Here is a 142060-nt window from a genome sequence, read left to right on the forward strand (position 1 = left end):
GGCTGCAGACTCTTGGTGCGGGCTCAGGAGGCTGGACAAAGGTGCTGTGGGGCTGCGGGACCTTGAGGACAAGGCTGTGGACCCAGGCAGGGGCAGTGAGCAGGGCCAAGGGGTGGCCTCCCCTGGGTAATGGAACAGGGGAGTGGGACCGTATGGGTGCCTTCAGAGTCTGGACCTGATCATCTGTGTTGAGGGCATTCTCTTCTTCTAATCAATGACTTCAAGATGGGCATCTCTGTTGGCTGGCACTGGGCCCTTTGGGGCCGCTGGTCACCTCTGGGGCTCATTGTGGGCCAATGTGATTGTTTTCAGGTGGGCACTGCCTAACCTGTCCCTCGCCTGCTCTCTGGAGGCAGAGGACCTCGAGAAGAGCTACAGGGAGCCAATTATCCCCAAGGCAAGCCAGCTGCAGATAATTGGGAAGAAAGGCTTTTTAACGAGGCGGGCTCGTGGAACCGAGCACTGGGGTGCATCCTCCCAAACTGGGACTCAGGAATTTAGTGGCTCACCATGCCCCCGTGGCTAATTGGGAGCCCCGGTGTACCACTGTTGGCCTAGGGAGGTGGTGTTTTCCTGGCAACTGAGGTGTGGGGAGCAGATGCCTTGGGACCCTAAAAGTGAAATTTGTACCACCACCCCTCCACCTCCCAGAAGCCTCCTCACTTTTCTTTCTTAGAAAACTACAATGGTCCTTAAACCAGAGTTCACTGTGGCCTAGAACAGCCCCTTGTCTGTGGAGGGGATATTTGGATTTCATCCTGCAGACCGTGGGGTCAGTAACAACACTCCCTCCTAGGCCTCCTCACTCCTAATTGGGAAATAGAAAAATAAAACCAAAACATGAGTTCCCTATTAAAACAGGTGGAATCCTTGTACCCTGTCCCTGACATGATTCCCCTGAATTTTCACAACACCCCCCAATGACCCTGAGAAGAGAGATCAGCATGGTGAACCCCAGCATGGGTGGGGGAATGAGGACTTCCTGGTTCCAGGGGCTCCAGGTTGGGGATGCAGTGCCCCTAGCTTGCTCTACCTCCTGGGGAGCATGGCTCTCCTAGGGTGGCTCCATTCACCTCTGACTTGAGAGGGGTGTGAGAGATAAATAATGAGTGTCCAGCACTCAACAAAGAGCCTGGCTAGAGTGGGGGGAGAGAGGACATGGAGCCAGTCTTTGGGCACATTCCAGACTGGGGCAATAAGGGCAATGGTATTGCAGTTGGAGCTCACTCGGCATGCTGCAGAAGAAGCTTTGGTGTGAGGTAGGGGCGAGTGGGGATGGACAGTGATGATACACCCACAGTGAGCCTTTGGCTCCAAGAAATGGAAAACTCACTGCAAACTGAGTGGGATGGTGAAAGGAACTTGTGGGCTTGTGTAACTGGATGGGCTTCAGGTGATGCTTGATCAGGGCTCAGCTCTGTTCATTGAGGTTTCCTCAGCTGTATTGCCCTGTGGACCCAACTCCCCATCCGGGTTGCCCACAGTCTATACCTGTAACTTAGCCATCCAGTAGCCACCCTGGGCTCCATTCTCATTGCACCAACCTGGATCATCACCATTCCCAGGGTAGGACACAGTGACTTGGCTAGCCTGGGTTCTGCCTGATCCAGACCAACTGCTGTGGCAGGGACAAGTCTGTGCTTGTCATAGGGCTCGAGCTGAGCCCAGCCAGGCTCTAGTCCTCACAACAGGAAAGGGCCAGGCCCAGCAATGTCACAGCTGCTGCAGGTGGGGTAGGAATGGTGCTGGTGTGACTGGGAGGGGGGCAGCTGAGGCTCATTGTAAGTGGGTGGCCCTGGGAGATTTCTCAGGAATAAGTGGGGGCTGGAGGGCAGTTAGGAGCTTCTGTCCAGAACAGAGGTCAGCCAAGTGGTGTGGGTGAGGAGGAAGAGAAGGGAAGAAGTGCGGGTGAGTGAAGGAGAATGGGGGGGGCAATGTCTCTAGGGCCAGTAGTGCTGTTTAGTGGCTGGGGAGGACAGGGCTGGAGCTAGTTTTAGATAGGTCAGGTGTGGAGCCAACTGGGCCCAGGGGTGGGTCTTGGGAGTGGCCAGGCTGGAGATAGGACCGTGGACCTCACTAGTGATGGTGGTGGATCCTAGTAAAGGCCAAGACCCTAGATGTGCTCACCAGAGAAAGAAAATGGACAGTGCAGGGAGGGGCCCAGGACTGGGATAGGGCCAACAGTAGAAGCAGGGAGGAGGGGGGCTTGAGACTATTGACAGCAAATTCTGGAAAACCATCCCTGAGGCTGAGGGATCTGATATATCTGAGCCTGGGCTGATGGGAAGGACCTGTGGAAAGTCCTGGTACCAGCAGCCTCAAAAGGGTGAGCTCCCCATCACTGGAGGATGAAAAGGGACTGACCGTCACTCGAGGCAATGAAGCTCTGCAGCCCTCAAGATGCTGGGTGGGAGGGAGCCTCACATGGGTCCATCCTGGGGTCACCTCTGTTGGGATCCCCACTGGAAGCTGTCAGACCCTGAACATCCTTGGCCCAGCCATGGGGACTGTTGTGCCTTCCCTGTCTACGGAGGAGGACCTTGTCCAGAGGCGGAGCGCCTTGTGTGTCCACAAACACAAATCAGTGCCATCAGCTCACCTGCCAAGCAGGGGTCTCTGTGCTGCTGGGAGGTACATTCTTAGGGATGTGTGGTGCAGCAGCAACATAAACGTGCTTTATGGCCCCTGGGATGCGTTCATCATGAACACCACCTGAAACATTCTGGACCCTCACCCCATCCTCTGGGGCTCAGGTGTGCAGGAGGGATACCCTGTGCAGGGCTCCAGGCTAGGCCAGGACAGTGTCCAGGAGGGCAACCCGTGCATGCGTGTGTGTGTGTGTGTGTGTGTGTGTGTGTGTGTGTGTGTGTGTGTGATGGGGGAGAGAGGCAGTGAGGAAGGATGCCAAGAGCCCTGTGCTAGGGGTAGGCAGCAGGAGAATGATCTGAAGGGGAGGTGGCCCCCAGGCTAGCAGCTTGCCTGGGGTGGAGAGAGGGAGAGGTGAAACTTGCCATCCGCCTGCAGCTGCAGGTCAGGGCCTAGGTGTACCTGAAGAAGGACAAAGTCCCAGGAGGCAGGGGACTCTGACAAGGTGGCTCTATAACCCTCTGCTGCCCTCTGCTGGCCAGCTCTGTCATTGTGGGCCTGGCCCCTCTCTCTACTGTGGGCCTGGATCCACAGAGCCCAGGTGGTGCTGGGGGCCAGCAAGGGATTGAATGGCTGAGGTCTGAGGGGGCTGGAAGCTTGTGTCAAGCCCTATACCCAGCCTCACTTCCCCCAGGAGGTCCAGATGGATTCTATCTGGCAGAGAGCAGGGGCCAGCCTGGCATATGCCCTCTGAGGAGAGGCAGCTTCGGGAGGGCCTCCTTGTGGCCACATCCTGAAACATCACCCTGTGTGCTCTGCACTATGGCTCCCGACTCTCAGCCCTTGAGGGGGCTCTAAGGGAAGCTAAGGTCAGGGTCCCCTGCCTTCTGTCTCCAACTGTACCCTGGACTTGGGTCTAGCTCCTCCAGCCCCAGCCCACCACAGGCTCACCACCCAAACCCACTGTGTAAAGAGCAGCATGTTGAAGGGAGAATGCCCCTTTATGGTGGCCCTCTCTCTGTGTGCCCAGAGCTCTATGCAAGAAAAAGTGAATTCCATCAATCTTAATGGTGTTCCATACATCCAGCGACTTCGATACTCATCCTGGTACCCGGTTCTGGTAATCAATCAGTGAGTCGTGGCTGCTGTCACAAGGTAGTAACTGCTGTTCCCCATCTCTCCATGTCTGTGGAGCTTGGTGGCTCTCAGCAGCCACAGGCTAAGCTGAGGCTCGGTCTTCACCTGTGGGCATGGTGGTAGGGTCATGAAGGGCTCAGGGCGAAAGCATTGTGACCCAGACAGAAGCCATTTACTGAAAAGCTCTTGATGCCCCAGGATATCCCTCACAGCCTCCCTCAGCACCTCCAAGGCTCCTGCTCCTCTAGGACATCACCCAGAACCTGTCCTGCTCTTTCAGCAGCAACTTGTCACATGTTCCCTGTAGCTACTGCTCCTGATCTTATCCACCCTTGCTGGGTGCAGGCCAGTCCTGTGGTGGACCACATTCCCAGAAGGCTGCTGGCAGGGATGGTGCTGAAGGGGTCTGTTGGCTTCCCTGGGGCCTCTGTACCCACCGAGCTGCTATGAACTGGCACACGGCTGTCTGGTGTTTTGAGAACTCATCTTGAAGGAGCCCCCTGGTTATGGCTTGTCCTGGGAAGCAAGCAAAAGGCCTCAAAAGGCCCTTTTGAGGACAAGGATGCTGTGAAGGCACCAGGAGCACAGGAGCCAGGAGGCAGGAGGGGTGGAAAGTTCCAGAAAGGAGGGCGGGTGTGTACATACACAACCACATGAATGGCGTGAGGTGAGAGTGCTGAGCGTGCACATGCAGGTGTGTGTGGATCTGTGCATGTACACACATGATGTGTGTGCACATGCGTGTCATGCCTACAAAGATAATTGGAGAGAGATATACAGAAATTTCAGCTCTGGCTTCCCACCCTGGGTGCTGGGACCTCAGATGATGCTGTTGTGTCCATTACCTTTTCAGATTTTTATCAAGATGTCTACTAAAAGCTACATACTAGCTCTATAATCAGAAAGGAAATGAGCTTTTTCAAAACATCAGGTGGTGTTCAAAGCAAGCCAAGGCCTCTGAGAGGCTGAGGGTGAGGCCAGAGCTAGGTTCCTGGAAACTGGGATGAAGATTAAGGAAGAAATGGTACAGCACTGAGGGTGGGGGGGACCCTGCAAGGCTTTGTTTCAGAACCATGTGTTTATGTATTACATTTCTCTACCAGCTACCCCACAACCTCTGGGTTCCCAGTCTCCACCTGGGTTCCTCCTGGCTCACCTCCTTATGGCCTGGAGGTGGGACCTTCCCACTGTGCCCCATAGCCCTGCTCTGCCCTAGGGCACCCATCCCAGTCCCTCCAGACTCACCCCTGGCCCCTGGGTCTTGCCTGGGATAGACACCCTCATTCCCCAGGGCCAGCTCCCATGTCCATGGGCCCCCCAGTGTCCATGGTTTCCTACTGCTCCTTCAGCCTCACCAGCTGGCAGCCTCTGGGCTTGCAGAAGACACAACTCTCCTCCCCCCAGACTCCCCCTGGCCTTTGCTTCCCCCCTGCCCCCATGTGTGTTTAAACATTAATCAGAGGAGAGGGAGGTCCATCTGGGCTGCTGTCTGTGATAACAGAGTCTAACACAAATGTCTGGGGGGCCGGGTTGTTTATGCCTTGGTGCTGGTTGCAGCCTCTTCAGGAGAGTGGCAGGATGCACAGGTGGACGTCAGCCGTGTATTTTGCCGGGGGCAAAGAGGCCAAGGTCAGCATCTCTCAGCACCTGGAGGTACAGCATGTACCAACGTCAAAGCATGGCCAGAGTGAGGAATGAAAATCAATGTCGGGCTGAGAGACTGGCCGCAGCTGCAGATGCACTCAGGCAGGAACAAGGACAGGGCCAGGGACACAGATGGGGTGGGGGTGCCAGAGCAACTGGGGGTTCCACATGCCCTAAGAACATTTCCATTTACCTTGGGAACCTACAGGAGGGGCAGCTGGTGAATAGTGCCAGGGGAGCCCATCCACCTGGGCTCTGGACATCCCTGGTGGGGGTGGCCAGGCTTCTGGCCCACATGGAGCAAAAGTGCTGACTGGGCACTGGAGCATTTCCCAGAGAGGAGCCAGAGGCCTTGAACAGCATCCAGAGACACCCTGGACAGTGCCAGTCAATCAATCTCTGATAAGTTCCTGAGAGCCTGGGTTGAAGGGCACTGGCTAGGGGTTTGCCTAGGGGCCCACGTCTCCAACTCATCCAAATTATCACACATTAAAAACCAAGCCATAGGGTTATTTTATGGTGTTATGGCTTTTGTAAAACGTGATAGAGATTCTTTATAAAAAAGCAATCGATACAAACACATTACCATAAAAAACAAGTGTCGGGGTGCCTGGGTGGCTCAGTCGGTTGAGCGTCAGACTTCAGCTCAGGTCATAGTCTTGTAGTTCATGAGTTCGAGCCCCGCATCGGGCTCTGTGCTGACAAACAGCTCAGAGCCTGGAGCCTGCTTCAGATTCTGTGTCTCTCTCTCTCTTTCCCTCTCCCCTGCTCATGCTCTGCCTCTCAAAAATAAATAAATGTTAAAAAAATTAATTTAAAAAAATAAAATAAAAAAACAAGTGTCATCCTGAGTCTTGCCTTCCTCAGTTCATGTGTTCTTCTTAATTTTTATGTTTTTAATGTTTTTTAATGCTTATTTATTTTTTGAGAGAAAGAGACAGGGAGAGAGAGGATCCCAAGCAGGCTCCACACTGTCGCCACAGAGCCCAATGCTGGGCTTGATGTCACCCGAAATCAAGAGTTGGATGCCCGAGCAACTGAACCACCCAGGTGCCCCATCAGTTTGTGTGTTCTTGCCCCCTTCCCACTGCCTTTGTGGGCATACAGCTTCACCTGTAAAGGTGTTCCCTCCTTGTGTATCAGGGACACATACCATGTGGCTAGCACCCAAATAGCTGCTCACGTTATCATTGGTGTGGATGCCCCATGGTGCTCCTGGCCCTTCAACCCCAGTGGTGACATTTAAGGATATCCTGAACCATTTTTATCAGGGGGCTCGGGGAGAGGCCCCAGTCCAAGACCTCACCCAGGACCTGTGGGCCAGGCCTGCTCTGCCCCTGCCTTCAAGCGAGGTCCAGCAAGACCTGGGCTGAAATGCCTCCCACGAAGCCCAAGGAGCCAGCCCTACAGGAGGCCTGAAGCCTCTGAGAGGCTCTCGGGCAGCAGGTGGAACCAGAGCCCTCAGCCATGCTATGTGCAGCTCCCTTCCATCCCAGCTCTACCAGGGGACCCAGCTCAGTGGCCCTGGTGGAAGTTCTGGTGCATCTACTGGGGTGGGGGTAGAGCAGGGTGTCCCCAACCTCCTACTGTGCCCAGACTCTCATGAGAGGCCATAGTTTGGCACCCTCAGTTTGGGAGCTGGGCTCGTCCCTGCATGGCTAGAGGGAGATGAGGGGCATGAGGTGCCCACGGCAAAGGGTCAGAAATCAGAAGCAGAGACTGTGAGCCACCCCCAGGCACTTTGCTGGCTAGAAGGGCAGCTCAGGGTGAGTTTGGCCGGCAAAGGAGGGGTACCAGCCTATCCATCTCCAAGATTCATTGTGACCCCTTGAGGCCCCAGCTCTTCCTCACCAAGCCAGAGTCCTCCTTGTCTCAACTCATCTGTCACCTCCTCTGGGAAGCCCTCCATCCCCTGCATGCGTACCCAGGAAATACAGCCAGCATTGAGGCCCTTGCTGGCAGCCAGCTTGACACACACATCCAGATTGGGCCCTGGGGACACTGGACAAGCTCATCCTTGAACACCAGGGGCCACCCACCTTGAGAGGACACACTGCCAAGGACAGAGAGCAGGAGGTTCTACCAATGCAAGGCAGCTGGCTCAGTGAAGGCCATTTCCACCAGTGTCCAAAGCTATGAAAAGCTGGTCACGTAATCCAGACAGGCCAGCCCCTCGTGAGTGTCCAGGACTTCAGCCAGAAGCCACTGCTGTGCCTTTTCTTTCTATGGCTATTATTTATGCACTTAAAAATATATTTTTTTAAGTTTTTAATGTTTTTATTTATTTTTGAGACAGAGAGAGACAGAGCATGAGCAGGGGAGGGGCAGAGAGAGGGAGACACAGAATCTGAAGCAGGCTGCAGGCTCCAGGCTCTGAGCTGTCAGCACAGAGCCCGACGTGGGGCTCAAACTCACGGACTGTGAGATCATGACCTGAGCTGAAGTCAGACGCTTAACTGACTGAGTCACCCAGGTGCCCCCCAAAATATTTTTTTTATCACAGAAGTCACACATGTTTTTTGGGAGAAAAAGCTTGAAATAGAGTAACAAGTAGCCATTTCTGTCCTACCTCACACCTCCTAGGAAACCCTATTGGGTCTAGGGCACATGCTGAAGCCACCAGAGCAGCTTGTCACGGGTGTCATTCTGCATCCTGCCCCATGGCCTTGGGGAGATGCCAGGAGAGTCCCCTGGGGGCCCTGTGTGGGGCAGCCAGGCTCTTCTCTTTGGGGAAGTCTCCACCCAAGCTGGGGTCACCATCACAGGGCTGGAGCAGAGAGGGTGTGGCTGGCCCAGTGTCACCAAGCATTCTGGCTCCTGGTCAACCCCATAGGACCCATGTGGCATGTCTGTGACATCCTGTCCAGATATAAGGGTGTGTGTGTGTGTGTGTGTGTGTGTGTGTGTGTGTGTGTGTAGGCCCTCAGAAAGGGCTGCAGGGAGGCCAAAGTCAAGCTTTTCAGGATGGCCTTGCCTCTGAGACTTGGCCCAAAACCTGTCATCCCTCCAAAGGTCCAGATCCTTGGTGACCTGCCACCATCCCCAGGCTACCAGCCACCATGCAGGAAAGCTGTGGGGGGACACTGTCACATCCGTGTCCTTGGGATTAATGCTAGCAGGGTATCCTTTTCCACATGGGGTCCCCCTACCTGTAACCTCCTCATCTTCAAGCCCTGCCTTGACCCCTCCAAGGAAGCAGCCAGATTTCCCCTGGGGCTCCTCCCCACTTGCAGGGGACCTGGTCTTCTGAGGCTTCCCTGAACCTCTCAGGTGTCCCACACAGATGGCAAAGGCACAGCTCTGGTTTGTCGGGTGCTTAGTAGGTGCCAGGCCTGTGCTAAACACCTTTGGGGCCTGTTGAATCTTGGCAATGACCCTGAGGAGTGGGTACTGTGATTATTCTTACTTCCCCATACAAAAAGTCCCAAGCTCTCTCTGGTCCAAGACTGCCATCTGTGGACCGGCTCTGCCATCCATGTGCTCCTGGTGCAAGACTGTGCTGGGACATAATGGGAGCTGGGGTCACCACTACTGTAATTGTTGTGTTATTCCAGTCTCCACTTAGCACACATTTACTTCGTCCTGTTAAAGGCATCCATCGTCTTTCCTTCCCTTCTGTTGCCAGGGGCTGAGGGCCCCTCCAGCTTGGCCCCCTTTCAAGGCCTGTGCCTACGCTGGGCTCCTATGTTCCCACCTCCCCAGCCACCACCAGCCAAGGATCCCATGGGAGGTGGCGGTCCCTGTGGACCTTGACAATTGACAATTGGAAAAGGTGGAAGAAGGCTCTAGGGACAGCCACTTTGGCCTCACATCCTGCTGTGAACCCTTGGGCAGGTAGCTCCTCCTCTGTTGAGCCTCAGTTTCCCCTGCACAAAATGGGGCAGTAATTGTAGCTCCTGTAGGGGAAGGTTGTGATTGCCACACTTGTGCGCATATGGAGTACCCCCTGATTTTACAAGGAATCTGGTGGGGAAGGGCTGTAAGCGCCTTTTCTCACACAAACATTGGAAGTGACCGTACAAAGTGGCTGGTGTGGCAAAGTGTGACTGCATTCATGTAAACGTAGTACAAAGGATCTAGCAGACAATCTTAACTTCAGGAAACACAATCATGTTTTACTAGCTCTGAAAACAATGAATAACATCTCTTAGCTAAATAGAGCTTGAGCAGAATCCATGAACGCTGGCATGGAGTGGATAAGGGATAATGTGCCGATGAGGGAATTTACAAGATGGGGGCACAAATACTGGCTTGTGTTTGGTGCAGGCTGATAACAGGAAAACAAGCCCCAAATTAAACAAATGTGAATGAATTCCTCTGCAAGCAGACGGAGCAAATATATCAGTAAAAATGGGTACAGAGCAAGCAGCAAAACGTAATAAATCAGAATGAATTCTGACTATTCGGGTAGATAGATATTTCAGGAAATATGGGTAAGAGGCACATGGCAAAATAATAGCTTTGACAGAGTTCCAATGTCAAATTCACGGCTGAAGTGAAAACAAATATTTCACCAAGTATCTGTAGGAGACAGGACACGGGAGGAATTCGGAGGGAGGGCTGTCTGGGAAGAGCCATGGCACATGACTGCAGCAAAAGGGGGTCTGTAAGTGTCTTGAGATGCCTGGCCAGGTGGCCTGCTAAGGTCTGTCCCCTGGGTACTTCCTCCCCAGGAGTCCCTGGCCCTGCTGACTGGCTTAACCCCGGGAGGTGACCACCAGGTGACTGCCACATGACCAAATCCACTGAGGTCTGGCCCTCTTGGATATGCCTCAGTCTTCTGAGATAGAGGACAGAAAGCCCAGCCCTTTGCCTCCTGGGCTCACTTCCTGGAGACCCCCACACAAACTCCCACCAGAATTGATGGCCCTGGGGCTGTCCTTCTTTTAAAATGTGCCAGCAGCTATTCCCAGCAGAATTGCCTTCTTAGCATTGACCGAGCACCTGTGAAACTCAGTTGTTTTATTTATGTTTGTACTAGGCTGGCATCTTGCAGGCCAGTCTTATCTCTGCAAGCACACTCACAGGTAGATTATCTTCCCTGGGGATCTTGTGCACTGCGATGCTCATCCGTGTCCTGCCTCAGTCTGGAGGTGAGCAGACGGTCTTGGCGAACACCGTGTGCCCTGCCTCCGTATCCTCTCCCCAGGTCATGGGCTCCCTTAAAGCAAATGCCCTAACTGTAAGCCTTTTGCTTTTTATAACATGGCAGCTTATCGGGATACAATTCACACACTATACAACTGACTTATTTCAAGGGTACAACTGAAGGGCTTTTAATATATTCACAATGTTGAGCAAACATCGCCACTATCTAGTTCTGGAACATCTAATACCCAAAGTCCATACCTATTAGTAGCAACCACTAATCTACTTTCTGTCTCTATAGATTTGCCTATTCTGGACACTTCATATAAATAGAATTACCAACAAGTGGCTTTTGTGTCCAGCTTCTTTCAATCAGCATACTATTTTCTAAGTTCATCCATATGGTAGCATGCATTAGTACCTCATTCCCTTTTTATGGTTGAATAATATTCCACCATGTGAGTGTGCCACAATTTTGTTTCTCCATTTGTTCATCAGTGGACACTTGGGTTGCTTCTACCTTTTAGTTATTATGGTTATTATGACTAGTGCTGCTATGAGCCAGGATCACTTGTCACTCTCCCCCAAGGCTGCTTGCCCCTGGCTCAGGGATTGGGGGATGGTAGATGCCGTGAGAAAGGTGGAAATTGACTAAAATTCACTGAAATTTACCAACTTCTTCATCTAGCTGTTCCCTGCAGGCTGCAAGCGGTCTACTAGGCTCCAGAGCCAGAAAATAGTTGCCTAAGACAGTTTCATTTAGTTCAATTGTTAGTTCAATTGTTGTTCATTCAGTGGAGAGATAAATGCCTGGGGCTTTCCACTCCACTGTTTTCACTGCCCGTCCTCAAATCCTTTGCTTTTGAGCCAGAGGCTACAGAGTGAACATTTTTCTGTAAGAGGTGATGAACTGAATGCATCCTCCTCCTAGCATGAGGTTGGACTGAGTAACCCCAGGGACTGTCCTGGGTGTCTGGGGTGCTGGTGCTAGGCTGGACCCCGTCATTGACCACCACAAGACAATGGCCATCTCATATGTGAGCTTTGCCTGGACCTAGCCTTGACCTTGTCAGTTGTGTTTTGGTTTAGACTCCTCTCCGGTATTTCCTGAGTCAGAGCAGGGATGGAGATGCCTGGCATTTGCCATGAATGTTGGGGGAGAGAGCATGGGACCGTTAGACTGTGGGCTAACCTGGAATTTCATGTGCTCAGTTGTGTTGCCAAAAGTCCATATGAGTCTTCTCCATTATCAGGGCAGTGACAGGTGGCACAGCCGGTGGTGCCAAGGTACTCCCCTCTCCCTACCCCTAATATGAGTGTATCAGAGAGAGGTCACTAGGCAGGAGCAGATAAAATCAATAAGATTATACCCAAGATGGGCTGAGCACAGTACTGGCTCTTGGTGGGGGAGGGTTAGGGTCAGTTCTTCCCACCTTCTCCAGCCCCGTGTTTGCTGGCAGCAACACTGACTGGCGCATTGGGTTCATTGATTGGCACATGTACCTGACCACAAGGCAGGACTGTGCCTCCTGCTCAGTTGCACTGTTTCTCCTGACACATAAAGCTGGGGTGGAGGCTGAGTGCTGGGAACCTGGGTGCACTTATGGTACCTGGGTACAGATGCTGTTGGGGGAACACTGCAGCCTGGGAAGTTTGGTGTGCACAACACACAAGAGAATGTGGCCCCAAAGGGGTGTCTGCATGGGAAAGTAGGAGCCCGGATGCTGGCTCAGGGCAGGGCCCAGAGGACAGGTCTCAAACCCACAGCCACCTGCCTAGAGACTGAGTTCCCACACCACACATGCTCCTTCTTTCCTTCATTCAATAAAGACACATTAAAGAGGCAGTGTGGGGGAACATGGCAAGTGGCTGGGACTCAGCAGTCAGGGTCACCAGTGTGAAAATTAATAAAAAGAAAAGTCGTTTATAAATGGAGAATGGAAGCCAGCAGTGGGAGCTCTCATGCCCAAAAGGAGGAGCTGCTCCCTGCCTGTCCATACTACTTTAGCTGCTTTACTACACTAGCAGGAGAAAGGTTTTTCTCTTCCTCCAGCAACAGGACCGCCAATGAGACTGTCACAACTCAGCCAATGAAGAGCCAGTATACTTCAGACTCCCAGTTTTCTCCAATGGACTTCTTGTTTATAACAGCTCCTCCCCAATTCCCCCCTTCCTCTATAAAAGAGCAGTACTTTCCTTTGTTCTCCAGACTTGCCTATGGTTTTGCAATTCTCTGAGATTCCCGAATAAACCCATTTTTGTTTTAACGGACAGTTTTATTTTTAAGGTTTATTTATTTTTTATTTTAGATAGAGCATGAGCAGGGGAGAGGAGCAGAGGGAGAGGGAGAATGTTAAGCAGGCTCCAAGCTCAGCACAGAGCCTGACATAAGGGCTTGATGCCAAGACCCTGGGATCATGACCTGGGCCTAATTCGAGAGTCTGACACTCAACCGACTAGCCACCTAGGTGTCCCTATTTTTAAGGTTTAAAATGTGTGTAAGAAGAGGGTGTTGTGGCCAAGTCGGTGCCCAGCCAGGGACATGCCTGCCAAGCTGATCCTGAGGAGTAGTAGGGAGGCTGGGGTGCAGGGGGAGGGACAGGTGCCGGAGAGCGGAATTCAAGTGGCCTGGAGCTCAGGGGCGGGGGGGGGGCTGGCGAAATGACCAGCATGGGTAAGAGAGGTATGGTGGGTGTGGGCAGGGCTGCTGATGGTGGATGAGCCAGACAGCCATGCAGCTTTGCTATGATGGCAGTGGTGAGCCCCTGAAGGATTTTCAGGAGGAGGGAAGATCATCTGTGAAAGGAAAAGTAGTCTGGTGACCATGGCCAGCTGCCAACGCTGACCTACTCTTGTGAGTTGTTTTTAAGCTGCTGTAGGAATCCCTGAGTTCCTGCCTCCAGGCCTTGACTCACCTGCCCCTTTTGTCTCTCCCTTTTTTCTCTTCAGCCCCAATGAGAGCAAGAGCTGGTAGAAAAACCATGACTGCCTCAGGAAGTCTCCCTTAGTGTACAGCAGTGGTGATGGTGTCCCTCAGGGAACATTAGTAAGGTCTGGGGGAAGGATGCTACAGGCATTGGGTGGGTAGAGGTCAAGGAGGCTGATAAACATCTTGCAATGCACAGATTCTCCCCACAACAAAGGATTATTCAGCCCTAAATGTCAACAGTGTCAAATAGTTCTGGGAATCCAATGCCCCAAGATGCATGAAGCACCAGGTGAGTGAGGCTGAGAGAGGCTGCCACCCACAGTCAGACCCAGCTGAGGGGGTGCCAGAATGTCCTGATGAGAGGTAGGAGGGGCCAAGGGGTGAACGAAGGGGAAGAAGGTGCTAAGGCTGGCAGTCAGGGCAGGTCCCTCCCAAGAGAGGATATCTGGGGCTCCATTAGCAGGCCACCTACAATGTTGGAAGGAAGGGATTGGAAGCAAAGGGGCAGAGGGTGGGAAGGCTTTTATGAGTGAAGGGAGGCCCTAAAGAGGTAGCAAAGCAGATGGTTTTGCTATCAGCCCCAAGGGCAGCACTGAGGGCCTGAAGGGGTGGCTGGGGGTAGAAACTGTGGGGGCTGCAGCGGTTCCAAGAGGAAGCTGGAGGTGCATGCCTGTACGTTGGGTGGGCGGTGGGACTGGACGGACGGGAGAGGAACAGAATTGGGCATGCCCTTAATGGGGCTCCTTCCCCCGCTCACGCCATAGGTCTGGGAAGGAGGCCAGATGGCCTCCTAAACGTCCCTGTACGCGCGAGGAACGGCACCACATTACAGCCTTAATGGCTTCTACGTCCTCCCGGCCTCAGCTGTGAGTCCGTGAGGCTCAGCGACCACGCAAGAGCCCAGGTATGCAGGTGTGTGATGGCGCCGACGCGCGGGCTCCGGACCCACAGGGCCAGCATGTGGACCGGGGAAACTCAGGGAGAAATCGCACACTTGGTTGCGGATCCAGTCCCTGGAGGCGCGGAGTCTCTTACGGGAAAGATGAAGCTGGGAATAGGCATCCAAGAAGGCAGGGTCTTCTTTGAGGGTGTGGCCACAGGCTGAGAAGGAGGGTTTCAAGCGCGTTTGGCGCCATTGGGTGGCCGAGGCGGCCGCAGAACGTACCGGATGTGGGAACTCTCAATGGTCTGGCCTCCTAGGGGAGAGGACGCGGCGCGGAGCCCAGGGCGGGCTTTCCCTAGCAAGGTGGCTCAGATCCTAGGCTGGGGCGGGGCCTCCCAAGGGGAGGGCGCCACTCAGGGCCTCACGACGTGGGGGTGTGGCTCAAGGGCGGGAGGCGGGGACCCCCAGGAGAGGGCGCGGCTCAGGGTGCGGAGCGGGGTTTCTAGGGCGGAAGGCGCGGGTCCTGGAGCGGGGCGGGACGGAACGGGACTTCACCAGGAGCCCACGCGGCGCGAGGCGCGGTGCGGGGCCTCCTGGCAAGGGGGCGTGGCTCAGGGCGCTGGGTGGCTGGGGGTCTATCGGAGAGGGCCTTGGCTCAGCATCAGGCGCGCATCCTAAGGCGGGGCGGGCGGGGCCTCCCGAAGAGAAAGCGCGGGTCCTGGGGCGGGGCCTCTAGAAGAGAGCGCGGCTGAGCTCGGGGCGAGGCGGGGCCGGCCGCGCGTACTTAAGCAGTCTTGGCGCTTGCGGACGCCCCGCCATGGCTCTGAGGTGCATCGTTTCTGTGCTGCGCTTCGGCACTCCCCGCGTCGCCCCACTGTCCACGGCGCCCGTGGCTCGCGAGCAGCCCGTGGCTCGCGAGCAGTCCGCCGCAGGCCGGGAGGCCACTTCAGGATGCCGGGCGGCCGAAGGTGCGCGACCGCCGTTGCCCGTCGTGGACTTCGGCAACACTCAGGAGGCGTACCGCAGCCGGCGCAGCTGGGAGCTGGCGCGCAGCCTGCTGGTGTTGCGCTTGTGCGCCTCACCTGCGCTGCTGGCGCACCACGAGCAGGTGCGCGGGTGGGCATGTGGGTGGGTAGGTGCGCAGCGGAGCGCGCTGGATCCTCTGCGTGTTCCGGGATCCGTTATGAAGTTTCACTGTAACGCGGGGGAGCGCCTTGAGCATTGCTTGTAGCCGGGAAGTCAGGAAGGGGAGGTGTTTCCTGCATTCTCTTTTGAGCTTCGTGAATTTTCCTAATACCAGTTACTACCAACTAAAAACAAAGACCAGTTTCTGAATTTTTAAGCTATATGCTCCTTGTGGTGATGCAAAGTTGTCACCTGAAAATTGAGTGTTTTAAATGTTGCCTAAAAGGGAGTCTTGGTGGTATTGAAGGGTCTTGGTTTCTCAGAAACTGTGACTCAGGAGCTCGCCAGACACAGCCACTCCGAACAGTGTTGAGGGAAAATGGGAAGCCCCTTTAACTACAGCTTTTATTACTTCAATATAGTAACTTTTGAAAAGTGTGTGGGCTTTGGGGAAGTAAAAAGCAGAACGCCGTCTTAGCCACTGTCAGTCTGGGTGTATGGAGATGACAGTTATTTCAGGGTGATCCTGGAAACAGTTTGCAAAGGTGCATGTTGGTGCTAAGTGTCTGGAAGGCTCTTTATGCAGGTGGTGTTGATTTCTCAAGCGAGGCTGTGCTGAGGGTATCATACTGCCTCCCTTGGTCCCTGAAGGAGGTGGAAGGGGCAGAAATGGAGTTATGGAGGCTTCTGGAAGTCATCTGTGTTGGCAGTAGATGTGGATGTACTGAGGCAAATTTGTGGCTGTGGAGAGCCCAGGCCAACTGGAGAGGAGGGCAGAAAGGAACACTTGGGGTTCAAGGAGCCTGGTGAGGGGTGGAGGTGTTGAGAACCCTTTGAGGAGCACCAGCGTCTGAAGGGCAGAAAGGAGCAGCAAGTTCTGGAGGTGCAGGGGTCAGGAGGGAGGAGGCAGCTGGGGCGGGGGTGGTGGGTGGGAACGACTAGGGGAGAAAGTGGCTGGCCATGAAGTCTCCGTGGAGGACAAAGACAGGGACCTGGCTCCTGCTGTTGGGGCATCATGGGACTGCTGGGTGGGACTGGGATGCATGGGGCAGAAGTGGTGCAGGAGCTGTGCCTGCTGCCATGTGACTGGAAGGGAGAGAGTGAAGGCTGGAGCCATCTAGGCCAGATTTCTCTGAGCTTTCTTCCTTTGGATCAAAGCCAGAGAGTAGCCAGCACAGCTGGAGACCGTGGGGGTGCTGTGGGTGACCACTGTCCAAGTGCCAGAAAGTGCTGGAGTGCAAGGACCACTATAGGTACCTGGAGGTGTGGGGAGGCTTATCCCAGGCTCCCCTCCTGTCCCACCTGTGTCCTGGGGGTGCCTTCAGGGAGCCCTGTCTGCCCCCTGTGGGACCTGTTCCACCACAACATTGCTAGGGGTCACACTGGTGCCAGTGGCCTCGGTGCCTGGTGCTGGAAGGAAATGGGGCAGAGACCAGGCTGCAGGGTTGTAGGCTGCTCTTCAGAACCAGCATTTACCTTGTCCTCTGGCCTGCAGTGAAAATTCTTCCTGCTGAGCAGTGTGGGTCTGTGTGGTACCTTCGGTGGGGCGGGGTGGGGGATCATCAAATCCGTTCCCAGGGAGTGTCAGCCTGCAGGAGCTCAGTTGGAGCTGCTGCATTGGTTTGGCACCCAGTTTGTCCCTTCCTTGCCAGAAGACAAGAGTTTAGAAAACCCAAGTCTTCCATGACAAAGCTTCTGTACTTGGGTATAAGCCAGTGCAGAAGAGGGTAACAGAAAGGGAAGGAGACAGGATGGATGGTGATGGTGGCCTTTGTGGGACAGAGAACTGGCTTTACCCCTTCTTGATCTGCACACATCTGTTTGAGTCTTTTACAGTGAAAGCTAGTATATGTGTTCCTGGTGTGAGTTTCGAAACCCATGAAGGATGCCCCTACCTGGAGAAGAGGGGACGCCACCCTCATCTCAGGCTGTGCCATCCAGGGATGCACCTGATGCCAGGATGGTTTTAAAGGGGCGGCTTTGCTCTGGAGATAGCTTTAAAACTGCCAGCCCTGTCCCATGTGGTTCCATAACCTTCTGTGGTAGGCTGGCCTCCCCTTTGGCAGAGTGAGAGGGTAAGTGACCGGCTCAGTGACCTGGCTGGCCTTCCCTGTCATTCCCTCTGAGCCCCGCCTACACCTGAGGAGCTGGTCAGTGCGAAGTGCCGGGTGTGCGGGAGGTTATCAGCCCAGGGCCCCCCCCCCCCCCCCCAGCCAAATTCCAGTGTCTGCCTTGCTCCTGCTTCTTCTATTAGCATTGGCTGTGGCTGCTTTTGTGCTTCGTCAGCAGAGCTGAATAGTTATGACTGAGACTGTGTGGCCCACACAGCCTATGTTATTTACTATGTGGCCCTGTATAGGAAAGTTTGCTGGGTCAAGAGTAGATGACTGGCCCATTTCTGCACATGGTGGTTTCTGACAGTTCTCAGAGCTGATATGTACAATGTCGGGGTTTCCCAGAGCCATATAATGATTTTGGGGTGTCAGATTCTGCCCCACCTGCCACTAGGGTGATTTTTGATATAATCAAGACCTGGCTTTTCCACTGGCGAGGCTGCTCTGGTCGATGGACTCCCTGACCACTGGCCCAGGCTGTATGGTGCCAAGACACCCTGTCCTGTTCTCCCGAGTTGGCGCTATAATTTTTTGTTTCTCATCCTCTTTATAAAAACAATGAGATGCAGGACACCTGGGTGGCTCAGTCGGTTGAGAGTGTCTGCCTCTTGATTTTGGCTCAGGTCATGATCCCAGGGTCGTGGGATGGAGCCCCACATTGCCCAGCACGGATCCTGCTTAAGATCCATTTTTTCTCTCTCTCTCTGCCCTGCACCCCTTTTTTCTCTCTCTCTGTATCTCTTTCTAAAAAAAAAAACAGACAAAATCCTAATGAGATGCAATAAAATCAGACACGACTGCAGAGAGGACGCAGCAAGGCAGAGGTGATGGCCTGGAAACCCTTGTCCTTGGGACGCCCTGTGGTGACCTCAGGTGTGGTCCTGAGGTATCTCCACCAAATGCCCGCCTGTGATTCAGGGTGTGTTTGACTTGGGCCAATGTGAGGCTGCTCAGGACTGGTTTGGGGATGAAGGTGTTTGATTTACTCATACTTCTGCTTACACTAGAGATTGTTCCTTGAAGCCCTGAATCAAGAGATGTTCCTCACAAAAGGGGTTCTGTTATCCATTGGGTTTGACAGACCTCAGGCTTTTTCTGTCTTGGAGATAAGTGGAGGGGGATAGTGGACACATAGGAATTCCCAGACAGGTGGCAGACGTGCCCTCCAAGCAGCCATCCCTTCCAGGCTCAGGGGCCTCCATTGTCCTCACTCCTTCCTGCCCTGGCTATTTTTACTGCAGGAACTCCGTTCCACCTCCAAGCCTTGGCAAGCCCCCCTCTCTGGGTCTAAGTTAGCAAACATTTCCCACCCGTGGTCTGGCAGTCACTCCCTCACCCCCTGTTCTGAATCACACCGTGAAGGTGCCTCGCTCCATCGAGGTCTCTTCCCGACTTGATGTGAGTTCCTTCTCTCTTTTGTTTAGCCTGGAATTGTACTGGGCACAAAGCAGTGACTCAGGACTTTGTTTAAAGGATGGCAGAAATTGAGGATATGGTGAAATGTGATTAGAGGAGCTGAGTGCTTTATGGGCAACTGTCTTCTTCAGGGGCATGTCCACTCTAGCTGTCGGTCTGCTGTGGCCCTGGATGACTGTGTACTTCGTAGAAGGCCACCTGGCTTATTATTCGCCTAATGTTTGCTCCAGTTGAAGTCAGACTCCTTCTGAATTTAGCATGTGTTCATCTGCTCAGTAACTACTAGAGGGCCGGCCCCTTGCCAGACACTGTTTTAGGGACTGGGAATAAGCAGTGAACAAAATATTAAAAAATCTGGGTGCTTGCCTGCTAGAAAGTTGCACCGAATCCTCCTACCTGGCATAACCCACTGAGGTATGAAGACAGAGGATGTTATGAACACACCCACTGCTATTCCCAGAGAGACCTGCTATTCATTTCTTTATCCACCAAATGATAGTCTGGCACTGCTATGTGCCGCTTGGGTCACCCGTGAGTGTGCAGGGCAGAGAAGTGTGAGTGGCCGTGGGGGCGGCGCTGGGACCTCTGCCCTGCATGATGAGTAGATTGACAGTAGCTACAAGTGGAGAGGCAAGCTGCTTCCGGTGGTGTCCACAGTTACATCAAGGCCCTGAGTTGTGTTTGACTTTGGGAGATGTGTGTCAAGGCTTTATGGTTGGAGCAAAGTGGGTGGGGAAGCAGGGGTGTCCTGCTGGGATGGGGGAGGCCAGGCAGCCAGGACAGCCCTTTCCCTCTACCTTTCAGCTGCTCCATCTCACCAGGAGACTTCTGGGGCAAAGGCTGTTTGACAAGCTGATGAAGATGACCTTCTATGGGCAGTTTGTGGCTGGTGAGGACCAGGAGTCCATCCGGCCCCTGATCCAGCACAACAGGGCCTTTGGCGTGGGCTCCATCCTGGACTACGGGGTGGAGGAGGATCTGAGCCCCCAGGAGGCGGAGCACAAGGAGATGGAGTAAGGCCTGCCTGGGCATTGGGTTGTAACCCCAAAGCATCCTGGGGCCACCTGGGGCTGGGCTGGGAGGAGGTCCCCAAGGATAGGAGGGCTTGGTCAGTCTGCTTACCAGTGGCCCTCCTGTGTTCTGCCTGGGGTTCTTGTATTTTTTGCTCTGTGAGGATGACAGCTCTGGGCTTTCACAAAAGGTCTTGCCTTCACAAGCCTAGAGGAGGGGCAGGGATAGGGGTTGGCAAACCATGATCCACAGCCCAATGTGGCTGGCCTGCCTGGTTTTGTGTGATTTGCAAAGTGAGATTGGTTGTTGCTTTTTTAAACGGTTGGAAGAAAACAAGAATACTATTTTGTGACACTTAAAAAAAATTTTTTTTTTAATGTTTATTTGTTTTTGAGACCGACAGAGACAGAATGCGAGTGGGTTAGGGGCAGAGAGAGAGGGAGACACAGAATCCGAAGCAGGCTCCAGGCTTCAAGCTGTCAGCACAGAGCCTGACGTGGGGCTTGAACTCATGAGCTGTGAGATCATGACCTGAGCAGAAGTCGGATGGTCAACTGACTGAGCCACCCAGGCGCCCCTATTTTGTGACACTTTAAAGGTATGTGAAATTCGGGGCGCCTGGGTGGCTCAGTCGATTAAGCGTCCAGCTTCGGCTCAGGTCATGATCTCACAGTTCATGAGTTCAAGATCCGTGGCAGGCTCTGTGCTGACAGCTCAGAGCCTGGAGCTGCTTTGGATTCTGTGTCTTCCTCTCTCTCTGTTCCTTCCCTACTCATGCTCTGTCTCTCTCTCTTTCTCTCTCTGTCTCTCTCAAAAATAAACATTTGAAAACAAAGTATATGAAATTCAAATCACTTTTGACCTAGAGGAACAGAGTTGAGTAGCTGTGACAGATGCCATATGGCCCACAAGGCTGAAGATAGAAGCTACCTGACCGTTTACAAAAACCGTTTTCTGACCCTGATGTAGGAGGTGCTCTGCCTTTCTGTTCTACTAAAGCATTTCTTCTGAGGCATTGCTAACCTGTTGGACAGGTACCACTGCCCAACCCTTGCCTAGCTCTTGGGAGGATTTTCTAATTAGCAGGTGGGCCCTGCCTGGTAAGTATGGAGCTTGTCAAGCCTGGTGCCTACCCAGGGGTCCAAGAAGGGAATGTGCAGCCAGGAGCAGTGTGACGGGCTGGCCTGGGGTCTCCTCCTGAGATCACCAACTTGCTGTAGGACCTGTTCTCTGGGCAGTGGGTATAGGGGCAGATGCGTACCTCCCTGACCTACATTTCTGGGCCACAGAAAAAAATTTAGAGGACAAGGTCACCCTCTGCTTCCGGGAGAGGTGGCCTCACAGTAGATCCTGGCAAGACCAGCCCTTTCTGTGCAAAATGACTGGTTCCTGTGCTGATACATGCACCCCTTCATGCCAGGCCCTTGCTTGCATTTGGGACCCTTAGTTCTGATAGCAGCTGTGCCTGACCACGTGAGGCTCGAGACAGGCCTGCTGAGTAACCTGCCCTGTCGCACGCTGGGGTGTTTGCTCTGGCATGGGGACAGGAGGGGAGGGGAGGGAAAGGCATCACATGAAGCTCCTGCCCTGGGAACGGAATGTCCAAGCCAAGCAGCAACAGCAGCAGAGGATTGGCCTGGGGAGCCCAGCCCCTGTCTAGCCATTTGCTGTCTTAAAGGCAGGGTTCTCCAGTTTGGCACCCCTCTTTGTGTTCCTCACTGTGGCCTGGGGCTGCAGCCTTCAGTGAGGCTGCCTGTTGAATAACTAAGGGACTCTGTGTTCCCGCTGTGTCTAAGTTGAGGGCAGAGTGATTTCACAATAGAATTTTCTCCCTCTGGTGTGAAAAGACTTCTTTCCTAGGGTGATCTGGCTGGCTTCCTTCCTGTCCTGCAGGGGGAGCATTGGGATGTGGGCTGGCCTTGCCCTGTCCTGGAGCCAAGGAACCTGTGCCCCTGGGCCATGCTGCTGTTGATACCCATCATGATGTAGCAGCCCTGCTTGGTGGGCTTTGGGATGTGAGTGGTGGTCCCTCCCATCCTAACATGGTGCCCACCGTCTGATGCCAGTGGCAGGTGTCCACTCATGCCCAGGTCTGCTGCCAGGCATGTGCCTTTGGAGAGGCCTGGACCAGGGTGACAGAACCAGGCTTGTGGGTGCTGGTTGAACATCTATACTGTCAAGTTGCCTGCCTGGCTTCCTGGGTGTTTAGTCAAGAGTGACTCCTACCGTGCAGCCTTCATCCACGCAGCCCCCCATGCAGAGACCTACTTCTGTGTCCTGGTGGGGCCCAGAGGTCTGTTTTGCTAATCCTGTCACGAGGCACATAGACCCTGCTCTGGGGAGTGATATAGAGGCCACTACCCCAAATTAAGCTCACAGGGGTTGGAGTAGGAAGGGTACAGGTGGTGCTGGGCCTGCTGTGGGCATAACCATGTGAGGCACAGAAAGGATAGAAGTGTCTGAATGCACAGGAGGCCCAGCAGGCCTCCTGAAGTTCTGAGGAGGAGACCCTGGAAGGGATCCCTGGGCAAGAAGCAGGAGGTAGGAGGCTACAGGTGGCAGAGGGAGAGAGTAGCCACATAGGGCAGGGGCGGGACGGTGTTTCTCAGAACACCTGGTAGAAGGCAGGAGCCCCAGAGGGTCTCCCCAGTAGGCTGAGAGCTGTGGGGATAGGGAAAGTGTACCTCCTGATGATTGACTATGACGAGGACATCTGGGGATAGTGTGGATGGCAGGTGTGCCTGTCTTGCCCGTGCAGACACAGGACTGGCTGGCAGTGGAGCCCCAAGGTAGGGGCAGCTCTATAGGACTGGTGTGCGCAGAACACTCAGGTGCTGCCTGGAGCCAGGGTCTGAGGGGCTAGGGATGTGGATGTGCAGGCAGGAATGAGCTCCACTGGGCTTGTCTGTGCTTCACTCCTTCCTGCTACCTTATTCCCCTCACTTTCTGCTTTTTTCTAAAAGGCGTCCAGTCAACACATCACCCAGTGTAGTGAGCTGAGCTTGGAGGTAGCCAAGAGATGGTCAGGGCCTCCCTACTGCCTCTTCAACCCCCTGGGCCACTTGTATTCATCTTCTTCTGCCCTCTGCCCCTCGGCGCATTCTCTTCCCTCTTTCACATCCTGGGCCGTGCATATGTGTGCGCGTGCTTGCACTGGGTGGTCTCTTCGGTCCTTGCCAGTCACGTGACCCTCCTCCCTTCCACTGCACCTGGCAGCTGCCATCTTTGTCTTCTTGTGACCCACCCACCAGGTCTGGTTGACAGTGTGACCCTGATCCTTCTCAGTGCCATCTGCTCAGAGACAGGCCGCTGTCCCCCTGACCACATGGTTGTGCAGCTGACCCAGTTCCTCTGCTCAGTCCATTTCTAAAGTGCTTCCCCTCTGGTTTGTGCCCAGAAGGTTCATGGATGGAAATAGCACAGACTGACTGCTTTCCTGCCACTGAACCTACTGGCAGTGAGGATGGGAGTGGCCCACACCCTTTGGAGGCTGGCTGGGGCTTGGAGGGTGGGTAGGCCAGCTGTGGAAATGTTGAGTGGGCACCTTACACAGCGCTGGGTCCCTGGGGGCCCGTGTGAAAGAATGCAGCCTACCTAGAATGCAGGGACCTTGAAGGTGAATATTGTGTTTCCCTGAGCCATGGGCTGTGTGGTTACAGAGAAGGCCCGAGTCCCCAGCAGCCATCGTCCTTGCTGGTTAGACCCAAGCCTTAGTGCAGATGGTGGGTCCTGAGTCATGCTATTTGCCTGGTTGTACCTGGACCACAGCTTGGGGCTGGTCTTACAGGTGCTCCTTATTCCCAGTGGGGATGTTGTGTGTGGGGCTGACCCCCTCCCTTATGTTACTGAGTCAGATATTGTCACACAGGCACACCTCACCCTCTTCTGTATGTCAAGCACATATGTCTAGTTGGCATGAAGTGGCTCTTGTCCCCTGTTCCCAGGTGGGGGTCTTATGGGCTGTGCAGCCATGTGCGCGGCCCCTGTAAACTGTCCCAGCTACTGGGACTCCCGGGTCCTGACCTGGGCATCCTGGCTCACAGTTGCCAGATATGGGCCCTGAGGTTACACAGGAACCAGGGTCTAAAAGGGAGGGCTCCCTGGAAGGCGGCTGGCAGCCCTTGGGTGCAGGAGCAGGGAGGTCAAAAGCTGCCTTAGACCTTTGATTCAGCTTGAGGCTACCACAGGTGCAATTAGCTTTCTGTGGCTTCGCTGGCTTTACCTCTGTCTCAAGTGCCCCAGCGCAGGGGGTGGGGGTGGGGGATGGGGAAAACACTGTCCTTTTCCTGTGAAGTATGGGCAGAACTTCAGGGGCCCCCAGGGGTCTGAGCATTTAGGAGTTCACCAGATAAGCCACAGGGCTTCAGCTGCACTCTTTCTGTGGGAACTGATTTAAGAGGCTTTACATACAAAGTCAGATGATGGACAAAGCTGCTCGAATGCCACTCCAGGACAGTAATGGTGAGCGGCTCCTTCATCTGAGTAGGCTTAGCCATGACATTTGCTGTCCCAGACGTCATAGCCACTGAGAGGGGGATGGTGTCTGTTGTGATTCTGGCAGGCATTCTGGGTGAGGGGGCACCTGGGTGGGGGCAGACCAGGCAGGGGTGGTGAGGGCATGGCCAAGGGACTGCAGGGAGGCCTGAGGGTGGGCAGAGGCAACCATGTTCTCAGACTGGCCTCACTGATCTGTCCTCATGAGAACTGGGGGGGTGTTATTCCCTTGTGATGGGAGGCCAGGGGAGGGCTTGCATTTTAAAAGAAAAATTCTGATTACTGGTTAGAAGATACACCTAAGGGGCAAGACTGAAGCAGGGCGCTGGCAGGCAGTGGCTGGAGGTGGGGCTAGCTGTGCACCTGGGCAGGAGCCCAGAGCCTGGCCTGGGGTTCCTGGTGGTTGGAGGTGCCTGGATGCAGGGGGCTTAGGGCAGAGCAAGCTGCCTCATTCCTCAGCTTTGGGAATTTTGTACTTTGGTAGTTGTCGGGCTCTGTTCCTTATCAGTCCTGGCTGGCCCTGAGGCTCTGTCTGCCCCCATAGCTAGCTTTCATCAAGCACCTCCTCTTTGCCTTGGGCTATCAGCTAGTTTTATTCACTCCTCACCTACCCAGGAGGAATCTGAGCCTTCTCCAGGGTGTAGAGCTTGTAGGCCAAGTTGGTCTGTGAGGCTGCTGCCCTGCCCTGCTCAGGGGAGGTGACCCTGCAGGCCTGGGGTGGGTAAGGAGGTGGGTGGGGCACCTGAGTCACTCTTACCTGCCCAGGCTAACCCAGCTATTCCTGTACAGTCCGCCATGTCAGGTCAGGTTCAGGACTCCACCCCTGGCTTCCTCTCACCTCTGCTTGCTCAAAGGGAATACGTGCTTGTCACTTGCAGCCTGAGGTGGTGTGACCCACCCTCACCCTCTTGTTCCTTCCCACAGGTCCTGTACATCGGCTGTAGAGAGGGAGGGCAGTGGTGAGTATGAGGAGGCCATTCAGGAACAAATACTTTCACCACCTGCCCCCCTCACCCTCACCACCCCTACTTGGGAGACCTGGGTTCAAGGGCACAGGCAAGACTTGGGGCCAAGGCTCCTCCCTGTGCCTATGTGGCTTCTCCCTGTGTGCACCCAGGCCATTGCTCCAGATCTGCTGACATCCTCAGGGCCTTCCCAGGGGTCCTCATCCCCTTGTCCTAAGTGGGTCTGGGTTCTGCCTTTTGGCCCGAGTTTGCCATGTGACTAGGATTTGGCCCGGGGGAAGGAACACTGAGTATAGGTGCAGGGAGTGGTGGGCAGCACAGTGGAGGGGGGCTGTGGCTGCTAAGGAGCCTGTCCTGAGGGAAGAGGGCTGTGGGCCATGGGCAGGTCCTGCTGGATGCAGGGGAAGCCCCATGTTTGCCTAGAGTGGGGTGGGAGCCAGAGCACAGCACAGAGCCTGTGTGTGCTCAGGCCATGTGCCCATCCCTCCAGGTACAAGTAAGAGGGAGAAGCAGTACCAGGCCCACCGGGCCTTTGGAGACCGCAGGGATGGTGTCATCAGTGCCCGCACCTACTTCTATGCCAATGAAGCCAAGTGTGACAGCCACATGGAGACGTTCTTGCGCTGCATTGAGGCTTCAGGTGGGGCCGGCTGTACATCTGCCAGGGAGGCTCAACCTCTTTGTGTAGAGATGCTGGTGGGTGAAAGCAAGGCCAGGCTAGAGCACTTGCCTGGGGCTTAGACAGTCGTGAGGGATGACCATGGGTGACACTGGGGAAGATAGGCTGGGCTTAGGTCACACTGGGGTCACGCCTGAGTACAGCTCCTACCCAAGGAGCCTAGCACCTCCTGCCCCTTCCTAGATACTAGTGCCCAGATGTGAACTTCAGTAAGGCTGTCAGTGGGCTGAGCAGCACCCCCATATAGGTCAGGGGCTTGAGCCTCACCACATGTGGCACTGGGGTTTGCCAATGGCTGTGCTGTTGCCACAGAGGACTCCTCCTGCCTGGCCTTATGTGGAGAGCCTGCCAAGGGAGGTGAGTTAAGTGGGCCTCTGAGTCCTTTACTCTTTAGGACATCCCCCCCAGCCACAGTGCGGCCCACCATGTGGCCCCAGCCACAGAGCCCCCTTCCATCAGTGGGCTCTGTACCTTCTGAACGCTAGAAGGAGCAGGAGTGAGTTGTACTCAGAAGCAGCCTTCTGAGATCAGCGCTGGGGAGATGCCAGGCAGAGAGGGTCCAGAGCATGGTGCGCCTCCTTACCTCTGTGCCTGCTCTGCCTGAAGCAAAGGTCACAGAAGCCAAGATGGGTCATGGGTTTCTGGAAGGGAGGAGAGAGGCAAGTGTGGTTGAGTGCCTTTGGTGCTCCACCCTGTGCTTCACTGGGCATTTCTGTGTTTTGTGAATCCCCCCACGGGCAGCCTGGGGTGCCAGTGGCATGGGAGAGGACATGGAGGCAGGGACAGAATGGGCCAGTCTCACTGGCTCCTTTGCCCAGTGCATTCCTGGGCCCATGTGGCCAACAAACCTTGCCAAGTTGCCTGTTCCCACCTCCAAGGTGGGGTATCTGAGCAGCTGTGTACATGGGCATTTATGTGCTTGGTAGAAACATGGTCCTTCCGCCTATAAATGGTTAGCCAGCAGCCCAGGATATCTGACTCTTTGCTGGGCTCTCTCCTCCTGTTGGGGGCAGGGGCAGCAGGGATCCTTGGTGCCACCCACCTTAGCCTGAGATTGCTGAGCTGTCACTAGAACTACTTCTAGGGAGGGTAAGGCATGCATGCTGGGGAGCAGGCAGCCCACCCAGACATTGCTGCAGCCCCTGCTAGGCTTGGGTGGGGGAGGGGGGAGAGATCTGCTGGTCCCACTGCACTGTCATCAGTTTTGGCGACTGGATCATTCAAGGCTCCCTGGTGGTCTTGGGGGCCCATCTGTCAGGGAGACCCAGTACCATGTATGTTGTAGGTAACTGATAAGAAGAGGGGCCACGCCAGCCATTTGCAGTCTGTCACATGTCTGTCACTCTTGAGTGGTATACGCTCTGGGCACAGGCTTCTGGTCCTCCTCATCCCCCTGTGGAGCCCTAATGGTTATTCCTGTGGCTTCTGACAGGCAGAGCCAGTGATGATGGCTTCTCAGCCATCAAGCTCACCGCACTGGGGAGACCCCAGTTTCTGGTAAGTGCCAGAACCTTCCACCTGCAGAGAGAGTCTGTGAGAACTTGGGGCTGCTATGAGCAGTAAGTGAAAGCTCATGTATTGGTACCTTGGTGCTGGGAGCCAGGCACACAGGAAAGACTGGGAGGGGGCCTGGAGCTATGCTCCCTGGGGGCAGGGAGCTGGGCATGTGCCAGAGCCGGTGCCTCAGGCCTGCACTTGCAGCTGCAGTTCTCAGACGTGCTGACCAAGTGGAGACGATTCTTTCACCAAATGGCTGCAGAGCAAGGGAAGGCTGGGCTGGCTGCCATGGACATGAAGCTGGAGGTGGCAGTGCTACAGGTGGGACAGCCCTGCCCTCGTGGGTATGAGTGGGTGGACACAGTGGGGGCTTGGGAAGGAGCCCTGCCTGGGGGGGATCTCGCCAGGCAGTGTTTGAGGTGGGTTCCCAGAGGTTGAGGACATGCTGGGCAGCAGCATTTAGGGAGGGGGGTACTTGCCCTGCACATGGCTGAGTGCTGGCTTTGGGTTTGGGAAGGGGCATCAGGGACAGGTAGGAATAGACCTGTCTATGGAACAGAAACACAGGCCAAAACTATCTTGTTCTCGCTAATTGTGTAATAAAGTCAAAAGAGCAACACAAATGTTCAGGGAAACAGGAAATGTTAGTGAATGGGGCTGGGGCACGTCCATGGGAATGCCACCTTCTCACTTCTCAAGGAAAGTGTGGCAAAGATGGGCATCGCATCCAGGACGGAGATTGAGAGCTGGTTCACTGCGGAGACCTTGGGCGTGTCTGGGTAAGAGTAGCCCCCTAGCTGGGAATTTGGGAGTGTATGCTCTGGTTCAGCCATGGTTCCAGCTGAGCCGCAATGGCTTCTCCCAGTCCTGATTGCCCTCCTGAAGAGCATGGGCCTGGGGTGACAATGCTGAAGGACCTGTTCCCTGACACATACAGCAGGAGTTGACAGGGAGTCTGGAGTCCTGGGGGCTGGGGCTGCAGCTAGCCCAGGGCTAGCTTAGACAACAACCGGCAGGGTTGCTCACAGAATTATTCAGGTCCTAGCATGAGGGTGCCACACTCAGCCCTTCCTGGGACCCACACGGCAGGTAGGTGGAGGGTCAGGGCAGCTGAGATCCTGGAGGGGCCCATGCCTCATCCTGAGAGACCTGGGGGCTGGACCTGAGGTCACCAGGTTCCCCGGACTGGCAGAGGGTGTCCCCTTACGTGCAGGGTCTGCCTCCTTCCTGGCCTCCCGTGTTTGGCTCTTTCCCAAGCCTGACATGGCTCGTGGTGTTCTTGGTGTTCTCCCTGGGTTTTTATAGCTGCCACCACCCTGACGCAAGAATGTTCTGGTTTTGGTTTCCATTTTGTAAACAGAGGATGATGTTAACATTTTGTCTGTCCTTTGAAACTGAAAGCTGAGGTAAGTTTTGTGGGGGTTGGGCTTGGGATGCTCTTTTAAGGAATGGGCTGGTTGGGGCCTCGGCCCCCCCACAGATCCTAGCACCCATGTGCTGATGCAGCTTCTTCCACAGCACTCTGGACCTACTGGACTGGAGCAGCCTCATCGACAGCAGGACTGAGCTCTCTAAGCACCTGGTGGTCCCTAACATGCAGGTGATGACCCCTCGCCCCCTCACCCTGTCTCACAGGGGCACAAGGCTGAGAAGGGAAATGTTCCCTGTTGCTTTCCCTGAGGCAGCAGCTGGGGTCGCAGCTGGATGAAACCAGAGTCCTTCCTGGCTGCGTAACGCCCCTGTGGTCTGGAGGAAGAGGACAGATCCATGAGTGCCCCACAGAAGGGGAGAGAGACCTGTGTCCTCTCTCCTTGCATGTCAGGTCACCCCAAACCTAATATGATTACTGGCCTGAAATGGCAGTAATCATATTATCCCACGTCACAGTTCTGGAAGGACAGGGCTCAGCTTGGGTGGTTCTAGCTCAAGGTCTCCCTTGCGGTTCTCAGAGGGTGGTGGGAGCTGGGGTCATTGTGGGTCCCCACTCACACAGTCACACAGACTCTGGCTGTGGGCCAGGGCTTCCTTACCATGTGGTGGCTGGGTTCCTAGGTTGAGTGTCCCCTGAGAGCCAGGCGGAAGCATTATTACCTACCTCCAGATGTCCCACAGCATCACTTATGCCCAGTTCTGTTTGTTAAAAGCGAGTTACTAGGCCAGCCTATGTTCAGGGGGAGAGGAATGAGACCCCCACCCCCACCCCGCCCAGCCGCCCCATCCTGCCTGTGGGAGGTGCCTGGAATTTGTGCCCTGTTTGAAACCACCCCTGAGCTGGGATGGAAAGCAGCAGAAGTCCCTTGGGAAAACATCCCACAGATACTGCCTTCCACGAATATCCAGCCCCAGCCGATGGAGGGCTCAGTCCCCAAGCTAGGACACCGAGGGCCAATGGAAGGGCATGCTTGAGGCCCCACTGAGAGCGCCCCAGGCAGTGTTAGTGGGCATTTGGGGCTAGCAGAGGGCCCAGGGCTGCACAGGCCTCCAGGGTAGGTGCTCCCCACCCACAAACCCACCCCCACCCCCACCCCCACCCCAGCTGCTGAGCACCAGCTTTCTGCTGACCTGCCAGCTCCCTGAAGGCCACCACTGTCTGGAGAGGGTGCCTCTGTCCCCGCTCTGTGTTGTCTGTCTACTGCAACTTTTCCCTCCTGCTTGTAGCCACCACTCTTTCTCCGATCCCTCTCTCTGCTAGGGGCTGAGTCCTTCTGGGTGATCGGATGGACCCTCACCCTTGTGTGGGAGCAGACACCTTGGGTGTAGGTGTGACCTGGGGCAGCTAGCTCTGTGAGTCAGAGGGTGCTGGCTGGCAGCAAGTTTCTGGGGTACCATGTGACCAAGGCAGGGGATGGGATAGCCTTTGCTGGTCCTGGGGTATTGGTAGGACCTGCACATGGAGGCAGGTGGGTGCCCTCAGGCAGAGGGAGCTGTGGCTTTGAGAGGTGGGAGCTTGGAGCCCTGCTGTGGCCTGACCATATGCTGCCCCAGACAGGACAGCTGGAGCCTCTCCTGTCACAGTTCACTGAGGAGGAAGAGCGGCAGATGACGAGGATGCTGCAAAGAATGGACATCCTGGCCAAGGTCGAGGACCCTGGGATGTGCCCAGAGAGGGTGGGGGGCACCTGTCTCACTTGATCCCAGTCAAACCTTCTGTCCCACCCTGTACTTCTCAGAAAGCCACCGAGGTGGGCGTGCGGCTGATGGTGGATGCCGAGCAGACCTACTTCCAGCCAGCCATCAGCCGCCTGACACTGGAAATGCAGCGCAAGTTCAACATAGAGAAGCCGCTCATCTTCAACACATACCAGTGCTACCTCAAGGTATGGCCCCTGCCTACTGCCCCCCACCTCCGCCACCGGTCTGCAGGTGATGCCCCTCACTTGAGTCCTGTGCTGGGAGAGGCCGCTGCCTGAGTGTGCCAGCCTCTGAGTGGGAGGAAAGGCCCCAGGACTCTGTTACCGGCTGTGTGCTGGCCCTTCTCTGGGCCTCAGATCCCAGACAGGGTTTTGAAGGGGTAGAAGGAAGATGAAGAAGGAGGCTTTTTGCAGTCTGCTTCATGTGCCTTAATCCCTAAAATTTGAAGGCCTCATGAGTAAGTTTTTTCCTGCTATTTTTATTTCCTGCCATTTTTTAGTTTGGGTCCCTCTGAGGATCAGATGAAATCTCTGGTCCCCTTCCCACAAAGAGACTTGCATGTACCTCAGGGAGCCCAGGGTGCTTGAGGGTGGGGTCGCTGAGCACAGACCTGGGCTGGGCTGCTCTGGGACCAGCCAGGTATTTGGAGGAGATGGTGTGGGATGGGTGTCAAGGCTCTAGGGCTGGGGGAAGTGGGTGGGTGGATGGGGCAGCATCCCTTGCCCCTGAGTCAGCTTGAGAAGACTCCGGAGAATACCGTGGCTGCTGGCACCTAGTCTGTCCCCCAACAAAGTTGTCCTCAGGCCACACTGAGGAGTCACCATTTCTTAGAGATGGAGGTTGGAGGGCCTTCCTCACTCACACTTGTCTCCCTGCTTCCCTGGGCACCTGGGCCTCAGGGGACACAGGCTGGAGAGGGCCCCATCCTGGTCAGCAGCAACTTTTGGCCCTGGTCCCACAGGACGCCTATGACAACATCACCCTGGATGTGGAGCTGGCTCGCCGTGAGGGCTGGTGCTTTGGGGCCAAGCTGGTGCGGGGTGCATATATGGCCCAGGAACGCGCCCGTGCCGCGGAGATTGGCTATGAGGACCCCATTAACCCTACGTACGAAGCCACTCATGCCATGTATCACAGGTGCGCCAGCCCTTCTTGGCCCCTGGGGGCCTCGTGGCTTCCTGGGGAGGGGAATGACAAAATAGGGCAGGGGTGGTAGAAGTGACCTGATGTGACCCCTGTCTGACTGTGGAGCAGCCCAGTGTGTCAGAAGCCTCTGTAGGAGCAAGACTTCTGTCCTGAGACCAGAGCTGATTATCTTCTCTGCTTTTTATTTATTTTTTGAATCCTCAGCTTTTGTTTTACCCTTTCTAAAAACTTTTAAGGTGGATTTTTAGTACAGAAAAGTCTACTGAATAAAACTAAACTGGCCCAGGTCCCCCAGCCAGCTCTTGTTGACACTTAGGACAAGAGATCCCTGAGCAGCCCTCCTGCCTTGCATGCAGATCCCATGCTTTTTCTTTGTGAGGTTTGTGTGTGTGTGTGTGTGTGTGTGTGTGTGTGTGTGTGTGTGTGTGTGTGTCACAAATAGACCCTGAGTGCCTTGGCTCCCGCTCCCTCCCTGGCAGTGCCCTGGTTTCTGGGAGTATCCAAGTGTGCCATGGGTATACCCACATCTGCTTTGGCATTATGCATTCAGTCCTGTGCCCTTGCTTTTCCATGTAACATGTATTTGGATCCTCCTGTGTCAGCGTGCCAGCCCACAGTGTTAACCCAACAGCCAGCAGAGTGCCCATCTTTGTGAGCTTTTGGTGGTTTGCTGTCAGGCCATTACAGTAGTGACTCATAGCACACTTTGCCCCTGTCTCCTGTACTCACGGGCAAAGACATAGTTGTCACATGTTCCTGGAAATGGTCATAAGGACACACACCATCACTGCCAGATGGCAGAACCCTCACACTCTCTATGCTCAGGGAGGCTTCAGTTTCCTTATGGACCCCTTCTGGAAGCAAAGCTCCATCTGTCCTGAGTGCACTGTGTCCCAGGTAGTCTCCTTTTGAATGTCTAGCCCCAGGTACTGCTCACGTTTTCTTTCTTACCTACGAGGTGTTGAGGAATGACAAGTACAGCCTTGGTCCCATTACCATGGCCACACTTGGAGTGGGCTCGCTGGACAGCCATGGGCCTGCTTGTGGCCTCTACAGGCTGGGGCTTACGTGGCACTCCCTTTAGGTGCCTCAATTATGTCCTGGAGGAGCTGAAGCACAATGCCAAGGCCAAAGTGATGGTGGCCTCTCACAATGAGGACACAGTTCGCTTCACGCTGCACAGGTAGGCACCCCCTTCAGCTGTCTGGTGTTCTTAGCGAGGGAGGGCTTGGGATGAGTGGTGTGGAAGCTATGCAGAGCGGTGGCATTTAGGGGTGATGTCTGTGGGATGAGCTAGAGTGGCACCTTTAGTGTCCTGCCAGCTTCCTGTCTCCCCAGGTCCAGCTGGCCATTGGCACTGCAGTAGCAAAAAGGCTATTTGCAGTGACTTGGGTTTTTAAAAATTAATACCTGACTTATTGAAATTTCAAATCAGAAATTAAATTTCATTAGGTGATTTAAATAGCTTGCTGAAATGCACAAATACAGTGTGCAATGTCAGATCCCCTCAGGAGGCCTCCAGCATATCATCTTATTTATAAATAGTTACTCTTAACATTTTAAACTGCATTTGGAACTTAATATAGTCTGTTTTCTCTTTAAGTGTGTGTCTTGTGGGGCAAAACTTTGGTAGAATCCATGCAAGTCTGATATAGGAATAAGGTGAAGTAAATTAAAAAAAATTTTTTTTAATGTTTTTAAATTTTTGAGAGAGACAGAGAGAGCATGAGAGGGGGGAGGGGCATAGAAAGAGGGAGACACACAGACTGTGAATCAGGCTCCAGGTTCTGAGGTGTCAGCACAGAGCCGAACACGGGGCTCGAACTTGTGAACCACAGAAATCATGACCTGAGCCAAAGTCGGACACTCAACCAAGTCACCCAGGTGCCCCATGAAGTAAATTCTTAAATATTCCAGTGTTATCACCATGTTTTTGTGTTTTCTATCTTAACCCAAGGAGCACCACATGAGGGGTCCTAGCCACTCCTGCTCCCCAGTCTCCACCTTCCTGGGCTTGAGGCCCGACAGCACGGTGGCCTCTACAGGCTGGGGCTTGGTGGCAGCGGTCTTGGTGGCTCTCGCCTTTTCCAAGAGCAAAGCAGGGCAGCCAAATTGTGGCCAAGCAGGGCTTCCAGAAGAAGCAGTGAATGAACAGCCAAGGCACGGCACAGCCAGCTGCCTGACAAGCTGACTCTGGTCACTCTACACCCATTTGGTGAAGCAGTGCTTATTCTCTGCTTGTGATGGCACTGCTTTTTCACAGCCTAAAATTGCAGCTGAAAACTATTATTTTTTTAAAATTTTATTTAAATCCAAGTGATTTAACATATAATACTCGTTTCAGGAGAATTTAGTGATTCATCACTTACATAGGACACCCAGGGCTCATCACAAGTGTCCTCCTTAATGCCCATCATCCATTTAGCCCATTCCCCCAACCCACTCCCCTCCAGCAACCCTCAGTTTGTTCTCTGTATTTAAGAGTCTCTTACGGACTGTCTCCCTCTGTTTTTCTTATTTTTTCTTACCTTCCACTATGTTCATCTGTTACTTAAATTCCACTTATGAGTGAAATCATGATATGTCTTTCTCTGACTTATTTTGCTTAGCATAATATATTCTAGTTCTATCCACATTGTTGCAAATGGCAAGATTTCATTCTTTTTGGTCGCCAATATTCCATTGTGTGTGTATGTATGTGTATATATATATAATATACATACATATATACATACATACATACATACATACACACCATATCTTCTTTATCCATTCGTCAGTTGGACATTTGGGCTTTTTCAATAATTTGGCTATTGTTGATAGTGCTGTCATAAACATTGGGGTGCATGTTCCCCTTCAAATCTGAATTTTTGTATCCTTTGGATAAATACATAGTAGTGTAATTGCTGGATTGTAGGTAGCTAGCTCTATTTTTTAAATGTTTGTTTGAGATTGAGGGGGGAGAGAGGGAGAGAGAATCTCAAGCAGGCTCGATCCCATGAACTCTGAGATCATGACCTCAGCTGAAATGAAGAGTCAGATGCTCAACCTACTGAGTCACCCAGGCATCCCTAGGGTAGTTCTATTTTTAATTTTTTGAGACACCTGCATACTGTCTTCCAGAGTGGCTGCACCACTTTGCATTCCCACTGGCAGTGCAAGAGGGTTCCCCTTTCTCCACATCCTCACCAACATCTGTTGTTTTCTGAGTTGTTAATTTTAGCCATTCTGACAGGTGTGAGGTGGTGCCTCATTGTGGTTTTGATTTATATTTCCCTGATGATGAGTGATGCTGAGCATGTTTTCCCGTTAGTGAAAACCATGATTTCTAATGCACAGCAGTTGCAGCTATCAGGGTGGGGATGTGAGTGCTGAGGCCACCAGTGCCACCCAGGCCGAGTATAGACTGTGGTAAGTCTCCCTCCTGAGAGTCCCTGCCAGGATCAGGGTCTGGCTGTATCTGTGGGATTGGTGAGGGGCTGAGTGGAGTCCTAGCTAGACAGGACTGCTCCACCTTCTTCCCTCCATCCCTGGGGACTTCCCAGCTGCTCATTTACTGCCTTGGATGCCCTAGCCTTGTGACTGGATGTCAGAGAGCCAGGGGTACCTTTTGTGCTTGGTGAAAAAAAAAGAAAAAAAATTCTGGTTTGACTTTTAAAACAGATGGTTTAAGTGGCAAATCTTAAAACCTGGTTTTCTCTTAGACTTAAAAAATATTCTGTTACTCCGTGATGGAAACTTGATCATCCACTAGATGATGTATACAAAGAGCCTCCCTGTGCCCCTGGCCTGGCACTTGGGAACCTGCACCCCTACACAAGTGGCAGGCCCACAGGGTCAGTGATGTACAAGTGGCATCTTCTTAGGTTTCAGTTATGAGCCCAGCAGGCTTTGCCTGACCACTCCCATTTTAGGTAGGGGTCACAGGTAGGTCACTCACCAGCTAGACAGAAAAGAGTGAAAGTTCTAAAGGTATAACCTGCCCTCAGAAGGGCTTCCTCTCTTCTGCTTTCTGAATCTTCCCGCCGAGAATAAGCCTGTTCTCAGCATCTTAGCCAGGGAGGCTCCTGCCCTGGACGTGGCTTCCTTTGTCTGAAGTGCCAGCTGAGTGCGCTCTCCTTTCTCATAGCCCCCAGGGCCCGTGCCACGCTCCACAAATACTATCATGGAGAAGGCTTGGCTCCTGCAGGACATGATTCTGTGTTCCTGCACTGGGAGCTGGGGAGCCCATGGCAGCTTGGGCTTACTTTCCCTGACGAAGTAGTGTGGGTCTCTGATGCCACATCAGGGAGCTCAGACAGCCTGTGTAAGCTTTGGCTGAGTGGCAAGCCAACCCAGAACTCAAGAGGCCTGGACAACAGCATGTTCTGTGGGCCAGCAGTGTTGGCTGGGTTCAGCTGGGGACTGCTTCTGCTGGCCCTGCCCCGAGATCTGACTTGTATCTGTGGTCAGCTAAGGCCTGACTGGACCTAAATGGCTTCATTCATGGCTGGGGCAGCAAAGGGACTGCATCACATCTAGTTTCCTATAGGCCAGTGCAGGCTTTGCCACATGGTGGTCTCAGGCTTCCAGAAGCCCTGAGAGGGCAAGCCTTTGCCCACATCACATTTGTTCTTCTCTTTTTGGCCAGAGGAAGTCAGGAGGCCTAGCTCAGAAGCCAGGTGGAGAACCTTGCCTGCTGGGAGAAGCTGCAGTCACATGGCCTAGCGGGTGGAGAGGGGTCAGCAGCCACTTCTGCAGGAACCACATGAATGTCCCCACCACTGCCAGTCAGGTGGGCAGCAACGTGGTGGCAGCCCTGCTCTCACAGGGTTCATGCTCCAGTGAGGGACAGAGATACTTAAGCTGGAGACCGGGGCCACATGGTAGAGACCATGGCCTGCTTTAGAGTAGGTGGCCCCCACATTGGAACCACTCTGACAGAAAGAGGGAGAGGACCTCTGGAGGATGATCCTCATGTGGAGGGCCGGGGTGAGATGTCCTCAATGCTCTAGGAGTGAGGGGCCTGAGACAGTGAGAAGAGGGGGACCCTGGAGACAGGGAAGCACACTGCTGGCCTGCAGCCTGGGTGTGTGTGAGGAGGACCCAGGCTAAACATGCCCTTGGAGGGAGGTGGAAGGATGAGGGCAGATTCCAGAGCGCTGGTAATTGAGTCTGGACATGTGGATACAGCAAGCTGGAGGTAAAAATATAAGAATCCTCAGTAAGTAGACATTGCAAACCTTGGAAAATTTTCTAAGACCATACAAGGGAGGTGTGAAGTCAGGAGAGGGTGCTGGACACAGTTGGGGGCCAGATGTTGGGCAGCACTAATAGAAATGTGAGCCACATCTACTCTAAATGTTCTACTAGCCACATAAGAGATGACGTTAATTTCCATAATACCTTTCAATTAGCCCAACATATCCAAAATATTACCTATATTCAGTATTTCAGAAAAACAATATTCTTTTTTCCAGTTTTCAAAATCCCATGTGTGTTAGATACTTCTAGCACGTCTCAGTTTAGACCAGTTGACTTTCAGAGACTCAGTGGGCACCAGTGGCTGGTGCTGCTGTATGGGACAGAGCAGCCAGTAAGGGGAGGACAAGAGACTGGGTGGGTGGAGGGATGTGTGGGACGGAGGGGATGTGGCACTGAAGGAGAGGGGCTCAAAAAGGGGTTGGACGAGGGTCTCTTGAGAGCTTTCCCAGGCCAGGCTTTGGGGCAGGCCTGCCTCACTAGGTTAGGACAGACGAGAGGGGAGAGGGAAGGGGCCATGGGGAGCAAGCATAGTGGGAGGGGGAGGCTGGCTGGGAGAGGAGGGAACTTGGTGGCCATGACCTGAGGTGGGACTTGCAGGGCAGATGCTTGGTCTGGGCAGCACAGAGCCTAAACCTATGCCCCACCCTGCAGGGGATGGAAACTGAAGTGTATGAAGATCTGGGAGTGGAAGTGGAGGGTTCAGAGCTAGCTCAGGTTGCCCTGGGGGCTCACCTGCCATCTTGTCTGTCTACAGGATGGAGGAGCTGGGCCTGCACCCTGCTGACCGTCAGGTGTACTTTGGACAGCTACTGGGCATGTGTGATCAGATCAGCTTCCCACTAGGTGAGCTGAGTCTCCCAGGGGAGCAGGGGTGGGGAAGTCTAGGACTGGGACTCACTGCTTCTGCCTGTGTGTACAGGTCAGGCGGGCTTTCCCGTGTACAAGTATGTACCCTATGGCCCTGTGATGGAAGTGCTGCCCTACCTGTCCCGCCGTGCCCTGGAGAACAGTGGTGTCATGAAGGGTGCCTGGCGGGAGAGGCAGCTGCTGTGGCAGGAGCTCAAGCGGAGGCTCCGCACAGGCAACCTCTTTCACCGTCCAGCCTAGTGCTCGTGGGGCACCACCACCCACCTTCAGACTTGGCCTTCAGATGCTCCCTTGCCTGGGCTATGGCCTCCTAGGCCAATGCCACATTTATAGCCCAACCAAAACTTCACGTGGATTCACCTTTTTATGCCCCAAGACTATGAGATCCACTGGAAATCAGGCCTCGGTGCCCCTCTGGCCTCTGCCCAGGACATGGGCACCCAGACCATGTCTGCTGCTTGCCAGAGCCACTGGGAACTGTCAGGGACTGCCCTTCAATAAGTGGGCACAACCCCATGACTTTGGACCCAAAGGACCACCTTCTGACAGAGTTCATCCAGCCCATACCCGGAGCCCCTCAGGTGGGTAGTCACCAGTGGGGAAGCTGGCCTGGTCAATAAACCACTATTCCTGCAGCCCTCAACTTCTTTCTTGCAACGCTTTTCCCCCTCAAGTCCTCCTGTGGGGTCAGTATCAAAGACAGAGTGTTCTGATGGCTCTGCCTCTCTGTCACCATGTGTCCCTGGGAGTGAGGCCCACCATGGGTGGAGTGGACCCACCAATCCTTCCTTCAGGCTGTATCACAGATTTGGCTATGTAGGGTGCTAGACACTCCCACCCCAAGATGACAGATAGCTGCGCCCCTGGGCACAGACCAATGCAGACAGGATGCTCCTGGGGTGGGCTTGCTGCTTCCCCACCCTGGACTCTCTCTCCCCCGCCCCCCCGACACTTGCTGCTCGGTGCCCTTCACCCCAGTTGTCCTAATGACCCATCAGGCTCCTAGTGTTGTGACCAGAGCTGACTCATAGCTGCCTCCTCCCTCTAGTCCTCAGCCCCAGAGCAGACTAGATGTAGTCTTAGTGCCCTGGGGGAAAGGTGGTATGGCTGGGCCTGCAGCTCCATGAGGGAGCTCCAGAGGGGGTGCCCCTGGGAGGAACCTCTGTGACATGGGGAGTGGGGGCATCTGCTGGCTCCTCCATAGGCCATGGAGCTACCAGGTGAGGGCCCCAGTCATGGCAGATACCACAGAGCTGTCATATAAGCCACGTGCAGGCCACACTGTGGCACCTTTATTTCTCTGGGCCTCAGAGGGCTTGGGCCTTGGAGCCTCTCCCACTGACTTGGGCTGCATCTGCCAAGGGAAGGGCTGAGACCAGAACAAGCATGAAGCCTGAAGCATGGCAGAGATTGGGTGCGCCCAGTGGAGTGAGAAGGTGCTAGGACCTCCAGCCCTACTGTGCTCAGCTCTGAGGCATCCGATTAGCAGGATGGGCCCACTCTTCCCTTTACCATACCATCCTAGCTTTGGACAAAAGCAAAGGTGGATGGCAGGTGCAGCCAGAGTCCCATCTGGCCTCTCCTCAGAGGGCTGACTCCTCCTGCAGGCAGCTGGGAAGGTGGTGGCCAGGTTCCATTCAGCTTTCTGCTGCCTGTAGCAACTGAGGAACAGGGCTGTCTTCTCAGCTATGATGGGCAGCAGGTAACTGGCAGGGACCCCATCTGGTCATAGAGCTGTCTTCCCCGCCTGGCAGCCCCTCTGCTGCAGCTTCCGGATGAGTTCCAATAGGTTCATCTGCAGTGTCAGCTCCTGAGATGCAGAAGGGCTGCTGTGAGGCCAGCATGACACCTAGACTCTCCTGCACTGGCAAGAGCCCCAGGCAGAAGCCTCCTTTTCCCAAGGCCCACAGGCAGCTACCAGGGCCTAAGAGTGCCAAGCAATGAACCCATGGGACTGACTTCCAGTGAATCCTGCCCATGGCTTGCCAGAAAGGGGAAAAAGTGGGGATGCCACCCCCAACAAGGCTGCAGTTGTCCAGGCTTGGTGCACACGGAGATGTATGTAGGGAGGAGATGAAGGTCCTGTGAGTAGCAGGCCTGGGGAAGGGGAGGCAGAGGCAGTGGGACTTGCCTTACTAATTTCTCCCTTCTCCCCTCTGTCTACACACCCTGGGCCTGGCTCCCCAGTGACCAATGATAAAACCCCAGAGGGAATTGGACCTTTGGGAACCAGCATCCCCTGGGCTGCACCAGGGCAAACCTGAGGCACTGACCTGTGGGTTGGTGGTCACATAGAAGCCAGCAACCCCTGCCTTCTCCAGTGTGCTCTGCTGGTCTGCCACCTTCCGGTCTAGCTCTAGGACAATCTTCTGGTCCATTGCCCGCTGCTCCTCACGAATCCGGTGTTCCACTGCCTGCACGGTGAGGGCGGCTCAGGGGGTTAGCCCCCTGCCCATCAATGCCTCAAACATACATTGGTGGCTTGCCACTTCCTTTAGCCCTCCCCCACCCCCCCACCTTCCCAATCATTCCAAGGCCACTGATGGTGCCCTTATTGCACCAGGTTGCTCCCTCCTCGGCCACACTGAACCCTGGAGAAAAGTTCAGCTGCCTCACCCCAAATGTTCTCCCTTCCAGGACCTCCGGCCAGGTGTCCCTCCTTTGCTGTGCCAGACTTTGCCCAGCAATGACCGCTCAGGACCACCATGAGCTGGCCAGATGCCAGATCCACCTCTGCTTACTATCAAGTTGCCAACCACCTCTGTGCCTTTGCATATGTTCCCTCCCCATTGGGACTGCCAATCAACCCCAGCTCAGCACCTCTTCCCTGTATGCCCTGGCTTGGGGCCGTCTGGGACCCTGTACAAATCCCTCCATGCACTCCTACCACCCATGGCTTCTCAGTTACATATGGGTCTCTTGGTTGTCCTGAGCAATCTGGGAACAGGACAGGCCTCTGGGGCTGGCCTCATAATCCCACCATTGCCCTTGCACCTCTAAAGCCTTGGGGCACAACGGCCTCCCACTCAGCACCTGCCCTGCACAGGCCCGGCCCATGAGCAGCTGCAGCCCCAGGGAGCAGGGAATCATATGCTTTTACCCAGTTCTGCCACATCCCAACCTCCACGGTGAAGAGCCATACTGGGGGCTCATCAGGTCTCTAGTGGACCACCCAAGCTGAGGCCCAGAGCAGACAGCAGCTCCCATTCCACCCTGGGCCCCCTCCACCATGGCCCAGTCACCCTGCCCACACCCCTACCTCCAGCTCACGCTGCTGAGTTGCCTGGAGCACGGGCAAGTTGTGGGGTCGGCAGGCCTGCTGGGCTTCCTGGTGCTTTTGCCGCAGCGCCTGCCTGAGCACTAGGAGGAGATGAGACCAGAGAAGTCAGGTAGGTGGTGGGAGGTGAGATGGGAGGGGGTCAGGGAACACCTCTTGCCTCAGCACCTGCCCTGGCTGTCCCACCATGGGGCAGCCAGGACAAGGCGCAGACATGAAGCCCTGCCTGATGACCCAGCCTGCCCGAAGCCCTGCACTAGCAGCTGGGTGGAGTTCTGGGGGATGCCCAATCCCCTAGCTCACTCAGTCTTTCCCTCAGCCAGGGCAGGGCCATTCTCTAGCAGCGAGGATCGAGGGGACTCGGTGCAAGAATGCAACAGAGGAGGGTGAGCGAGGGCAGGCTGGTGTAGGGGTGGGGCCAGGGCTATAGCCCGGGGTCAGAAGACCAACAGGAGTGGGAGACTGCGGTCTGGAGGCTTCTAGGTTCAGATGGCCACAGGCCAGCATTCCTGGGTGTGAGCTGCCCATCACCCATGTGATATATACAGAGATGTCCAGGAGACCACCCAGGCAAAGGTCTGGGAAAAGGAGGATGAGGAGTCATTGTGCCAAAGCATGGCATGGTCTCTGCTTCCAGAGGCATGGTTGTGTCACTCCCTCAGAGCTGCCCTTCAGGGTGGGCAGACCTGCCCCACCCCATCCACCACTCCCAGAGGGAGTAGGATGGGCCCAAGGATGAGATGAGCCATTAGAGGTCCTCTGCTGGGGGTGGGGGGGGGGTGTCTATGTTACTTGGAGAGGAGTTCACCAAGGCCACTGAGGAAAGCTCCTACAGTTGCCACTAAATCATACCATAAACATAAGCAAAGTTGTCTAGTCTGATAGGACTGGACTGAGGAGAAAGGTATCATGGGATGGAAAGAAACCAATCACAAAACAGAATATACAAAACTCTACAGCATAGATCCTAGATCCATGTCAAATGGCTAGATCTCTCCTGTAAGGAGGGGTCCTCGGCCATAAGGAAACAAACCCAACACTAGGTCTTAGGCAGATACCTCTTAGCCAGTGGTTTGGCACCTGCTGTGCCCTGAACCTTACCAATCTCCTGTTTCTTGGCATTCTGTGTACACCTCAACAATGGCATTTATCACATTAAATGAGTGTGAAACCAAGAACCACCCTTGAGACACCTGCATACACACAGGGACAAGGAAGATGCTCCCTGGTAAATGTTTACACCACGTGGAGGCAGGATGGGAGGAAATAAATAGATAAATGCAGGAACACGTTATCTCCTTCACTTTGTTTATCAAACATTGCTGCAAATCTCAGGACAACATCCAGCTTCCACTGGGTGAGACGAGAGCTGTGGCCACTGCCTGGCTTTAGCAGTGACCAAGGAAAGCAATGGCAGCCAATCACCACCACCTGCTGAGTCGGAAGGAAAAGCAGAAAGTCACAGGGTACTCACCCATTGCTGGTGGCATCAAAACCTGTCCAAAACTTCTGAAGCACAAGTAGCAAGGTGTCTAGAGGATTATCAAAACATCTTCACTAAAAGGAACCAGGACTCTGGAGTAACTGCTGCCCTCCCTGCCCGCCCCCCTTTATTATTCAGAGTGCTTTATTCACTCCCTGAACTAGTAATCTCTGTGGATAAACAAAGGCCACCCACATGAGAACGAGAACTACTTACTGACAGCAAGAGTAAGTGACCATCACTGCCTGCATTTGGTAGAGACTCAGCCACAGGCAGGAGGAGTGGGAAAGCTTTTTGGTGGCCAAAGGGAAAGGTCCATCCTGATAGGAGGCTGCTGAAGCTGGAAACAGACTGAGGCAGGGAAAGACAAGAAAAGATGAGCCTGAACACCTTCCTGTACCAGAAAGCAAGGAAGTGCTCCAAGAATGATGGGGACACATCAAAAGAACACAGGAGCCAGCCCAAGAGCTCTCCCACTGACCGTATGTGGCCCAATTTGAGCATTATAAAGAATAATGAGCTATGTACTTTGGATTTTTGACTGTATGCATTTTACGCCTCAATGGAAAGGTTTACAAAGACAACCACTCCAACAGCAGGGAAAATGTAACACCAATTCTATAAAAACTTAAAAACCTGAAGAGAACGCTTCCCAACTCATCCTATGAAGCCAGCCTTACCCTAATAACCCATGCAAAGGCATTATAAAAAACTACAGATCAATGTTCATTATGAACACAGAAGCAAAAATTCTTAACAAGATTTTAGCAAATCAAATCCAACATAGACAAAAAGGATAATACATCCTGACCAACTAGGATTTATCCCAGGAATTAAAAACATCAGTGTAATTCACCATAGTAACCAAAAAGCCGCATGATCATGTCAATACATCTAGAAAAAGGGATTCAACAAAATCCAATGTCGGTTTCTGAGAGAAATGCTAATTTCTGCCATAAACGTTTAAGTTGCATATCATTGGGTCTGCAACTGCTGTCCAGTTTACAGGAAACAGGGTGGAGAAATGGTTAAATGACAGCACGAGGAAGCAATGTGACAGACCCAGCATGGGGACATTCTCTTCAAAAAGTCAATGCCATAGTAAATGTTTGAGACTATTCCAGGAGCAGAGACCAAAGTAACCAAATGCAATGCATAAACCTACACTGTCCTTACAGAGACAGTTTGTGACAAGTTGGGTAATGTGACTGTGAACTGAAGGTCAGAAGACACCCTGGAATGATTAAATTCTCAGGATGCTGTCCCTGGTCACATTGGAGTGTTCTTGTTCTAGGGCACTGGTTCTCAATCCTGGGCCAAGGTTGACTCCCAATGATGTCTGGAGACATTTTTGGCTGTCACTGGAGGAATATGCCACTGTCATCTAATGGGTAAAAGCCACGGATGCTAAACATCCTGCAATGCACAAGACACTGTCTCACCATTAAGACTTGTTCAGCCACAAATAACAGTGCTGTGTTAGAAAACCCCAGTCTAGAGGAATGCTGAAGACCCAGGGTGAAACCCTATGGTGTTGCATATATATTTAGAGGTATTAAGAACTTCGGCAAAATGTTAATTATTGAATCTACCTGGAGGGGATACAGGTATACATTATTCTTCCAACTTTACTAAATATTTTAACCTTTTTTTTTTTTTTTTAAATAAGTTTGGTAAAAATACAATAACAAAGGTAGGAAATCTCATGGGGGCAGGGAGAACTACCCAGCATACCTTGCAGGAAGGGGCTCCGGAGACCCCCGAGTGGGTACGCCTGGGAGGAGCCAAGGGCTGAGGGTGTGGCTCGAGTGAAGAAGTTTTTGGTTCCAAAGGGTGACACAGGGCATAGTGCGGGTGAGGGGGCAGGGGTGGTGTGGGGCTCTGCGCCGCTGGAAGGGGAATTGACCCTAAAGCACGGAAGAACTGTCAACACTTTGGAGCATCACCGAAGGTAGTCAGCCGCTACCGCTGACCGCCAGCACCAGGATCCGCCCACGGAATGACCACACAGGAAGGCCTTGGGCCATCTTGCGTGGACGAGGGTGGAGACAAGGCTAAGTCTGGGCAGGGAGTGTCGATGTTATGTTGATGCGGGGTCGTGCAACTGACAAAATTAAACTGCCTTGACCTTTTTGTCACCAAAAAAGCGCTAGCAGTCTCCGCGCGCTTGACCTGGTCAATTTTAGGGTCTTCATCCGAGCGACACCCAGGGAAGGACTCGGCCTACACAGACACCGAGAGCTAAACTCCCGGAGGAGAAGCGTGCGTCGTCCCGCCTCCCCCGCGCACCTCGGTGCTCATTCTGTAGCCGCAGGCGCTGATTGTACAGGCTCTTCTCGGTGAGGTGCTGGATCTCCAGCAGCCCCTGCACGATCTCGAACACGGTGCCGTCAAGAAGCGCCAGAGCCAGGTCGCTGAGCGTGGTGTAGGACAGGCGCTGCTGGAAAGAGCTGCGGGCAGAGGGACGCGGTGAGCGCGGGCGGGACCCAGGGCCGCCTCAGCTGCCCGCTCCGCCTCACCCCGCGGCCGCGCACCTGGGAAGCTCTTTAACTAGGCTCTGTAGTGCAGATAGCAGCTGGTAGTGCCGCTCCTGCTGTCGGGCCCCATCTACCGCCTCTTCGAAGGCGCCACCGTAGCGCTCCATGGTGGTCGCGCCCAGTCAGCCGCCGGCCGGAGCAACCCACGCCTCCTCTGCGTCAGGTCCGAGTGAGACGCATCCCGCCCATTTTACGACCATCTCGAACGCGGCGCGTCCCGCCCCCTTTTACGACAGTTGAGGCGGTGCGGCCCACCTCCTGCGCCCTCCCGTACGAGGCTCGCTCCGCTCTTACGCAGAAGTTCCTAGGAGGGTCCCTCATTGTCCCCGCCCCTTATCCTGCCATTTGGCCCACGCGACCTAAGGCATAACACCACAGCCTCGAAATCGCGAGATTTCGAAGAAGCCCACCCTGCCCGCCCCGAGTCGGCGCGGACCGAGGCCCCGCCCCACTGGGCTAACTCAGCGAGGGTGTGGGTGTGGTCCAGCGCATGCGCCTGTTGGGATGCCGTGTGGTTGCTGCTGTCGCAAAGTGTTTGCTCCTCTTTGCTCCCGGCAAAAGCGCTTGAGTCACTGAGTCCCGAGCTCCACCAATACTAGCGGCGTGACCTTGGGCCATTTTTGTCACCTTCAGGCCTCAGTCTCCTTGTCTTCCACTCATGGGGCGTTTGTCCGGGTTACCTGTCAAGCGAGACCCCTCTCTCCCTCTCTGACACGGGGTCTGGGAGCTCCAGCAGCGGTGGTGCAGGAAGGGTCTGCGCGCTGGAGGAAGGATGGCGGTGAGTCCCTCGCCCTCCCAGCCCCAACACCTTCGTGGGAGAGCTCTGTTCCCACCCCCTATCTGCCTCCACCAGCGTCGTCAACGTGTCGAAGAAAACCTGGCCCAATGCTTCAATCCAACATTGAGAATAAAAGTCCTGGAATCCATAATTACACTGTTCATAAGCCACAAAAATATACAAAACAAAGTTTGGATTGCTGAATATCCTGCTGGACTCATGGGGGCAGGGGATTCCCGCCATGGAGAACTAGCATCATGTTTTCTTCATCTCAGTGGGAGAGTATTCAGTGCTGCCAAAAACTGGGAAGAGGCTGCTGTATAGCAAAATGCAAAAGTAGGTAGATTCATGAAGAAGACAACCAGAAAGAAGGCTTGTGTGGCCAACTTGAGCAGACAAATCCAACTGACTATGGATAGAATGCCCAGACTTTGGAGGAGAAACGCATGCTGACGCCCTGGGGGCTATGTAGGATCAGCCCCAAGGAGAGGAGGCAGCTTAACTAGGGCGTTATCTGGGGTGATTGATTCCTTGAAGAAGACTCCTTAACCAAACTTTGGTCAGGCTCCCTTTAGCTCTCTTTTTAACTAGGCCTCATGCTTGGGCCCTGTCTTAAGCCTGCCTAGTCTAGTTGCAGCAAGAATCCTGGTAAGTCAGTTTAGAGAGAATTCCCTACCTTTGACATCTGATTTTCCTTGAAACCGATCAGATTCCTTGTCCCCTACTCTCCTATTCTCAAGAGGACCCATGTGGCTGGGCTGCAGCAACCAAAGGGAGAGTGCAGCGGGATACATGTTACAGAGGCTCCTGAGGGATTGTCCTAAGAGCAGTAGGGAGATCTGAAGGTTTGGGGGCACAGACATGATCAGATTTGCCTTTCACAAGCCACTCAGTAGCCACCATGCTGGTGAGATGACAGGGCTTCACCTGGGTCAGGGTCAGGGGAAGGCAACACAGGGAGGTGAGGTTCTAGAGCCATCTGGGGTTGTACTGAAGTCCCCACTTACTCCTCACAGTTTTCTCCACGATGTTTCCTCAGTCCTGGCAGGAGTGGCTCTCCCTTCCCCACATATGCTCTGAGTCTGGGGCCAGGAATGAATACAATGAATGAATGACAAGCACTCAGGCCAGTGCTGTAGAGTATGGAGGACAGGCAAAACCCATAGCTGGAGGTGCACACTGGCACCTTGCACCACACTCCTAGCTGGTGGCAGGAGCAGGAGCTGCGACTTGGGCACTGAGCGGCTGTGAGTGGCTGGAGGAATGGGCTGGTTTAGGCCAGGATGCTGTCACCTCCCTGGAGGTCATGGTTAGAGGGTGATAGCAGCATCTGGGTGAGGGTGCCCACCAAGTTCTGAAGGAGACCTGGGTGACGGGAAGTGATGGGGATTCAGTCTGGGCCCACCTCTCAGTTCCCCATCTGTGAAGGGTACCTGCATGAAGCCTGGAGTCTAAGATAGGGATTTGTGCTGTGTCATCTGGGTGACCATAAGGCCCCTCTGCCCATACAAGCTCAGTGTATCTGGTTGTTCCAAGTCCTGGGAAGGCCAGGTCGGCAAAGTCTGGCAGACCTGGTTTGGAGGCTGCTCCACAGTCTTGTTCTGCTGCTGGAGCAGGAAGGCCCTCTCTGGCAACCCTACTCTGACTTGCATTAGGGGCCCTTCTCCCCAGTGTGGACATAGACAGTGGGTCACTCAGGCACAGGGACTCCTGGGCTACCTCAGGGTCATCACAAGGGCCCAGTCTGGAGGGAGGTGTTCTGACCGCCAGATCGCCAGGGCTGATGGTTTTGGCACCACTGGGAGCTTTGTCTGCAGGAACAGGGGACTGGCATGTAGCTGGGACATGCAGTGGGGGTACACATCCCCTGTGTATCTGGACTCAGTGGAGCCACATAACACTCACACTGGATAGTGTCTACCATGGACTTTCACTCTGTAGTCACTATCTGTCCACTCCACTTGACCTCCCAAGCCTAAGAACCTGGCTGGTAGCACTTCAGTGACTGGAGCACACTGGGCTGACTCTTCAATATCAGGCGGGTACAGTTGATTGTATTGTGTGCTGGGGAGCTACAGTCCCTGTCTCTGACTGTGTGCCTGAACAGGCACAGCTGAGTCTGTGGCGTGAGGGGGTGTGTATCTATGTGTGTGGGGCTAAAAGCTTCACTGTGAGGTTTTTATAGGGGTTGGTGCTTGAGTGTTGTGTGTGCTTTGAGTTTTTGTGTGTGAGTGTCTTATTGTGTACATAGAGACATGGTTCTGCTCTGGTGTCCTGGCACCCTGCACACATCCACATAGGCCATGCAAACAAAGGCATGAACCACAGCTGATGGAAGTCTTGGCAGAACATCTGTGAACCTTCTAGAATGCTGGGGAGGCCTGTGGAGCCTCTTTTGAGGTCACTTTTTACTCACAACCTGACTCCTGAGGAGCTCTGCTGAGGTGTGGGCTCCTTAATGGGCTTCTCAGTGATGGGGCATACCACAGCCCCTGCTGCAGTTCTGGCCCTTTTGTTTCTTTGTCATCCTTTTTGGTGTGTGAGGCAAGGACAAACACATGATGGGTTTGTCAGTGTGCGCTGCAGATATCTATGAAGTTAGTACGTGAAGTCAGGTCATGTTATTATGGAGGCTGAAAAGTCCCATGATTGGCCATCTGCAAGCTGGAGACCCAGAAAAGCTGATGGTGTAATTTGGTGTGAGTCTGAAGGCCTGAGAACAGGGGAGCCAATGATAAAAATCCCAGTCTGAGAGCAGGAGATGTGATGAGATGTTCCAGCTCAGACAGCAAGGCAAAGAAAAAGGGTTGAATTCTTCCTTCCTCTGCTTTCTGTTGTTTCTATTCAGGCCCTCAGTGGGTTGGATGATGCCCACACACAGGGTGGGGACAATATGCTTTGGAAGCCACTGATTCAGTGGAAATGCTGCTCTGACCTGGAAATTTCTTTACAGACATACCCAGAAATAATGTTTAATATAGACTCCTGATGATTAGTCAGGCTGACACATAAAATTAACCTCCTAAGCCCACCCCTTGTCAATTTGGCACCCATATACATCTTTAAGCCATAAATAAATGCCAAATAAGGACAGTAACAAGGTCATGATTCTGTCTAGCATGATACAACCTTTGTAAGACCAAAAAGGCACTAACTCCTTCCCTAGAAGAGGAGGGAAGTCCTTGAGTGATGTTTACTTTTCTCCTTGAAACCATGTAACTTAAACACTATGATGTAGAATTGGCCATACTTAAATCCTTTAACAAAAATTGGTACATCTTATGTTACATGATAATAATGTAAGGGAGGAAAGAAAACAAAGACAGACACAAATGTATTCATAGTAAAATAAGGAGGAAATATTCATGACTATTATAGTCCTCATATAACTGATCATGTGGTCGTAGCTAGTATTTATAGTTACCTTCTTCCACTACTCCTCTGTATCCCTGTGCCTTTACCAAGCGCTTCAGCTAATTTTTGTTCTTTACCTGGTGGGTAAACCTAACCCTTTATTCCCGAAGGGTCTGGGCCATTAATAATCCTGCCTATTAATTGGGTCATTATAGTTTTACATTAACCTTGATCACAAGGCATGGTAACACTAGGAGAGGCCCTAAGGGATCTCCTGTATATTCTTCCTTACTTCCATTGTGGAGTAGTAGTCCAATTTGCCCTTGGTAGTCAGGGTAAATCACCCCAACCAGCCTTCTTTGCTTATTGATTCAGAGGCATGAAGAGACCAAAGTGGCTGAGTGGCAGTCTTAACCTCCAGTTCAATAGAATCATTGTGTCTCCTAGTGGAAGCCTTTCTCCCTCTGTGTTTCAAGACCTTCAGGCCAGCAAAGCATGAGGTTGTGGGAGTAGGAATCAGAAATTTTGCTAGTGGGTGACTAAGGTAATGGGAGTGGTGCTATTTCAGTTTACATCCCTCAGTTCCTGGACCTATGGCTTCTGGCTATTGGAAAAATAGCACCATGCATTGGATGCTGATTCAGAGAGTATACAATCTTCTGGAGAATCTTGCCTCAGCCCTGCAAGATACTGCCACTTAGGTGACACTGTAATTGAGTCTTCAAAAGTCTATTCTATCATTCTATCCAGGCGCCTGGGTGGTTCAGTCAGTTAAGCATCTGATTAAGTGTCCGACTCTTGATTTCGGCTCAGGTCATGATCTCACAGTTGTGAGACTGAGCCCTGCATCAGGCCCTGTACTGGGCATTGAACCTGCTTAAGATTCTCTCTCTCTCCCTCTCTCTCCCTCTCTCTCTATCAAGAAAAAAAAATTCTGTGAAGCTAGTTGTTTCAGGATGATGGGATACATGGTAAGATCAGTGAATTCCATGAGCATGGACTCATTGCTATAGTTCTTTTGCTGTAAAGTGAGTTTCTTTTTTTTTTATTAAAAAAATTTTTTTTAACGTTTATTTATTTTTGAGACAGGGAGAGACAGCATGAACAGGGGAGGGTCAGAGAGAGAGAGGGAGACGCAGAATCTGAAACAGGCTCCAGGCTCTGAGCTGTCAGCACAGAGCCCAGCATGGGGCTCGAACTCACAGACCGCGAGATCATGACCTGAGCCGAAGTCGGATGCTTAACCGACTGAGCCACCCAGGCGCCCCTATAAAGTGAGTTTCTTAATCAGAAGCAATGCTGTGTAGAATACATGACAGTGGATAAGACATTCTGTAATTCCACGGATGGTAATTTTGGCAGAAGCATTGTGTGCAGGGAAGGCAATCTGTATCCAGAGTAAGTGTCTATTCCAGTAAGGACTAGACAGTACCCCTTCTACGGTAGAAGGAGTCCAGTGGAATCAATCTGCCTCCAGGTAGCTGGACATTACTCCTGTATAGTGGTGCAATATTGGCATTCCATGTTGGCCTCAGCTGCTGGCAGATTGGGCACTCAGTGATGACCATCTCCAAGTCAGTTTGGTGAGAAGTCCATTTTGCTGAATCTATATGTAACCTTCACCCCTGCCACCATTGCCACTTTGTTCATGAGTCCATTGGTCAGTGACAGGGGTGGCTGGGCAAAGAGGCTGACTGGTATCCAGAGAATGGATCATCCTATCCACTTGATGATTGAAATCCTCCTCTGCTGAGGTCACCCTTTTGTGACCGTTCACATTGGACACACGTTTCTTCTCCTTCCCCTTCTTCTCCTTCTCCTTTTGCTTATTCAGGAAGGTCTGTCCACACACCTCTTTCCCCAAGTTTGTTACCATTTTTTCAGTCATGTTCCTTCCAAGTCCCTGACCATCCAGCCAAGCCTATGAATTGGTAATGGCACATCTGGCCATTTCTCTTTCTGAGCAAAGTGCACAACCAGGTGCTCTGCTAGGAGTTCTATACACTCGAAGGGTTTCCTTTCACCATTGTCTTTCAGGGATGCCCCAGACAGGACCTTTCGTGCTCTTGCTGTCCATTTTCAGGTGGTCATGCAGACCCATCTGTAAACTAGGCCCACATCTTCTCTTTCTCTGTCATAGGAAACTCCCCATGTTAGGCCATAGGTGCAGGCTGGGAGAGAAGGCAGTGTAGCAGGAGTGGGAACCATGGGCATTTGGGCCACTTCTTCATGTAACTTACTTGTCTTCAGGGCCTGATCAGGCCCAATGACATCATCCATTTGATGATGAAGTGCTGCTGTGCATGCCCGGTGTTGTGGCTTGGTGGGTCAGATGGCACCCAGTTCATGATGGGCAGCTCAGGTGATGGGCAGATCATGGTAATTTGGTGGCCATAGTTCAGTGTTCAGTCTCTCCTAAAACTCAGTAGTGGGCTAAGAGCTGTTTCTCAAAAGGAGTGTAATTATCTGTAGACGATGGCAGGCCTTACTCCCAAATCCTGAAGGCTTGCACTGTAGTTCACCAATAGGGGCCTGCCAAAGGCTGCAAACAGCACCTCTGCCATTGACCCTTCAAGCACACTTGGATCTGCATGGGCACTGGAATCAGAGGTGAACACACCTTAAGTGATAGTCACTGTACCTCCTGAAGCTCTTTGGGTGACTGCCAGCCTCAAAGCATAGTCTCCTTGTTCTGGCCAGCCCATGCATGGCCATGGTCCTGTGGGGAAGCTGCCAACCTCCCCAGAACCTCTCTTTGTCTCTCCCCTTTAATAGCATTCCTTTTGGATACTCTTTGGGATGCCCACCCATGAAATTCTAGTCCAGGTAGATGGGTGCAGTAGAGCATTCTGAGTCAGGGCAACTGGGCTGGAATGGTGTCCACTGGGCATGCCAGTGGCTCCAGGTATGTGGGGCAGGTTGGGTCTGGGGAGGAGGGTGACACTTAATGCCACTGTAGTTAAGGTTAAAATGATTAAAAATCTAAATGTAATGTGATGGGCATTTTACTACCTTTTTTTTTTTAAGGGACTTGTTAACATGCAGAAAAAAAAAATGTCCCAATGGCTTCAAGTGTAAATATATTAGGTCAAAGAAACGAATTACTGATATATGATAAAGCATAGATGAATCTCAAAAACATGATACTGAGTGTAAGAAGCCAGACATAAAGGCCACATAATGTATGGTTTCATTTTCATGAAATATCCAGAATACAGAGATGCAGATAAATCCATAGATCCAGATAAAAAAGCAGATTGGTGGTTGCCAGGGTCTGGGGAGAGGGTGGAATGGAAAGAAACTATTTAATGGGAAGGAATGTCTTTTTTAGGGCAATGAAATATTCTGGAATTAGGCAGTGGTGACATTTACATAACTTTGTGAATAGAGTATAAATCACTGAATTGTTCATTCTTATAAGGGTGAATTTCATGGTACATGAATTATATCTCAATTAAAAAATTATATGATAAATACATATATTTTTTTTTAAGAGTTAACATGGGGAACAGTATGATTCTCTGAGCGCTTTGTTTGGTTCCCCCACTACTGAGATAAAGGAAGACCTTCCAAATGAGAACAAGCACCATGTAGTCAGAGCTTGCTCTACATGGCGAGGGAATCAGCCACCAGCAGTTGCAGAGACTCCAAGGCAGGTGGAGGAGTGGGAGAAGTTTCTGGTGGAAACAAAAGGAAGACACGTCCTGATGGGAGGGTCAGGCTGACTCAAGGTCAGACAAGATTGGTGAGGGGGAGAAAATTTGGCTTTCTTCCATTTTCTATTTTGGAAGCTTTTTGAGGAAAAGGGACATTGACGGGAAAATGTCAGATATTGATCAGGTCCTGATTGCTTGGGTCCAGTTGTGGAGGCTGTGGTTTGTCCTTCCAGGCTGGGTCTTGCAGCTCTCAGGGCAGGGCCTCACTGGTTGGAGCAAGCAAGCTCCCGGGCTTCTGAGGGGATTTAGAAAATTCTGTGGGACAAATGGAATATTACTCAGCCACAAAAAGAATGAAAATTTGCCTTTGCAACAACATGGATGGACCTTGAGGGCATTATGCTAAGTGAAATAAGTCAGACAGAAACAGAAACATATGATCTTACTATATGTGGAATCTAGGGAAAAAAACACAAACAAGCTCAGAGATATGGAGAACAGAATGGTGGTTACTTGAGGAGGGAATGGAGGGCCTGAGGGGGGCCAAATGGGTGAAGGGAGTCAAAAGGTACAAGTTAACAGTTATAAAATGAATGCCATGGGGATGCACAGCATGGTGACTATAGTTAATCATATCATATTACACATTTGAAAGTAGCTAGGAGTGTGGATCTTGAAAGTTCTCATCACAAGAAAACATTTTTCTAACTATGTATGGTGACAGATATTAACTGGACCGTGGTGATCATTTTGCAAGATATACAAATATCAAAAATCATTACGTTGTACACCTATAACTAATATACATTGTTATGCCAATTGTATTTCAATATTTAAAAATTTTGTGGACCGAAACCCATGCTTCATCATTTTAAGTCAACCAGACACTCTTCTTGGGTAGAGTAGAAACTTCAGTGTTTTTACAACAACTACAATTAGCCAGAAAAAAAAAAAACAGTAATAATTACGATAATGATGAATAATAGTAACATCAATAGTAGCAATCATTATTCCTAAAAATCTCAGGATTTTCATTTTCTATTCCAGTAAACCCCTTCAATAACTTATCTTCATAGATACTATTTTCCCTCCTGACCCCTCCGTGTGCACAGCCTCCTCCCAGTTAGTATTTCCCAGCAAGGGGTGTCCTCCTCAGCTACCCCGCCTGCAGGGGCTGGTCCGTGTCCCAGAGTGAGACTTGGAAACATTCCCCAGAAGGTGCCTCCGAAGACTGGACCCCAAGAGGGACGGCAACCTAGCTAGGGACCCCCTTCCAAGGGCTCAAGGCGGCCCGTGCTGGTCCCTGACTGTAAATGGGGACTTGGAAAATTTTCTGAGCTACACCTCCAATGAGTGAAGCCCATGCAGGACGCGATCCAGTCTGTGAACCACCCACACCTCCTTTTGCTGGTCGACCCTTAAGCGCCACGTTAGCCAGCCGCTTGGGAGGATGGCGGGAAGGACGCTGCTCCCCGGCCCCCCAACCCTCCCGGGATTTCGGTCCGATCTCTGGGATCGCTCCCCATGGGCTCGGGAGGCCACTGGAAGGATCCTGCCCTTGTTTGTGGCCACTCTCTGGGCTTTGCCTCCTCACTTATTCCTAGCGCTTTTCAAGTTGAGCTCTGGGAGAAAACGATATAAAAGGGGCCGCCAGGTGGCGTAGTACCACCCTCGCTGACCGCACGAGGACGGATTTGGGTCACGAAGCAGGAGGGCGCATCCCCCTGCCTCGTGGGCCTGGCCTGGCCTTGTCGCGGTCCGTCAGGGTGAGATGACGGAGGACTGGGAGGCCCAGGAGAGCCTTTCGCAGGCCTCCTCGCATCCGCCGTCCTGTCCAGGCCACAGCTCCGGAGAAGGGACTTGGAATATGTGGGGGCGTTCCGAAGGCCGCGTTCCACACAGACAGGCACCTGGAATGAAGGGCCCCTACCTAGACTTAACCCATGGGGCTCAAGCTGGTCTCCACTTCCAGAGCGGGACTCGGAAAAGCTGATGGGAAAGTCCAGCAACCGATACCCACGCAGGGCCGATTCCAGGCCCGGACACACACCTTCCCGGGCCATCTGTGCGGGAATAGCAGGTCCGTGTCTCTGGAGTGGAACTCGGGAAATCTTGGAGGCACCTCCGATCACTGGACCCCACGAAGGAATTGAGCCCAGCCAGAGCCCCGTTCTGTCCCTCACAGACGGCTCGTGCCGGCCTACCATTTTGAATGGGGGCTTGGAAAACAATTTCAGGAGGCGCTGCTGACAGCTGGGACACACGCGGGCTGGCGTCTGACCCTGCGATGTGCAAGCCTGTCCTCCCATTATGACCCAGTCCCACCTCGGGCGGGAGTGGGAAAAAACGGATAGCACAAAGACCCGATGGCGGAGCCACGTGTGTGAAAGTGCCTGGGCGCCGAACACTTTTTTCCCGTTACACCATAGCGACTTTGGTTGGTTCCCGCGTGTGAAGGGGCACCCTCAGGTTGTGGTCCACACCTGGCAGGACAGCGACGGTCACTCCTCAAAACGCTTCCTGTTTATTTTCCAGCAAATGGATAGGCGTCAATGCTCCGACTCCCAATGGGACCCGGAAGATTGCCGCAGGTGCCACAGGCCTCCTGGAGTTCTGCCTGGCGCACAGAGGCCAAACACCACACTTGCAGATTTCGCCTGAATGCCGGTGGAAAAGTATATAAAAGTGGCCACCAGATGGCGCCATAGAACAGTTATTAGCCTTCGAGGGGACGACACAGTCTAGGTGCTGGAGAGGGTGCACCTTGGCAGTCTAATAGGGTAATTTCCTCCCAGCCCACCTCGCAAGGCATCTGTCCTCCTGGGGGTGGGAAGTAGGCGTCCAGGGCGTCCCGGGGCCTCCTCCTGAGAGCTGCTGGCCGGCAAGGCACGACACTGCTGCGCACTGGGTTCTTGGAACATTTCCCTGAGAGGCTGGCGGCCAGGGTGCGCTGCGTGGGCTTCCCCAGAGCAGCCCAGGCGGTTCTGGTCTCCAGGGAGACTTGGTCAGTTCTGAGGGGGCTCAGCGGGACAAGGACTGGGAAACTGAAACCGTGAAAGTACCCCAAGAGAACATGGATGAATCATTGTTATTTACAATTTTGGAGTGGGGAAGTTCTTTCTAAAGCATAACACAAAGCCCAGAAGCCATTAGGCAAATGATCAATAAACTTGACCTCACAACGTTTATACAAAATGGATCTTTGCACAAAGCCCAAACAAAGTCAAATGGCAACAAACAGGTTTGGGGAACATTTGTGCAAACACATGTAGAATATGATATTGATTTCAACATTACTTAATATAGCAGGAAATTGAGGGGAAATAATTGCTGTTAAGAAGGACCAGCTTAAATAAATTCTAGTACATCAATGCCATGATGTACTAGATGTATTTTACTTTATTTTGATTTTTGCTTTTTAATTGAGATAGATCCGGGGGCCCCTTGTTGGCTCAGTTGGTTAAGCATTTGACTCTTGATCTTAGCTCAGGTCATGAGCTCAGGTTGGTGGGGAGCCCTGTGCACTATCAGTGCAGAGCCTGCTTGGGATACTCTCTCTCTCCCTCTCTCTCTGCCCTGCCCTGATTCTCACTCTCTCAAAATAAATAAATAAACTTAAAATAAATGAGGTAGATCTACAGGTACTGACATGGAAAGAGGTTGATGATGAGCTGATAATGAAAATAGAAAGTTTCAGAGCTTCTCTTGGAAAAAAAATGCACATTAAATAAATACCCCCATGTAAGGGCAATGGAGTTAGAATAGCTAAAGCAATTTAGGATAAAATCTCCCCTATTTTAACAGTTATTACATAGCTAGTAAATTATGTGTGGTACTGGCGGAGGGATAGGCATGTTGATCAATGGCAATGAATAGAAACCCAAACAAATATGCTGAACTGAGTTTTGGCAAACATGCCCAAGTAATTAATGGGATGAAAGATGGTGTCTCCATCAAATGGAAGTAGGGCAAGTGGACATCAGGGCAAAATTAAACTATACTAAAAGCCTAAAACTCACACCCCATACAATCGTTAACTCTAAATGGATCACACACTTATTTGTAGAATGTAAAACATTAGGAAAAAAAGTCTATGAGAAAAGTCGGGGGTCTAGGGTTGGCAAAGAGATTTTAGACTTGACACCAAAAGTGCGATCCATAAAAAGAAATGGATGAACTGAAATTTATTAAAATTAACAACCTAGGCTCTGTGAAAGACCATTTTAAGAAGATGAAACAACAAAATACATCCTGAAAGGAAGTATTTACAAACCACACACTCAACCAAGGCCAGGTGTCTGAAGCTACAAAACTCTCTAAATGCAGTGGTGAAAAACAAATGGTCTGATTACAAAATCTGCAAAAGACATGAAGAGGCATGTCATTGAATTTTAAATCCACCAATTCCATGTACACAGGAGCTTGACCTCTCAGATAACCTATCACTAAAGGCCTGTAGTCAAATTAAATAATCATCTTGCGATTAAAAATTTCTTGAACAACAATTGTTGGTGAGGACGTGGAGAAAAAGTAACCCTCTTGCAATGTTGGTGGGAATGCAAACTGGTGCAGCCACCGTGGAGAACAGTATGGAGGATCATCAGAAAGGTGAGAATAGAAATACCCTACAATCCAGTAATCGTACCACTGGATATTTACCCAAAGAACACAAAAACACTAATTCAAAGGCATACACGGACCCTTGTGTTTATAGCAGCATTATTTACAGTAGCCAAATTATGGCCCAAGTGTCCATCGATACAAGAATGGATAAAGATGTAGTATATGTATACAATGGAATATTATTCAGTCATAGAAAACTGTGGGCTTAGAAGCTTAAAAATTCCCTGGCTTGCACCAGTGGGTTAACAAGGCATAAAGAATTATAAAACCATAGGATTTGAGTGGAAGTTCTTTGTCACTGCATTTCTTGTGTGATTGTTAGGGAAAACTTCTATTCCTGCTCCTGAGATAATAATGGCCATATTAAGAGGAAAACAAATGAACAAACAAAGGAAGGTAGATCCTATTTCCCCTGGAGCTGAAGCTTTACAGCACTCTACGATCAGTAGATTTGGTGGGAGCATGGGTTTTGTGCTAGTCTATGGCTGCGGCTTGCTGTGCTGATTCTCAGGTGGACTTGTCCTAGTGATGATGCATTTGCAGGGCACAGGGGTGTGAGACTTGGTGTAAATGGCTCCAGCCTCCACTCCATGGTGCTGTTTTGCTCACTGAAGTCTGCCAGTGCTGATGGGAGGGAGGGGAAAGGAGACATTAGCCATTCATATAGAAATCCTCTCTGGCAAAGTCACTTCCCATTGAGATAAAATTCACACACAAGTCACACTAGATGGTGTGCAATTCTGCTTTTTAGTGTATTCACAAAATAGTGCCAAGTTACCACAATAAATTCTAGATGCTTTACATCATGTCCCCAATGAAATTCCATACTCATTAGCAGACAATCTTCATTTCCCCTAATCCCTAAGTCCCCAGCTAATTTATCTTCTATTTCTACTGATATGTTTATTATGAACATTTAATATAAATGGAATAATTCCATGTATGACCTTTGTTGTCTGGCTTCTTCACTTGGTATGATGTTTTCAAAGTCAACCCATGCTGTAGCATAGATCAGCACTTCATTTCTTCTATTATTGCTGAACAATCTTTCATTGTATAGATACAAGACAGTTTATTCATTCCTCAGTTGATGGATGTTTGTTGTTACTACTTGGGGGTTATTATGAATAATGCTGCTGTGAACATTTATATATAAGTTTTTGTGTGGATATGTCTTTCATTTGTTTTGGCTGTAAAGTTAGGAGTGGAATTGCTGGGTAATAAGGTAAGTCCCTGTGTCACTATTTGAATAGCTGCAAGACTGTTTTCCAGAGTGACTACCACTTTCCATTCTTGCCAGCCATGTGTGAGGCTTCAAATTTCTCTGTCATTTCACTGGCAATCACCTATCTGTCTTTATGGCTATAGCTATCTTGTGTCTATGAAAGGATATACTGTGGTTTTGATTTGTAGTTTTTTAAAATTTTTTTAAAAATGTTTTATTTATTTTTGAGACAGAGAGAGACAGACAGAGCATGAGCAGGGGAGGGGCAGAGAGAGAGGGAGACACAGAATCCAAAGCAAGCTCCAGGCTCTGAGCTGTCAGCACAGAGCCCAATGCGAGGCTTGAACTCACAAACCACGAGATCATGACCTGAGCTGAAGTCAGACGCTTAACCGACTGAGCCACAAAGGCGCCCCTTGATTTGTAGCTTTTTGATGGCTAGTGATGTTGGACACCTTTTCATGTGCTTAATGGTCATCTGAAAAGCCTCTTTAGAGAATATTCTTTTGAAATCATTTGTCCATTTTAAAATTGAGTTCTTTGTCTTTTTATAACTGAGTTGTAATATATGCTAACTATGTTTCTCATTATATATATGAATTGCAAAATTTTCTCTATAATGTGGGTTGTCTTTTTACTTTTTTTATTTTACTTTTGAGAGAGAGACAGAGTGTGAGCTGGGGAGAGGCAGAGAGAGTGGGAGACACAGAATCCGAAGTAGGCTCCAGGTTCTGGGCTGTCAGCCCAGAGCCCGATGCAGGGCTTGAACTCGGGAACCATGAGATCATGGCCTGAGCCGAAGTCGGACACTTAACCAACTGAGCCACCCAGGCACCCTGTCTTTTTATTTTCTTAATGGTGTCCTTTGAGTCACTAAAATTTTACATTTTAGTGAGGTCTAATTTATACATATTGGAGTCTTACTAGTTGGAAGTTATTTAAACATTATAACACATAAACCACAATTTCTTTATCCATTCATCAGTTGATGGACATTTAGGCTCTTTCCATAATTTAGCTATTGTTGAGAGTGCTGCTATAAACATTGGGGTACAAGTGCCCCTATGCATCAGCACTCCTGTCTCCCTTGGGTAAATTCCTAGCAGTGTTATTCCTGAGTCATAGGGTAGATCTATCTTTAATTTTTTGAGGAACCTCCACACTGTTTTCCAGAGTGGCTGCACCTGTTTGCATTCCCACCAACAGTGCAAGAGGATTCCCATTTCCCCACACCCTCTCCAGCACCTATAGTCTCCGGATGTGTTCACTTTAGCCATTCTGACTGTCGTGAGGTGGTATCTCAGTGTGGTTTTGATTTGTGTTTCCCTGATGAGGAGTGAAGTTGAGCATCTTTTCATGTGTCTGTTGGCCATCTGGATGTCTTCTTTGGAAAAGTGTCTATTCATGTCTTCTGCCCATTTCTTCACTGGATTATTTGTTTTTCAGGTGTGGAGTTTGGTGAGTTCTTTATAGATTTTGGAAACTAGCCCTTTGTCTGATATGTCATTTGCAAATATCTTTTCCATTACGTCGGTTGCCTTTTAGTTTTGTTGATTGTTTCCTTTGCAGTGTAGAAGATTTCATCTTGATGAGGTCCCAATAGTTCATTTTTGCTTTTGATTCCCTTGCCTTTGGAGATGTGTCAAGTAAGAAATTGCTGTGGCTGAGTTCAGAGTGGTTTTTTCCTGCTTTCTCTTCTAGGGTTTTGATGGTTTCCTTTCTCACATTCAGGTCCTTTATCCGTTTTGAGTTTATTTTTGTGAATGGTGTAAGACAGTTCTCTAGTTTCATTCTTCTGCATGTTGCTGTCCAGTTCTCCCAGCACCATTTGTTAAAGAGACTGTCTTTTTTCCATTGGATATTCTTTCCTGCTTTGTCAAAGATGAGTTGGCCATACATTTGTGGGTCCAATTCTGGAGTCTATTCTATTCCATTCATCTATGTGTCTGTTTTCGTGCCAATACCATGCTGTCTTGATGATTACAGCTTTGTAGTAGAGGCTAAAGTCTGGGATTGTGATGCCTCCCACTTTGGTTTTCTTCTTCAATATTACTTTGGTTATTCAGGGTCTTTTGTGGTTCCATACAAATTTTAGGATTGCTTGTTCTAGCTTGGAGAAGAATGCTGGTGCAATTTTGATTGGAATTGCATTGAATATGTAGATTGTTTTGGGTAGTATTGACATTTTAACAATTTTATTCTTCCAATCCATGAGCATGGAATGTTTTTCCATTTCTTTGTATCGTCTTCAATTTCCTTCATAAGCTTTCTATAGTTTTCAGCATACAGATCTTTGACATCTTTGGTTAGGTTTATTCCTATGTATTTTATGATTCTTGGTGCAATTGTGAATGAGATCAGTTTCTTTCTTTGTCTTTCTGTTGCTTCATTATTAGTGTATAACAATGCAACTGATTTCTGTACATTAATTTTGTGTCCTGCGACTTTGCTGAATTCATGTATCAGTTCTAGCAGACTTTTGGTGGAGTCTATTGGGTTTTCCATGTATAATATCATGTCATCTGCAAGAAGTGAAAACTTGACTTCATCTTTGCCAATTTTGATGTCTTTGATTTCCTTTTGTTGTCTGATTGCTGATGCTAGCACTTCCAACACTATGTTAAACAACAGAGGTGAGAGTGGACATCCCTGTGGTGTTCCTGATCTCAGGGGGAAAGCTCTCAGTTTTTCCCCATTGAGGATGATATTAGCTGTGGGCTTTTCATAAATGGCTTTTATGAGTTTAAGTACGTTCCTTCTGTCCAGACTTTCTCGAGGGTTTTTATTAAGAAAAGATGCTGAATTGTGTCAAATAATTTTTCTGCATCAATTGACAGGATCATATGGTTCGTATCTTTACTTTTATTAATGTGATGTATCCCATTGATTGATTTGCGAATGTTGAACCAGCCCTGCAGCCCAGGAATGAATCCCACTTTATCATGGTGAATAATTATTTTTATAGGCTGTTGAATTTGATTTGCTAGTATCTTGTTGAGAATTTTTGCATCCATATTCATCAGGGATATTGGCCTGTAGTTCTCTTTGTCTGCTGCGTCTCTGTCTGGTTTGGGAATCAAAGTGATGCTGGCTTCATAGAATGAGTCTGGAAGCTTTCCTTCCCTTTCTATATTTTGGGACAGCTTGAGAAGGATAGGTATTTTCTCTGCTTTAAATGTCTGGTAGAATTCCCCAGGGAAGCCATCTGGTCCTGGACTCTTATTTGTTGGGAGATTTTTGATAACTGATTCAATTTCTTCGCTGGTTATGGGTCTGTTCAAGTTTTCTATTTCTTCCTGTTTGAGTTTTGGAAGTGTGTGGGTGCTTAGGAGTTTGTCCATTTCTTCCAGGTTGTCCCATTTGTGGGCATATAATTTTTCATAGTATTCCCTGATGATTGCTTGTATTTCTGAGGGAATGATTGTAATACTGCCATTTTCATACATGATTTTATCTATTTGGGTCATCTCCCTTTTCTTTTTGAGAAGCATGGCTACAGGTTAATCAATTTTGTTTATTTTTTTAAAAAACCACATCTCGGTTTCATTGATCTGCTCTACAGGTTTTTTTAGATTCTATATTGTTTATTTCTGCTCTGATCTTTATTATTTCTCTTCTTCTGCTGGGTTTGGGGGTGCCTTTGCTGTTCTGCTTCTATTACCTTTAGGTGTGATGTTAGATTTTGTATTTGGGATTTTTCTTGTTTCTTGAGATAGGCCTGGATTGCAATATATTTTCCTCTCAGTACTGCCTTCGCTGGATTCCAAAGCGTTTGGATTGTTGTATTTTCATTTTCATTTGTTTCTGTATATTTTTAAATTTCTTCTCTAATTGCCTGGTTGACCCATTCATTCTTTACTAGGGTGTTCTTTAACCTCCATGCTTTTGGAGGTTTTCCAGACTTTTTCCTGTGGTGGATTTTAAGCTTCATAGCATTGTGGTCTGAAAGTGCATGGTATGATCTCAATTCTTGTATACTTTTGAAGGGCTGTTTTGTGACCCAGTATGTGATCTATCTTGGGGAATGTTCCATGTGCACTCGAGAATAAAGTATATTCTGTTGCTTTGGGATGCAGAGTTCTAAATATATCTGTCAAGTCCATCTGATCCAATGTATCATTCAGAGCCCTTGTTTCTTTATTGATCCTGTGTCTAGATGATCTATCTGTTACTGTCAGTGGAATATTAAAGTCCCCTGCAATTACCACATTCTTATCAATAAAGTTACTTATGTTTGTGGTTAATTGTTGTTTATATTTGGGGGCTCCCGTATTCGGCGCATAGACACTTATAATTGTTAGCTCTTCTTGATGGATAGACCCTGTAATTATTATATAATGCCCTTCTTCATCTCTTGTTACAGCCTTTAATTTGAAGTCTAGTTTGTCTGATATAAGTATGGCTACTCCAGCTTTCTTTTGATTTCCAGTAGCATGATAGATAGTTCTCCATCCCCTCACTTTCAATCTAAAGGTGTCCTCAGGTCTAAAATGAGTCTCTTGTAGACAGCAAATGGATGGGTCTCATTTTTTTTATCCATTCTGATACCCTATGTCTTTTGGTTGGAGCATCTAGTCCATTTACATTCAGTGTTATTATTGAAAGAGATGGGTTTAGAGCCATTGTGATGTCTGTAGGTTTCATGCTTGTAGTGATGTGTCTGGTACTTTGTGGTCCTTGCAACATTTCACTCACAGAATCCCCCTTAGGATCTCTTGTAGAGCTGGTTTAGTGGTGATGAATTCCTTCAGTTTTTGTTTGTTTGGGAAGACCTTTATCTCTCCTTCTATTCTGAATGACAGACTTGCTGGGTAAAGGATTCTTGGCTGCATATTTTTTCTGTTCATTACATTGAAGATTTCCTGCCACTCCTTTCTGGCCTGCCAAGTTTCAGTAGATAGGTCTACTACTATTCTTATGTGTGTACTTTTGTAAGTTAGAGCCTGTTTATCCCTAGCTGCTTTCAGAAATTTCTCTTTATCCTTGTATTTTGCCAGTTTCACTATGATATGTCATGCAGAAGACCGATTCAAGTTACATCTGAAGGGAGTTCTCTGTGCTTCTTGGATTTCAATGCCTTTTTCCTTCTCCAGATCAGGGAAGTTCTCAGCTATGATTTGTTCAAGTACACCTTCAGCCCCTTTCTCTCTCTTCTTCTTCTTCTGGAATTCCTATGATACAGATATTGTTCCATTTGATTGCATCCCTTAGTTCTCTAATTCTCCCCTCGTACTCCTGGATTTTTTTCTCTCTCTTTTTCTCAGCTTCCTCTTTTTCCATAGTTTTATCTTCTAATTCACCATTCTCTCCTCTGCCTCTTCAGTCCATGCAATGGCCGCCTCCATTTTATTTTGCACCTCATTCATAGCATTTTTATTTCATCATTACTATTTCTTAGTCCTTTGATCTCTGTAGCAATAGATTCTCTGCTGTCCTCTATGCTTTTTTCAAGCCCAGCGATTAATTTTATGACTATTATTCAAAATTCTTGTTCCATTATATTGCCTAAATCATTTTTGATCCATTTGTTAGCTGTCACTACTTCCTGGAGTTTCTTTTGAGGAGAATTCTTCCGTTTCATCATTTTGGGTAGTCCCTGAGGTAGCTCCAAACTGCAAGGCACTTCCCCTGTGCTGTCGGGAGTAACTTTTGTTGGTGGGCGGGGCCACAGTTAGACCTGATGTCTTCCCCCAGCTCACCGCTGGAGCCACAGTCAGACTGTTGTGTACCTTAGTTTCCCCTCTCCCAGGGGCAGGACTCACTGTGGAGTAGTGTGGGCTACTTGTCTGGGCTACTTGCACACTGCCAGGCTTGTGGTGCTGCTTCGATGGGATCTGGCCAAGGGCATATTAGCTAGGGTGGATCCGCAAGGTGCACAGGGGTGGGAGGGGCAGGCTTAGGTCACTTAGCCCTCGGTCTTCCCCTGCTCGAGGGGCCCTGCAGCACCTGGAGGGAGGCAGGCCTGTCGGAAGGATGGATCCTCAGAAGCACAGCCTTGGGCATTTGTGCAGTGCAAGTTCGGTGACGGGAACTGGTTCCCTTTGGAATTTCGGCTGGGGGATGGGAGAGGGAAATAGCACTTGCCAGTGCCTTTGTTTCTCCGCTGAGCTGAGCTCTGTCATCCGGGGCTCAACAGCTCTCCCTCCTGGCATCCTCTTGCCCTCCCCACTCTCCAAGAGCAGAGCTGTTCACTTTTAACATTCCAGATGTTAAGTCCTGCTGGCTGTCAGAACTCATGGAGTCTGGCCCCTCCACCTTTGCAAGCCAGACTCTGGGGGCTGTGCCTTGCCAGGCAAGCTGCCCCTCCCCCACCCCAGCTCCCACCCACCAGTCTGTGTAGCACGCACCACCTCTCCACCCTTCCTACCCTCTTCCATGGGCCTCTTGTCTACGAAGAGACCATTCTGCTAGTCTTCTGGTGGTTTTCTGGGTTATTTAGGCAGATGTGGGTGGAATCTAAGTGATCAGCAGGATGAGGTGTGCCCAGCATCCTCCTACGCCGCCATCTTCCCAGGTCTCTCATTTGGTGGAGTCTTTTGGGTTTTCACATAGAGTATCATGTTGTCTGCGAAGAGTGAAAGTTTGACTTCTTCCTTGCCAATGTGTAAGCCTTTTATTTCTTTCTGTTGTCTCACTGCTGTCATTGAACAACAGTGGTGTAATCATTTTTTTTGTTTGTTTGGTATTTAAGATGATTTTTCCCAGAAGACCAGTTCAGGGTACCTTTGCCATTGCCAAGCGTCAAAGTCTTTGGTTATGTTTGATTAGAATCTCTTGGGAATAGAGCATGAGAGATTTTGGTTTGGGTTGTTGGCATTGACCTAATATTGAGGCCATTTCATGAGACACACTCTGTCACGCACACTCGAACTGGACACAAAGTGCTTCCTTGTGAGTCCGGTGCTGGGGAGCTGGGACCCTCTCCCTTTGCCCTTCAGGTCACAGAGCAACACCTGCATGGGACACCCTCAGGTTTACCCCTGGGTGAAAGGGCACTTCTGGGGTGGGCATCACAGATAATGTTCACTCTCAACTTCCTGCAAGTTGTCCCGGGACCTTTGGCAGAATTGAGGTGGGAGGCAACCCCTGGATCACATTTCTCTCCTCCTCTCCTCACCCGAATCCCAGTCCCAGGACCAGAATGAATCCTGCACTTGCCTCCATGTGACAGAGGCCTGTGTGCAGGTGCCCTGAGACCCTCCCTGGTTGGGGGAATTCTAGAAGCCTGTGTGAAGGCTGCTGGGCCGGATGCACACACTGGCTCTTGCAGCCCCACTGAGATGACTCCTGGGACTGACCAGGCCCAGGACAGGTGCTCCCTGAAGTGGGGCCAGGGTCTCTGCCCTTGCAAGTACCTGCTGCTCCAGCCACACAGTGATGGACTTGCTCCCAACACCACGGTCATGGTCCACCCTGTGACCTTCCTTCAGGCCTGCCTGGGGCTTCACCCCAGTCCTTTCAGTTTTGGGCTAAATGCAGGCAGGCACTGATGTTTATGTGGCCACACCTGCTTTAGAAATTCCATCATCCCATTTTCAGACTATAGGAAATTTAGACTGTAGGAAATTGGACAAGTTACTTTACCTCTACTCTCATGTTTATCCCCACAATGGGCTTGGAAACTTAGGAGCTGTTATGAAGAATAAGTGTGTCTCAAGTACCTAAGATCCCTCAGGCACAGGACAGTCACTTGATATGCTGAGTTAGTGGTCACTCTTACAGGGCCCAGAGCAACCCCAGGCCCATGGCAGGTGCTCTTGTGTTGGCTGGATTGGTTAATTGATCAACTAATTGATTGATTAGGGAAGGTGGCAGTAAACCCATGATTGTTTCTCCACTGTTCCCTTATTACAGGACAATCTGGCTGTAGGAGGTGACAAGGAGAAGGGAAATGAGAAATAAATGAGTAGGAGAAAGAAGAAGAAGGAAGACAGGGAGGAAGTGGAAGGAGGTGGGAGGCAAGGAATACCACGCATAAAAGTCATGGGGACAGTGACTGCTTCCTGGAGGAACAGGGTGATAGGCATTGCTCCCTGGTCCCAGGTATGGAGTCTGAGACCTGAGAAGGGCCCAAAGATCCTAGAAAACCTCCCCATCACAGAGAAGAAGGGATCATGGCCCCAGGAGGGGCAGGGGGAGGGGGGAGGGGACTGCAGTGCTGAGGACAGAATTGAGGTCTGGGGTCAGCAAACTAATCCCAGGAGCACCAGCTCAAGTTCTCACCTCACCCTGACTGTCCCCTTTCCTTACCCAAGGACAACCCATCCCCATTCCTGTCCTTGTACACAAGGAAGACGTCTCTGGTGATTTGGAAGATTCTGATACATAGATCAACAATAGGTAGGTACTTTTTTTCCCTATTTCATCTGTTTTACCCTCACTCTTTCTTCTTGTTCAGCTCCTTTATGTAGCTTTGACTAATTTCCTCTTTCCCACATTTTGTGACTCTCATCCTGAAGGACCGGTCCCATCTAGGCACTTGATGTCCTTGGATCTTCAAATCTATACCCTCTGCCTTCAGCCGTGCTCAACAACTTCCCTAGCATTTCCCTGGTTTCTGACCCCCTCCCCCACATCCACACCAAAGGTTGAATACACCACTGGGCCATAGCCAGACCATATGTAAAAATAGGTTTCTGACCCACAACTAATTCAGGAACCGACCCATTATCTTGTTTTCTGCTGAGGAAGCAGGTCTACTATATATAAGTCAGACTTGTAGGAAATCTGGCTGCTGTATCTAGCAACTTGCTCAGGACTCTACACCACAACCTTCTAACAATTGGCCCCAAATGGCCATATTTATAACAGACATTCCTGAATTTTGGTCCCCATTTCCAACAGAGGGCCAACGAACCAGAGAAAAGACAAATATGCACCCCTAAGAATCACATAGGATACCTCACTTCTTGACAGCTCACTATAGGCTCCCCATGCTAATAGCCTCCCATTAGCGCATAGCTAAAGCCTTCGCTTTGCCCCACTCAAATGAATTCCCAGTCTCCTCCATGATGTTGAGTCTCTGCCAAAACACAAGTAATGGTGGCCGACTCCCTTGTTCTAGTAAGCTCTGACAAATATTCTTTGCTTGTGCTCATTTTGTTGGCCTTTGTTTATTGGGCAGTTCATCACAGAGGCCCCACTGAGACCCAGTCTGAGCTGCCTGTTGCTGCAAGACCCCAACCTTCAAGCAAGTGTGGTGCCCACAGAAGCCCCTTGTGCCTTGCTGCTTGCAGCTTGTCGAGTCCCTGATGCCATGGTGAGTGAACACTGCATCTGAAATTTGCTCTGTTGGAGTGAGTTTCTAGGCTATTGACACTCATTCTGGTGCCTGGGTCTTATTCTTGGTTCCTGTTTGTTTGGTCTTCTTGGTGGAATCTGGCCCCTTTTTGTCCCCTTATGCTGTCTTTTGTGTCACTATTTTGTGCTGTGCTGTGTAAAAGTGTTGTGTGTTATAAGAAGAATCTGAGCATAGAGCCACAAACAGGCCCTTGTGAGTCTAGACCCTTTGAGCCAGCCTCACAGAACCGTGACTTTGATGATCTCACGGGACTGGTATCAACCCGGATGAACTGTGCTGAAAGTCACCAATCAAGCCAGCTGAGGTTCTCTCACCACCTTGATTGTTGTGTCCTGAGAGTATTCCCTCTGGTTTCCCACAGGCTGGGGAGTACAGATTGTTGGGTCTGTGTTCAGGCAGTTGGCCAACTGTCACTTTGGGGGCCCAAGGCATGAGGTCCACAAATGTTCTATTTCTAACAAATGTCACCAACTCTCTTGGGATCCTCTAAACCTAAACTCTCTCCCTTGCCAGAAAAAAAAAATTACTGCTTTTCATATATACTTCATTACAATCTTTTAAAAAAATGATTATTTAGTTTTGAAAGCGATGGTCAGTTGGGGGGGGGGCAGGGAGGAACGGGGCAGAGAGAGAGAATCCCAAGTAGGCTCTGTGCTGTCATCGCAGAACCTGATGTGGTGCTTGAACTCACTTACTGTGAGATCATGATCTGAGCCCAAATCCAGAGTTGGACGCTTAACTGACTGAGCCACCCAGGCACTCCTCATTATAATCTTAATTCTTGTTCCCCACGACTTCATCGATGATGATTTGGATCTCCATGGCCAACTCTGGACTAGCTGATTTGAACAAAATCATTCATTTGAGAAGCATCTTAGAAAAAGGAAGGACCCTAATTGGCAATACCTTTTGGTTGCTATGTTGAGACCTCCAAGGGAAATTCTGAATCAAAAACGGTCTCACTGAAAGATTGTTTGGACAAAGCTAATGAACAATTTGACACACCTAAACAAGAATAAAGTAGAAAAACCTCTTTAGTAAATCCTCCCCTCCTCATGCCCCAGTTGTGTCCCTGTATCTGCTTCTCCTCTTATGCATCTGGTCTCTCTCCTGCACCTGCTCCCTGTCCCTCCCCTTCTATAGATCCCTCACTTTGCCCTCCAAATTCACCTAAAACACCAAAGTGCCCCTGGCCTCTAAAGATCTGTCCCTCCCATAGCGAGGTGTGAAGGCAACAGCACACGTGTAAATCTTAAAACTGAACTTATGTAAGAGCTTATACTTCAAGATGTTTCTAACCCAAAGAGGACCAGAAAATATTCATAGAAGCATTTAAAATTCTTTTAGGTGCATATATGACCCAGGATTAACGGACATATATCAACCGATACACATATTGGTTGGGCTCTCAAATGATAAATCTTGAACGGAAAAAGCTGATTGGACTGACCTAGAAAGACACCTACAAGACCCCTTTTTCTACCATAAACTAAAGGGTCAAAAAAGGGGTGGTGATGGTTATAAAAAAGCCAAATACCAAATGCCAATTCAGGTATTTTTAGGAAATATTTTTCATTCTCATTCGTGAGTTTAAAAAGGTGCTGTTGTAACAGTAACCCTTTCATCTCATTCTGTCAGTGGAGTTACACCTGAAATTGGAGACCTAACTTTAAAACATAAATTAAAAGGGAAAAGAACCCCTTTAGCTGAACGACAGTGACCTGGGAGAACATTTGGAAAGGACTTCACAACAAAAACAAGACAAGGAGAAGTGGTGGCCATGCGGGTGACACAGCTAGGTGGCCCACTCCCTAAACCAACTACCTATGGAGAAGGACATTTGTAGATATTGTCAACAGATTCAGCACTGGGAATTAGATGGTCCCTTGTGCTGAAAGGAAACCAAGACCCAAGAAACATCCCTCCAATGAGATAAGTGAGGGTGTTCCAAGGAAAAGAAGCTTTCACAATCTTGCTACATGCTTAAGCATGCAAGACTTAAATATAAATAGACAGGATCGTCTTCATCAATACCTAGCAGATAAGGGTGCTACTATTTGTATGTTAAATGCTGCCATTGCTGCTTATCCTCTTCCTTGGAGTAAACATGCTATGCATGTGATTGGCCTCAAATAACCCAAAGATTTTCCTTGTCTCCCCACCCTTAACCACAACCTGAGACCCCTTAGCTGAAAAAATTAACCTCTGCTTCTCTAGGATTCCACCCAGGCAGATTTAATAGGGAGAGACTGCACGTGGAATTGTAATTTCTTGACAATTTCTTGAGATCCTACACGTCTGTGTATAATCAAGTTGTATCTGCTCTGGATGTACCTTTGCCTCTTCCATGATATGTAAGGCATACCCTAGATAAGGATATTGTTGCTGTACCTGACACTCCATGTGCTAAAAATCCCATTGACATAGGCACAACAATTGGATCAGAACCTATAAAAGTTTAGGTAGAGCCTACCAAACCACTACTTGAACTTCCCCAATATCCCTTCAAGCCAGAAAAAAAAAATCAAACTTGCAGCTTAAAGCCTTTTATCTGAAAGTCCTCCTACACCCTCTGCTAGTGTTTGTAATATCCCTGTTATGCCAGTAAAGACACCAAATGAATGAGGATACTGATTTGTTCATGATCTCAGGGTCATCAACAAAATTGTTATTTCTTGCTTCCCTGGAGTACCTAACCCAAATGCCATCCTGTTGTCAATTCTTCAAAGCTACTTGCTTCAGCATCATGGATCTTTGCTCTGCCTTTTTCAATGTCTCCCTAGACCAGGCGAGTCAATACTATTTGCTCTCTCCTGGAAAGAACAGTAGCATAGTGGAGGGCCATGGCCCAGGAACTTCAATGCCCCATGTACTTTTCCCATGTGCTCCACCAACACTTAAAAAAAACCCTAAGTTTCCCTTGTAATTCAGTTCTCATACAATATGTAAATGATCTCCCACTTTGTCGAGAGAACAAAAAAATCCTATAAAAAGGCTTCCATTTACTTGCTCTCAACCTTAGCAAGAGAGAAATAATTGAGTTTCCAAAGAAATTACATTTTTGCCAGACACAGTTCATTATTTCAGACATAACCTATTTAAAGAGGGGGAAACACTTCCATTCTTCCATTAAGATTAGCAAAAACGCTCAGAAACCTGTGAGCTCCCTTGGTGTAAATACACACAAGCAGTTATGGCTACCCAGTCACTTCCCTTGGGAACACAGTGGATAACCCACTATACCTTAGTAGCTGGAAGACCCATGTATCTGCAAATTTCACCACCCAGACAAGACTGCCCTACTGCATACAGACAAGGCAAAAGATTGCAAAGAACTGTTGTACTAATACCCAAGTTTTTCACCAACAACTTAAGGCTGCCTTCCTTCAACATCTTCCTAGAAGCTTCTTCATGATCTTCAACTGGAGATTTTTCTGTGGGAACAGACATCAGAGCAAAATTGCTCTTACATGGCATTGGAATGGGCCCTATCAGGTACTGTTTAAATTAAATAAAGCAGTGAAACTCCTGGGATTCACCCTTGGCATCATATTTCACCGTGTGTGTGTGTATCTCTGTGTGTGTGTGTGTGTGTGTGTGTGTGTGTGTGTGTAATTATATATGCATATATATTTGTATATTCAGAATTAGAAAGCTATTCAAACTGGGAGGCCTCAAACAGGTTTCTTGGAGATCTTCTGTAAGCAGACAGCTGACCCAAGGTTTTCAGAACAGACAAATGGGGACGCCCAGATGACTCAGTTCTGTAAGTGTCCGAGTCTTGTTTTCAGCTCAGGTGATGATCTCACAGGTCTGTGGGTTTGAACCCTACATCAGGTTTTGTGCTGACAGTGCAAAGCCTCCTTGGAATTATCTTTGTTCCTTTCTCTTTGTCCCTCCCATGATCTCTCTCTCTCTCTCAAAATAAATAAATAAACGTAAAATATTTTTTAAAATCAGGCAAATGGTGACGGATAGTGAGCAGCTTCCACCCAAGATGTTGGGCAAAACCTCCCATCTAATTCTTTTTCTGTTTTGCATCTGCTTAGTTAAAACAATTCTGCTCATTTTCCAGAAATTCTTTGTTGACATCCACCCATCATTACCCCTTTACTCCTTTTCTCTTTCTCGTTTTTAAAAGATTTTCTTTTTTCGGGGTGCCTGGGTGGCTCAGTCGGCTAAGCGTCCGACTTCGGCTCAGGTCATGACCTTGCAGTCCGTGAGTTCAAGCCCCGAGTCTGGCTCTGTGCTGACAGCTCAGAGCCTGGAGCCTGTTTCAAATTCTGTGTCTCCCTCTCTCTCTGACCCTCCCCCATTCATGCTCTGTCTCTCTTTGTGGGCCCCCAGCCCATTTTTAAAAAAAATAAAAAAAAAAGATTTTCTTTTTAAGTAATATCTCCACCCAACCTGGGGCTCGAACTTGCAACCTGAGATCAAGAGTCATGTGTTCTACTGACTGAGTCAGTCAGGCGCCCCTCCTTTTTTCTTACTATAATCCTTATGCTAGTTATAAACATTGTTGGCCAGAAGAGATCCAAACAGTTGCCATTACCCTCAGTCTTCCTGAATGCTGGATATGCCATCTATCATCAGACCCCATGGTAAATACTTCTGGGAAATTTGGGTTTCATCAAATGAAATGAATCACCAAGGCTTTAAATTCCAATTCATATATGAGCTCCAAAATGAGGCCACATTTCATTTCTCATATTTTTTAATATTTCAGTTTTTCAATATTTCAATTTTCATTATTATATGTGCACTACTGGAGGAATTAGTTCTTATGAAAAACATTAGGACAATGCTCCCTTTGGTGGAAATTGCATAGAAGTCTATAGGGGCACCTGGGTGGTTCAGTCAGTTAAGGGTCCAAGTCTTGATCTCAGCTCAGACCTTGATCTCAGGGTTGTGAGTTTAAGCCCCATGCTGGGTTCCATGATGGGGGTGAAGTCTACTTAAAAACAAACAAAAAAACACATACCTGTAAGAAACCTACCTCTAAAGGGCATCTGAGTGGTTGAGTCGGTAAAGTGTCAACTTTGGCTCAGGTCATGATCTCATGGTTTGTGAGTTCAAACCCTGTGTCAGGATCATTGCTGACAGCGTGAAGCCTGCTTCAGATCCTCTGTCCCCCTGTATCTCTGCACTCCCCCACTCTCACGTGCTCTGTCTCTTTCCTCAAAAATAAATAAACATTAAAAAAAGAAACCTATCTTGAATTTTGGCAAAATTTAGATAATAAAATCTATGCCCTGTTTGGAATACGCAGCAGTCTCAACCAATTGGCATGAGTAGTAATGGAGAGTCACGTTGCCCTAGATTTCTTGTTGGTTAGTCATGGTGGCATCTGTGCCATTGCTAACACTTTTTGTGCTTGGACCAATAAAGTCAGGTAGGAAAAATAGGGTATAAAGTGCTTGAGAAAAAAGCTGTTTGGATTCAAGGCTGACCCTCGGGGCTTATGGGATTTGTTCTCTTGGCCTGGATTAGGCAATTGGAGTTCCTGGTTTTGAAGCACCTAACATGGAGTATTAATTGTTCTAGTTTTTGTGTTTGTTTGTTTCATAGAGGTTATGATTTTGTCCCTAACATGGACTGTTATTTTTTCTTGCTTGTTTGTTTCTTTGTTTCATAGCAGTCATGTTGCTGGTCCATTGCATTCTATCTGGAGTCTTAAATGCATTTATGTAAAATGATCTCGAATCAGGTGGCTGCTGTGATGAGAACAAACTGGTCATGAAGGTCATCCTCCAAGACAGTTAACTATGAAGATGGCTGACAGTGTCCAGCAGCAAAGTATGGGATCTCAGGTTTTCTCTGAATGGGCCAACCTCTCAAAAGTGAGATCATAACCAAAATGGGGGACTGAGAATGGAAGATACAAAAGAACAGTGGCCTGGCCATATATAAAAATAAGACTCTGATATGAGGTCTGCAGCAACCAGCCCAGGAAATCAACTCATTTTCTTCAGTTTTGGCATATTACCTAGAAGTCAGACGTGTAGGTGTCAGACCGCTCTCTCGAGCAAACAGCCCCGGAGGCTAAATAATAACCTCTGTATTGAATTGATGGGCCAAATGGCCAAGACTTGATTTGCCACTGCGAGTATCCCTGAATTTTGTCCTCACTTGCAACTTAAGACCAGCAGATAAAACCACAGATGCACCCCTAACAATGATATAGGATGCCCTTCTTCTAGAACACTCACCATAGCTTCCTTATGCCAATAGTCTCCTGCATCACTGAGGCCTTGTATTATTCTGTCTCTACAAAGTTTCTCTAACTTCTGTCCATCTCTGAGTCTGCCCAAAGGCAAGGGATAGTGGCTGACTCCCTTGCTCTAGCAAATTTTGAAGAAATCACCTGTACTTATTATCATTTGTTTCGTCTTTATTTGTATCCACAGCAACACTGAGTAGTGTCAAAAAACACTGAATGGTCCAGGTAGGGAGCTGGGCTAAGTCAAGAGTGCTGGGCCCACCCTGCTGGGGACCCACTGAAGTCTGCTTCTAGCTCAAGTATTCCTTACACTGGTATTTTCCTGATTTGGGTGGTTCTGGAAATGCATAACTTTCCCATTCCCTTCAACTCCCTAGACTTCTCCAGCAAGCATCTGGTTACAGAAGTTCTGTGGTCTTGGTGTTCAGCTTTGGAAACATTGAGACCAAGTTCTGAAACAACCATGTGGAACTGCGGAGTAAGAAAGTCGAGATGGTGTGGGCTAGAGATTTTAAAATTGAATCGAGGCCATCCTAGGTCAGAAAGATTGGAAATTATCAGTATAGATGCTACCTGAAAGAAAAAGAAAGTAGGAAAATATGTCTGGTGATCCTCAAGTAGTGTCCTGGGGAGGGGGTCTCCAAGATGTGGTTATGGGGAGGGCACTCCCAGAGGAGAAAAGGCTCTGTCCCCTGCCACAAAAGGGTCTAGACTCATCAAAAGGATGACGAGTCTGTAGAAACTGGATCTGGGGGATGAAGGAAGGAGCAGGGAAAGTGGATACTCAGAGCCAGAACAGCTAGGCTTAGTCCATGCAGCTTAGACACTTTAATCAATAGCCAGTGAGACACGGAAGGCCACAGACAATTTATGAAGCCACCAAAGCACTAGCCCAGGTGGCCACTCTCCAAATTACTTCACAATACCTGCTCATCCAGAGCTGGTCAGTTGAAGGGAAGCTAATTCTTAGCAGAGCCATCATGTGACCATTGGTTTGGAATGTCTTGGCTTCTGAGTCAGCTTGGGAGCCAAACAACCCTGCTCAGTGAGGGTGTTCAACTGGTCACCTGGAAGGCACCATGTGAGATGGCTGGTGGTGTGAAGATGCCGGGGAAGGATGGCCCACGTTGGGCTTCCCCTCATCCTTCAGAGGGGCTTCACTTGGGGGCAACTGCATCGTGTTTTGGGTCGAGGATTGAAACCTAGAGATGGGAGACTGAGTTAGGATCTGGGTTTTTCTCTTGGCTCAGGCACCTCCTCCAAGGCATCAACTGTCTCCTTCGCAGAAAATGGGGCAGGAGGATTTGAGGAAGAGACTGAGGGGCCCCTGGTTAGGGGTGCAGGGCATGATTTCAGGTGTTCAGAGATCTCTCTCTCCAGGGAACCAGCTAAATTTATGTCTTGAACACCCAACTAAACAGTAGTGACTTTTGGTGAGTCACTTTTTCTCTCTAAATTTGAATGCCCCCACTGTAAAATACAGATGACAGGCCCTGCTCTGCCGCCTCCCACCTCAACAGGGCTGACACAGAAACCACAGGAGATCACAGATATTCTCTTTGAGCTGTAAGCATCTCTCCATATAAAGGCTAGCAGGAAGCTTACATCCTCCCCTGCTGTGGAGCCATCCACAACACCTCTCTGGATTCAACCACTACCAAGTGTCTACCTTATTTAGTGATTGAACACCTAGGGTAGTTATGAAACACCAGCCACTTATTTTTCTGAAGACTTTACTTGTGTTTAATCATTTTGAGCTCACAACTTAATACTAAAAATTAGGCCCTATTAACATTTCAATATCTCAGAACAGAGAAACAAGTCACAGAGGGGTCTATACAACTTTCTCAGGTACATGGAGCTTCTAAGCAGAGTTTTGACCCAGGCCTTCAGTCATGGACTATGTACTTGCTGTGCTTCTATAATGCCTCAGGGAAATAAAGCTATTTGCTCACAAAACCTGTCTGTTGGGTGTTCGAAGTGTACACCCAGTTGCAAGATCTCTAGAAGTCCAACTTGGCTTCACGAGGCTCTGCTGGTCAGCTGGCGAATAATGGAATCAAAAGATTGATTGTGAATACATGATCACTAATTTCCCTATGGACTTCTACAGCAAGGTGTCAGCAGTTCTCTCTATTGCAACGCATTTCCCAGGATCTTGTTTCAAGGATGAAGAAGAAGAAATGTTCCCCTGAGGTCAAGAATATCAACTGGCACCAGGCAGTGCTTCAGAAAACTCCACATCTGGCAAACAACAGGGGGTATTCTATAAATGACCCCATTGAGGTATTGTGGAAATTCACTCATTAAGTTCATTCAAGAAGAAGGATTCTACTTTAGTCAGTGGCCCATATTTAATAGAAAACCATAAAAATCTGTACCATATTCTTCTGTATGCAAAGGGGGATGATCAAGGCAATCAGTTGTGCTGTAACTGTATAGAAGTTAAGATACATTTCTAACTCATGATTGGGCACACGTTTTACACTAAACAATATCTCTAGCTGTTGTATAGACCTTTAGCTGACTTGTGAACATTGGCTCTAATAGATCTCTTCCTAAAACAGTGTTTACAGATTTTTAAGAACCTTAATAGGCATTATTTAGAACAGGAGGTTTAGATGAATGTAAGAGTTGAACAGATAATGTAGAAAGTTCCCATATTCTACCCCTCCAGTTTCCCCAACTGATAACATCTAACATGAGTGTAGTACCTTTGGTATAATTAGCAAAATCATAATGGCACATTTTCATTAAATTAAAGTCTGCAGCTTCCATTGAAATTCACTCTTTGTGCTTTGATATTCTATGAATTTTGACAAATGCATAATGTCATGCATCACCGTGACAATATTCTACAGAAATCCATACACCAGTGTCCCTAACTACGCTATCCAGGGGAGCAGCCACTGAGCAGATGTGCCTGCTTATGCTTAAGTTAATTAAAGTAAATGAAGTTAAACACTCAAGCAGTTGAATATCCCTGCTGCTTTGGAGACTGAGGAATGGGGTATGAAATCCGAGAGAAGGAGGAAATATATGTGAAGCTTTGTTTTGTTTTGTTTTTCATGTGTCAGTGTCATAACAGTAGGAGATACTATGTGTGTGGGCTTCAAGTGAGTTTTGCTCTTCAAGATGATCTTTCCCCCAAGACCAGCTCTTTTTTGCTTCTCCACCGAGCATCAAAGCCTCAATTACATTTGGTTTGCACGTTTTGCGAATTGAACAGGGAAGTTACTACATTGGGTTTGGTATGACCTGTGACAGAAGAAGTCTGGGGAGACACACTGTCACACACGTGAACTGGAGACCAAGTGCTACCATGTGAGCTGGAGGCTGGAGATGTGGGGACCCTCTCTCTGCACCTTCAGGTCTCAGACCAGCACCTGCATGGGACACCCTCAGCTTTGCCCCTGGGTGAAAGGATGCTCCTGGAGTGGGCATCACAGAAAATGTACCCTCTCAGCCTCCTGCAGAAGTGAGGTGGGAGGTGCACCCTGGAGCACATTTCTCTCAGGATCAGAATAAATCCTGCACATGTGAGTCCATGTGAGAGAGGCCTGTGTGCAGCTGCCCTGAGACCCTCCCTGGTTGGCAGGAATTCTAGAAGCCTGTGTGAAGGCTGCTGGGCTGGCCACACACACTGGCTCTCACAGCCCCACTGAGCTCTCCCCCGGGACTGACCAGGCCCAGAGACTCCGAGCAGCAGACAGGAGTCCCTGCCCCTGTCACAACCTGCTGCTCCAGCCACACGGTCCTGGCCCTTCGTTCCTGTGACCTTCGTTCAGGCCTGCCCGGGGTCTCTCCCCAGTCTTTCCAGGGCTCAGGCAAAGGCTGGCAGGTACAGTGTTCATGTGGCTTCACCTACTATAGAACCCCTATCACGCTGCTTGTGGATTAGGGGAATTTGGACGAAGTACTTTTAATTTCATGTTTATCCTCTTAGGGGCTAGGAAAGGTACAGGGTTATTCTGAGGATTAAGTATCTCCAACTACCTAAGGTCACCCCAGGCACAGGACAGACACTCTGTGTGTGGCAGTGGTTGCCATTCTCTCTGACAGGGCCCAGCACAACCCCAGGCCTGTGGCAGGTGTCCCAGGGGGGGTTGGCTGCATTGGTTACTTGATCAACTGATTGATTAGGGAGGCTGGCTGTATATCCATGATCATTCCTCCCCTCCACCCATATGACACAACAGTCTGGTCGGTGGAGGTGACAGGAGAAGGGAAAGGACACTGATCACGGGAGATAGAAGGGAAGCAGCAGGTTGTGAGTACTGAGGAAGGCAACGTCATGCACAGAAATGCATGGAGACAGCAACTGCCTTCTAAGATGAACAAGATGACACCAGCGTTCATTCCAGGCCACAATTATGGAATGTGAGGGCTGGAAAAGTACATTGGAGATCAGAGACCCAGTCCCTTATCGTGGCCCCAGGGAGGAGTGGAGAGCTGAGGTCAGAATGGGGCCTGAGATCAGCCCTTATCCTGCCAGGAGCAGTGAGTATGAGTTCTCACTGTCTCCTGTTCTTTCCCAAGGCCACCCCTTCCGGGCCACAGCTGCCATGGTCCATGCCAAAGATTAATTGCAGATTATGAAGACTCAGAAAAAGGGAGCAAAATCCTGCCCCTAATTTCTTTCCTCTGTCATGTTCTTCACCTTCTTGCATTCCCATCCTTAAGCTCCTTCTTCTGTGGCTCTTCACCACTCCCTCTTTGAATGATTCTCATCCTGAAGAACCTGGTCCTGTCCAGGCACAGGACATCCTCACATCTCCAGTGTCTATAAGATCTCCCACCAACCCCTCACCCGCTTTCTGAGCAGCGCCTTGGGTCCACACCTGAGTCTGCACTCCTGGATCCTGCTCAGCCATCCTGAGTGGTGGACTGGGAGCAGGGTGGGGGTGGAGGATGGATGGGCCCACCTGCCTGAGAGGCTCCCCCAGAAGACTGGGGGTTCCAGGAACCCCGCAATTGGTGCTCTCCTGCCCCGGGGAGGGGCGTGGTGCTCTGGACAGGCTCGATCTTTCTCTTCCCACCAGCTGGCAGGGGTCAGAAAGTCTCTTCCCCCAAGCTCAAGAGAGGGGTGGGTGAAGAAGGTGAGAGACGATAAAGTGGAAGAATAAGAGGAAATGTGGAATGTGGAGAGGGCAGGAGGAAAAGCAGAAGGCAAATAAGGGCCCACATCTCCGTGGCTTCCCTAACTTTCTCTCGGGCCCTTCAGGAAAGGCAACCAAAGGGAAGGGAGCCCTGTAGTGGCCATATTGCACGTGATCACGCAAGGGAGAGACTGGAGGGTGGTAAGAACCAGCGCAGGAAAGGGGAGGGATGCCCTGAGCACATCTCTCCTGGAAACCGATACCTGCTCCATGTTTCCAGGGGTGCATGGCCCTGACTCTGCCCAAGTAAGGCCTCCCGGGAAAAGTGAGGGCAGAGGCCCCGCGCTCCCTGGCATGCAAGCAGGGCGGCTCCCCAGGTCCAGATCTGCAGACCCGTGACCACACAGCAGCCTGGGCATCAAGTAGGGGCCACCGCAGCCTCCAGCCCAGGCTGGGAGTAGCCCAAGCCCTTGGGGTCTGTCAGCTTCTGCGGAGCCCTGTGAACAGCCTGGATCACCTCAAACTGGGGTTCTATAATTTTTTGTTCATATATATATATGTAAAAATCAACACACACACATGGAAATGAAGGGAAATTCAGTGCAGTGTCCATTAGGGAATTTGTAAGGAGTTGAATTGCAAATTGCTTATGTTTCTTTTATTTTCCAATTTTTTAAATTAATTCAAATATAACTGGTTTAATTCCATTTGTGTTATTTTTATTTTTTTAAGGTTTCATTACATCTTAGACAGTAGTGTCTTCTGTAGCCTTTTCGCACTGAAACACATTAAGCCATAAAGATTATTATTTTCTTACTACCTCATCATAAGCTTCTTTAAATGGAAAGGCACATGTCAGGCATTTGGATGTAATGGGGAGAAAAGATACTGAGAAAGAAAAGGGAAGCCCTCTAAGTGTCACTTCGATGGTGCAGGTGTCATGCTAGGCCCTATCACAGGTGGATGAGGGGACATCATCACCTCTCCCCCTCCAACCCTGTGTCATCAGACCTCCTGCTCCTCACAGGCCAGGGGTGGGACTTGGGATTTTCCTCCTGCAGTCCAGAGCCTCCCCTTTCTTCTGCTCCAATACCCTGTTCAAGGGACCAGACGCTTGAGAGCTGCACAGCCACATGCCCAGGTTAAATCTCCTGGAGGACACTTAACACTGTCAGCCAACGACAATCCCCTTAGCCAAGAGCCCCAAACAGGCCCCTGGCGGTGTCTGGGCCCAAGGTCACCTTCCAAGACTGGAGGAATATTTGGGGTCCCACACACCCACCCCAGGCACCCCTCCTCCTTCCACCTCTGTGCCTCTGCAGGGAATAGGGCACCCATGTTTGCTGCTGCTTTGACACCTGTGAAGGAAGCACTAAGCAAGTGTCGGCTGGGGTCTCAGAGCACCTAAGTGTCTAGAAGCTTAAAAAGAAGACAGGAGGGGCGCCTGGGTGGCGCAGTCGGTTGAGCGTCCGACTTCAGCCAGGTCACGATCTCGCGGTCCGTGAGTTCGAGCCCCGCGTCAGGCTCTGGGCTGACAGCTCGGAGCCTGGAGCCTGTTTCTGATTCTGTGTCTCCCTCTCTCTCTGCCCCTCCCCCGTTCATGCTCTGTCTCTCTCTGTCCCAAAAATAAAAAAATTTAAAAAAAAACGTTGGAAAAAAAAAAAAGACAGGAGGTCATGGACGAAGGGCTACCCGCTAACTCAGTGCCAGCCTCTGAGCATGTGAATTATATAGCTTCTGCCTTAGTTGCAGAGATATGTTTTATAGTTAATGCTGGAGGATTTTACATCAAGAAAAATTTATCTTTTGCCTGCTTTATCTTGAAGTCATTTTTATGTAAAATAAAACGCACAAAAGCACATGATGCATAGGTAGCAGAAGCTGAATTACTGTGGGCACCACACTCTGTAGCGGTGATTTTCCCTCTGTGAAAGACAAATGCTTCTCTCTCTTTTTTTAAAATAGATTTTTAGTTTTTTAAAAATTTTTTCTTTTCTTTATATTAAATATAATTTATTGTCAAAATGCTTTCCATACAACACCCATTGCTCATCCCAACAGGTGCCCTCCTCCCTGCCCATCACCCACTTTCCCCTCTCCCCCACCCCCCCATCCACCCTGTTTGTTCTCAGTATTTAAGAGTCTCTTATGGTTTGCCTTCCTCCCTCTCTGTAACTTTTTTCCCCCCTTCCACTACCCCCATGGTTCTCTATTAAGTTTCTCAGGATCCACATATGAGTGAAAACATATGGTATCTGTCTTTCTCTGCCTGACTTATTTCACTTAGCATAATACCCTCCAGTTCCACCTACATTGCTACAAATGGCCAGATTTCATTCTTTCTCATTGCCAAGTAGAGGGATTCAGACAAATGCTTCTGAGAAGCGTCTTCCAGCTTCTTTGCCCTGCCCCCATGCCTGCACAGTGGAAATTGGATCCTCCCAGCTCTCCAGTTTGTTCCACTACCTTCCCAGGGTGCCACCATACTCTTTTGTGCCCTAATTATGTATAATCATCATGCTTGGGAAATACATGGTAACCAATTTCATTCCTTAACCTAATAAATTAGCAATTATTTTTATCTCCTTTTACAGGAGGCTGCCAGGGTGCTAGAGCCATTCTGTATGTGGGACTAAGATTTGCAGCAGATATGTTTATAAGAAACCATAAAGCTGTACTTAAGATGTGTGCACTATACATACAATAGATAAAGCAGCCATTAAAAAAAAGACAATATAAGAAATAAATTTTCACATGAAACACACTTCAAGCCCAGGTGGCTTCCTTTAATTTCAAACAAACGTTGCAGATGGAACGTTTCTTCCAGAGAAGAAATTCTTCCAGAGAAATTTCCATCCAGACACGGAAATACACACTCTTCCAGAGAACAGATACAGAGGGAATATGCCCACATTGCTTTCATTGGATCAGAAGAAAATTGATGCCACCCCAGGAGTAGGCATGACAGGAAAGGGGGGCACACAGGTCAACTCTCCTGGATGTAGATGTCAAAATCCAAAACCATACAGCATAAATCTGGAGATTTGGGAAGCAAATTGAGATCTCACAGTGGGGTTCCAATGGGTGGATGTGGACAGGGTCAGTAGCACTTTGCGTGTTGCCCCAGGGGTGGTGAGAAGAGACAGTGCCATCGGGTTGGTGGAATAAATATTTGATGACAGAGGGAAGGAGAATCTGAGTGACTCTCAGGGAGAGCCCTGGGGTGGGTGTCACAGGCTGTGGCTATGGAGGGGACCCTTTAAGAGGACATGGGACTCTGTCCCCTTCCACTGCCAGGGCCAGACTCCAGACAAGGAGTCCGGAGAGATTTTGTCACATAGGGAAGTAGGAAAGTTGCACACTCAGAGCCAGTGCAGCCCCTGCCCTCCCTCAGCCAGGCTGTTCTGACAGTTGCTCACATTAGTGGTCAGTAGGCAGTGGGGGACATGCCAGCTTCATCCATTAAAGTACCAAACACCAGCCCAGCAAGTCATGCCCTCCGGGGTTGGTCGTTGAAGACCAAGCTCATTCACTAGAGAGCTGTCATGTGGGTAGTGGGCTTGGAAATGCCCTTGTTCTGAGCTGCATGGGGGCATGTAGACCACTAGCCAGATGCCCAGGAGCTCACATTGGACAGCTGTTGTGTGAAGATGCTGCAGGAGGAGAGACATAGAGGGGACACCCCGACCCTTCAAGGGACTTCCTTTTTGGAAAGTGACATTGCTTTTGGATCAGGGATCCAAACCTATGGGTAGAGGCTGAGGCAGGCATGTGCTCCCTTTGGAATTTCATGGCAGGAGAGTTTGGGGATCAGAGGGAAAACAGGAGCTAGAGAACTCTGGGGGCTCCGGGATCTCTGTCCCTAGAAACCAACTACATTCCTGTCCCAGACTGTCCTGTCATCAGCTTCTTCACTCTAGTTGCTTAAAATCTCTGAATTTCAGTGTCATGAACTACAAAATATGGGTTACTGCCCTGCCCTGTGCATTCCATGGAGTCTGATGGGGATCACAGGAGATGATGGCAGATATTCTCCATGACCAGGAAAGCCTCATGCCCACATTAAAGTGGAAAGGTTACCTTCCACCCACCCTTGCCCTGTGGCCATCCAGGTTTCCTCTCTGCAGGCAACCACTCCTACATTTCTTGCTTGTTCTTCCAGGCATGTAATATCGGGTCACATATGGAGCACTTAGGAGGTCCCAATCATTTTCCTTAGGCATTATTTGGATTTTCTTATAGTAAGCTTTATAATACTAGTAAGTAGGTCCCATATCACAGAACAGGGAACTGAGGTCAGAGGGGTTAGGTAACTTTCCCAGGTATGTGTGGTTTCTAGTATGATCTGATACAGGTTATCAGGCACCAGCTCCCAAGCTCTCCATCACTGTCCTCTGTATTGTCCTTTCTACATGGTCTCATCTAATATCAGGTCCTTAGGCACAAGTCTGCTGGGGGTGGTAAGTGCATACCACATCGCAATACCCCTCTTCTAAGCCCAGCTCAGACTCAGCTGGCTCCCCAGTCACTGGTGAACAAGGAGAATGGGAGTGTGACCTAGGGATGCATGAATATTCCAGGTGTATATTAACAGCTCTCTCCCTTTTTAGTGTATTTTCTAGGATCATGGCTCAGATTACAAAAAGAGAGGATCCTAAGGGATTCAAACACAGGACTCACAAGAAAGGCATCTATGCTCAAGACAATCTACTGGCTTTCCCCAGCAGTACTTCAGCAGCATCAAGATGGACATCTTTCCAAACAACAGGGTTGAGCCACAAATAACACCCCAATGAATGACTACTCCATTGAAGAAGGTAGTGTGGGTATAAAATCAGTAAGTAGATTCAAGAGGAGTAAGGGTAGTTTGTACAGTGGAGACTGGATGTTGGTGAGGATGGAAGGAGCAGGGAAGGTGTACACTCAGAGGCAGGGAGCCTCTGCCCGCTTCTAGCCATGGCTTTATCCAGGCTGCTCAGATGGTGGGTCAGATTGTTCGTCAGGGAGACACCAAGGCCTCTAGTCTTCATCTTCCAGAGCACCAACCTAGCAGACCCCTTTCCTAGCTACTATCAACTGCTCATCACCCAGGCTTGGTCAGTTGAAGATGACGCTGATTCACTGGGCAACTGTCCTGTGGGCAGTTGGTTTGGAATGTTCTGGGTTCTGAGACATTTGGGAGTCAAACAGACCAGTGGTCATTCAGGGTGGTCACCTGGCCACCAGCAAGGCAGCTAGTAGCATCAAGTACTGGGGGGCACGGGATGGGGAGATGGGGATGTGTTTTTCATTCTCACACCTCCCCAGGCCCCATCCATCAGGGGGAAAAGGCATTGTTTTCTGGGTCAGGGATTAAAATAGAGAGGCAGGAGTTGGGTTGGGTTTTGGGCCATTCTCTTGGGCCAGCACCTCCTTAGGGAGCCAGCTGTCTCCTTGCAACAACCTTGGGGCCAAAGGATGTGGGCCAGGGAGTGAGGAAAGGGCTTGGTTTCAGTATGCAGGGCATGATCTCCTATCCAGGTGATCAGAGATCTCTGTCCTCAGGGAATTGTCTGTATCTCCTGCCTCTGAACCATAAGTCATCAGTGCTGTGATTCTGAGTGAGCCACTTAATCTCTCTAAATGTCAATGCCCTGAACCATAAAATATAGGTCCCAGCCCCTTCTCTGCCCACCCCACAGTCCTTTCATGAACATCACCAGAATTAACAGGTTTTCTTCACTATTAGAAGTGTAATATTGAAGTCTCCTAGTTTTATTGTTGAGAGATCAGTTTCTCCTTTTAATTGTCAGTTCCATGTACTTTGGCACTCTCCTGTTGATGCAAAATGTTTACAATGCTCTCTTTGAAGGATGGACACTTTGTCACTATACCATGTCCTTCTTTGTCTCTAGAAAAAAAACTGTCATAAAGCTTATTTGTCTTCACAAAGCCAGTCTAGTTCTCTTGATTACTATTTGCTTGGTATATGTTTTCCATCCTTTTTACTTTCAATGCCTTTGTGTCTTAGGTTTAAAGCATGACTCTCCTGTAGATGGCATAGAGAGAGATTGTTGTTTTCTACCCATTCTGTCAATATCTGCCTCTTAATTGGATGTAAATTCCATGTACCCTTAAGTACTCATCAGGTAGCATCGAAATCTATTGTTTTTTTCATTATTTCTGTATATGTTATATCTTCTTGTTTTAATATTCCTCCATTCCTGCTTTCTTCTGTGTTATTTTCTAGTGTACCAACTAAATTCCCATGTTGTTTCTTTTACTATATATTCAGGGAATACTTAGTAGTTTCACTGGAGATTACAACTAATGTCTTAATTTCCAACATCCTAATTGGATTCATACCAGATTAATTTCAATGGCATACAGACATTTGACCCATTTAAAATTTTTTCATTTACTTATTTTAGAGGGAGAGAGAGCATGAGTGGGGGAGTGGAGCAGAGAGAGAGAGAGAGAGAAAGTCTCAAGCAGGTTCTGCACTGATTGTGGACTCTGGGCAGGGCTTGATCCCCTGACGCTGAGATCATGACGCTGAGATCATGAGCTGAAATCAAGAGCCAGACGCTCAACTGTCTGAACACCCAGGCGCCCCTAGAGACTTGACTCTTAATATATCTAATTGATGTCCTCTCTTTTTGCCAATATTTTCACTCAAATTACCTCTTTATACAGTCTGTGATCATTAACATATATATTTACATTTTATGTATTTATAATATATGCAATTTATATATATGTATAATATTCACAGTTTTAAATTAGAAGAAAATCTATTGTTTATATACTTAGGCTATATATAGTTTATGTGCTTATACACTTATACATTTGTACTTTTTTATATTTACCTATGTAACTATTTCTTCATGTAGAAATAAATGCCTTTGCATTTTAGATGGAAGGACTCAGGATTTCGTTTTTTTGTAAGTTTATTATTTATTTTGAGAAAGAGATAACGCATTAGCAGGGGAGGGCAAAGAGAGAGAAAGAATCCTAAGCAGGCTCCACACTATCAATGTGGAGCCCAATGCAGGGCTTGAACTCACAAACCATGAGATAGTGACCTAAGCCAAAATCAAGAGTCAGATATGAAATGGAATGATCCACCCAGGTGCCCCAGGACTTAGGGTTTCTTGTAAGGCTGGTAATAGCAATGGATTCTCTCAGATTTTGTTTACCTGGGAATGTCTTAATGTCTTATTCCATTGCTGAAGGACATCCTGGGTAGATACAGAATTCTTGTGCACAGGTTTTGTCTTTTAGCACTTTCAGTAGATATCCCACTGCTTTCTGGCCTCCGTGGTTTCTGATGAAAATTTGCCATTAAACTTACTGAGGACACTCTATACATAATTAATCACTTTTCTTGTATTGTTTTCACAATCCTTTGTCTGTGGCCTTGAACCATTTTAGTGGGATGTGAGTTTATCCTACTTGGTGTTCATTGAACTTCTTGAATATTTGATTAATGTTTTCATCAAATTCAGTGAGATTTTTGCTCTTATTACTTTGCATATTCTCCCTGTCCTTTCTCTCTTTTATGTCTTTCTGGGACTCTCTCTCTCTCAGTTAGTTAGTGTGTTAGTATGCTTGATAGTATTACACAGGTCTTTGGGGCTTTGTTCATCCATCCCCCCACTTTTATTTTTCTTAACTTGCTGTCAATCAGACTGGATCTCAATTTTCCTACCTTTGAATTTGCTGGTTCTGTCTTCCTCTTGCTCAAATCTGCTGTTCAGCTCTGTTGCGCATTTAACTGTATCCCATCCCAAATTATGTACCAGAGCTCTAACCCCCAGTACTTGTGAAAGTAGAAGTAAGGTCTTTCCAGATATCATCAGCCCAGGATTGGGGCTGGCCCTAATGCAAAGGCTGTTGTCCTTACCAGAGCATGGAGGTCTGGACACACAGAGGGGCAAAGGCCATGTCATGTGCTGGCTGAGGCAGAGATAGAAGAACTGCAGATATAAGCCAAGGAAAGCCATGGGTTTCCAGAAAAATACTGAAAGCAAGATAGTGGTGAAGAGGGATAATTCCCCACCTCTTTCCCAGCCTACAGCTTGAGTTCAGACTTCTAGCTTTTCACACAGCAGCATATCACAGGAAATTTCTGTTGTTTAAAGCCACATAGTGTGTATAGTAATTTGCCACAGCAGCCCCAGAAAATCAATTCAAGCCTCTCTGGTGACATTTTATTCTTTTCAACTCCAGAAGTTCTATTTGGTTCTCTTTTATAATTTATATCTTTTTATTGTTACTCTTCACTTGGAGAGGCACAATTCTTGTACTGTAGTTTAGTTCTTTAACTATGAGCTCTGTGAAGTCCTTGAATGTCTTTAAAATAGCTGATACAGAGAAAGACAGATACCATATGTTTTCACTCTTATGTGGATCCTGAGAAACTTAACAGAAGTTCCATGGGGGAGGGGAAGAAAAAAAAAGAAAAATAGGAGATTAGAGAGGGAGAGAGCCAAAGCATAAGAGACTCTTAAAAACTGAGAACAGGGGCGCCTGGGTGGCGCAGTCGGTTAAGCGTCCGACTTCAGCCAGGTCACGATCTCGCGGTCCGTGAGTTCGAGCCCCGCGTCGGGCTCTGGGCTGATGGCTCGGAGCCTGGAGCCTGTTTCCGATTCTGTGTCTCCCTCTCTCTCTGCTCCTCCCCCGTTCATGCTCTGTCTCTCTCTGTCCCAAAAATAAATAAAAAAAAAAAAAAAAAAAAAAAAAAAAAAAAACTGAGAACAAACTGAGGGTTGATGGGGGGTGGGAGGGAGGGGAGGGTGGGTGATGGATATTGAGGAGGGCGCCTTTTGGGATGAGCCCTGGGTGTTGTATGGAAACCAATTTGACAATAAATTTCATATTAAAAAAAAAAAACATCTACTCTCTTAGCACCAAAATAAATAAATAAATAAAAATAAAATAAAATAACTGATACAAAGTATTTGTCCAATGTCTGGACTTCTCTCAGGGACAGCTCTGTTGGTTGCCTTTTTTTTTTCTTGTGTATCAGTCTAGGAAGACTCACTGAACTCAGCATACAGTCATGCTGATTGCTATGGTTTATTACAGTAGAAGCACACCCAGCAAAAGAAGCAAAGGGAAAAGGCACATGGGAGGAGGCCCAAAGAACACCAGGCACAGGCTTTTAAGAATCCTGTTGCAATGAGGGCGCCTGGGTGACTCAGTTGGTTTTGTGCCCAACTTCAGCTCAGGCCATGATCTCACGGTTGGTGAGTTAGAGCCCTGCATCAACTCTGTGCTGACAGGTCAGATCCTGGAGTTTGCTTTAGATTCTGTGTCTTGCTCTCTCTCTGCCCCTCCCCAACTTGTGCTCGCTCTCTCTCTCTTGGTCTCAAAAATAAATAAACATTAAAAAAATAATTTAAAATGTCCTGTTGCAATGGAGTCTCATGGGTACACCTCATTCCTCCAGCAATGACTCGAGACAATATGTGTGAAACATTGTCTTCCAGGGAAGTTCATTAGTGACTGTGCGCCCAAAGGTTTTTAGTGGAGACCAGTCATTTAGCACATAACTGAAGGCCAGAATTCTAGCAAGTAAGAGATTCTTAGCATAAACCACAGTGTTCATACAGTTGAGGCAGACCAAGCCACTCTTGCCAGAGAATGTTGGGGACCCTCCTGGTTCCAAGTTCCCAGACGTCAGCTAGTGGCTAATCGAGCAAGCAGAACTTTCTAAGGAAAGCAGTCTCAAACCTGCTGTGTAACTCTTTCCTGTATAGAGCCAGAGTAATTTCCTTGTAGGTCTCTTATAATTACAATTATTTGGGGTGAAGTGGTGTACAAATTAAACATTTTAAATATTATGGCAACTCTGGCAATCGGATCTCACCCCTCCCTATGATTGATTGTGTTAGCTTTTTTTTTTTTGTCATTGCTGTTTTCTTGTGAGTGACCTCTCTGAACTCATTCTCTGAAGAAGTCTGTATTCTTTGTGATGTATGACCGTGGTAGTACCTGCTTGGCTACTTGGTGGTGCAGCCGTTGACTGGATCGAGATTGCATTAGCAGCCCAGAACTGAGAAGTCACTCAGTCCTTGCTGAGAGCCTGTGTGGGCATGTGGAACTGTGTCTTCAACACTCAGCTGGCAGCAGAGAACTCTGCCATAACCTTCACTTGCTGAAGAACAACATCAAGGTCAGCCAGCCGGTGACAACATGGGGGCTTGTGGAGTCTTTTCTGAGAATGTGCACAGCCCTACATTTGCATGTGGTCTAGATTCCTAGGACTAAGAGCTTTTCAAAACTCCTACAGAAATTTCATTTCTCAGCTCCTTTTTTAGGCTTTTTGTTGGCCTGTTATTTGCTCCAAGTATTATCCATTACATTAAGCAAGTGCAAGTTAAGCAATTGCCTGTATTTTTGTTTTGTTGTGTTTTGACAATGATTCCAGGGGAAAAAAGGCTTTTTGTGCTGGGAAAGCTCCAAGTCCAATTAGATGCAGACAGTCGAATAAGTAGGGTCTGATAGAGACCTACCAGATAGGTCCAGTAGTGATTATTTCCTAGGAATGAGGTTTTGAGGAGACTTAAGCCCCTCTCTGCTCTGTCTGGTGGCTGGCTGCAGTGCTCTCACTGTGAATGTGGGCTCTTCATTTTCTGGATTGCATGGAACCACAGAGCAGGGCATGGGGCAAGGCACGTGAGAACAGCACGAAACTCATTGTTCTGAGATTTAGCTGCTGTTTTCCTGGAACCAGCATCCCCTCCATTGCTGCAAATCCCCATTCATTTCCAGAGTTCTGCAAATGTTGATGGCGGCAATTTGGGACAGATTCCTCATTGCTTTTTTGGAGGGCAGAATTTTGTGGGTCTGTCAGCTGCCATCTCTCCACTAAAGTCATTCACCAAATCATATTCTTTTGAGTATCCTCAGGCCACATGCATGACGGATTGTCCTCGGGTTTTTGTAATATGCACAGTTCAATATAAACTGCATCTCAGATGAAAACTCACCTTGAAGTTGTGTGCACACTGTTAGGTCAAATACGTGCAATTAAACAAAAACAGAGGCTAGTCTCACTTTAAAAGGAACTTTCTTAAGGGCACCTGGGTGGCTCAGTTGGTTAAACATCCCACTTCGGCTCACGTCATGATCTCACAGTTCATGAGTTTGAGCCCTGTGTCAGGCTCTGTGCTCTCGGTGCAGAGCCCACTTCAGATGGTCTGTCTCCCTCTCTTTCTTGCCCCTTCCCAACTCATGCTCACCCTCTCTCTCAAAAATTAAATAAGCATTAAAAATAAATAAATGAATAAAAGGAATTTTCTTAAAACAGTATACTGAATAATGTAACCCAGCACTTGTGGCTAATATTGACAGTATCGTACAGTTGAATTTAGGTTATTAGATGTGGTTTTGTTGTGTTATTTTTAAGTTGGAAAAAGTAAACAATTGTTCAAAGCTTATTATATATATTATTTTGTAGTGGTCAAATTTGGATATTTATGATTTCTTTCACTTATAAATTTCACTCACCCTCACAGTCACAGAGATGGATATTTTGGAATAAAATAAAATTATTTTTGGCCAGGAATGTTTTATCAAAAACTATCTTGATGAGACTTGTGATTTATGGAAAAGAAATGTGAACATATCCAGGGATTCCAAGATACAATGTAAAGCTTCCAGGCATTGGAGATCCACATTGCATCTTTTTAAAAAATTTTTTTAATGTTTTTATTTTTAAGAGTGCACCTGCACACGAGAGAGAGAGAGAGAGAGAGAGATGGGGGGGCAGAGAGAGAGAGAGAGAGAGAGAGAGAATCTGAAGCAGGCTTCAGTCTATGAGCTATCAGCAAAGAGCCTGACTCGAGGCTCGAACTCATGGACCATGAGCTCATGACCTGAGCCGAAGTCGGATTCTCAACTGACTGAGCCACCCAGGTGCCCCTCCATGTTGCATCTTTAAAATACATGCAGAATTGCTCCAAACTGCCCAAAGGCTGTCTACAGCAGCCAAGAGGATGCAGCTGATTTTTGTATCCTGTTTTCCTAGAGACCATTCCAAACCTGTATCACACAGATGTGTGTATAGCAGAGAGGTTGGGGAGGACTCAGATTCTCACTGTATCTCCTATCACGGAAGTCTGAGCGTCAGGACACTGTTATTGTGGCTTCAAGTTGACTCTGTGCCCTGAGCTGTGTCTCAGCACACCCTGCAGTTTGCTGGGTTGGTTACAAGTTGTCTTGTTGATTGAGGTAAAGCTCCTGTCACATAGGCCTCCCATCACTTCCTTCTCAAATTTTCCTTGTCACCTCCTGATTCCATCCATATGCTTTTTCCTCTGCAGGAGACATTGCTTCTGCCACTGCTCACCCCAGCCATGACCCACACTGCACCCCAGTTACCCTGAATGCATTCCTCAGCTGGGGGCGCAGTCAGCCCCTCCAAGAGAGCCACCCAGGGGCTCCCTGACTAGAGCTGTGCCCAGGTGATCTGTTTCAGGGATCTCCTCCTAGGTGACTTTTTATTGGGTGGTTATTTCATATGTATCTTCCAGAGAATAATTAGGATCGATGGAGGCAGAGGCTGCAAAGTTCTTACTCACACAGGCATGCTGCGCACACCCACTTGCACCTGGTGAACAGGACATTCTCCAGAGACAGGACAACGGGTGTACGTGGGGGAGGGTGCAGGATCTGTATCTGCGCAGTCTGCTCCATGCCCAGCTCTGCCCTTCATACCGCATGACCCAGGGCAGGCTCAACAAACCTCTCTAGGAGTCCCTTTCCTCATGTCTAAAATAGGAGTGACAGTCATTCCAGTACCATCCTCAAGGGGTGCTTGTGAAAGAGAGAAGTATTATTCGCCTAAGGTCCTCGCAAGGTGCTTGTCCTGTTATCACTAAATGTGTGGAGGCCTGGCCCCGCATTACTGGGTCACGACCTCACTCAGCAGGCCTGAGCCTCCACGCAGCTCTGAGGTCCATGCTAGGACCACTGTCACCACAGCTGTCACCCCCCCCCCCATTGCCACAGCCAACCCCAAACTCTGTCTTTTGTGTATGGTGTAAGAAAGTGGTCCAGGTTCATTCTTCTGCATGTCACTGTCCAGTTTTCCCAGCACCGCTTGCTCAAGAGACTGTCTTTATTCTGTTGGGTGTTCTTTCCTGCTTTGTCACAGATTAGTTGGCCATATGTTTCTGGGTCCATTTCTGGGTTCTCTATTCTGTTCCATTGATCTGAGTGTTTTTGTGCCAGTAACAGTCAGCCTCTACCATGGGCATTCTTTTCTCAGTTCTATGTTGTGTGCCTGCCTTTTGTTTTCCTTAAAGCACAGATGTCTAGGGGCTGAATGTCTCTACTGGGGACATGGGATACGCAGTAGTGCTGTGGTGTCCCTGCCCTCCTGGCACATTCATTGTACAGTCTCTCAGGTTCTTCCAAAGAACACAACCCCCCCCCCCCACTCCATGCTCCCCCACATGTCCCAAGCACTTAACTGGAAATTGTCCATTTAATCCAAACTTGTAAAGTGAGTTTAGTCACCTCTGCATGCAGCCTGCCTGAAGAGAGGTTAGTAAATTCCTTGTCCAAAGCCAGGCAGAAAAGCCTGTTTAGCCCCATAGTCACTGAAGACATGGGATAAGTCATCAAGACAACTTCCTAAGGAACAGAACTCACACTTGAATCCTTAGTGGTCACTTCCTACATCATTCCTTCAATGAACATATATCATTCTAAACAGACTCAAAGTTTTCCATCGAATGCAAGATGGTTCACTCCACAACTAACCAAAGCGGGCAAGCCGAGCCATAATCCCAGAATGAGGTGAGCACCAAGAACTTCTGGGCATCACAGCTTTGGGGGCAGCACCAGGGAGTGGCTGATACCAGCCTGCACAGCACGGTATAAAGATGCTGCCCTGAAAACATGAATAGACACTTCTCTAAAGAAGACATCCGGATGGCCAACAGGCACATGAAAAGATGTTCAACGTCGCTCCTCATCAGGGAAATACAAATCAAAACCACACTCAGATACCACCTCACGCCAGTCAGAGTGGCCAAAATGAAGAAATCAGGAGACTATAGATGCTGTAGAGGATGTGGAGAGACGGGAACCCTCTTGCACTGTTGGTGGGAATGCAAATTGGTGCAGCCGCTCTGGAAAGCAGTGTGGAGGTTCCTCAGAAAATTAAAAATAGACCTACCCTATGACCCAGCAATAGCACTGCTAGGAATTTATCCAAGGGATACAGGAGTACGGATGCATAGGGGCACTTGTACCCCAATGTTTATAGCAGCACTCTCAACAATAGCCAAATTATGGAAAGAGCCTAAATGTCCATCAACTGATGAATGGATAAAGAAATTGTGGTTTATATACACAATGGAATACTACGTGGCAATGAGAAAAAATGAAATATGGCCTTTTGTAGCAACGTGGATGGAACTGGAGAGTGTGATGCTAAGTGAAATAAGCCATACAGAGAAAGACAGATACCATATGGTTTCACTCTTATGTGGATCCTGAGAAACGTAACAGAAACCCATGGGGGAGGGGAAGGGAAAAAAAAAAAAAAAGAGGTTAGAGTGGGAGAGAGCCAAAGCATAAGAGACTGTTAAAAACTGAGAACAAACTGAGGGTTGATGGGGGGTGGGAGGGAGGGCAGGGTGGGTGATGGGTATTGAGGAGGGCACCTTTTGGGATGAGCACTGGGTGTTGTATGGAAACCAATTTGACAGTAAATTTCATATATTAAAAAATAAATAAATAAAAAAAAAAAATAAAGATGCTGCCCTGCCCAGTGCAAGATAGGGACCTCTTTGGCCAGGATGCCCCACCACTGAGATTCCTGGGACAGTGCAGACAGTGCCCAGGGCCCTGCAAGAAAGGCAGAGAGACACGGGGATGGTGAGGCTGTTGTGCCCTCAGATAAGAAGGAAATGGCCGGGCCTCCCCTGACTCATGGACAGCAGATCACCTGGACAGAGAGGGAGGAGGAGGGGAGGTGGGTTCTTAGGCTGTGATGGACATGCCCCTGGAGCTCTGCTTCCTGAGGAACCCACGTGCCCTATTCAATGGGACCTGCAGATCCTTCTCCTACCCTTGGAGGGAGCCCCATCTGAGCTCTGAGACAGGACTGTGCCCCAGCGGCTCTAGCAGGGCAGGCCTACCACACCCCCTGCTGCCTGAGGGCCAGAGGCACCTACACAAAGGTGACCCTGGAGAGACAGAACTGCACCCCATGCTCTGTCCGCTGCCCCCTCTTCACAGTCAGGGGTCTCCTTACTGCCCACGAGCTTCCTCTTCAGGCTGTAGCCTCTTTTCCGTGGTGAAGCCCTGACCTCTGTGAAATGGCCTCCGTGGTGCAGAGCCCTGTAGAAGGGGGCCAGAGGGAAGCCGCGCTCAGACAGCACTTGTTCCAGATTGAGGACATTGGAAGGACAAAGGACAGTGATGGACTGGCCAAGACCAACCAGCTTCCCACTATGGCAGTCATGAGGGGTGGACGATCTTCACCTCACCCTGCGGTTCCTCCCACACTGTCATCCCTGATTGGGGGGAGGGGACAATGCAGGGATGTGTCCTCAGGGACAGAGAGACAGCTCTCAGTGTATTTCATGGGTGTTCCACTCTGGCAGATGTGAGCCCTCCTTGTAACAAGCCGGTTACCCTCAGCCTAAGATCGGACCCAGGGATCAACTGGGGCTACTGTTTGGGGGTGTACATATAGAACCAGGAGACTGGGAGTGAGCAAGAGTTTCGAGGGGAGAGCTTTTTCCCTAGGCAAGCTGGTCCTAGGAACTAACATACTTCCAGTGCAGGACAGAGTGATCTTCTGACCAAGAGCCCCAGACGGTGAGGACAGCTGAGTCAGCAGACCACACTCAGGACTTTAGAAATGGAGGTGCAGCAACACACCCAGTTCCAGGGGACCAGAAGAGAAAGGATGGCCATGCGTGACCCCCCCCCCCCATCCCACAGACACATCCCTGGAACTCAGCAGGCACTTACCCACTAAGCAACAGTGACAAGGAAGGCTCTGGGCAGTGAATAGGTGCAGGCAGCCCATGGGTTTTAATCTCACTTCCTTGTGAGCCCTGAGCACAATGCAGGCCCCAAGCCACTGCCTCGTACTGGGCAGTAATACTCAACCTCATCTCCAGGCTCGAGCCACAGAGAGAGAGATGCTGGGTGGCCTAACCTGGAGCCTAAGAATCTCTCTGAGATCCCTTAAAATCTGTTATAATTCTGTGGGTCAGGAGTTTGGGAACATGGCCCAGGTGTTTCTACAACCAGGCTGCTCCCCGGTTGCCAACACTGTTGTTGTTTCCAGTGGAGGTGATGGTAGCCATCTGTCCTGGGCTCTTGGATACAGAGGGTGGCTGAGTCAGCCCTGCCTGGGCCACACACCCTGGCAGGGGAAGGCACAGGTAGAACAGAAAGCCAGGTGAGTGATGGGGTGGAACAGAGCTGAGAGGTCCCCCACAAATCTTCCACCCAGGGCAGGTCGGCTGTCACCTATGCAGACTGAGGAGGACAAGGGCGAAAGGAACACAGGACACGGTAGAGATACTCAAAAGAGTTCTGCCCCCGCTGAGATTCCAGTGCCGCCCCCCCCCCCCCCCCCGCCGAGTGTCTCTTATTCTCTCCCTGGGTACCTATGAAGGGAGGGGTTTCTACATTCAAATAGTACTTGCTCCCAGACACTCCTGGGCAATATTATCTGTGTCAGAATAATGCCCACCCCCCAAGATACTAATGTTCTAATCTTTGGAATCTGCCCAGATGTTGCCTTGTATGGGGAAAGGTAATTAAAGTTGTAAACTGGGGTGTGAGAGCAACCTGGCTGCCATATCTGCCACCCCATTGATCACCAGGGTTGACTCAGCTGGTCTGGCTGGCTGGACAGATGTCCCCTTCCTCCCTCACAACTCCATATGCATTCCTCCTCAAGCTGCACGCCCGGTCCAAGAGGACGACCTTCCCTAATAGAGGAGAACCGTTCTTTGGTCAAGGCCTTACAAGTAGCTGCAATTTTCCTGTTAGAACCTCTCAATAAGCTCTCCAGCTCCCTTCATAGGAGAACTTGGGTGGTCAAGCTTCCAAGACTCCAGACATATCCAAATGAGGCACTGCATGTGGCAATCTGCCTTTCTTAAAAAAGAAATGAAAAAAGCTGCAGATGGAACTAAGGCTGCTAATCAGCTAACAAAATAGGGGGGAGGATCCTGGATTAGCTAAGTGATCCCAATGTCATCACAAGAGTCATTAAAAGTAGAAGTGGGAGGGGCACCTGGGTGGCTCAGTCAGTTAAGCGTCGGACTTCAGCTCGGGTCATGATCTCGCAGTTTGTGGGTTCAAGCCCCACATTGGGCTCTGTGCTCACAGCTCAGGGCCTGGAGGCTGCTTTTGGATTCTGTGTCTCCCTCACTCTCTGCCCCTCCCCCACTTGTGCTCTCTCTCTCTCTCTCTCTCTCTCAAAAATAAATGAACATTAAAAATTTTTTTTAAGAAGTAGAAGTGGGGAAGAGGAGTCACCATTAGACAGGATGGGGGAATGAGCTAATCAGCCATTGCCAGCTTTGAAGTTGGTAGGAGCCATGGGGTAAGGAACAGCCTCTGGAAGCCAGAAAACACAAGAGACGCATTCTCTGCCAGCACTTCCAGAAAGGAATACACTGCTGACATGCTTAATTTAGCCCAGTGTGAGGCCCAGGTCAGCCCTATAACCTACAAAATGAAGATACCACATTTATGAGGTCTGAAGGCACTAACTTTGTGGTAATTTGTTACAGTAATAGAAAGCTGACACAGCAATTCCCACATCAACAGGCTGAAAATCATGAACATTTCAATAGATACGGAATAAGCATTTGGCAAAATTCAACATCCATTCATGCTAAAGACTCAATAAATAAGAATTAATACTGTCAACTTGATGAAGGACACTTAAAGAATCTATAGTTTATGAAATAAATATCATAACAAATACCAGGGTCATCCCTCTAGATTTCCTTAGGCTAGAGATTGGTGCTATTTTCTTCTGTGTCTCACCATCTCCTCAATGCTGTTTAACATTCTGATATTTTGTCCAGCTCTTTGAGTTGTGCTCAGTGGGAGGTTTGATATATATATATATATATTTATTAACTTTTGCCAGAGGAAGTTCATTTTTCTTACATATTGCATTGCTACTTAGGCCAAACCCATTCCCAAAAGACCTTTAATTAGTTCAACACCTACTCCGTAATACGTAATAGGAAACTCAGGCACAGTGATATATAAGTGGGATTTATTTATAAGCTCTTGGAACAGTGAGGCTTTCTCCTAGAAATATTGACTACCAGCCTCCTTCACCTAATTTATAAAGTGCTAGTAAGCTAATAAAGTCAGATAGCACCTTAATCACAAAACTATTTCCATGTATCTTAGAAAACCAACAACTTCTTTTAGTCAGTAGATTAAGAAACTTAAGACCAGACTATATTTTTAAAGTAACAAGACCCTCTGTTAAGTTTCTCTAGATCCACATGTGAGTGAAAACATTTGGTATCTATCTTCCTCTGACTGACTTATTTCACTTAATATTAATACCCTCCAGTTCTATCCACGTTGCTGCAAATGGCCAGATTTCATTCTTTCTCATTGCCAAGTAGTATTCCATTGGAACAGAAGACCATGGGGGAGGGGAAGGGGAAAAAATGTTACGAAGAGTGAGAGGCAAACCATAAAAGAGACTCTTAAATACTGAGAACTGAGGGTTGATGGGGGGTGGGGGAGAGGGGAAAGTGGGTGATGGGCATTGAGGAGGGCACTTGTTGGGATGAGCACTAGGTGTTGTATGGAAACCAATTTGACAAGTTACATTAAAAATATAATAAAGTAACAAGACCCAATTTGAATGATTGTAACATGAATACCTTTATTACATCATTTTAAATTTATAAATCTTGAAATTTGTATATACTGTTATAAATAAATGATTTGTCTTGTACTTATGGGAAATGTTCAGAAAGTTTTAATAACTACTTTGAATTTGTTCTTTCCATTTTATATAGATCTCTAGAAATGTATTATCCTAAGTCAAAATCTAGCATCAGAAAAAAACACGTTACCTTAATTTATCTTTAATTATAGACCCATCCTCTATATTCTATTTATAATTATTGCCAATCCTGCTAGGTAAGCTATTACTTGGATTACAATATATTTCAAAATGACTTTTGTTTTAATTTTATTTCTTAGAAAACTGGTTCAAATTGCAAACCTAAACTGATTAACTTATGATCAAAGAAATTCTATTGTTTTTAAACATATCCTTTTTTGTTATGTCTGAAACAAATCAACTCCTTACTGCTCCCCAAAATATGATTCTATGTAGGAATATTAAAAACAACAACAACAAAGTTTCACATATTTCCTGAATCTATTTAAAGATAGTTTTAAGGGAAGAGAGAGAAAAAAAGTATCTGTTTTTGAGAAAGACACAATAGCTTCATTTTAACAAATTACCCAGGACCCTTTTGATTACAGTCCAGTTAACAATAATGTCCCACTTAGAACATGCACAAGAGAATGAATTAGTCAGAAGTGCTAATAGAGCTCTTCATTTTGCTTCTTTGTGGAAAAAGTGACAAAACATTTTGATGTTCCTAAGCTGTCAACTCTTAAAGCAAAAGGCTCTCCTCATTACATCTCTACCAGAGATACATTTCAAATTTCCACCCCAGTCCAAAGAGTAATCGATACTACATACATGTTATTTCTTTTATACAAAATTTTAATTAACACAAATAAATCCCCTTTTAATTTTGCCTTTTTTTTTTTAGAGCTTTGCTGTTCTTTAAGAACTAAGTGTTTCAAAAAGCTTTATTTTCCAAGTACAATCTACCTGTGCACGTGACTAACATCCAGCCACTACACTGAGTACAGTAACTTGCTCAGAACACCAAGTGTTCAGGCATGGTCAATCATAAAGTCACTGTAACACATTTCAAAGGTGGATTGCAAGACAAAACCCTCACAGCCCATTTTCCTGCCTGGAAAATAGAAGGGTCATGTTCAGTCAGTGGTAGTATTGCCCAAAGCATGCGCCACTCTGAACCCTCATGTCTAACCAATAATGATTATAATTTAAAACTGCATCGAGGAAAGTATCTCAGAAGGACAGCTTAAAAAGGAAAAATAAGTTCACAAATGGTGGCTTTCAACAAGTCGTCAGGCTCTCTTCTGTGGGTCACAGGTAAAAGAGACGGCTTGCCAGGGAATAGTGTGGTTCTTGGTGGATACTCTGGCCCACAAGGTAAGCCAGTTTATGGGCATAGTGACAAGGAGCAGGGACTCGAATGACACCCTTTAGTGGGAAGAAGAACAACAACAAAAAAATTAAGCTTCTCTCTACTTTCCCTAAATGTAACTTTTCAGAGATACCAATTCAAAGGTTCAGAAAGTATAGATTTAATTTCGAACAATTTTACAGATCTATAGGAAAATCCATATCAAAAAAAGTACTTACTGACAAATTATAATACATGTGGCATAGTCTGTAAGTTAGACACTGTATTCCATCTGGGGTGAAGTGAACGGTGTCATGGATAACATTATAGTGAGTGGGAGTGACAGTACCATCTTTCACAGACTGGCTCACGATAAAAAAGTCATACCTGGAATCACACAACACAGGAATACAGCATGTCAGCTTATTTTCAGAAAGAAAAAACAATGTAGCAAACCTAGTATCTGACGTGACGTGAATGGACAGAAATCCATTCTATGGACAAGAGTTTCCTTTACATTTAGAAGCCTGCCTGACTGTTGAGCAATGATTGGGGAAAGCAAGTCTACAAAGGGCAGTGCAACCATCAATACAAGCAATAATGTTCTCATGATTTCTACAAAAGCATCTGTGCTGATGCCCAGATGCAGAAACTTGAAGTTGGCATGTTGGATACGATCGTAGGGACACTGAATTTAGAGTTCCAGGGATGAACACCTTCTCCTCTTCCCAGAAAGTCACCAGAATCCATTCAAAGTCCCCAATGATAGAAATGGCAAGGTTCATCAACTTCTTGTAGCTCACGGGTTTTTATGTGTACTATGTTCTGCTTGGTGTTGATCTTACTTTCTTTCCACTTGCTTTTCTCTTCATTCTTTTCCTGCCCTCTCCTAGATTGATCGATGTTTGTCCTTCCTTAATCTTACTATGTTTCTCCCTGTCTGATGCTATGAAGGTCCTGTTTGTTTCCCATTCAGGGTTCTGCATAGTTCTTTCATTTGGCAGAATGGATGAGTCTCCATTTGACCAGGAGTCCTGCCATCCTTCCCAACAACTGAAGAATCCCAGAATGGTAAGCATATTTAAATTCTAGGAGAAGACAACTGAAGACAGAAACCTCTATAATCCCATGTGTATCTGTTTATATAATTTTTTCACCATCTTTAGGTCAATTCTTTCTTCTCCAAACCATGCAAACCTTTTTTTAGAAGAAAAAAAATAACGTTTCTGTTTGAATAAAAGGGAACATTTATTTAAATAAATAAAGGGATGGCTTACCATTGCCTCTTGGTCACCTCCACATCAATAACCGTTCCTGGAAGTGGATTTTGAAGTCTTCCTTGATACTCAGCAAAAAATCTGGTATTTATTCGTTTCTTCACCACAACGACAGTTAGTCGGACCCTTAAGAGTTACGATTGGTGTCACTAGGTGTGCCCCATAATCTCAGAAGCATTCAGAGGTTGAAACACCACACAAAAAAAGACTGCTCCCCACACACCCCAATTTTACGGTCCTAGTTCTGTGTGCCCGACTCAAGCAGTAAAAGAGGTTCCTATTCACAGCCACCCACATCATAGGGGGAGGAACTTCTTCACAAGGTCAGGACCCCTCCTACCTATGCTGGGCACCAGGATTCACCCACAAACAGATGAGGCCAGAGGAGGCAGTTGAGAGGAATTCTCCAGCCCTCGACTGACACAACTCCAGAAAAAAGGAGTTGCATAAACACGAACCATCGACCAGCTACGTTCATGGATTTTAATGAATATCTGAGGTTAAGAAGCCCCCGCTACATGAAGGGTGGCAGGGAGATTAGGAAAAAGGAAAGTTCATGGGGGCTCCAAAGGAAGAACCCAATCTGGAATGTTCCAGTTCTGCTCTGCACTCTTGTCTTGGGTGTGGAGCAGAATGTCAAAAAATCTGCATTTTACAACTTATATACTTAGACTCGTCGCCGTAAACAGATTTTAAGGAGGACCGAATCTGTGGTACTTCGTGTTCAATCAGTGCTTGAAGCTGACCGTCCCCCACTCCATCCCGATACACAATGATGGATTGTGGCAGAAATAGATTATGTTTATACCAGAGCTTCAGGGCAGCTGAAAGGAAACGAGAAACACAGATAAATAGACAGTAACTGGGAACAAACTGGCCACCGCTATTTGTAACAACTCCTGGGTTCAGTTTTTCAACACTGTAGCCTCCAGGACACTTTCACAGCTTTTAGGCCTTCAGGCTAGCTCAGGGTTTCTCAACAGCACCACTACTGAAATTCTGAGCCAGGTAATTCTTTGTGGTGGTGATGGTAGGTGTGTTGCTGTCTTCTGCATCATTCCTGGTCTCTACCCACTAACTAGATGCCAGTAGCACTTCCATCCCAGTTGTGACAACCAAGAGTATCTTTAGGCATTGCCAAAAATCTCCTGGGGGATAATCTCTCCACTAATGGCCAACTAGTATATACAACTATAAAGTCAGGCACTCCAACCTCCAGGGGACACTGACCTTCCAAGCAGGCTTTCAGCCCACTCACAAGCTCCTGCCCCGCTTCTTGGAAGACACACTGAGAGAACCACCTGTTTGGAGAAATATAAGCCATTAGTTTGGCAAATAGGATTCTTAAGATTTCATCATTTTGATGCTGAGTTAATCTAGGACTTCCAATAAAAAAAAAAGTCACTATCAGTAGCTGAGGATCCATTTGAGGATCCATTCTTTTATTTCCCTGCAGAGATCAAAGCATTAGTCTCTTCTGGTATCTTAGGCATTTAATAATATTCTGAATGGACACAAATAGTGATATAGAATGGAAGCATTGATTAACATTGCTACAAATTATTCATACTTTCAAAGTGCTGACTACTGCTATCTCACCCACTGGTGGACACTACAAAATAAATAGACTGTTTTCCTGGAGATTCCTGCTTCCAGGCTGATGCCTTAAACAATGGTTCATCCATAATAATCTGCTTTGAAGGAGCAATCTGCTTTGGAATGGTAATAGCTACTCGACCGTGTCCCAATAGATCAATAGTTGTCTCAACGTTACTGTTTTTTCTTTTGTAAATATTTTGAGAGAGAGAGAGGCAGAGAGAGGCAGAGAGAGGCAGAGAGAGGCAGAGAGAGGCAGAGAGAGGCAGAGAGAGGCAGAGAGAGGCAGAGAGAGGCAGAGAGAGGCAGAGAGATAATCCTAATCAAGTTCCCCATTCATGAACCATGAGATAATGACCTGAGCCAAAATCAAGAGTCAGATAATTAACCAACCGAGCCACCCAGGCACCTCTGGTCTCAGTATTCTATCCCCTGTGATTTAATTAGTTCAAAGTATTACAATGACTTGACATGATACAACGTATTTGTTTGTCTGCCTCTTTTTCGGTATTTACATTCTATGAGAAGAGATGATGCTTTTGGGCACTACATTTTCACTGCTCTTTTCACAGCATTTGAACATAGCAAGTGCTCAAAAAGCTCTCTGAACCAGGGACACTGGGTGGCTCTGTCGGTTGAGCATCTGACTCCTGGTTTTGGTTCAGATCATGATCTCACAGTTCATGGTTTCAAGCCCCGTGTCAGGCTCTGCACTGACAGCATGGAGCCTGCCTGGGATTCTCTCTCCCTCTCTCTCTGCCCCTCCTCTGCTCACTTTCTGTCTCTCTCAAAATAAAATTTTGAAAATTATCTATGAACTGAATGAAAGCTTAATTTCCTCCCCATTATTTTCAAATTCCCTTCCCCACACAAAAAAAACAAAACAATGTTACCGTATGGAAATAGAGTATGACTGGGAAAAAAATGGTCATTTATGAAAATAAAGATGGATCCTCAAAAGAAAACTCTCGAATTATACCTAGTGGGTCACATTCATCATTAAACATAGCAGTGATTTGTGACGGTCATACATGTCCTAATGCTCAGGAAACTATAAAGTGTGTGAAAACTCATCTAAAGGTGGATTCTATTCTAAGCCCAGAAAACAGAAGTGTTCCTGGAGCAAAGGAGAAGCATGGGGTATGGAAGCAGGTCTTCTTTGGCAGGTGCATTATATATGAACGTATGAAGACAACATCCCATATCTATGGGTTACTGGTTGCATTCCTAGTCGGTTTTCCCCATGTACACCCTCAGTTCTTTCCCGTGGCTGATAGTCCCCATGCAGAGACCCACTGATAAGAGCCTTTGGTAGGCAGAATCCTACCTGTCCTAATCCCCAGGACTGTGACTATCAGGAGATATTGCCCCGTGATTATGTCCTGTGACACAGTTGACTTTATGATAAGGAGATTTTCCAGATGGACTGTATCTAATCTCATGAGCCCCTTTAAAAGCAGAGAGTTTTCTCTGGCTGATGGCTGAGGAGAAGGAGAGGTTTGAAGCAGAACAAGGACTCAAGGTGCCCTGGGGGATCAGGGCGTGCAAGAAGGAATGTGGATGAAATGCTAGGAATGGAGACTGGCCGGCAGGTGGCAGCCAGCAAGAAAATGAGGACCTCTGTCCTTGGTCTACAAAAAAAATGAATTCTGCCAAAAGGACATGCCCTTGGATTCTCCAGACCAGAATGTGGCTGGCTGACACTTTAACCTCTGCCCTATGAGGACCTGAGAGCCATGTGGTGCCAGATGGCTGACCCACGGACCTGCGTGCAGACACATGAGTGTCATCTTAAACTGCCATATTGGTCATCATTTGTTACACAACTATAGAAAAATCATACAGAGGCTTCCACACAAAATGTTTTTGGAGCATAACCTTGCCAGAAGAGGAGCAGTACAAGGTGGCTAAGAACACATTGTCTGTGGACCTTGCTAACGAGCATTAGTTACGCCCACTCTCCTGCTTGTCCAGCCAGCTGCCAACTGAACCATGTCTGCCAGAGCCCACTCACTGTGTTAATTCCTGATTGACGCTGGACACGAAGCCTGCAATGGACTTCCGTCTATTTACAATATCGTGGAAACAGTCAATACCGACGAACATTGCATTCCGTAACTGAAAGGTTTAAGAAGGGAGTCCATTGAGTTAGGACAAAACGTGAGCAAAATTAAGCAATTACATGTTAAAGAGAGTCAAATACAGTCTTAGCGAAATCAATGAAACAACTCAAATAAAGAGAAGGCAAAGAAATCCAACATACTCCTGTTTCCACCTTCCAGAGGGCTCCTCCCATCTTGCAGTTCATCTGCTGGGCAATCTTTGTAGCAATGGTCATCAGTGTCTGGGGTTTGTCTAAGGTCCGTGCCACCACACACTGGCTTGGGATGGGGCAATTGACGCACAGGTATTTTTTAATGCCATCATACAGGTCTTTCCTGTCACTGGACAGCACACAAAGGACCTTGAAAGAAAGCAAAGATGAAACTGTCCAAGATGCAACCACAGTGACAGGAGAAATGGACAGGAGAAATATCAAGGAAGATATTTAGGTGGAACACTGATAAAGCAGAGTCCATTTATTCAATAGCTGATCCGTGAAAGGTCTGGAATCCTGTTACATTAAATAATTGTAAAGTGTGTAGAAGAGAGTCTGGGAGCCAGGCACAGGTGATACACATCGATTGTTTGAACTTGCAAAGTCTGTACATCCTGGTTATTCTGTTTCTAGGAGTTTATCATGAAGTTATCAAGGAAGGGTTAAAACACAGATTGAAGCATACCATTCTCAGGACAGTCACCACTTCCAGTTGCAGACTATGTGAGAAGCACTTGCCAAGCATTGTACTCAACTCAATTAATTCCTCAACAACCTACTGAGATGAATACTAGTATCCCCATCTTAACTCCAAGCAAACACGCTCAGGAGTTATGGGAACCACCAGATTCGCAGGCAGCAGAGCAAGGTTTCCTACATGTGCTCAAACCTCCAGCAGGACACAGAGCCATGAGGAAGAGCCATTACTGCTTGCTGCTTTCTGACTATAATGGGGAAATCCTCAATATATTATTTTTACCATGATGATGCCTTCAGCAAGATATTTTTGGCAAATATCCTTAATCAGATTAGGGAAATTATTGTTTTAATGTTTATTTTGACAGAGACAGAGAACAGGGGAGGGGCAGAGAGAGGGAGACCCAGAATCCAAAGCTGTCTCCATGCTCTGAGCTGTCAGCACAGAACCCGACATGGGGCTCGAACTCCCGAACCGTGAGATCATGACCTGAGTCAAAGTTGGATGCTCAACTGACTGAGCCATGCAGGCACCCCAGGAAATTCTTATTCTAGATTAAATGAGTTTTTCTTTTCACATAAGAAATGTGGAATTCTATCAAATGCATTATCTGCATTTTTTTCAGTTGCAATCATTTTTCCTATAATTCACAATACTAACCAGCTAATTACTTCTCTTTCTAAAAACTGAATTTCAAGTTTTCAGATCTACTAGCACCCCCCTGGACCATGGTGTTCTCCTAATATTTTTTTTAGCCTCCAAGGAATCTTAATCATGAACTCTCCTTGTTCTTAATGTTGTCAAGCCTCTTTTGGCCTCTTTTCTTCACACTTGACAACCTCAAGTTTTAATATTCTTGGCTTCAGATTTGTTGTTCTGATTAGTTTCTGCTTTTTGTTATTTCCTCCTACTTTATTTTGGTTCATTCTGTTCTTAGCGCATTAAAATTTAGACTTCATTCCCAATGCATTCACCGAGGGCCAGGAGTCCCCCATTGTTATTAGTTTGCTGTTTTATACAGGTCTTGATACATACTACTTATATGGTCTAAGTTTTTTTTTTTTTAACTTCCATTAATATTCTTCTTTTTTTAAGAAAAAAATAAAACACGTTTATTTTGAGGAGAGTGTGTGGGAGGGGAAGAGAAAGAATCCCAAGCAGGCTCTGTCTGCACTGTCAGCATGGAGCCTGATGCAGAGCTCAGACTCACAAACCTTGAGATCATGACCTGAGCCAAAATCAATTGGATGTTTAACCAACTGAGCCACCCAGGTGCCCTTCTGTGGATATTATTCTAATATAATTGCTACTTACAAGTAATTCTTCGGTTTTTAAATGTACGTGGACTAATGATTTCTACTTGCAGTGGACTGTAGTCACTGTGTGTGTTCGACAGTAATGTCAGTCCTTCATTATTGGTTTAAGATTTCTCCATGTCCATTGGGATCACTTAAGTATAAAGCTGAACTAACTTACAGATATGTTTTGAAAAGCACCTAATCTTTTGGGTACAGATTATACACACACACATACATACGTACATACACACACACACACACACACACACACACACACACACCTTTCCTCCTTTATATGTATATATTTATATATTATCAGGTAAGTCAGGCTTTTAAATATGAGTTTAAAATCTTCTACATTCTAATTTTTATGTGATGATTTCTGAGTTTTCTGAGAGTGGTCAGCTAACATTGTCTCCTACAACCAGCTTCTGGAGTAGCATGGACCTGTCTCCTCCTGAGGAGAACTTGTTCAAGCTTATGAAAATATAGGGGCATGCCTGTTTATGGCCTTGTTAAACTGGTTGAGCTCTAAAGTTAACGGCAATAAAAAGGAATGAAATCCTGCCATTCTCAACTATGTGGATGGAACTAGAGGATATTATGCTAAGTGAAGTCAGAGAAAGACAAACATCATATGACTTCACTCATATGAGAACATTAAGATACAAAACAGATGAACATAAGGGAAGGGAAACAAAAATAATATAAAAACAGGGAGGGGGACAAAAACATAAGACACTCTTAAATATGGAGAACAAACAGGGTTGCTGGAGGGGTTGTGGGGGGGGGGATGAGCTAAATGGGTAAGGGGCATTAAGGAATCTACTCCTGAAATCATTGTGGCACTATATGCTAACTTGGATGCAAATTTAAAAAAATAAATAAATAATTTAAAAAAAGATTTACAGAGTTAAGATAGGAGAGAAGTAGAGAGATGATCCCAGCAAGTGGGGATGCTTTCTCCCAAAGTGTCTGCCCACCCTCTGAAAGGTTGGAGACTATGAACAGACAGCCTGAGAGAGAGAGGAGGACAGAAATTGAAGGCAATGCCCTGTCAAGGAAAGAGTACTAGGGATAGATTTTGAGTCTCTACCACTCAAAACTAAACAGATGAGCTTTAGAACACTACATATTAAGGCATGAAGCCACGGGAATGTTCAAGCTGATAGTTGTACCAATGTGTGCACCCACCATTTTGGAAAAGTGATAAGTAGCATCTAATGACAAGGGACCATTCTACTCCAAGGTAAATTGCCAACAGAAATGCATGTGCACAAAAGACATGTACTAAAGTATGCAAAACAGTACTCTAGATCATAGCAAAACTAGAGACATCCCACATGTCCATCAAGAATAGAATGGGTTAAGTGGAAAAAAAATGGGATACTACTAGGGCAAGAGAGCAAATAAACCACAGCTATATCCCACTAAAGGCGAAGCTCAAGGTTGAACAAAAAGAAAAACAGACCAAAAAGACTATGTAGGGACACGTGGGTGGCTCAGTCGGCTAAGCGTCTGACCTCAACTCAGATCATGGTCTCGCGGTTCATGAGTTCAAGCCCCGCTTCGGGCTCTATGCTGTCAGTTCAGAGGCTGGAGCCTACTTCGGATTCTGTGTCTCCCTCTCACTCTGTCTCTCTCTCTCTCGCTCTCGCTCTCGCTCTCCCAAAAATAAACATTAAAAAAAGGACTAAATGGTGGACTCTTTAGGGGCAAAATTCAAACACACACAACACGAAGCTCTGGTGACAGCAGTCGGGGGTGGGTAGTGATGCATTAGGAGAACAGTAAGCATAAAGGAAACAGTCTACTTCACAGGAGGGCAAAAGATCATAATCCATTAAATAAGAATCCATGAGTCCATGTTTACATAACTAAATAAATACATACTGGCACGAGTCAAGAAGAATGGAAAGGTCTTCCTAATAGAAAAACAACTAACAAACACAGAAGAGATGCCAAAAGCATAAAAAGCACTGACTGGGGAGCACCATAATAAGCACTATTTCAGGCACAAATCATCAATGGATGCTAAAACTGGGGAGTGAAACTTCACCGAGAAACAGGAAATGTGCATAGTCTCAAAACGTCTCCCCCCAATTAACTGATCAATTACAAAGGGGGTGGAAATTGTCACTTTAAAAATGGGGAAAACTACCAGACCTCATCTTGAATCAGATGATCCAAATTAAAATTACAAGTCAACACCACATGCTCCCAAACATGATGAGTTGAAAACAAGATGGCGTCACTTCTGTGGTAATCCTGCAAGAGCACGTGACCTGACTCCAGCTGCAAAGAAACGGGCAAAGTCATACTGAGGACTGTTCTACAAAATAACTGACCAGCGTACTTTCAGAATGTCAAGGCCATAGATCTCAAAGGCAGACCAAAGAAATTTTCCAGATTAAAAGTAGACTAAAAAGACACGGCCATCAGATACGTCAGGTGACTCGGGGCACTTTGGGTGGCTCAGTTGGTTAAATGTCTGACTCTTGATTTGGGCTCAGGTCATGATCTCACGGTTCATGGGATCAAACCTCATGTCAGGCTCAGCACTAGCAGCAAGGAGCCTGCTTGAGATTCTCTCTCTTTCTCTCTGTCCCTCCCCCAGTTGTGTTCTTTCTGGAAAATAAATACATTAATTTAAAACAAAATAAATTCTTAAATGCCTCAGGTGATCCTAGAAGGACCCAATAATTTGGTTTCCTATAAAGGAGATGGTTGGTAGAATCGGAATTAGGCGGGTAGATGGATGAATGGCTCAGGAAAACACACATACTGTTAATAATGACACACATGCATAAATGGACATATGCGTGTATGTTCTGTACATAAGGAGAGGGAGAGAATGATTTGCAGAAAAGGGGGTAGGTAGATGGAAAGGAGAGGGAGAGAGAGCAATTATATGGATGTGTTAGAATGTATTATTTGTGGAATCCAGATGATGGCTGTAGAGAGCTTAGTACTGTCTTTGCAACTCTTTCTGTAAGTCTGAAATTGCATTAAAATATAAAGTTAAAAGAATTTAAGGTTCTAAATATTCATGAGAACAGAAACTGGAAGTTTCAGATTGATGTGTAATGGTTATTTGGAAAAGGAACACAGTAAGGTTCTCTGTTTAAAATAATGGGGACAGTGTTCCCAGTTGGCACTTTTTACTGCAAATGTTTAATTTCCAGGAACCGGTTATTACAGGCAAGTGAATGTATTTTTATTCTTTTAGCCTTAAGTTTTTAACAAAATCCTAGATTTGTTTTTCACAGGAAGGAAATCAAACCAAAGAAATCCCCATAGCTTGAACACACTTTTATTTCCTGTTACTGCTGTACTCTTCCAACTCACACATTTATAGGAATTTAATTATTCAAACACTTGTGCTTCCTCATCATGCCTTGTTTAAACCAGTGAGCTATAGGGGGTTATCTGTATACACCATAAGGAGAATATATTCCCAAACTATCTGCGAATTGTTGGTAGTGTTACCACCAGTCCATATTGCATATCTGTGACGTTAAAATTTTATTTTAGATGTAATATAAATCTGTAGCTTGATGTCCTCTGGCCCCCCACCTTACTGCCACACAGCTTTGAGATTTGTTAGCCGCATGGCTTCACCCCTGTTCACATACATGAATTCCCTCTCTACTCGATCTATGGAGATTTCCATTTGCACTCAAAGACCATTTTACACATAATTGTCAATCCTTGTGTTATGTGGTCATCCCCAATTGTGTGGCGTGCATAAGAAGGACTGTAGACATGCTCCCCCCAACTCCATCTGACAGAATACCTTACAATATTGAAGGAGCTACCTTGAGTAGAAGATACTGTTCCAAAAAAGCAAAGTTAGGACAAATGACTCAAAGTGGGACAAGATCCCATTCAAGGGATAAAGACATCTTTTAAGACATTCCCACAATTAAAAAGGCAGTCTTGAGCTTTTCAGGCAGATGCTAAATGAGCAAAGAAATTTCTGTTTAGAGGATTTAAACAACTACCAAGGTTCTTCAACTCTGATTCTAACAAATGGAAACACTATGCTTTGCTGATGTCCAGTGAAGGCTTCCAGCTGAGGATCTAAGGCTGCAACACCGAAGAACAGAACAAAACACAGCACTCAACAAGGAAGAGGAGGCAATACACAAAATTTAAGTACAATAGGATTTCAAAAATAAGACCTTTCATTTAAGAATGCGTATGGCTCATACAAGGTAGGCTTCAGAGTAGCCTAAAAGCCTCCTTAGTAGAAACTAAAAAGAGAAAAGTCTACCCTTTCTGTAAAGGACAATAGGAGAAACATCCTGGTTTCATGATCAAGAAACAAAGATCCCTTTAAAGATCATCCTGGAGAAGGAAGAAGGAATGCAAGATGGATTAGGAGAAAGAACCCCAGGAACGAAGAAGAAAAAAGTTGCCTTCGTAATTCAGATACAACATAATGACAACTTAGTCTAAGGCACTGGATGGAGAAAAGGTAAGGAAAAGTCCTCAGAAAAATACCAAGCTAGAGAACACATGCTGGACTAGAACGAGATCATGGACTTCAAAGGGTACAGCTGGGGGTGGAGACAGGATGAATGTGGTTACCATAATTCACCTTACTTTACATTTATATGGTGGTTTTCAGTTTGCAAGATGTTTATTCATTTTTTAATGATTGAGACAGAGAGAGAGAGAGAGAGAGAGAGAGAGAGAGGGAGAGAGAGAGAGAGAGCGTGTGCGCACAAGTGAGGGAGGGGCAGAGAGAGAGGAAGAGAGAGAATCCCAAGCAGGCTCAGAGCTGTCAGTGTAGAGCCCAACATGGGGTTCAATCCCATGAACTGTGAGATCATAATCTAAGCCAAAACCAAGAGTCAGACACTTAACTGACTGAACCATCCAGGTGCCTCTGTGAGATTTTAAAAAATAATAATTCCAAGTTCTCAAGCCTGAAAGAATTAGCATAACATGGTAACATTACCTAGTGGCTAAAACCCAACATTACCTAGTGGCTAAAACCAAAAGGCTGTATTCAGCTACATGAGAGGGGTAAATTTATATTTGTTTGCTAGTTTTGGAAACCACTGGCAACATTTCAAATTTAAAAATACATACAAATGCAGTTTTAGGATAGTCACTAAGTAGTGTGCATATATATATATATACATATATATATATATATATGTGTATATATATATATACATATATAATAGACACTTACCATCTGTGTTTTGGATGACACATGGTTTTCTAAGATGGTTGTATAGGATTGGACTGTATCATTTACTTCAAGCCTAGAAAATAAGTATATATACTCTATTCAAAAGGTGACAAATAGTGAACATGTAACATTTTATGCAACCAATGAAGCATGATGTAAGAAAACAAAATACTATGTTAAGTACTTCAGTTGAAAGTTTGTTCTTAAAAATAAGGTCAATTTTTAGCTTCCTCAACATGTATCCCAATAGCCACAAACCATATATCACAAAAGTCTATTTTAATACCTGTTGACTAGGATAGACTTTTTTGTTTACAAACTTTCATTTTGATGAAGTGACTGATTCCTATAACTTAGTATCTTCTGATTTCAATTTTAGATTGATAACTGCTTTTAAATTTTTTTTAATGTTTATTTTTTGAGAGAGAGAGAGAGAGAGAGAGAGAGAGAGAGAGAGAGAGGCAGAGAGAGGGAGACACCGAATCCGAAGCAGGCTCCAGGCTCCAAGCTGTCAGCACAGAGCCTGACGTGGGGCTCAAACTTACAAGCTGTAAGATCATGACCTGAGCCGAAGTCAGACACTTAACTGACTGAGCCACCCAGGCACCCCTTGCTGACAACTAATTTTTAAATTGGATATAATTTCTGCCATACTTACATTTTTGCGTCTCTCATAGCTATGCCCATGGTGGGTGTAACTTTCCGTAGGCTCTGTAGCAAGGACAAGGCTGCTCCATAATTTCTCCTAGGATATAGCACTAGCCAATGATCTAGTGACTTCACATTGAGTAAAGGTCCACTTCTAGTTTCTTTTGACCAATCTGCAAATTGTGGATGGGAGTTGAACTGGAAGAGAATTCCAAGACAGACAGACAGACAGACATATATACATATATATTTTTTTAATGAAGTTTTATACATCATCGAAGAGACTTTCCATCGTAAATCTGTGCTACTTCGTATTGAAACACTACAGTTTTAAACTTCAGTCATAACTGAATGATATTTTTCCTTAAGATAGAGGTTAATAATACTGGAATTCCATCATGGGTCATTCTGGGCTGTTTTGGTTCTAGGTAGTTGACTCGTAAGGATGCATTTGGAAGATAATTTTGCCATGAGCAATGTCCACAGTACTAATAAAGATAAAACACAGTTTACTACATGCCAACCACGTTACATGCATTCTCATTGAACATCTGCTTACTGTCTCATAGAGAAAGGACAGGTAACCCAAGAAGAGAGAGTAGTCCCAGGTATTGACCTGAGTGAGTTCCTCTGCATTATTATTCACCTGACCTCAAATAACTAAATGAGTAAGTGAAACATGGCCACTTTGAAATGGTCTTACCGCTCTGCTTCCTTGAAGAATTCTTACTTCTTTCATAATTCTTCCTGAGAAGGACACGAAGTTGGGGTCAAATTTCAAATCCCAAAGTTGGAGTTCCCTTTGTGCACTCTTATTTCTGAAAGTTAAAATTTCCAAAAATCAATCCAAACGAAATAAGCAAAGGCAATGATCCACTTATAAAATTCTCCTCTAATCTAAAGATGTCTTCTATTGTCCTCTGTGCTGACATGGTACAAAGAAGGTCCCTGGTACCCTGAAATCATGATGTCTTTGCTCTGACATTTGCGCAGGGTCTTAGGATCTTTCTATATCATTCTCCCCCTCCAGACTTCCCCTAACTTTGCATTGACAGAAAAAAATAGAGTTGTTTCCCCCAAGATATCGTCTTTGTCCCAACTGTCACATTTTAGTTGGAGAATCTGAGATGCCAGGGGTTCTACGCAGTCTCCGCTTCAGGACACACACACACACACACACACACACACACACAGAAAAATAACACTTACTTTTGTACAATATTCATGAATCTTCGTAATTCATGCTGCCTTTTTTCTGGATCCAACCTTGTATGCATAGCCAAGTCTCTCATCACCCTGTAGTCTTTACGCATTTCATCTGTTAGACCTTTACAAAAAAAAAAGTTTAGAAAAGATATAGCTAAAGAAGCAAGAATAGATTTACACGAGAGAAGCCTTGACCACTGTATCTGCAAGAGGAAGAACCAGCAGAGAGAATGCAGCTCTGGGCCATATGGAGTATTATGAAAAGCCAGTACTTCTACATCCTAACACCTGGGGCTTAAAAGGGGTGGACTTCTCTGAAGACTGCATAAATCTGTAGTACCTGTCAGGTAGCATAGCTCAGGAACCAGCATTATAGGCTCATGGGGCGTGTCCTGTTGGCTCTTTTTCCATTTGCCTTTGCTGACCAAAAGTGGTTGAGTTAGGTCAGTAACCACTAGACCATGTTGCTGCTCAACAGAAACAAGAAAGAACACTGGTGTAACTATCAGTGAAGCCTCAGCAAAGTCACATAAATATGTATAGAAGTGCATTTTGGGGTCACCAACAGATGCCTGGGGGTGTGCTGGTGATACGGTTTCCTCAAGTTTAAGAACGCGTTAAAGATACTCTTAATATTCTCTTAGTTAGACGTCCCACAGATGGCCTCTTTTTTTCCCTCTATCAACACACGTAGCCAAGGAGAGAGGGATTCTTACAGACATTATATTGGGGGTCATTGTACCATCCTTTCACTACATATATGTAAACATATGACAGTCTCTTAGGATCTGTATTTCTCACTACAGCTCTGTCTTAAAGATTCCTCAAACATACTTGAGAACTTTCAAGAGGATTCCCAAATGAAGGGGTGGACAACAAACCCAGTCAACTTTTTAGAGTTGCAATTCCACATCTATTCCCAACATGCCTCCTGCATCATTTCCCCTAAACTCTCAGTCCCTGCTTCCAGGAGGAAGAGATATTTGCCAAGACATCCTACCCCTGGGTTGCAATTTCCATGCCACAAACTGCCTTTACTCTCTAACACACAGCAATAGTTCTTCATAGATCCTTCCATGCTGATCAGCAAGGTCCTCATCAGTAAGAAGTTAGCCACATGAATTCTGGTGTTATCTGCCTGCTAAACATCCTGAGAACTCCAAAGGAGTTCCTACCTGAGACAAAACTTCACATCCAGTGTTCATGGCTCTTTTTCTCTTAAGCTGAACTATTGCTTTTAATTCTTATGATCTCATTGCAGACTATATATGGTTTTTTTTCCACCCTTACAGTGGTCTTTAGTTATTTGAAAGACAGCTGGGATTCACCCCCACTTTCCTGGTTCTAGAGTCTTAAGGCCCAAGCTTGTGCAGGTATCTACACGTGTGTAGAATCATGGCATCGTTTTAGGGCCTCATCTATCAAAGCCTTTGGACGAGCTATTCTTCCTGTCAAAAACTTTGGGAAACACACTTCTTATTTCCCATAGCTGCCATGCAACATCCTAGAAGGATCTCCTCCTCCAACATCAACTTCTGCACCTAAACAGGAGTTCTGTGGTCCTTCTTTGCAGCATTATGAAATCGTTTTTGAAGGCCAGGATTGTACTTTCCTTCTAAGGGCTCATCGATGGATTCCAGGATTTTTCTAGATCTCATGACAACAGGACAACTAAATTGCCATCTGTCATTAGACTGAGTTCCCACCAGGGCATCCCAAGACGACTCAAGTCGTTTCAAATATTTCAGCCTGTCTGTTTTTTTTCCTCAATTAAACCTGCTGAAACCACAATCTTATGTTTCTTTTACATCCAAGGCTCCTGCCTATCAACTCGTGCCAAGAAGGTAGTTTGTCTTTATGTGACAAATCCTCTAATTATTCCCAAACCCACTGCTCTGTGATGCCAGCATGTGTGAATTTACTACAACCTATATATATTTGAACTTCTATGTGCTAGTCATGGTGTAAGACAGAAGAGGTATTTACAAGGAGCAAAACCAACATTGTCCTGCCCTGGTGGAACTCTGTCTACAGAGAGGGGAGAGATTCGTAAAATAACCACTCAAATACAGAATTCCAAATTGGGATAGATGCTATGAAATGCAACAGCACAACAGAACAGGGGGACCCCACAGAGGCCTGAGGTTTCAGGTTGGTGTGGGGGTGGGGTGGATGTACTCTGGATACCCAGCATGGCTCTTCTCAATCAATGACATTTAAGGTCAAATTTGGAGAATGAACAAGCAAATATCAGCCTGGTATCTCCATCTACCACCTCCATCAGAGCCTAAGTCAACCCAAAAATCCCTAATCTCACACCGACTCCCCCGTTGTAGTAAATAACTCTGGCATCCACTCACTTCCTACCTCTCCCACCCTAATTCTGGTCACCATTATCATTGACCTAAAGTGACTTAGCCACCTCCTCACTGATGACTCTGCCACCCTTTTTACCCACATACAGCCCATTCCTTGTAATTAGACACATATCTGTAAAATAAAATATATCACTTCATCCATCTGTATAACACCTCACAATATCTGATTTGTCTCCGTGGACAGAACTTGATACAACGTGGCCCCCACTTCATCCTCTGATTTCATATCCTACAACCCAAGGATGTCCTCCCCACAACCATGTGCACTTCTTCACAGAATAATCTAGCCTTGTTTGGGATCTGGATACATCTTGCCCATCTGGAAAGTGGGGCCTTTTCTCTTCTCCCTCATTTGCACACAGCTTGCTCCTTTCAGACATTCACATACCAGCTTCTCAGAGCTTTCCATGACCTCCCACTCTGAACCACCAGACACTGTCCATAATACCTCTCAATTTTAATTATCTGGATATATCCCTCATAATCCTTAGAATAGTCTTCTTGTCTGCTGTCTCTCTTCCTGCCATAAGGATGCAAGTTCCTTAAGAACAGACAACTCAGTGGTCTTACCAATGTATACCCAAGATGTGTAATGGGCACTCATTAAGTGCTTTTTTGGATTGAATGAACAAGAACTAAGTATGAAGCACAAGTGAGGATAATGTAATAGCACCATCCCCTTGAAGGGATGCCAGAGGGCTGTGTAGCCTTGGTGGTTCCAAGTAGCCATGGTTTGGATTCCAGTATAAAAATACAAGCTGTTTTTAAAAAAATATTTATAAGTTCTTTCCATTTGCTACAGATATCTGTAATTCCTTTTTCTCATCTGCCAAAGCTAGAAGACTAATCTCGTCAACTACTGTATCTTTGTGCACCAAACTAAGTTTACTTATGTCTTTGTGAACAAAGATTGAGGAATCCATGAGTTCTGAGATTCAGCACACAGCTGGCATCCTTCCAGATGGTAATTAGTCATTTGTTTCTTCTTTTCAAACCAAATTCTATAGGGCTCAAACTTCTATATAAGGAAAGTGTTCATATATGAAGTCTTGCCATATTCTATTTTCTACCCAATGATCCATCAACATGTTTCAAACTACCATAGTCTCTTCTTAGGCCCACGGTAGAGGCCATATTGGAGCCATTCTAATCATGTGACATTACCCTCTATATGAGGCACTCGAATGCATGGATAATAGATCTGTCATGTTACAATACCTCTAAGGAGAAATTTTATAATAGATTATTATATATATTATAGGTTAAAAGAGTATGTTATATTATTATAATCTAACATATAAGACTCTATATTGCACATGTATTTTTATGAGACATATTTGACTACATAATAAGAAAAAATGAGATTTAAATACATTGAAAGACAGGAGATTTCCTACCTCCTTGTAGTAGTCTACAAAGGTGATTTCCTCACCACCTGATTTCTTAAACGTACTTCTGGGAGTCTCCTCCCAATTAATAGCATCCACTCGATAAGTTCTATTGTTATACCTGTGGAATGGTCACAACATATAGTATTATTCCTAACATATTTATGGCATGGGATCATGTAAGGAGTGAGAAGCTTTAAATCCTACAAGAAATTTCAGGATATATCCACTTTAGTAAATTCATATGACATATAATTCACCTATGTAAGGGTACAATCCAATGGTTTTAGTATATTCACAGAGTTGTAAATCCTATACATTTGCCTACCCACCCTATTTCACATGAATTGAAGATACAGTATGTGACCTTTCCTGACAGCCTTCTTCCACTTAGTGTACTATTTTTCAAGGTTTATCTATGCCGTAGCATGTATTGGTATTTCATTCATTTTTGTTGCCAAATGACACACTATTTTATGGATATACATTTTTATTTTTCCATTTAGCAGTTGGTGAACATTTGAGTTGTTAACACCTTTGAGCTATTATGAATAATGAGGTTATGGACATTCATGTATCAATTCTGGTAGACATAGGTTTTCATTTCCCTTGGGTATAAAACTAGGAATAGATTTCTGGCTCATATGGTGACATTATATTTAGCATATTGAGAAAGGACCATCCTGTTTTCCAAAGAGACCACACCATTTTTACTTCTACCAGCAGTATGTGACTGTTGGTTCCAACTTTTTCACATCGTTGCCAACACTTAATCTCTGCCTTTTCAAATTAAGCCATCATAGTATGAACAGGTATTTGCTTGTGGTTTGATTTTGCATTTCCCTGATGGCCAATAATATTGAGTTTCTTTTCATGTGATTATTGGCCATTTGTGTATTTTCTTTGGAGGCTTGTCTATTCAGATCCTTTGGCCATTTTTTGAAAGTTGGGTTGAAAAAAATAAATAAAAGTTAGGTTCTCTTTTAATTATTGACTTGTAAACATTTCTTACAGATGGAGATGCAAGTTATTTAGGAGATATGTGATTTCAAATGTTCTCTCATTCTCTCCTTTTTTTCTTTTTTCTTTTTCTTTTTCTTTTTTTTTTTTTACTTTAAAGAAAGAAAGTTTTTAATTTGGTGAAGTCCAATTTATATTTTCCTTCTGTCATCCCTTCTCTGTTGGCATTTTATTTTATAAGGTTTTGCCTAACTCAAAGTCAAGAAAATTTACTCCTAGATTTTCTTCTAGGAATTTTATAGTTTTAACTCTTACATTTAGGTCTATTTTGAGTTAATTTTGGGGATAAATTGGAGTTAATTTTGTATCTTCTGTGAGGAAGGGCCAGGTGGATATCCAGTGGTCCCAGCAATATTTGAGGAAAAGAGTATTCCTTCCCCAAGAAAGCGGTCTTGACATTTGTTGAAAAAAAATCATGGACTATAAATGTGAGGGTTAACTCCAGGATTCTCAGTTCTATTCCATTGATTTTTAGGTCTATCTTCATACCAGTATCCCACTGTCCTGATTCCTAGAGCTTTGTAGTAAATTTTGAAATTGGGAAGCAAGAATAAAGTTGAGGACTCCTAAGATGATGCTGGCCAAGCAGTTTTACATCCACGCTCTTCAGCTTAAAATGTCTGGTCTAGAGGAAGATTAAAACACTTCCGTCAAGCGGAAATTTGCTAATGGATTATAATTAAGCCCTGATTTTTAAAAATAGTTAGGCACAAAGCAAGAGAAAAGAAATTTGGAAGGAGCATATTCTGTTACATGTGAGAGAGGGTTCAGAGCAGGTGACTGGATCAACATCAGGAATCACAAGAACAGCAAAATCTACAACTGAAACTTATCTTTTTCTCATGCTGTATAGCCAGCTGAGAAAAGCATGGATGGATTCTCACCATTTCCATGCTATTTCTGCTTCTGATCTTTAATGTTTAGTGATTTGAAAACTATAGGACCATCTCTTATGGGGGGAAAAGTTCTCAAAGTGATTGGATAGGTTTTTAAAAAGCAGACTTACAGTACACCTGGGTGTCACAGTTGGTTAAGTGTCCGACTTCAGCTCAGGTCATGATCTCATGGTTCGTGGGTTCAAGCCCCACATCAGGCTCTGTGCTGACAGTGCAGAGCCTGGAATCTGCTTTGGATTCTGTCTGTCTCTCTCTCTCTCTTTCTGCCCCTCCCCCACTCTGTTTTTCTCTCCAAACAAACAAACAAACATTAAAAAATTAATTAAAAAAAATCACTTACTTTGTAAAAACAATTGATCCAACTAATTCTTTAGAAATTTCCTTAGCATCTTTCCTTTGGGATTTGTTATCAACATGCATTATTAGATCATAAGCAGTTTGCATTCGGAGCAGTTTATGGTTCACATCAGCACAGAGGGTAATGCTGGTTTCATACTCAAGAATAGAAGTACTATATCCAGGCCAGATTACCAGCCTGCAAACAGAATACATTAGATGTAAGGGTCAAAGTCCAAGCTCTGAACAAAGAAGCAAGTGTCCCAGGGTTGGAACTTGGGGTCTAAAACTGGTGCTTAGGAGTCAAGCAGTTTCAATTTCTTATTTTTAGTAAGAACTGATCTTTTGAAGGACCTTTCCAATAGAGATTTACCTGATGTGCTAGTTATAACTCTTCCACCCTCTTTGTTAAACCATATTGTTATCACCCACAGGCTCACACACCTATATCCACACACATATACATATGTATGTGAGAATATATAGGATATAGGTGTATAAATTATAAACATATACACAATATATATACATACATACATGTAGCTATAATTACTATGATTGAAAGTATTTAAGAGAAATTTATTATCCAAATTTTAGAAGATTTAGACTTCTTATGAGGTTTATATAACTACCGAATACCTCAAGGTTTATGCTTATCACTCTAGGATTGTAAGAGTGAATCTTTTCACTTCGATTCAAATTTACATTAAAATCTAACTTCATCGTTCATGGCCAGTGGGTACCACTGAAAAGACCATCACTTATAAATCCTACTGCTTCAAATGAGAGTAACTTTCTCAAATGCTTCTATGGTCAGGTCTGTAGAATGTGAAACTTTCCACTGTGTACTTATGATTGAGGAACTCCGTGGCCTCATTCTCGTTGTAATAGTTGCGACCAACTTGCTTCAAATCCATCATCTTCAAAATTCTAGAAATTGGAAGAATGGATTTCATTGAAACCACAGTGAATATTATTAAGCATTTACTAACAAACACGGAGATACACTGGGGGAAAGAAATCTACAAGTGACTTTGTTTTACAAACAATTAACAGGAAGTGCCTGATACAACAAGTAAATGACATTGTAAGGTAGATATTAAAGCCCCTTGAACCTCCATTTTCCCCTCCTTTACATAATCTACAACAAAAGGTCATGGGAAGGTCATCAGAAGGTCCTTCATCCCCAGAAATGAACTGAAACCTCTTTTGCAGACTATGTGCCTCCAATTTTCATTTTCACTATTTGTGCATCACCATAAGTGTAGAACACCAAACAAATGTAGGGGTGCCTGCTTGGCTGAGTCAGTTAAGTACCAGACTTTGGCTCAGGGCATGATCTTGCACTGAGGGCTCAAGCCCCGCACTGGGCTCTGTGCTGACAGCTCAGAGCCTGGATCCTGCTTCGGATTCTGTGTCTCTCTCTCTGCCCCTCCCCCCTTGTGCTCTATCTCTCTTACAAAAATAAACAAACACTTGGAAAAGAAAACAAATGCACATTTACCCCAGGGAGAAAGAGGCATCGCTGTGCACAGTTGACATCTGCCCCTCCCTAGACAGGGAGCAGGCATGTGATGTGGGGTAGGCAGGAAGAACAATGTCAACAATAAGCCACAGAACTCAAACAAAACTCAAATCTAGGTGAGGTTCAAGTGCTGATTCATCTCAAAGATCGCTTGCCCTCCCAGAACATGAGGAGACATCGAGAACACAAATTCTAGGACCAAACACCTATGTGCAGTGCCACTGACACACTAACATGCAACCAAATCTCAAGGAAACGAAATCTTACAAACACACTTTCTAAAGAGAATGTTGTAATAACGTAAGCAGTCCAGTGAGGTGGGTTTGAGTTCACTGCAGAATTCAATGGTGACCTTCACAATCTTTTTGCCCCATCGGCTGACCAGTTCTGTTTTCTGAGGTAAAGAAAAAACAAAAAGGTCTGGTGCTCCTTCCAAGGAGAGTATGCTCATTACTAGACCACAAATCAACAGGTCACTTGGGTGTCTGGCAGGAGCAATCTTAACCCCCAGAGGCACATGCAGGTAGAAAATAGGATTTAGGAGACCCAAATGGGGGTCAGAATTAAATATTTACAATGATTTTTTTTAACTTAAACAAGCTCCTGTAAATTATGCACTTGGTAAATATAGAAGTTTATTGAAGTGGGGTGTCTGGGTGGCTCAGTCGGTTAAATGTCTGACTTGAGCTCAGGTCATGATCTCACAATTTGTGTGCTCTAGCCCTATATTGGGCTTTGTGCTGACAGCTCAGAGCCTGGAGCCAGCTTCAGATTCTGTGTCTCCCTCTCTCTGCCCCTCCCCTGCTCACACTCTGCCTGTCTCTGCCTGTCTCTCCCTCTCTCCCTCTCTCTCTCTCTCTCTCTCTCTCTCAAAAATAAACGTTTGAAAAAAAATTTTTTAAGTTTATTGAAGAGGGTCACCTGGGTGGCTCAAGCAGTTAAGCCTCTGACTTTTCATTTCAGCTCAGGTTATGATCTCATGGTTCAGGGGTTTGAGCCCCACTTCAGGCTCTGTGCTGTGTCAAACCTGCTTGAGATTCTTTCTCTCTGCCCCTCCCCCAATTGCTCACTCTCAAAAATACTAAATTAAGGAAAAGAAATGGAATATTAAGTCCTTCCAGTTCTGTGTGTGCGTGTGCATGCATGTGTGATGTTTTGGAACAAGAAATAAAAACTTATTCAATACTTCATCAGCATTTGAGCCCTATTTGCCATTGAAAAGGTAAAAAATATATATTTTGCTCCTAAATTTATTTTAACCACCAAAATGAGGCATGAGGGAACATCAGTGATAGCCAAACATGGCATGTGGGTTTTGTTACAAATCCCATGGGCAAGAGATCTTCAAGAGGTCTCCATGAACCATTGTATAAAAATGGTATATTTGCTATAATACAGGGAGAATGTGAGAGAAAGAAAGAACAAAGGTCAAGAAAATGTCCACTAACAGGAGTTGGTTAAGTGCCCAACTCTTGACTTCAGCTCAGGTCATGATCTCGTGGTTTGTGGGTTCAAGCCCTGTGGCCCTGCACAGTCAGTGCAGAGCCTGCTTGGGATTCTCTCTCCCTTGCTCTCTACTCCTCCCCTACATGTGCTTTCTCTTTCTTAAAATAAGTGAATAAACTTAAAGAAAAAGAAAATATCCAATAACATTACTTCACCTGCTTTTGTAGTTTATGAGGCAGTAATAAAGAGTTCCCATCAAATATGTGACACTCTCCAATTACATGTTTATGCTGGCAAAGCAAATCTGTACGAACTTTTCCATCTTCAATCTCTGGCATGTAATCAATGTTATACTTATACGTGAGGAGTTCAGGGCGAGAGGTCACTCGGAAATGGTTGGTGAATAGCTTTACCACTCTACCTTGCGTTCCTGAAAAAAACAAGCCACATGTCAATAATGAAACAAGTTGACCAATCGCTCCCAAAACAATGTAGACACCACGATCTTGAGAGCTTAAGTTAGGTCAAACAAAGACATGAACAAGTAATGAACATTTACACACACCTGATGCCCAGAATATGTACCAGCCTTTTAAAGGAATCCTCACACAAACATACATTTAGAGTTAAAATAGAAGATTAAAATATTAAATTAACAATAACAAGAGATCAAAAGAAAACCTCTTGTAACACAAAGCTTCTAAAAGGGGAGGGCGAGTGGGGAGCCACTGTTTGTAATAGTGTTTAGTATTAAAAAAAAGGCTCAGCACAACCAAAGAACTGGGTCATTTGATTTTAGTTGCTATAAAAGGAAAAGAAAACTGGAGAATACATCCAGGTCCCAAAATAGGTCTCTATTTCTGCAAAGGTGGAGGTTATTACAACATGAGAAGGTGGGAAGGTACCTCCACTCACAGTGATGGGGTGAAGCTCTAAGACTCTCAAATACAAATGAACCTCAGAACAAGATCAACACGAACAATTCCATAACATTAGGTTGTTAAAGGCCAGCACACCTGTTGTGGAGTCTTTCACATGTTCCAAGTACTGTCGGGTATTCACCACCTGGTCTTGAAAAATGGCTCCAATACCCCTTTTCCCCTTCAGTGACAATGCCTGCAATCCAGCCCCCAGCTGAAGTTCTTCTGCACAGAAACAAATGCAAAAACCATGAATTTTATATAAAAAACAAATGGAAACGTAAACAAAGGACAATGTTAAGTACAACTTAAGTTGAGGTTGTTGGAGGTAGAAAACAGGGTTGTCAAAGGATCCAAACAACAGTAGTTCAGTAATGATCACCAGAAAAGGTGAATGTTACCCAGAAGCCTTTCCCAACAAGACCCCATTCCATGTCAGCGGCTACCCTAGCACCACGTTCATTGCTGCTATGGTGTTTGCCTCTTTTCATCCGGTATTTGCTCAGAGTGCAAGCTTCTTCAAATCAGAAACTGTCCTTTCTCTAACTTCTTTATAGGCTAATCACCTGATACCAGAGTGCCCTCTAGTGGGCATCATAAAATGCTGACTAAATAAACAGCCTTTTCAAAAAAAAAAAAAATGCAAGAGAGGTGTTTGAGTGACCTCAGTGGATGAAGCTGAGGACTCTTGGTTTCAGCTCAGGTCATTATTTCACAGTTCCTGAATTTGAGCCCTGCATCAGAGCTCTGTGCTGACAGCATGGAGTCTGCTTGGGATTCTCTCTCTGCTCCTCCCCTGCTCTGGCTCTCTCCCTCTCTCTCTACATAAACAAACTAAAAAAAAAAATTGTTTATCAAAAGCCAGTTTTGTGATTTTTTTTTAAAAAAACAACTGATCGATTTTTTTTTAACAGCAACTGGGAAAGGCTCTCATGTTATTTTTATCACATTGTAATATTCATCTAACTATTTTAAAGGTCAATATTTGGAGCACAGTGCAAGGCAATCTTTCACATATTATGAAAGAAACCTCCATAAATGGGTAATACAGTCCATGCCTTGGGTTGCACAAACTGGTTTTCTTCAAAATGTTACTTCTGGAAGCTATTATCCCCAGCTTATGATGCTCTTATAAAAACACAGTCTGAATTTCCATAATAGAAAAACTTATTTCATTTTACACATAAGTTTTTAAATGATTTTTATCAAACTCTCAATTCCTGACACACCCAGCAATCAAATTTATCATATTCAAACTTCAGTGAAAGAAAACAGCAAGCATCATTCATTAGTACTTGCTACATAACAATATACTTTACATAAAATATTAATAACCCCTGAGATGTGACAGGTGATAAAAATAGGTGTCTTAATATTGTATATTCATGTTTATAACTTCATCTTATGGGGTCTGGAATTTGTCTCAGTTTATTATAAACGTATTTATAACAGAGGATACCAAAAGCAGAGGCAACAGGAGCAAAAATAGACAAGTGGGAATTCAAACTAAATACTTTCTGTACAGCAAATGAATCAATCAACAGAATGAAAGGCAACTTACGGAATGGGAGAAAGTATTTGCAAACCATGTATCTGATAAGGGGTTAATTTAAAATACAATAAGGAACTTCTGCTACTCAATAGCCAAATACCTAATAACCTAATTTTTTTTTTTTAACGGGGAAAGGACCTGAATCGGCATCTCTCCAAAGAGGACATATAAATGGCAAACAGATATATGAAAAGATGCTCAAGGTCATTCATCAGAGAAATGCAAATCAAAACCACAATGAGCTATCACTTTCCATCCGTAAGTATGGCAATTATATCACACACACACACAAAGCACACGTGCACACACACAAAGCATGCATGCACACAAAGCATGCATGCACACAAAGCATGCATGCACACAAAGTATGCATGCACACACGAAGAACCTCCCCCCCCCCCAAAAAAAAAAGACAGCAAGTGTTAGTGAAGATGTCAAAAAACCTGAACCCTCTTAGAATACAAAATGATATAGCTGCTATGGAAAACAGTATGGAGATTCCCCAAACACTTAAAGGTAGAACCACCAATCCAGCAATCCCACTTCTGGAGGATTCTTTCAAAGAATTGAAATTAGAATCTTAAAGAGCCATGTTTGCTGCAGCCCTTGTTAAAACTAGCCAAGCCCTGGAAACAACCTGAATGCCCATCAACGACTGAATGGATAAAGTTAATACAGTATATACACACAGTAGAATATGATTCAGCCTTAAAAAGGAAATCCTGCAATAGGAGGCATGATCTTGAGGACATCATGCTAAGTGAAATAAGCCAGTCCTCGAAGGACAGATCCTGCATAATTCCACTGGTAGAAGACATCTAAAATAGTCAAAGTCACAGAAGCAGATAGAATGGTGCAATTCGGTGAGGGGAATGAGGAGTTGCTACTCAACAGGTGGAAAATTTCCCTTATGCAAGTTCTAGATAGCTGCCGTGTAACATTGTGCCTCTAGTTCACAGTACTGTATTGTACACTTAAAAATATGTTACAGGGTAGATCTCATATTAACTCTTCTCACCATAATTAGTAAGAATTTAAAACTAAAATAGCAGCAAATAAGAGAATCAGATTTGAGGTGTAATTATATGAGCCAAATCCTTGGCAATCAGTATTAGGCTGCATGCACACCTGCATAATGATAACCTTTCACCTATGAAAATAAAATGAAGGTAAATGCTGAGATGCCCGATGAGCTGCCCAAGCATTCCATACAGTGGTTTACAGTAAGGTTTCTAGAGTTCTTAATTAACTTGGAGTTATTGTATACACATGCACTGTCTAAATCTGAAAAGCAATTCTTTTGAACAATTGGCTAGTCTGATTGATAATAGTCTCCATTTCTTTTTCCTAAACCTTAAAATAGAAGGGGACTAAAACACTGACAGGTAATTCATTGCAGAAATGAAAAATAGTTGCAAGCTGTACACTCTTCGCATCCTGCCAAAACATACTGAGGTTCTCTGCCTAGAGTTTTATGGCTGTGGTACACCCTCATGTATTAAACACCTCCCCCTCCCCCATATCCCTCTCTTTCCCTCTTTACTTGGAGGCTGAGGTGTTCTTCTTGGTCTTCTTCGTCGTGCAGGCTTGACCACTGGACTTTCCAGTGGCTGGAGGCCAGGCTGAATTTGACCAGTTTGCTGGGTCTGTATGTTTTAGGAGATAGAAATAAAGAGTGATAGTAACGGTGTTTGTTCATCATCCCTAAATGGCTTGCCTGCCAGGTGCCAGGCACTGCCAGGGCATGAAGCATGTTCCCTTGTAAAGGCTCACATGCCAGTGACAGAAAATAAAAGTGATGATTTCTCTAGGTTAGTGTGTTAATTGCTAAGGAATTGAAGAAATGTAGAACCAAGCAAAGTACAGAAAACTAGGTATTACCGGAAGGTGGGATGTGAGGGGGCTGGTTGAATTCACGGGGGACAAAGACCCTCAATGAGAAGTTGCCAATGAATCAAAAACTGGAAAGAGGAGAGTGAGTTACAAGGTTATACGAGCCATAGGTAGAGGAAAGAGCAAATTTTCTACTGTAGAAATGTTCAAGAAAGAACAAGGTGGCCGATGTGACTGCTGCAAGGTGAGCACGAGGTAGAGAAGCTTAGGTCAGAGAGGTGGTGGGAGAGAGGCCATTTTTTTCAATGTTTATTTTTGAGAGAGAGAGGGAGGGAGAGAACAAGCAGGGGAGGGTCAGAGAGAGAGAGAGAGAGAGAGAGAGAGAGGAAGACAGAGGATCCAAAGAGGGCTCTGCACGGTCACACTTGGGGCTCAAACCTACAAACCGTGAGATCATGATTTGAGCTGAAGTCGGGGCTTAATGGAATGAGCCACAGGTGCACCCCAGGAGGGAAGCCATCTCAGATGTGCCTCTGACTGAGAAAATGGGAACCTTTACAGGATGTCAGGCAGAGGAACTGCATGGACCGATTTATATGGTTCTGTGTGCTGGGAAACAGGCAGAAGGAACGACCAGGGTGGAAGCAAGAAGACCAGTTTGGAGACCACTTGCCACGTGCAGCAAGGTATGCTGGTGGCTTGGACCAGAGGATAATAACAGAGGTGGTGACACATTGTCAGATGGCAGATCTTTTTTGGAAAATTGGGAAAGGACAGTGTTTCCTGGATGTTGGTGTGCAGGAAGAGTTTGGGGTCGAGAGAGGAATCTAGGGCATATTTGCATATGAGAAAACGCGTGAGAAGGAAGCAGTAGCTGAGGAAGATAAAGCATCTTTTGCACCAAAGAGAGTGAACAGGCCGTTGTGCTCACCGCTGTGGCGGCTCCCGGCGGCGGAGGCGCGGCGGCTCCCGGCGGCGGAGGCGCGGCGGCTCCCGGCGGCGGAGGCGCGGCGGCTCGCGGCGGCGGAGGCGCGGCGGCTCGCGGCGGCGGAGGCGCGGCGGCTCGCGGCGGCGGAGGCGCGGCGGCTCCCGGCGGGGTGGCGGGTTGAGAGGGCGTCCGACCTCGCGCGCGGCCTCGGGCTCGGGTCCTGGCCCGACCTGACATTACTGTCCTGAAGGGGACAGACCCTGGAAGGGGACACAGTTATGTTAGACTTCTCTAGGTAGTTGTCTGGTCATCTTCTACAAACCAGGACTTTGAAGAAGGCATCAGGTTGCTAACTACACGTGTTTTCCAATCACACCAAAAAGACTGCTAGCTGCCAACTTGTCAGAGAAGGATCCTGTGGTAAAAGGGAACCTGGTAAAATATTCTTAGAGATGTGCAGAAAATTATTGACTAGGATTTTTTTCCCCCACACCAAGTGACAGGTCACTGTAGGTTACCCTGCTTGCTTGTAGGAGTCCAGTGCGCACGGAATTCACACCTACCACCTACCCCCTGGCGCGCGCGCACACACACACACACACCCACACACACACCACACCCCACACCCACAGGCACACACACCCAGGGCCACCGCCACCTGAATGGGTCACCCTTCCCTGACTCCGCTGACACAACTGACCTTCCTTCCTTCCTCCTGAAGTATTAGTCTGATCTGTGGGGTGTTAGTTGCCTTCTTTCATGCCCTGTAGCCTAGGGTTCCTCTTTCAGCCCCGCAGAGCCTGAGCGCTGACATCTGCTGGGTCAGAGGGGCAAAGCTCCTCTCTGAAAGGGTCAGCCTTTCCCGGGACTGGCCCTGTACCTCGCCACGGCCACCGAAGGGCAGTAGGTCTAGCCTGGCCTCCTTGCAGGACGCTCCCACAGTCAGCAAGGCCCGACCAGCCCCCACCCTTATTTCTATTTCAACCCTGCCGGCCCAGCCCCTTCAGGCACCGCCTCCATCCGGGCCCAAATGAGGCCTACCTAGTAGTGCACCTGGCGGTTTCAAAGGTGCTCTGAGTCTCAGGGGGATGGGCGTGAGTGGTTCTGCCCGCACTCCTGCCCCACCCTACCTCCCCTACCAACCATCCCCCCTTAACCTGCCAGGTGACTTCACCAAACGAGGTGCACATGGAGCTCCAGAAACTTAGGCCCTTACCACTTAATATTTTAACCAGTTCCCCACTGCTTCCAATAAAACTACATTGTAACCACTGTGACTATCTTTGGATCCAAATCTAGGCTCCTCCATCATCGTCTCCTTGGCCTAGATCCCTACAAGTGGGTTTGCAGTGATTTGTAAGCTTTTAAGTATTGGGGTAATTTAAAAAAATTTTTTGTTGTTGTTGAATCAGGCTTTTTTGTCCATTGCTTCCAAGTTTCTATCATTCTTTGACTTTGCCACTTAAAATTGTTTTTTAATTCACTAATTCTTTAATTTTTGTAATTGCATTGTCTTGCATTTAAATCCTTGATGCACACACTGGATACCCATTTCATTGTTTAAGTTTTTAATTTTAATTCCAGTTAGCATAACAGCATTCCATTAGTTTCCACTGGACAGTCATTTTAATTCAGAGAGAGTTATCCGACACCATTTCTAAAATAATCCTAACCTTGCCCCTGCTTTGAAGTCCCATGGTAATTCTGCAGAAACCTGTGTGTTCCTTTGGCTCTAATTCCAAACTCAGTTCTGCTTTGTCTGGTGTACCAGTAACATGATGTTTTGTTCCTTGACCTTGAAAGTATTCTAAAGACTAGAAAAGCCTAAATTGGCTAAGCACTTGAACATCCCTGGCTGTTCCTTCAAATGAGTTTTTGAGTCAGTGCATTAAGTTCCAGAATATAATAAATGCTGTTGCCTGGTGACTCTGAGGTTGGATTGAATTTAGACATCAATTTAGTTCTTCTGAGTTGCAGAGTCTTCACTAAGGTTTTCCCGGAAAATCCTTGTGCTCATAAGTGATTCCAAGGAAGATGTTTGGGGGTATCCAGGTTGCTGTATAGAGAGCACCCTAGAAACTGGCTCAGGTGCCCTCTGAGGGGGCATGTGTACCCCCCATGGTGGGGGCCATGTGTACTGAGTGTTCTGGTTTCAGATTCTGGTTTGTCTGGTGGAGGGTAACCTGAGAGAGGGTGTATGGAGAAGAAGAGGAGAAAACTCTGGAATAGCAAATTGGATGAGACTCCCAGACATCACTTATGGACTTGGTGTCCTGCCCTGAGTCCAGCCCAGTCCTTGGGTATAGCAGGTTCTTAGTATTAAGCACACCTGAGATGCATCCTTCAGTAAGGAGCTGCCTCTTCATGGCACTTGGGACTCTTCCCAGTAAGTCTTCTCTCATGCCTTTCAGAAAAGTTGTACCATATTCTGCCCACTGGCATTAACGGGTCATGCACTGAATTTGTTCCTGAGCTCCATAGAGTCTACATCACTACTTATGACTGGTCTTTCACCAACAGAATAGAAGGGCCTCAGGGAAAGGATCTGTTCTTTCTCTGCTCTTTCTCCAATGGAGATAACAGTACCCGACCAAGACTAGGCACTCAATTCATATGTTAAGAGAGAATTGATGGATGCATTAATGATTACATTTAATGATGAATCCCTGGGAAATCTGACTGACTTATAACTCTTTTTTTTCTTTAAAGTTTATTTATTTTTGACAGAAAGAGAGAAAGAGAGACAGAGAGAGAGAGACAGACAGAGCATGAGTGGGGGAGGGGCAGAGAGAGGGAGACACAGAATCTGAAGCAGATTCCAGGCTCCAAGCTCTCAGCACAGAGCCTAATGCAGGGCTCAAACTCACGGACCGCGAAATCATGACCTGAGCCAAAGTCGGATGCTCAACTGACTGAGCCACCCAGGCGCCCCTGACTTATAACTCTTATAAACAGCCCCAAATGCCATAGAGTTGATCTGATTATCATTACCTTCCTGATGACATGCAGGAATCTGCCAGGTTCTTTCTGGGCAAAAAAAAAAAAAAAAAAAAAAAAGGAAAGGAGGGCAGTGGGAGAGAAGGTGGTATTTAAGTTGGAAAACTGGGGATACACAGTCAAAAAGCAGTAGATAACTAAATGTAATTTGGATATACAGTTTGTACATATACTGGATCTACACACACATTCTTGCATATACTTATGTATGTATGTATTTATTTACACCTGAAATGAGAAGACACAATCACACACCAAAATAAACCTAATGGAAGAGGCTCACAAAATGGAAGGTGAAAAAACTAAGGTGGTTCTTTAAGAAATCAAGATAACAGCTAAGCGGCTAAACCACCAAGAAGCCTAATGAAGACAAAAAGAAAGCGCCGAGAATCTTTGCAAAGATAATGAAGAAATCACAGAGAGGGAAAGGATGAGAAGAGGAATAATTAGCAGGCCTCTGCAAAGTAATGGAGAAACCTGGGTAAAAGGGATGGTTGTCTACACCACCTTGCATAAAATCACATCAATTGCTCCCTCTCTGCTTCCTTCATGTTTTCCTCCCACACCTTGTTCCCACGCCTCTGCTTCCAGGAGATAGATCACATGCTACACGTTCCTACCCAAAGAAATAAATAACCACGAAAGAACACACATCCATTTCTGGAGGTGATGAATATGTTTAGTACCTTCGTTATAGTGATGGTATTACAGGTGAGTGCATAGGAGAAAATTCATCAAGATGTATACAATCAATGTGTGCAATTTGTTGTAAAAAGAGGGAGACAGAGAACATAAAGGTAATGTAGCAAATGTTAACAGCTAATGTATCTCAGTTAACAACTGATGAATTGAGTTGATCAATATATCAAGATGCTTTGTGCTGTGCTTGAATTCCTCCGCCCACCACCCACACAGGTTTCAAATTGTATCAAAATGAAGAGGCCTAGAAGCTGTGAAGAAAGCATTTGTGCATTCCTACTAAGCGATGCACAATGTAACTCTGTCAACTGAGAGAAGAGGCAGAGCTGAAATAAAAACAAAGTTATTTATTTGGGGTCTCAGAATTGCAGTTTGGGAAAGACACATTTGGGCAGCAACCAAAGTAGTGCCTCTACCCTCCCCATCCCCATCCAGGGAATAAAAGGAAAAGGTTTTTGAAGACAAAAGGGAATGCTTGTATATGTCATTTACCAAGAATTCTGATGACCAAGATTGGTGTTGGTGGCAGGAAACAAAACTTGGTGACCGTAATTGGTTTCTAAGGCTATCACTAAGCGGGGTCTCTTACTATAGCAAGCTGCAGGTGTTTGGGCCGAGTCCCGGGAAGGGTTGCAGTTTGGCCCGGTTCCAACATTCATGGTTCTCCTACCGGTGAGGATGTATATAAGGCCCATCCCCTTACTGGCCTTGGCTCCATTTGAAAACCTGTTGACATAAGTGACTATTTTATTTCGCCTTTCACAATGTAATGTATTGAAGAAGATAATATTAAGAGGCCAAAAGTGAAGCTTGGGCTTATGTCCGTGTTGTGTTGAAAGCAGGCAACCCAAACCCTAAAGCCCTTAATGCAGTGGCTGGCACACAGCAGGTCCTCAATATATGGTTCTAATATATGGGGGGGTGGGGGGGGGGCTTGGCTACCAAGCAACCATTTCACATTCTCTGGGCTCCCCAGGGACTCTCATTGGAGATAGTGGGGTGGTGGGATTGTGACTGAGACTCCCGTTGCCCAGAAAGAAGCAGGCGTAGGTCTCAGGCCAGGCCAATAGGATGCTCCCTCCTTGGAACGGGAACCTCCAACAGCTGGAGCTCCTTCCACCTGAGCGGTGGCACCCTAACCACTCTGTCCTTGCCAGGCGACTATTCCCAAGGGTCTCTCTTTCTGGAGCTACCTTGCTTTCAACCCAGTCCTCCAGGCCCCCCTTGGACTCTGGGAATGCCCATTATCGTTCCAGCTTATTTTCTTTTCCCTAAGCTAGTCAAAATCATCTTCTCTGGCTTAGGGCACTGACAAATGGAGAAAAGGGGATTCTGAATCCCCTCAGCAAGAGGGCGTGCTCTGAGCTGTGACAGGAGGGCTGAAACCCAGGGGGCTCTTGAGGGCAGGATGCAAGTCCTTTAAGTGGACTTCAAGGCCTAAACAGGACCTTGGAAGACTGCCAACCCTTCTTGTTCATGCCACTCCAGCCCCACTGGCCCCCTAGCTATTTGTCACACCCAGTGGCACACTCCTACCTCAGGGCCTTTGCACTTGCTGTTTCCTTTGCCTGGAATGCTCTTCCTCCAGAAATCCCCCAATCTACTCTTCTCTTCTTTGCTCAAATGGCATCTCCTCATGGGACCTCCCTCAAGCACCCTACTTCAAAGATACAAACCCCACCTGTCTCCTTTGCCTACTTCATTTTTCTCCAGAAACTTCCAACATACCACACCATCTGCTTATTTATTTTTCTGTCTACGTCCTACGCCCTGTGCGGGCAGGCTTTTGCCCATCTTGCTCACTTCTGTATCCTCAGTACAGTAACCTGGCATGTGGTAGGTGCTCAATAAATGTTTGTAAACTCGAGTTGCAGTCTGGGTGGACGCGGTCAGGAACTTGGTGGAATAAGCGTTGGTCGCAAAGAGTCTTGGAGATCCTGGCTGACAAGTGCCCTATTGGGGTCCTGGAAGGATCCCACTCTGCCACTCTCCCAGTGACCTGCGTGTGGGGGAGGGAGCCACGTAAGGCCTGGCCAATCTGGGTGGAGAGCCACTGTATCTTGGAAGACTTAATAATAATAATAATAATAATAATAATGACAGCTTTTATGGTTGCTGGTTTTTTTTCCTAGGTCTGTGTTAAGTGCTTTACATTCACTATCTCTTTTATGTTTGGTATCATTCTGATGAGGTGGTCCTATTACATCCATTTTATACACATAAATGTATTTTAATGTTTATTTATTTTAGATACAGAGCACAAGCGGAGTCGGGGCAGAGAAAGAGGGAGACAGAATTGGAAACAGGTTCCAGGCTCTGAGCAGTCAGCACAGAGCCCAACGCAGGGCTCGAACCCACGAATCATGAGATCATGACCTGAGCCGAAATCGGACACTCAAGCGACTGAGCCACCCAGGCGCTCCTATTACATCCATTTTAAAGATGAGAACAGGCCCCACCGCCTCAGGCTACTTCCCTGCAGCCTGGCAAGGAGCAGATCTGGGAATGAACGATGCATTTCCGCCCTGCCCAATAGAGGGGAAGTGGGACCTGGGTCGCCGGGCATGGGAGGTGGGGCTTCCCCTGGAGACGGGGCTGCTGGTGGTAGGGGCCCAGAGCGAAGGTTGGCCGAGGACCTTCCCGCCAGGGGCCAGGCTGCGCTGTGGCGGTGGGGGCGGCTGCGGGGTGGAGCCTGATGTCACCGGGAGCTCGGCACCGCCCCGCTGGGGCTGCAGCTGCGGAGCAGGAGAGCCGGCACCGCCGCCACCTGGGCTGGGAAAGCAGCGCGTGCGGCCATGGCCTCTGGCGCCGTGGCTAAGCGGGAGCAAGGTGCGGGGGCGGCGGGAGGGCAGCCCCGGCCCCGCCGCAGCGCTCGGCTGACCGGCTGACCGGCTGCTCCCTCATCTAGTCCCACAGAGACGCACACTAGACAGAGGCTGCTGCGCACCATCAAGAAGGAGGTGGGTGCCTGAGGCGGGGGCGGGGGCGTGATCCTGGGGGAGGGGGCTTCCAAGCCACGCGGGGAAGGGTCTCTGAAGGAGAGGTGGCCGGTGGCGGCGGGGATGGCCATTTTCGGTTTGGGGCTCACCTGGCTGGGTATTTACCTCCCCAGGGAACTGGAGGTGGGTGAGTTTGGGGGTAGGAGTATAGGGGAACTCTGGATGTTTTTATGCTGTGTGCAGGGGCGGGTGCAGCGGGAGCCCCCCCCCCCCCCCCCCCCCCCGGGTGTGGGGCACCCTTGGATATGTCTGGGTAGGACCTCCTCTTGTGGAGGAGCCGGTGGTTGGATCTCAGGAAGGTGAGGCAAGCGCCTGGGGGTGCTGACTGGGCGTATTGGGTGGTGGGGGGCTGAATGGAGCTGCAGAAGGAAGACCAGACTTCGGAAGGGGGGAAAGGTTCACTGTGGAAAAATGCCCCTCATCCCAGATCTCCTCTTTCCCGCAAATTCTCAGTGCTTGGAGCCACCCCCAGGAGCCAAGAGACTCCCCCTGCCCCCCATCCCTGAAAGCCCCTGGCAAGTGGGTGACTCCATTTGTGGGCTAGTCCCCTGCTGTTTTGGCAGGTGGGTTTCCCTTACCCCGTACCCCACCCCCACATGCAGTAGAGTGAGAAGCAAGCAAGTTCAACTGTCCCTCTGCTCTTTCCCTCTCCTTGGGGCCAACTGGGAACCCAGTCCAGCCTTTAGTTTGTAGCCCTGGACTGCCCGCCTAGGGGAGAATCCATAGTGGTTGGTTCCTGGGAAGCATTTAGATGCTTGGACTGTGTGTGTGCGTGTGTGTAAAGCATGCACATGCCTATGTGGGCAAGGACATGTGGCTGTGAGTGTGTGCCTCTGAGCATGTCTGTGCATCGGTCTGGAGATATCCAAGTATATCTTCTTATTGAGTGTACATGGGTCTGTGTGTTTATGTGTTTTCGTGAGTATGAGGTGTATCTGTGTGATGCATGAGTCTCTGTGTACATGGGTGAGGCCGTGACCATGTATGTGTGATTGTATGTGTGTCTATTGCCTTCCTTATGTCACTTCACATCCTGGGGCCCCGTCACTGCTGACCTGCCTCACCCCTGTATCTTTTTTTTTTTTTTAAGATTTTTTTAACGTTTATTTATTTTTGAGACAGAGAGAGACAGAGCGTGAACAGGGGGGAGGGGCAGAGAGAGAGGGAGACACAGAATCTGAAACAGGCTCCAGGCTCTGAGCTGTCAGCACAGAGCCTGACGCGGGGCTCGAACTCACAGACTGTGAGATCATGACCTGAGCCGAAGCCGGACGCTTAACCGACTGAGCCACCCAGGCGCCCCTCACCCCTGTATCTTGAGTCCTCAGCCTGAGACCACAAATGCCCTCAGACCTTGGGGGCTGGCCTCATATCTGTGCCTGTGTATGTGTGTTGAGGGTGTCCGCATGTGGTGTCAGCACTGAGCACCAAGAAGCCCCTCCCCGCCTGGTGGCAGACAGCCACCAAAGGACAGGCTTGAAGCCTGGACCTGTTGCTGCCCCTCCCTGCTCAGAAAGCTTGGGCATATGTCTGCGTATAGGTGTCTATGTGTGGCATGTCCCGCATTGTTGAAAGAATCAGCTCCAGGGCTGACTGTACATTCTAGCATTTCTTTTTTTTTTTTTTTTAATGTTTATTTAGTTTTGAGACAGAGAGGGACAGAGCACGAATAGGGGAGGGTCAGAGAGAGAGGGAGACATAGAATCTGAAGCAGGCTCCAGGCACTGAGACGTCAGCACAGAGCCCAACGCGAGGCTGGAACTCACAGGCCGTGAGATCATGACCTGAGCCACAGTCGGACGCTTAACCGACTGAGCCACCCAGGCACCCCTCATTCTAGCATTTCTGAATAAGGTGGGATGTGTGGAATTCCTCAAAAAGGCCCAGATGTTTTCAGTTTAGCCCTCTTAGAGGCCCTGTGGGGACCTGAAGAAAGGTCTATGTAGATGGACAACCTTCCAACAAAACATACAGACCTACAGTATTCTGATGACTGTGTTAGGGGAGGGTGTCTCTAGCACCTCCCCCAAAAGCCTTCGGGTTAAAAACCTGCAGACTCTTTGTTCATTGTTTAACCAAACCTAGCTGTAATATGTGCTCTGCAGCAACTGGAATGGCTGTGTTTTCAAGGAAATGGTTGGCTGTTCAACTGGGAGTGGGGGCCACAGGCAGAAGAATGTGTGAACAAGGCATCTGCCTCTGGGCAGGGCTCCAGCTGGGACCCTGGTCCCAGCTCTGCCAGCAGCTCCCTCGATGCCCTGGACGAGTCCTTTCCCCTCTCAAGGACTCAGTTTCCACATGTGGAGAAGGAGCGTCCTTGGAGGTCCCACCCATGTCATTCTAGTTTGGATTATTGGCCGCGGGGTGGGGGACTGGGGTGGTGGGGTGGGTATACTTTGCCCCTGGTGACCAGAGGTGTGGGCCTGCATCCTCTCTCCTGGGAGCAGCCGAGTTTGGGGCATGGAATGAGCTTTCTGCCTGACATGAGGCCAAGGCCATCGCCTGATCAGAGGGACCTGTGTGGCATCCCCCTTGGTGCCTCAGGGGGGCAGGGACAGAACCTTGCAAATTTGGGCAAAAGGCCTCTAGTGCCCATTGACTCCGGATCTGCAGTCAGAAGGCACGGCTTACAGTAGTGAGTTGGTGGCTGATTCTGAATTCTGTATTTCTTGGGGTACATCGTTTCAGGAATCAGAACTTCCATTTCCTGGGGGCTACTCTGTGCCGTACCCTGTGTGTACAGGTAACTTTCTGAGGTGAGTGTGATTGTCCCCACTTTACAGACAGAGAAACCGAGCTTGGAGGGGAGGCGTGAGTTGCTCAAGAGCACACAGCCGACAGGGTGCGGAGCCAGGGACTTCACCCCCAGGTCTGTCTGACATCAGAGCCAGGCTTTTACCTGTCATAACCCAAATGTGTCCATCCACATCTACACAGCACTGCAATGTCAGCACATGTGGTGCCATGATTTCCATCGCACGGATGTGAAAACTGGCCCGGAGAGAATAAATGATGTCCCAAGGCACAGAACCAGTAAAGGACAAGTTCAGGTCTTCTGTTTGTGAGCCCTTTGTTCAGCACGGGTGCCCCCTGAGGGCATGGCGACAAGCCCCTGTCCCACCACAGGCGACTTCCTCTCTCCTTCCCTTTCTCTGCCCACCTCTTTGGGGAGCATCTCCCCCCAGTATCAGAGAGCCAGGCTCCAGTGGAGTGGCATAGGGAAGCTCTTTGCCTAGAAATCCAGGAGTCAAGTCAACTCTTCCTTCTCCCCATTTTCTGGGTTCAGAGGAGCCACATCCCTGCCTGTCACAGCCTTGCCCAGAGACACCTCCCACCCTTCTTTCTGGAACTGTTGGCTTAACAGTCAGTTGCTTTTTATTTTTTCTATTTAAAAAATATTTTTAATGTTTATTTTTGAAGGAGAAAGAGAGACAGAGCATGAGCGGGGGAGGAGCAGAGAGAGAGGGAGACACAGAATTCAAAGCAGGCTCCAGGCTCTAAGCTGTCAGCACAGAGCCCGATGTGGGGCTCAAACCCACAAACTGTGAGATGATGACCTGAGCCAAAGCCGGACACTAGTGCACTGTACAATCTGAAAAGTAGGAAGAAAGCTTTAACTTGGTAGACTGTTACCAAAGACCTTCTGTAGGTTAGTTTTGGAAGTTACAGGAAAGGCAAAGATCGAGTAGACAGCGTTTGGATCATGAAGGTGCTCATAACAGAATAGAGCTGTCCCTGCGGTTTTTGAAACAGAAAAGTTTCTGTGGTTTTTCAAAATAATTTTCAAAAGAATCATTTTTATTCACGCCCATTTGTTCACTTCCCAAGTCACTCTTAAGTGCCTTTTAGCTACTAAGTGTTATCCTGTTGCTGTAGGATACAAACATTCAAAAACCAGTCTGTACCCCAGGAGTTTGTTGTTATCCCTGTCATTTGTATTACTTACTCCCTTTAGTGCTTACTAGGTGCCAGAGTCTCGTAGAGCTTATAATTATCATTGTTATTTTGTATTGGCATTTGTTTCAGTTACCGTAAGTTCACGGTGAGGAATCAGAGTTTTCAAAGACTGGGTATAATCTACGGTAAGCATGCAGGGTGAGTAGTTCAGTTTGCCAGGTAGAGAGGCAGAATGACAATGTTTGGCAGGACCAACATTTGTATGTTTGACAATGTTTGTAAACTGTCACGATTACGTGTTTGGCGGAATACACAACAGTGCAGAGGCGAAGGTGTGTGAGTGAACTTAGCAGGATTTATGAGCAGTTGGGTTTTGCTGGTAGAAAACGTGTGCTATGGGAATGGTTGGGAATGAGGTGAATACCTAGGTAAGACAAGCTTATGGAAGTTTGTCAGTGCTATAGAAAGGAGTAGATCTTACCCGATGGGCCTTGGGAAGTTTTTTCGGTAGAATGCTTTTAGCGGCAAATAACAGGTGACTTCTAACAGTGACGAAAACAGTAGGAACCAGAAATGTTTTGATGGTTCGGTGATGTCATCAGGATCCCAGTCGTCTCTTGTTCAGTTTTGGAGTTGGTGGTGTTTTTATTTCTCCTTTCCGGGGTGGCTAATTAGCAACTGCTCCAGGTATCATATTCTCACATGGCAACATCCAGTGGGTGGGAAGGACTGCTTTTCTTTAGGCGTTTCTTTTCACTAGGAAGAGGCTTGCAGTAGACTTCCTCTAGCATTTTAAAGACTAGGTTACATCACATACTCACTCCTAAACTGGTCCCTGGGAAATCAGGTACTGTGATTAGCTTAGAATAATCCTTTCTCTTTTTGAAGCCAGGGTGAGGCCACCTTCTTTGTGTATGGAGACAGTAATATCCAAATAAAGTTGTGATTCTCTAGCAAGAATGAAGAATATGGAATGGCTCTTAGGGAGGGAGGCAGCAGTATTTGATGCAGGGATTTTGGAGAATTTGAAGCAGAAGACAAGAAGATTAGATTTGAGTTAGGACACTCTGGTTATGGCATAAAATACATTTTTCATATTTGAGAGGAACTTGTATATGGTAGAACGTAGTGGCAGTCACCAGGATTCTCTTTTTTTTCTGAGTAAAATAGGATTGTTGCTTGTTTCACACTTTCTGACATCATGATTTCATCTATTGCTTTGAAACCTTTCTTCAAATGGATATATAGGAATGTAGGAATTTTCCAGGCAAATACCAAGAAAAAGAGTTTCCAGGAAAGGTATTCTGTGACATAACCTTCTGACTGTAACCACTTGTAAGACATCAACACAAATAATAAAAATTTCATATAACGCAGTTGTGTTAGAGGCACCCCAATGACACCCAGATTTGATTATTCACTAGAAGAGCTCACAGGACTAAGCATATAGTTGCACTCATGCCTGTGGTTTGGTATGGGGACAGGCTAGAAAGGCCAATCAGCACAGAGAAAAGGTGCATGGGGTGAAGTCCAGAGGAGACCAAGCGCAGGCTTCCGGGAATCCTTTCTCTATGGAGTTAGCAGGATGTGCTTAATTCCTCCAGCACGAAATTGGGACAGCGCAAGTGAAATGTTGTCTGCCAGTACGAGGCTTATGGATACTCCGTGCCTGAGGTTTTCATCAAATGCTAATCACGTAGGCATCTTCTCCTTAGCATGTCCCAAAGTTCCAGGTTTCCAGAAGGAAATCAAATGTACGGCCTTAAGCACATTGATTTTACCAGCACTTAGGCTCACACAGTGAGCCACTCTTGACCAGGTAGGGAATGGTGGGAACCCTCCTTAAATCCAAGATCCCAGGGAACAACCAAGGGCTAGTCATTCAAGGAGATGTTCTGAGGGTAGCCATCTTTGGCCTGCTGGATGAAACCTGTTCTGTATAGGAATTATAGCCCTGACTTAATATTTGGCGGTGTCTTAAAATTTTATTTTAATAGCAAGTAATATGATGGTTACCATGGTACTGGTTTCAGTTTCATCATCCATATGAAGTAGGTATTTGTACAAAATTTACTAGGGCAATATTAGGTCATTATAATCTTTTTTTTATGTGATTAAGCTTTCATTATGATTCTTAGATACGATCAACATAATGATTTTTGATTTAAAATTAGAATAAAATCTCTTAATTATATGGAAAACCCAGGTTTGATTCCTATAGTGCTGAGTCCCTGTTTATAGTTGTATTTGATCCTATTCACCAATTGTTTTCTTTCCTAAGTATACAAATAACTTCTGTATTTTTGTATTTTGCTTTATGTATTTTCATATGCTTGCATATGGGAGACAGTACCCCTTTGTGTTACTTTGATCTCTATTTTAATTTTCAGGGTGACTGTATCATGCATTAATATATGGCAAGAGTAGCTTCAATGGATACCGTGTTTTGTTGTTGTTGTTTTTTACATTTAATGAGCCTTATTGTTACAGCAGTATTAAGTTCACAGCAAAATATAATAGAAAGTACAAAGAGTCTCCATATGCCATACCATGCTCCCGTACACGCCTAGCCTCCCCTGTTGTCAACATCTTGCACGATAGTGGTCCATTTTTATTAGTATATATTTTTCAGTTCCTTTAGTTTTGAGTGACAGAGCATGCACACGTGTGAGCAGCAAAGGGGAAGAGAGAGAGGGGAGAAAGAATCTTGTGCTGTCAGCACAGATCCTGATGCAGGACTTGATCCCATGAACTGTGAGGTCATGACCTGAGCTCAGATCCAGACTTGGACGCTGAACCAACTGAGCCACCCAGCACCCTGACAACAGTGGTGCATTTTATACAGACACTAACTCACCATTTTCAGGCAAAGTCTCTAATTTGCATTAGTGTTCAGCCTTGGTGTTATACATTCTATGAGTTTTAACAAATGTGTAATGATGTGAATCCACCTTTATGGTATCGTGTGAAAGAGTTTCACTGCCTTAAAAGTCCTCTGTGCTGTGCCCCTTTATCCCTACATTCACCCCAACCCTTACCTTCATCATAGTCTTGCTCTCTCCAGAGTGTCATATAGTTAGAATCATAGAGTGGATATCTTTGAATGTTTAGAAAATTAAAAATCCCCGTAATTGAATGTAGGCATTCAAGATATTCTTTGCCCTTTGTTTTGTTTTGTTGCTCATCAGTAGAGGATCTGATGATATATGCCTCCCATGAAAAAAAGCATGATTTCTCTAGATGTGTGTCACCTAATGGGGAGGGTTGAGAAAAATGACTACATAGCATTCACATTGGGATCATCCTCCTCTGTGATGTACGGTGGGACTAGATAGAGTCTCTAGCAATGGAAGGAGACAGTCTCAAGAGGTTAGAACTTTATCAAACTGGAATGCCAAATCCTTCTTCCTTAACTTCCCATTGGAAATAATGCCAGAGAGAGTCTGTTTGCTATGGTTTGGCCA

At 47.3% G+C, this 142060-nt stretch overlaps 3 protein-coding genes and 1 long non-coding RNA gene across 12 annotated transcripts; 1 reads left to right on the plus strand and 3 right to left on the minus strand.

The window, feature by feature from the left end:
• The first annotated feature begins 14788 nt into the window (after nt 1–14788).
• Nucleotides 14789–74570, plus strand: PRODH (proline dehydrogenase 1). Of its 7 annotated transcripts, XR_009251126.1 has the most exons (16): nt 14790–15375; nt 19727–19935; nt 25352–25386; nt 25883–26032; nt 27504–27568; nt 27773–27889; nt 28268–28347; nt 29087–29168; nt 30554–30646; nt 30739–30885; nt 31662–31837; nt 32931–33029; nt 37845–37933; nt 67146–67230; nt 68015–68149; nt 73827–74570. XR_009251126.1 is itself a non-coding variant. In XM_058693058.1 (14 exons), the coding sequence occupies exons 1-14, from the start codon at nt 15085–15087 to the stop codon at nt 38195–38197; spliced, it is 1821 nt and encodes a 606-aa protein (XP_058549041.1). In that variant the 5' UTR covers nt 14804–15084; the 3' UTR covers nt 38198–38600. The 7 variants fall into 7 exon arrangements, 5 of the variants coding, with proteins under 5 accessions (XP_058549043.1, XP_058549042.1, XP_058549044.1 ...); XR_009251127.1 differs by lacking the exons at nt 67146–67230; nt 68015–68149; nt 73827–74570 and adding an exon at nt 36477–36620 and having other exon boundaries at nt 14792–15375; nt 37845–37949; XM_058693058.1 differs by lacking the exons at nt 67146–67230; nt 68015–68149; nt 73827–74570 and adding an exon at nt 38010–38600 and having other exon boundaries at nt 14804–15375.
• Nucleotides 39212–45484, minus strand: DGCR6L (DiGeorge syndrome critical region gene 6 like). 3 transcript variants are annotated; one of them, XM_058693062.1, is made up of 5 exons: nt 45252–45391; nt 45007–45167; nt 41217–41317; nt 40231–40371; nt 39212–39767 (listed from the first exon to the last, which is right to left on the minus strand). In XM_058693062.1, the coding sequence occupies exons 1-5, from the start codon at nt 45359–45361 to the stop codon at nt 39684–39686; spliced, it is 597 nt and encodes a 198-aa protein (XP_058549045.1). In that variant the 5' UTR covers nt 45362–45391; the 3' UTR covers nt 39212–39683. The 3 variants fall into 3 exon arrangements, with proteins under 3 accessions (XP_058549045.1, XP_058549046.1, XP_058549047.1); XM_058693063.1 differs by lacking the exons at nt 39212–39767; nt 40231–40371; nt 41217–41317 and adding exons at nt 41324–42668; nt 44452–44624 and having other exon boundaries at nt 45252–45484; XM_058693064.1 differs by lacking the exons at nt 39212–39767; nt 40231–40371; nt 41217–41317 and adding exons at nt 41324–42665; nt 44452–44624 and having other exon boundaries at nt 45252–45483.
• On the minus strand, nt 52568–55311 carry LOC131490563 (uncharacterized). Its single transcript, XR_009251128.1, has 2 exons — nt 55093–55311; nt 52568–53357 (listed from the first exon to the last, which is right to left on the minus strand). It is a non-coding gene; the product is annotated as an uncharacterized LOC131490563 (long non-coding RNA).
• A 23818-nt stretch (nt 74571–98388) lies between the features above and the next one.
• LOC131489613 (piwi-like protein 1) lies at nt 98389–132359 on the minus strand. The gene is made up of 21 exons (XM_058691621.1): nt 132193–132359; nt 128008–128248; nt 126787–126889; nt 123788–123916; nt 122987–123201; nt 121601–121719; nt 120650–120730; nt 119805–119999; nt 117558–117669; nt 114123–114249; nt 113786–113903; nt 113280–113394; nt 112587–112774; nt 111929–112001; nt 104893–105093; nt 104644–104747; nt 102264–102334; nt 101701–101857; nt 101034–101159; nt 99996–100143; nt 98389–99833 (listed from the first exon to the last, which is right to left on the minus strand). Exons 1-21 carry the CDS (start codon nt 132357–132359, stop codon nt 99717–99719), a joined length of 2907 nt encoding a protein of 968 aa, XP_058547604.1. The 3' UTR covers nt 98389–99716.
• Between the last annotated feature and the right edge of the window lie 9701 nt (nt 132360–142060).

This window comes from Neofelis nebulosa, chromosome 11 (genome assembly GCF_028018385.1).
Source record: "Neofelis nebulosa isolate mNeoNeb1 chromosome 11, mNeoNeb1.pri, whole genome shotgun sequence".
Lineage (NCBI taxonomy): Eukaryota > Metazoa > Chordata > Mammalia > Carnivora > Felidae > Neofelis > Neofelis nebulosa.

Excerpts from the sequence above, each read along its gene's own strand:
- LOC131489613 (XM_058691621.1), bottom strand. The coding sequence starts at position 132,359 with ATGAATGTTGGAACCGGGCCAAACTGCAACCCTTCCCGGGACTCGGCC. Across the intron at positions 113,904-114,122 it reads TGAGCTATGCTACCTGACAG|GTCTAACAGATGAAATGCGT; the intron begins GTACTACAGATT and ends TTTTTTGTAAAG. Across the intron at positions 102,335-104,643 it reads GTCAATCAGGAATTAACACA|GTGGTTCTCTCAGTGTGTCT; the intron begins GTGAGTGGGCTC and ends TTCTCCAAACAG.
- PRODH (XM_058693057.1), top strand. The coding sequence starts at position 15,085 with ATGGCTCTGAGGTGCATCGTTTCTGTGCTGCGCTTCGGCACTCCCCGC. Across the intron at positions 28,348-29,086 it reads GAGACCTTGGGCGTGTCTGG|CACTCTGGACCTACTGGACT; the intron begins GTAAGAGTAGCC and ends CTTCTTCCACAG. Across the intron at positions 31,838-32,930 it reads ACTCATGCCATGTATCACAG|GTGCCTCAATTATGTCCTGG; the intron begins GTGCGCCAGCCC and ends CACTCCCTTTAG.
- DGCR6L (XM_058693063.1), bottom strand. The coding sequence starts at position 45,361 with ATGGAGCGCTACGGTGGCGCCTTCGAAGAGGCGGTAGATGGGGCCCGA. Across the intron at positions 45,168-45,251 it reads CTAGTTAAAGAGCTTCCCAG|CTCTTTCCAGCAGCGCCTGT; the intron begins GTGCGCGGCCGC and ends CTCTGCCCGCAG. Across the intron at positions 42,669-44,451 it reads CCGGAGCCCCTTCCTGCAAG|CAGGTGGTGGTGATTGGCTG; the intron begins GTATGCTGGGTA and ends CTTCCGACTCAG.